Source organism: Cupressus sempervirens, chromosome 9 (genome assembly GCF_028749045.1).
Source record: "Cupressus sempervirens isolate cs-2001-9-10 chromosome 9, ASM2874904v1, whole genome shotgun sequence".
NCBI classification, from domain to species: domain Eukaryota; kingdom Viridiplantae; phylum Streptophyta; class Pinopsida; order Cupressales; family Cupressaceae; genus Cupressus; species Cupressus sempervirens.
Window position 1 is genome coordinate 307,465,898 of NC_143126.1, and position 144,179 is coordinate 307,610,076.

Here is a 144,179-nt window from a genome sequence, read left to right on the forward strand (position 1 = left end):
ATAGGAATTATACAAGGTTGAGACACCTTATTCCTAACACCTTTATGGATCACAACAAATATTAAATGCATGATTTAAGGAATTTTCCACAAGCTTCTAAGATGCCCTACACACTTCGATAAATAGAATGACAACCATTTTTATTTTATTTTTCTATTTATGCCACCTATGCACCTCGAAAATAGAAATTCCTCTTTTCTCCTTTTTCCCTTATTTTATTTTTTATTATTAAATTTTCCCATACAAGATGCTCCTGCATCACATATTTGCACCAAAGTACAGGGCATTGAACATTTTGCAAAATATAATTGAGGATGTTGTGAAGAAATCCACACAAATGTAGAGGTTAATATATGGATTGACAACTGTCAAAGAAGGAGAAACAGATCCCTTGGAGGGAAGAAACAATGATTAAGAAGGTGAGGACAAGGGAGAAGAAATTGAAAAAGAAAAAGAAGACGCCCCTGTGGAGAAGATGCAACAAAAGAAAGATGACATGGCAACAACTGATGAGCAACAAGAATATCAGAGTGTGGAAGATTCACAATTGCCAACAGAACATTAATCCATTAACTACAGAGGATCTGAAAAAGATACTTGACCAATCCACATTACAAGCAAGATTATGTGAAAATATTGTATTGGTCAATGTGGATGAACTTCAAAAAGCAGTAGCTGATATAACAAGGGAAAAGGTGAACACACAAGAACCACCTTCTACCATCCCTATAGCTACTAGTGCTCAACAAAAAATACAACTAGAGGATAAATCTAGAAAGGTTGACACTACTAAAAAAGTTGATGTAGTTGATACAACTCAGACTGCAAAAGTAAGAAGCCTACAAAAGAACAAGCAGGACAGACAGATGTTTATGTACCTAATGCACAAACACAAGGTGCACCTCAATTGATTGTAATTGATCAAAGTAGATCTGATGAAGAAAAGGACACACCCAAGGAGAAGGAGAAAGAAGTCATACAGACATTGGTAAACTTACCAACATCTAACACTCCTACTAAAGTCCTTTAGAGGCCGAGCACTAATGCAATACCGTTGTAGATTTCAGCACTAGGCTCTAGCTCAACAAAGGTTGCTAAGGTATTTCACTATGGTGATGCACTTTTAGATGAAGAAATAGTGATACCAAAATATGATTATGCAACAATGACATTAAAAAATATCAATATAATGATAGAAGCATTGGAGAGAAAGAAGAATCAAGAAATACTTAGAAACGAGTACAAATAGAGACAAGCACTTTAGGAGATCAAAGACATATTTTTAGATGCTTTTAGCTTGCAAACACCTAATGAATCTGAACCTATATTAGAACAACTATAAAAAATTGTTGAACAGGTGACTAATGAAGACTAGGAAACTAATGTTAAACTTATGGAATGGTCTAAAAAGAAATTTCAAGGGAAATTCAATGAGAAAATATTTGGTGAGATAACACTATCACAAGCTAAATTGGCTAACAAAATTGAGAAAGTGAATAAAGTACTTGAGAACATATTCTCATTGTACATAAAATTGTGTGATCCCACACTCTTTACACAAGAAATGAGCCACATAATTCTGAGTCTAGAAAGAAACTTGAAGATTTCAGGTATGCAACTACCCCAAAATCTAGCTCAAAGTGAGAAGCACTTTAATTCAATGCTTCATACACAAAATCAACTAGCTATGTTAACAACACAAGAGGCTAACATAAGAGCCAAGTTTATTAATATAAAAGCCTCACTTATCCCTCATATGGAAATACTCCAAAAGGAATTAGCATATGTAGAAATAGTATTAAAGAAAGATCCCAATCTTTCAAAATTGGACGGACTAGTTCATCTTGCAGCAGAGACAACCATCCAGATAAAATCCATAGATGTTGCATTAGATAACTGGGATGTTGCTTTGAAGACTATAATGGAAGTCCACAAGAAATTTTTGGACAAATACACAATCAGTGTATAAACCCTTTGACATGAGTGTCAAAAAGGGGGGAGATATTAAAAAATAAAGGGGGAGATAATAATGAAGGAGACAACCCAAAAAGGGGGAGAGCAAGCAAAGGGGGAGCAACCAGCAAAAGAACATAAATAAAGTATATCAGATAGAAATAGAGTGTTAGTAATTTTAAAGACAAAGAGTATCAGCATGAAGCAAATAAGAGAAGAAATTTTCGACACTGAATGGGCACATTAACTTAGACGGAGTTACAAAATTTTGAGTAAAAAAAAGTTTGAGGTATATGAGTCTATTATAGAGTTTTGAAAATTTTGAAGTCTTGTATATATATGTCGAACTATGTAATATATTATACTTGAGGAAATTAGATTTGTTATGTACAGTTAAGTGTTTTGACACTCATGTCAAAGGAGGAAATTGTTGATCTTAGATTGGTTTTGACATTTGAGTGTCAACACACTCAAGATATTTACTAAGTTCATGCTAAGCTAGTAACACATGCCGAGTATAGTATGTATAGATGTCGAGTTGCACTGAGTGCTGAGTCATTCATATGCCAAGTAATTCAAGTGTCAAGTGAATAGTTAATGCCGAGCAAGTTCAAGTGCCAAGCAATACAAAATTCTAGTAAGTGCCAAGCATCAGTATTATCAAGTGCTGAGTACCACAGAATGAACCTAGTTATTTGTGATGGCACAAACAACTATGTAAACTATTTTTATGTCGACTTATGGATAGATCTCGAATCTTTGAAGATAAGATCAAATCTATTTCGTTTTCCTATGCGATCAACATGCAACCAATAAAAAAATTGGAAGGAATTAAGCGAGAAGATGAATCAATCTCAGTCATAGATTCATACCTAACCCTAAGCCACCAAAGTCTTTTTAAGGGAGATGAAGTCCCTTAATTCAATATGTATGTGTATGCGAGGAAGTGATGCGAGTGAAGAATTGAAGAAAGAAAAAGGGGTGAATTGATTAGAAAATATTCAAGGTGACTTAGAAGTGTGAAAGAATTGCATAACAGTTTACAGAATAGAGGAGAAGCTATACAACATTGTTATAACAAATCAAGAGGATCAAGATGGTCAAAACTATGATCTAAAATCAACAAGGAAAAGTTTTAAGTTATCAAATCAAACATTCTACTGTTACTTTCTAACAACTATATCAGTAGGGTGAAATCCTTTGGACTAAGGTTGATTTAACAATCATTGTAAAATCCTTTAAAAGGATGACATTCCAAGTGAGTGTTTTAAATCCCTTTAACCAAACACACTTCTAACAGGGTGTTAAAATCCTTTAACAGGGTAGGATCTAACAATCCTTTGCAAGCCTTTAACAAGGCAGGCCTTTTACAGGGCAAATCATGAAAATGGTCAAACTATGTAACCTTAACAGGTGACACTTTATTGCTACAGTAGTGAAGAATGATGATTGTCATCCCCACCCCAGTTTTACCTTAACATTGGAGGGTTTCTAGGTAATTATATCAGGTGTCAAGTGTTTATGTGGATGCATTTACTTTACATGTTATTTAAATATGTTAACGCATGCATTATTTTAAGTTAAAAGTTTTATTGGTTAAAGACTAGTACTTCTGATTCACCTCCCCCCCGCCCCCTCCCCCCTCAGAAGTATATATTTCCCATTTGTATTTCCAACAAAGTCTGAAGAAACTTCCTATGAATCCATCAGGAATTGGACTCTTGTCTTTCCCCAAACTCCATAGTGCTCTTTTCACTTCTTCTTTTGAGACTACAACATTTAACCTTGCATTTTGCTCATCTGTTATGCATTTTTGAATACTTTCCAAAACCTCCTCAACAAAATCCTCCCCCCATTTTCAATTTACCCTCTATCCTTGAAGAACATTACCGCTTCCTTTTTTATCAAGATAGGATCATTTATAACCTCACCATCACCATTCTTTATTGAGAAGATTTTGTTGTGAGTCCATTTAATATTTACTAAATTATGAAAAAACTTTGTATTCCTCTCCCCTTCTTTCAGCCACATTTCCCTTGATTTTTGTCTCCAAAACAATTCTTCTCTTAACAAGGTCTCATCATGCTCTTTTTTTAGCCTCTTTTCCTGCTTAAATTCTTCCTCATTCATTCCTCCCTAAATTATCTTATCATTTAAGATTTTAAATTCAGCTTCCAAGTCCTCTTTCCTTTTAAAAATATTTTGAAAAGATTCCCTGTTCCACACCTTCAATTTTCCTTTAATGAACTGAAGCCTCTTAGATATCTTAAAAGCCATGTTTCCTTCCCTCTTTCAGGCTTCCTGCCACCACCTTTCAACCATTTCCTTAAAACCATATGCCCTTATCCACATTGCTTCAAACTTGAAGGGACATCGATATGGGGTTAGCTCCTCCTGTAATCTCAAACTAATAGGAAAGTGTTCAAATCCATGAATAGGCAATATCTCAGCATCCATAGACCAATCAACTTTAGTCTAGTCCCCTCTTAAAAGGAACTTATCCAAATTTTCAGTAATATTGATGTATCCTTGTCTCCTATTGTTCCATGTGAATTCTCCATATTTAAAAGGCATATTAATCAGTCCATTATCCATAACAAAAGATGAAAAGTCTTTCTGTGAGGTAGACCTCCATCCCTTACCCCTCTTTTTTCCCTCTAGGTATAAAATTGTATTTAAATCTCCTCCTATTATAGTAATTTCCTCTTGTATAATTTCCAACAAATCTGTAAGTGTTTTTCATAGCTCTTTCTTTTCTCTGCTCTGAGTTGGGCCATAAACATTGATGACATTTAAGTCATATCTCAATTGTTTTGAGGACACCTTTAACCACTCCCAATTCTTTTCAGGCTACATCTGAATTCCCTTTATTGTTTCTTTGTTCCAAAGAACACATAAACCCCCAGAAGCTCCCTCTGCAGTTTCCTATATGCTCTCCCATCTGCAAAACTTTCTTTTCATCCCCTCTACATCATCCCTCTTTACCTTTGTTTCTTGCAAGAACATTATATCAAGTTTTGCTTGGTCTAGGCCTCTCCTAACCAAGTGGGTTTTGTCAGGGGCATTGCATCCCTTGACATTCCATGAGAGGATCTCCATCCCTTCCAAGAGGGGTTCTCACCCCTTCCCAATTTCAGTTTACTCTGACCTCTTGCACTTTCTGTTATCTGAATCAAAGCATTTATTGTTCTTCTCCTTCTCTTTTGACTCTCTCCAAATGAAGGTTTGTGCTTTTGCCTTTATGATTTCTCAATGGCTCTCTTTTCCTTCAAGATCAAATTTTCCTCCAACCCAATCCTCTTTTGCCTCCCCACCTTCCTCCATTCCATTTAGACTCTCCTTAGAACTTGATTCCCCTTATTTTCCCTTCAAGTTTCTGATTGGGGAAATTTTAATATCCTTAAACACCTCCTCTATCCCCCCCCCCACCCTTTCATATCCCCCTCTTGCCTAGTTAAATAAACTTCATTTTCCTCCCATTCTCTATTTGCTTCTTTTGGTTGCTCGGACACTAATTCTAACTGCCACTCCCTCTCCTGAAGTTCTAGATTCAAACACCAGTTCTAACTACCACTCCCTCTCCTGAGGTTCTAGATTAACTTCCTCTTTTCTATTAATCCCATTAACATTTCTTTCAACAAATATGCCTGTCATCCTCTCTTCACTCAAATCTCTAATCCCTACATTTGTCCCTTTTACACCAATCACCACATCTTGCCCTCCTTGCTTTATTGTTTTACCCATTTATTTTTCTTGTTCCCCAATTTTGTTCCCAATAATGTTTCCCACATCCTCCTCTAAGACCTGAACTCCTTTTAACATCTCACTTTCCCTCCAAACATTTTCTTGACAATTGTTTGCTCTAGTTTTTGCCATCATAACATTCTCTAAATCTGCAATATCCCTCTTCCATCTGATTTCACTCCCCTCCTTTTGCATCTTCAACTTTTTTTCTCTCTTTAACCCTTCTAAGAAGCTTTTCCTCTTCCTTTTCTTTATTACATCCTTCTTATTTGCATTCTTCAGAGTTATGTTCCTCACAAAGACATAACTCACATACCTTTAGTCCTTCCTCTATAGACACCAGTTGTCTCCATACATCCCCATCAAAAAAGATTTCAATCATTTCCAGGATTAGATGGCAGTCCTTCCACATTATGCATACCCTAGGAAACATTTGTAGAGTTACATTATTCACCATTTCTACTGCTTTTATATATGTTCCCAATTTATTACCTATCACTCTGCAACACTGCTCCTGCCAGCATTCTTGAGGCAAATTTCTTAGCCCTATCCATATAGGGATTTCCTTTATTTCCTCCTTTGTTGGGTCAAATTTTATGGTCCATTTCTTTAAGTAGAATCCATATGCATCCATAAAATAAGAGCCACTATTCATAATCTAATATCTATTTTGAGCTATATCCACTATTATCATGCATAAACTATTCTCCAAAGTTTTGAAATCCTTCACTTCCCCCCATTTCTTATCACACCACTCTTTTACCTTCTCTATTTCAAATGCTGGCCCTCCCCATTTTAGAAATAGAGCATGTTTCTCCAAAAATTCACATCTCTCCTTTACCACACACTTTATATCACTACTTTCTCTATTGTGCAACATGTCCACTGCTAATCCTTAACTATTTGTTGCTCCAGATTTGCCACTGCTTGTGGTTTTCTCATCATGAAATAACTGAAATCACTATATGAACATACATGTAAAATCATCGAAAGAATAATCATGAATACATGAAATAATTGAGTATCAAGTAGCTTGACAAATATATCATTTGAGTATAAAATAACATCCAAATTGGGTAACCAAGTACCACTAATTATAAAACATAACCATAAAGTTGGCCTAAAAGAACTCGACAATATAACATGAAAAGTAAACTAGGGGTAGGCATTACATCCACCCCCCTAGACTTAGGCTTACTCCTGGAAGCCTACAAGAAAGATAAAACTCTAGCACTCACTGTACGGGTCCCATTGGGGCCTTTCCTCCTGTAGGAGGATAATATTCCACTTAAAACATCATTTTAGATCTACCCATATATGCAACAGTGGGTTTTTTAGTTGTAGGTCTCTGATTTGAGAACTGTGGTTTCCATTGAGGACAATGGGATGACTTATGCCCACATTGTCTACATGACAAACATTCTCCATCAAAACTCCTCTGCAATCGAGGTGTACTGGACTATTGAAAACTACCCCCACTAGAAAAAGAATGAGTACTCTATGCTAGATGGTCATAAAGATTGTGCCTATTGCACTGAGAGTACTGAGAATCCCTAGAGTGTGAGCCATTGCCACCACTCTGTGCTGGAGGATAAGATCCTCCCTATTGTTGTTGTTGATTGCTTCTTGAAGAAGTAGGCTTCCTATTGCTACCTATTCCCTAATTACCTTTGGACTCTGATGCTCCAAGTGCTCCCACAAAACTACCATGTCTCAAGGTGATGTTTTGATCTACTAAGATAACTTGATGTATTGCATCCTTGAGAGTTTTAGGTTGGAAAACCTTTACACCTTCAGTGAGATGGTTGTTCAAACCCCGAATAAAGTGTTGAACCATCAGTGGTGAACTGTCACTAGTCCCTACATAAGGCATGAGCTCATAGAATTTTTGCTTATACTCTGTCATGGTCATAGTATGTTGTCTTAAACTATGGAGCTCATATACCCTCTGTTGGTGTCATTCCTCTCGTAGGAAGTGTTTACGAAATTTCTCAAGGAATAACTCCCATGTAACAGTGTTCATGTTCACACTCAATTTCTTCTCCTAAATATTCCACCATGTAGCCCCAAAGAGCTCTAGGAGGGTGATGGAATACCTTATTTTGACATTAGAGTCAAAGTCCTACATAGAAAAACATCTATCTAATGAAACTAACCACTGTGCTGCCATATATCTTGTACCAACCTTATTGAAAGGTTTGATCTTGGACCTCTGTAGGTCCTTCATCTAAGCGACCTTAGCCAACCTTTGTCTATCACCATGGAGGTCTCTCTAAGGACTCTTAGATCTCTACCTCTCCTCATTCCCAACATGATGTGATCCCTCCTATTCAACACCTCTTGGAGGAGGTAGGCACTCTAAGATCATCCTTATCATTTGTCTCAAATTAGCCTCCTTTGAGTCAACATACTCTTTTGTATGGCTCTCTTCCCTATTCTCCTCCTGAACATGACTCTCTCCATGAGTTAGAAGAAGACTATCATGTCTACCTCTCCCACAACCTCTACCTCTACCTACAGTACAAGCCCTAACAGTGGATCTAGTCTTAGACACCATCCTCCTACAACACCCAAGCAAGAACAACAAAAATACTCACAAAGTCAACAAAGACATACCACCATAAAGTACAATCATAAGAAAATATGTTTGAAATCCAACTCAATAACTATTAAAATTTTGCCTATTTCTACGTTTAAAGTAATTAAGTCTGAAATTCAAAGTGTTCAAGTGGTAATAGATACATACAACAGTTCAAGTTTTGTTTCAGTTTGACTAGTTGTCATCTAGTGGTATTCCAATATACCCAAAGCTCCCAATGTAGAAACTTGGGCTCTGATACCAGATGTAATGCCCCGCCAGGGAACCCAAAAGAAATTAAACTAAAGTTTCACTAAGTTTGCCAGACATTTTTTTCATAAGAAAAATTTAATAACAACAAGAGATTATATAGCAGAAGCAATAACTCACATACATAAAAATAAGCCATAAACAAATTACATCTCTTAAGGGTCTCATGACATTGAATCACACACACACGCGCGCATACACACACAAGTTTTATTAATACTAAATTCGATACATAACAAAACCACATCATAGAATAACCACAAGTGTGAATCCATTTAAATAATATACAATTACATAAGATGCCACATGGCATAACCAAAATGCATAATCATCCACTGTACAAGCCATAGGGTATGAAAAGCTCAAAGAATATACATCATGAATAAAATACATCATCTCATAAGATCTCTGATAATGAAATATTATACAACTGAATATAACCATCCAACAGAAATACGAGATCAAAATGAAAGGAACAACTGCACAAGTACATCCAACTGTCATATCTCAATGATATAAGAAACACTACCACCTAACCTCGTGGAACCTAAATGGCCCACTCCCACCATGTTGAGGAGATAATCTCAAGTCCCAAACGTATAACAATCCAAAAGTCATACCCAAAATCTAGGTTAAGGAAGTCCTAATAGAAATCTATCTTAAAGGTACCAAGACACAAGTAACATCTAAACCGAGAGGCAAAAAAGACATGCAGGAAATATACTATGTAAGTGGGCAAGTGTCATTGCATGAGCCAACTCTAAGGTTACCCTAGCAGCGTCTCTAGATTTTGGCCCCCTAGTGTCTCTATGTGACATCAGTATCCTTTCGTACAAACAAGGCATGCTAATGAGGCAAGGTCATAACCAAGCATCCTTTCTACTCCCATCCTAGCCTATACTAGCACTGGAGGCATGAGTGAGCAAAAAGATTGACTCTTATTAATTCATCTTAAACCCATTTAATGAAATGTTAAAAATAAATAAAAAAGACTAAAACCTCAGCCCCCTCGTACAAAATGATAATTTATATTTTTTTTAAAGAATATATTTATGAACAACAAAATAAAGATATATCATAATACAATTACCACATTAAATTCCAATTACTGTGGTAACTAGTATTATATATTAAATATATTTATTAAAAAAAGTTTTCTCGCTCAGAGATCTTATAGGAAAACAAATAGAAACTACCAAATTGTAAAATTTAATTTCTGGTATTCCTTTTTCAAACCTTAACCTGAATCCAAACAATCAATTATGAATCTCCAAGACTATCAAACAAGGATTTCCAATATCAAATTTATTCATAGATTTTCAAGAATGATAATTTTCATCACAAGGGTTTCAACCCAAATTAAGTTCTGAAAACAGACCCATTCAAACACAGAGAAGAAAGAGAGATTTCAAAGAGGAAATTATTGCACAAAACTCACAAGATCCTACCTTGATTTGATGCTAACCGATTAGATACTCAGAGCCCGCAAGAAAAGTCCCTTCCTTTTGAAAAAACCCTCTTTTTGGAAATTGGCTCCTCCAAACCTATGTGTCGAGAAATGAGCTCTAATTTCTTAATAAAGAGCTTTCTCCCTTTGAGGTTTTGGTTTTACAATCATGCAAAACATTTTTCTTTATTATTTTATTTTATTTTAATTTCATGTGCAAACTTTTTACATTTTAATTAAACTAAACTTTATTAAATTTATTCTCTCTCTCTCTCTCTCTCTCTCTCTCTCTCTCTCTCTCTCATTTAATCATGAGACATCTTTAATAATATATTTATTAATTCAACTAATAATAATATTTAGAGTTTATTATCAAAATGAAACTCCTAAATAAGTTTTAATTAAATTAAATAATTATAATTACACCAAAATTATAACTTTAATTAAATCTTTTAAATTTAATTCTTTAATTAATTAAATATAATTAAAACTTGAATTTTCTTTATAAAATATTCGTTAAATTAAATCATTTAACATTCTCTTAATTTGATTTAATTATAACTAAAAATCACAATAGACTCGCAATCTAAATCCAAAAACTCATAATAAATATAGAGTACTAAATCAAACTCAAAGGTCAAAATCAAAAATTCACGTCACTTGACAAATTTGGAAGGGTAAATAACTCAGATACTTGGCCTACTTTCTAGGACAATTGGCTCAGGGTTAGGATTTGGACTCAAGAACTATCTCCCCTCTTTACCATTGAAATATTGTGATAGGGCATGCTCATCTTGGCAATTCATGGAAGTCAATGTCTGGTACTTGCAATCTGTATAAAATTCAAGCACGTATATATACATATATATCTAATCTAAATAGGTAATGTTGGGGAGTCGTGCATTGTGTACATCTCGACTAGAAGGTGACTACGACTCCCTCAACCACATTAGACGCGATAAACATAAAACATAACATACAAGTACACCATAGACATGCAAGTATGGGGCAAGTAACCATAGAAACTACTTATAAATCATCCATCTATCTATCATCATGAGATAACTGAAATCACTATATGAACATACATGTATAATCATCGAAAGGATAATGAACACATGAAATAATTGAGTATCAAGTAGCTCGACAAATATATCAACTGAGCATGAAATAACAACCAAATCAAATCAGGTAACCAAGTACACTAATCATAAAACATAACCATAAAGCTAGCCTAAAAGAATTCGATAATATAGCACGAAAAGTAAACTAGAGGTAGGCATTACACTAGATACCAAGTTCAACCCCCATCCTAAAGAAAATTGACACCATTTATTAAATAAAAGTGATTTCAAGCAATTATACTAAACAAAACTAATAAAAAAATAAAAACCAACACTAAACCCTTGATCAACATAACAAAACAAATTAGTATCCAAATTTTCAAAAAGTTGTATTTGTAATATTATATTTATTATTTGAATTGTTAAATCTATTTATTTAACTAAATTATTTAAAATTATATTTTGTAAAGCAATATAGATATAATTTTTCTAAAAAAGAAATTATACCATTTACAATAATCTTGTGGATAAGACATTACATTTTCAATTATTATAATTTTTTTTTTTAAAAGCTAAAAATGAAATTATTGAAATTTTTTAATTTATAAGTTAAATTTTTTAATGCCATAATATTTAATAATAAAAAAGGATTTAAACCTTCCTAAATACAACACATCTCTCTCTCTCTCTCTCTCTCTCTCTCTCTCTCTCTCTCTCTCTCTCCACACACACACGTATATAATATTTCCAAGACTTTAATTTAAAGACTGATTAAAAACTATATACTTTCAAAATTAAAACCTCTATCTTTATTTTATTTTATTTTGATTAATAAACTACCGAAGCCTTAGCTTATAGGAATGAAATATAAATTTAAATACATGTTTCTCCATTCAAACGGGCATTGGTAGGAAAGAACGAAGAAGAAAACCTCCAATCTTGCCTAAGACTTTCATCCTATATTTTTACAATTTAAAAGGGGCATACCCTAGTCTTTTTATACTTCAATTTTATTATGGGCCCGTTTGGCTATGAGAATTGTTGAATGCAACATTCATCTATGCTGGAATAAGCTCTCTTCTGGTATTCATGCATTCATAAATAAGTTCTAGAATATCATTTGGACCTGTTTGGTTGACCTGGAAGAGGAGTCAAAAGATGCATATTCTATGTTTGGTTGCAACAAAATAGGAATTGGAATAAGTTTTTTTATTTTAAATAATTAATTAATTTTTTAGTCTGGTAATATTTTAAATAAACAAGATTTTTTACTTATATTTATATTTTTTTTAAAAAGCCAAATTATTTTAATTAGCATTTATTTTATTTGTTAAATTGACTTTATAAGTGAAAGATATACTACAACCTTTGAAATTCATCGAAATTCAAAGGACATATTATATTATATATTATAAATTTAACTCTAAATTAAATCAAATTATTTTAATGAGTATAAGATCAAAATGAAAATTATTTTATTTTTAAATATATTAAAGAAAATAAAAATACAAAGAAGTCGAGATCGTTAATATGATATTTAAATGATCTTTCAACATACTTTTAATTATAAGACTAAACACAAGATTTATTTGTAAAGATAATTTTATGAAAGTTTAGAAAATATATCAAATCTGATATTAATCTTTTCTGTCATTTAAAAAAAAAACCATATTAAATGTTAAATAATGTTGACCTAGTTTATATCTTATGATGAATGGAGAAAATAGTCTAAAAATGCATTTGTGTAGAAAAATACAATCAAACAACAAAGTCACAGACCCAACAACCCATCAATTGGGTTTATTAAAAATTGGAATAAGAATAAGCTATTCTTATTCCACCTTTTTTAAGGAATTATGCTATGCTCATTTTGGGGTTAAATTAGGATAGGTGAATTCTAATTCTAATTTTGTATTTTCAAACATCAAATTGACAAATGCGGGTATTTAGATTTTCCTATTGTCACCCAATTCTTACAACCAAGCAGGGCCTACATGTTTGCATATTTTTAGAATATTTACATTCCTCCACCATAACCAGAGGTAAATTAGAAGAGTCTTCTTCTAAAATCATCCATAACGACTGTATTCAATTGTCTTTGTGTCTCTCTTGAATCTTCTTTAGTATCCCTCTATAATGACTATGTCGATATTCTTGAGGTCTTTCAGAAATAAGTTTTTTCCACCTGCTAACATAGTATCGTATCTTATTTGAAGTGTTAGTACCATTTGGAACACATTACAATATTGTGTGTTAATCCTAGTATTTATTAAGCTCTCTATAGTATGAATTAACTCAGAAAAGGAACATGATTTCTTATCACTTCTATTGATTTTGTAGACAACTATTAAAATATTATAAGGTGTAGAACAAATGAAACTAGTTAAGTTCTCATTCGTTTCATTGACAAACCTAATTAGTAATCCTCTAATGAATATGGTCCTGTTATTAAGTATCTAGAATTGATTTGAATTCTTATTTGGATGTTATAACCAGCATCCCTGAAGATTAAGGGTTTACATGTAAATTTTGCCTTTTAATTAATGTTATGTGGGATTATGTTGTTTTGATCGATTTTATTTCTGTTCTTTATTCTCTTATCATTATGCTTTGCTTAGGGATGCAATTTGGATGAATGATTTACTATTTTTGGGTTTTTTTTATGGACATCTATGTGAGTTCCGATCTTATAGTTGTTGCATCTTCATATGCTAGGTTTAGATAAGTCATAATTTTGAATCTATCATTAAATTTGAAAATATTATCTTTGTCTTTATCTTTGATTGTCTGGGACCATGAAAGATTTCCAAAAGTTTTAAGTATGTTGGAGTTTGTTTTTGAATCATAAATTTTGAACTAGGATTACTAATTTCTAAGAAGAGTTCAAGGCCAAGATTAGTTCACATAGGTTAGATTTATTTTAATTAAAGCACATGTTCATTAGAGTGGTAAGTCTAAGGAAGTAAGTGTTTGGTTAAGGTTTTAAGCTAAGTCTAGGGTAAGTAATGTGTTCATAAAGCAATTTAATTCTAAGTCTAAGTCTAAGAACATTGAGTTTATTTTACTAATATATCCTCTCCATCTACTCCCCTATTTGCAACATGATCAACCTCTATGTTGCTTTCTTGATAGATATGTTGAATCCTAATTTCCTTGATTTGGTCTAGTAGATCTAATACTTCTTCAAGTTTCAAGTTCAACACCTAGTTTGGTGTTTTCCTTTTTCGTATGACATTTAATATGATTTGGGAATCACCTTCTATAATCAATTTCTTTACTCTTTAAGTTTAAGCTTAGTTGAAGTCCCTCCTGGAGGGCTTCTAGCTCTACTATGTTATTTGTTATAATACCCATAGCTTTGGCTCTTTTGATTATCCAATTTCCCAAGTCTGTTCTTATAATACAACCAATTCATGTTTTCCCTGGATTTCCCCTTGAAGCTCCATCAAAGTTCAACTTTATCCATCCTTTCAGCGATGGTTCCCATTTACATTCATTTTCTGGCTTTTTGATTTGCTTTGTTATATAGTAATGGTGGATTAATTAGATTGGCCCATTGTCATTTCATTTCTTCATCCCATTCAACAAAATTACCTTCTTCTTTCACTGCTCCTCTTAAATAGTTATTCATAACTTCTATTATACTTGCTTATATTTCATTAAGAAGGGATGTGGTGTTGAATTTTTTTCATAGAATATATGTCTATTCCTTTCTTTCCAAATCTCCCACATGAGTATCGATGGACTTATCTTCTGTAATTTATTGTAAAATTTAGTAGATTTATCCTTTGGCAAGCCCACTAAGAGGCTCTCCAGGTCTCTAGTTAATGTTGATGTCCATTTTAATTTTTGATGAAGCCACTCCCAAGATTCCTTGGCATAGGGGCATTGGTATAGGAGATGTTTAGCTATCTCATTGTCTTGTTTACATAAGCAACATCTCGAGGTTCCCTCGAATCCTATCTTTCTAAAACTGTTTACTGTTAATTTTTTTTTTGAACTTATGCCTAAAGGAATATTTTGGCCTCTGGTAGGCATGCTGGATCCCAACATAAATTGAGAGGTATATTTATTTCTTCCCATCTCTGCAATTGGATAATGATGTTATATCCTCTCTTCACATTGTAATTTCCATCTTTGGATGCTTCCCAGATTAGGTTGTCCTTTCTATCCTTATGTTTGGCCTTTCTTTATTTAAGAATTTCCTCAAAGATCTCCCTCTCTTTGGGTTCTAGGTTAACATTTTCCAAAGATTTCCATTCCCAAATATCCTTCCCATTTTCCTTCTGAGATTGTTGGTAGTTACATACCTTGGTTCCCCATAAGTTGACTAAGGTTGTCTTTACATTGGTTGGAATGTTCAAATTATCTACAGGGGAAAGTTTGTCCCATGAATCTTCCCATAATAGAGCTTCTTCTCCTCTACCTAAGTCCCAAATTACATATTTTCTGATTAAGAGGCAACATTTGGTTATGAAGTTCCATATTTTTGAACCCTTAGGTGGGTTTCTCATTCTTAGAAGGGATGATGGGTTTGTTTCATTCAAGTACTTTTTATATAGGATTTTTGCCCATTTATTTTTTCGTTCTTGATATATTGTTGGTGTGAATAAGTATTCACTATTTACACTTTACTTAAGTTTACTTAGGTCAATGCATTATTTTATTATTTATTAGGTTGACACTTAGGAGTTTGCATACTTTTATGAGTTGTCATGTTCACAACACAGAAGTAAGCAACTCTAATTCAACACATGGTGTCTACAACACCAAAGTTTGCAGAATTAACCGAGTTGCCATGTAGACAACACAATTATTTGCAATCCTAATTAAGCACATGGTGTCTACAATATTATTTTTTGTGCTACACCTTTGTAGGCTTATCCTCTCATCATCACACTTACTCTTGTGCTTAATGGAGGATAACCCACACCTGGTGGACATGTGCTTGGTTGTAACACTTATTAGTATGTTGACTTCTACACATTCTAGAGGCCTTTATAAACACACTTCTATTGTACTTGTACATTGAATTGAATGTTATATTGTTATTCTGATCATATGCTGGTCTATTATGTGATTGTGCCTAAGTTCCTTGATCTTGGGTGAATTTTTCCCTAAGGTAAATTCTTACATAGAACTAGAGCTTGGGGAATTTCCCTTCACATTGTTGTTTGAGACCTTTGTTGCTTCACCTCTTGAAGGACTCGATTCAAATCCAAAGCATCTGCAGAAATTGGGAGTGTCTAGAGCCAAAGTAGACCTTGTTATTGCATTCAGAGCATCAATTTGAAGAAAGATGACTATAAATATGCCTATATTGGGCCATAGTCGATTTTGAGGCAATTTTTTTTTTGCAATTGACACTTGAAGGCCTGATTTGCAAATCTGATATGATCTATTAGATCAGCAATTTTTTTTTTCATATCTACATTTTTCGTTATGATTTTCGTCTATATTTTTAAAAAAAATATTAGGCCAGTTCTGCTTGTAGAGAATTTTTTTTGTAGGAACCGGGTTGTGAAACCCTGACCCCTACAAAGAATATTCTCAAAATATTCTTTGTAAATCTAATAGATATATCAATTGGCATCACTACAAATTTTTCGACTGAGCACAATCTACTCACCGGTGACATCTATCTATTCACCGCAAACATTATTAAACTGACCACTCATTTTGTTTTCTGTGTCGCATTTGTTTGTTTTTAAACAACTCGTAAGCACTATCCACTATATATTAGGGACTAAAGAGCACCGATGGCAATTCTTTTTCCAGCTCTCACTAGCTTTTTCTACTACGGAACATCGATGGTCATTAAACTTGTCTTCCAGTAGACCTCTCTCACTGCTCGACCACCAACACAAACACCTCTAACAAGTCTGCGGTCCTTCTTTCTGGTGACTATGAAACCTTCCACTTTCTACTATGACATTTGAAAATCAACGACGATAAACACTTTATCAACGACTGCACTTTGAAAATTGGCGCCCAATAGAACCTCGCCACATGGCGCTTCTACCTCCAACCCTACCATATCAGCGTCGTATTGCATGGCTCTAGGTCAGCACATGCGGTGACATCAACCCATTCGCAAACAGTGCCACAAGTACTTTTTATAGCTCAACAGCTGACAAATGTCACCCTTAACTAAGCACTAGATGTACGTGCTACGTAAGAGACCGTATAGACCATGTATACCTGTCAGGTCAGCAATCCTAGTCATCAAGCTATATGACACATTAGATGCCACATTGTCCCCATCTATACCTATCTGTATAGTGCTGACATCATCACCACATCACGAAGGGGCCAAATTTTTTGCTGATGTTATCATTTCACGGAGTTAAAATTAACGTTCATTTGACTATCATTTCCAAGCAAATTTGAACTACTGTGATGACTATTTGACCATCAAATTTAACATAGTATTTTTCTCTCTAGACCCCTCTCTAGATTTTATTTTGATTTGACAGTCCAACTTGGAGAGGCCATAACTTAGTCATCTAGACTCCAAATCATGTGCAATTTTTTTGATTTTGGGTAGAATTTCCTAAACTTTTCAGTGGTGTAGTTCTTTTTTGGTTTTGGTGCATAGATTTGTCAGAAATAACATTTTTTGGTGACTATACCTGTCAAATCCTGCACTTTGCAACTTCAAACGCTCTGTACAGGCTCATCTAGACTCGAAATCAGGTTTTGTTTTTTTTGAAAGTGCATTTTTTTTGTCTAATTTCTAGATCTATAGTCAATTTATAGGCTTGTGTGGACAAAAATACCACTTTTAGAAATAGGTCCTATTTTGCATTATATTACTTCAAATTTGTTGTATTTCCTAGCTACATTGTAAAGTTCCAGATTTGTAGTCCATAAGGAGGTTGTAAATAGCAAAATTAGAAGCCCACTTTGTCCATTTTAACAAGTGGCCTATTGTAAATGCACTACATATAAAGTGCCAAAACCTTTCATTTGGGGGGAGGGGATTTTTTTTTTATTGAGTGAAAAGGGGGGGGGGGGGGGGGGGAATATATTGTGTTTTCTATCTCCTTGATATTGTGCTCTTGCATTATGGGTTATTTTTCAAAGCTAACTCCACATAATTATGCTACTTGGAAAGAAAACATAAAGGAACCATTGGTTGAAAAAGGTTTGTTGTGCTATGTAACTGGTGCAACAAAGAAACCTCCCATTGAAGACTGGGAATCCAAACAAAAAATGGATCTAGGAACCTTGCTCAAGAATATCTCAGATCCTATCAAATATCATGATAGGAAACCTACCAATCCAATAGAAGTCTAGGCTAAACTTGAAGCACTATATGGGATAGTAGATGAAGACATGGCCTACACCATCGAGGACAAACTTCTCAAATTGGATCCTAGGAATTTCGACACCGTCAAAGATTATCTTACCCAAGTAGACATGTATAGGGCACAACTTAAGGATTGTGGTGAACCCATCAAGGATGGAAAGATGATCAAACATATAATGGCTCATCTTCCACTTGAATATGCTCCTTTTGTTTCCAGTTATAATACTCGCAAATTAATGATGGGTAGTGTCTACACTAAGCCTTCATTTGAGAAATTTTCAAAAGTGTTGATCTTAGAACATGACAATTTAGTGAGTATGGTAATTCTCAAGTCTTCCAAGACCAAAGCCTTGGTAGCTAATGAAGGGAATTCAAGTGTTAAAAACTCCAACAAGATGTAGAAGCAGTGGAAGGCTAAGCCACAAGATGACACACAACAATCCTCCTCTAAACAACAAATATTCCTCACACCAATCTTCTTCCACTCAACAATATTCTTCACAACATGGTAAGTCTTCTTCCAAAAACAATCAAAAGGGGAACAACTCCAACAAAAGGGAGAAGAAAACTTGTGCCTATTGTAAGAAGAATGGTCATGATGAACATGAGTGTAAAGATAAGAAGATTGATGAATTGGTATACCTGATGAGGAAACACAAAATTGATGTACCAAATGTCTATAAGGATAAGGGATCTTCAATCACTTCAAAGGGTAAGGGACAAGCTTTGGCAGCAAGTATGAACAATGTTGAGGAATGGGTTCTTGATTCAAGAGCTACACATCATATGGGTGCTTCAAGGGAGCATTTTTCCTCTTTGAAACCATCAAATGTACCTTACATCTATGTGGGCAGTGACACTCAAGTGGAATTTGAAGGGAAGGGGAATGTTGAGTTGGACAATGACATCTTCAAGGATGTTCTTCATGTTCCTAACCTTAGCACCAACCTTCTCTCCATCTACCAAATAACTCACTATGGATGTGGCAATAGAGTGGAGTTCCTTTCAGATATAGTTGCAGTGAAAAATCTCAAAGATGATTCTATGGTGGCGATTGGAAAGGCTAATCATGAGACAAGACTTTACTCTTTTTCTCATTTTGTGCCTAAGTCCACTTCCCTTGCCTTGTCGACTCATTCCATTTCACAAAGTAAACTATGGCATGAGAGATTTGGACATCTCAATTATCACTACCTTAAACAATTTAGCAGTAAGTATATGGTCATTGGTCTACCTCAAGTCAAGTATTCAGAGGGTCTATGTCCAGGTTGTGAAGCAGGCAAGCATCCTGAAGAGAAATATGACAAGGGGAAGTCTTGGAAGGCTACAACTATTCTTGAATTGGTTCGTAGTGATGTAGCTGGCCCATTTTTAGTACCATCTTTTGGTAAGGTTCGCTATGCTCTCACCTTTATTGATGACTTTTCACACTACACCCGGATCTTCTTTCTTGCTCATAAGAGTGAAGCATTTGATAAGTTTATCACCTTCAAAGCTCAAGTCGAGAAAAAATTAGGGAAAGCCATCAAGATTCTACGAATAGATAATGGCGGGGAATATGTCAACTCCAGGCTTATAGACTTTTGCACTCAGGAGGGTATTGATCTTCAACATTTAGTTACCTACACAATAGAATAGTGTTGCTAAAAGGAAGAATAGAACCCTTAAGGAGATGACCACTTGTATGCTTCAACATAAGTCTCTAGATCAAGTGTTTTGGGCAGAAGCCATGTGTTGTGCCAATTACATCCAAAACATAAGTTCCCATAAGGCCTTAGATGGAATTACACCTTTTGAGGCTTGGTGTGGTAGAAAACCAAGTGTAAAGAACTTTAAAGTTTTTGGTTGTCCAACAAAGGCAAGGATACCTCCACAAAAGTGAAAGGCATTAGAACCTCAAAGCAAATCTTGTATATTTGTTGGATATCCTGACCATCTTAAGGCATACAAAATCATGGATTCAGAGACACGTGAAATCTTTTTTGAGAGGAGTGTTCACTTTGAAGAAACTTGTCCAAGTTTGGCTTCTACAACTCATCCTTCTTCCTCCTTCGTGGGAAGTGATAATAGTGATGATAGTGACTCAGAAGATGAGATTCCTTCAACTTTGACTTGCAGGACAACACCTTCACAAGGTCCACAAATAGTTGGGGACATTCCTTCTTCTTCCACTAAACCTCATTGGGCACAACAAACCTTTGATTCAGCAGGTTCATTAGCGGGGAATCCTTCAAACACTCAGAGGACAAGGTCACAACACAAATCATTTCTACATGCTTGTATTGTCATTGCTTCAGATCCACAATCATTTAAGGAAGCATCAAGGATTCCAGAATGGGACAAGGCTATGGAGGAAGAATATAAATCTTTGATGAAAAACAACACTTGGGATTTAGTTCCCCTTCCTAAGGGAAGAAAGTTGGTTTGGTATAAGTGGTATAAGTGGATCTATCAAACCAAATTTGCAGCGAATGGAAGTGTGGATAAGCATAAGGCCAAACTAGTTGCCAAAGGTTTCTCACAAGTTCCAAGTATTGACTATATAGAGACTTTTGCACTAGTCACCAAGATGAACTCCATTCGCTTGACATTAGCTATTGTTGTAGCTCATGGTTGGGTTGTACATCAGATGGATGTGAAGAGTGCTTGTTTAAATGGCGATCTACACAAGGAGATTTATGTGGAGCAACCGCAGTGGTTCATACAGGATTCTACTATGGTTTTTAGATTGAAGAAGTCTATATATGGTCTTAAGCAAGCTCCTCAGGCTTGGTATGCCAAGATGGATTCCTTCTTACTCTCAGCATGATTAACTAGGTGTCATTTTGATTCGAATTTCTACATTCTTTAGAAGGATGACTCACATTTGATACTTGTGCTTTATGCAGATGACTTGATCATTATAGGAAGTACTTCATCCATCATTGCCAGTGTCAAGACCTCTTTGCAGGATAGATTTGCTATGACAGACTTGGGTTTACTACATTATTTCCTTGGTATTGAGATTACATAGTCTTCAGTAGGGATCACACTTTCTCAACCCAAGTATGCTATTGACTTGCTTTCTCAATTTCACACGAGTGATTGCCAGCCTACTCCTACTCCCTTTCTTTCAGGTGTCAAGTTAGAGGCCAAGTGTACAACTCCACTTGTTGATGTTACATTATACAAATAATTAGTTGGGAATCTCATCTACTTGACACATACACGCCCTGATATAGCTTTTACAGTTGGCATGGTTTCTCGCTTCATGCGAGAGCCACATGAGATTCATTGGAAGGCCACTAAGTGCATCTTGCACTACATATAGGGTACACATACACATGGGATACACTATGTAGTAGGTACAAGACTTCAACTGGTTGGATACATAGACTCGGACTATGTAGGGGACCTTGATTCTCGCAAGTCTACTTCAGGTTACATGTTTCACCTTGGTTCTAAACCTATTTGTTGGCAGAGTGAGAAGCAAAATAATATTGCTCTCTCTTCAACTGAGCCTGAGTATCAAGGAGTTGTCAATGCAACTACAAAGGCTCTTTGGTTACAACACATCTTAGAGGAGTTTAGATTTGATCTACCTGAGCCTACAGTCATACATTGTGACAATCAGAGTGCCATTGGGATCTCTAAACATCTAATTCAACATCAATGAACCAAACATATTGAGGTTCATATGCACTACATCAGAGAGCTAATACACGAGCAGATCATTGCATTATAATATTGTCCTACAACAAAGCAGGTCGCAGATATCTTCACCAAACCCTTCATTGAGGTCAAGTATATTCATTTGCGAGATCTCTTGGGGGTGTGGGATGTTGCAGAAAGGGGAGTCCCTTGACTTCTCTCTTCTTTCTTCTAAGAAGGATCTTTTCCTCATATGAGGTCTTCTTCTCTCTCATCTTCTTTATTGTACTTATCTCTCTTTTTGGAGGAGGATTTTTCCCATGAGGTTTTCCCTCTTTCTCCTCTTTATGAGAGATTGCATTGCATGTAGAGCATTGCTTTTGTACATGGTTACCTAACATGGCCTCGTAGCTGGGACCCATTATGCATTTGTGAGCTTAAGTGCATTCCCCTAAGTTGCACTTAAGGGGGGTGTTGGTGTAAATAAGTATTCACTATTTACACTTTACTTAAGTTTACTTAGGTCAATGAATTATTTTATTATTTATTAGGTTGACACTTAGGAGTTTGTGTACTTTTATGAGTTGTCATGTTGATAACACAGAAGTAAGCAACTCTAATTCAACACATGGTGCTGCAACACTAGAGTTTGCATAATTAACTGAGTTGTCATGTAGACAACACAATTATTTGCACTCCTAATTAAGCACATGGTGTCCACAACATTATTTTTTGTGCTATACCTTTGTAGGCTTATCCTCTCATCATCGTACGTACTCTTGTGCTTAATGGAGGATAACCCACACCTGGTGGACATGTGCTTGGTTGTAAGACTTATCAGTATATTGACTTCTAGACATTCTAGAAGCATTCCAGAGGCCTTTATAAATAGGCACTCCTAGTGTACTTGTACATTGAATTGAATACTATATTGTTATTTTGATCATACTTTGGTCTATTCTGTGCTTGTGCTTGAGTTCCTTTATCTTGGGTGAATTTTGCCCTAAGGAAAATTCTTACATATATTCACCACACAACCTTTGCTCCCAATGCTTCATTTTTCCAATTAAAATTTTTGATGCGTAGACCCCCTAACTCTACTGGTCTGCAAATCCTTTCCCATTTTAATAGGCCATTTTATTTTGGTCATCTGCTCTGTTCCATAAGAAATTTCTAACTTTTCCTTCCAAGCTTTTTTTTTGACTTTTTTGGGGAGCAAAAGGCATGACATTTGATATGCAGGGATTGCTGATAACATTTTTGTCTTAATTTTTGTTACTTTACTAGCCTTTGTTAGCCATTTTCCTTTCCAACTTTCTGTTTGCTTATCTATTTTTTATAGGATATTACTCCATCCTTTATTTTGCCTTCCCCCTTTCTCTAATTCAATACTGCAATACATGCATGGGAATGAGCCTTTTTGATATCCCATTAGATTACATATATTGTTTTCCAGCTTAGGTCCTGTGTTTAGAAAGAAGATCTCTGACTTTCTTGCATTTAATTTTTGTCCTAATGCTTCCATATATTGATGTATTATTCATTTGAAATTTTGGGCTTTTTCTAATGTACTTTCCCCTAGCAGTATTGTATCATCAACAAATTGCTGATGTGTGATGTTAGAGATGTTTCTGCTACTGAAACACCCTTAATTTTGCCTTCTATCTATGCTTTCTTTTTTGATCTCCCAAATGCTTCTGCCATTATGATGAATAGAAATGGTGATGTTGGATCTCCTTGTCTAATTCCTCTAGAGATATCAAAATAGCCTTCTAGTGTCCCATTTATGAGTAAAGAGATTTTTGGTGTATAGATACATTTAAAGATGATATCTATCCATTGGTGTACAAGCCCAAAAGCTTCTAATAATCTCCAATCCGCCATATCATATGTTTTTTGTATATCAAGTTTCATAAACATGCTTCTCTATTCCTTATTACGGAATGGATAGTTTCTTGGATAGTAATTATTCTATCTAAAATAGATCTTCCTAATACAAAGCTAGTTTGTTCTTTTGATACGAGTTTAGGTAGTATCGCTTTGAGACATCAGGCCAGAGCTTTTGAAAGAGTTTTATATATAGTGTTACATAATGCAATAGGTCCAAAGTCTCCAAGTACCTTCGTAGATGATTTTTTTGGGATAAGGGTTAGGAAGGTATGATTGATTTTTGTCAAAATAGAGTCGTTATTTTTGGATGCTTCGCTTGCCTTCCAAATATCTACTCCATTATATCTCAACATTTTCAATAAAAGAATGCATGAAATCTATCCTGTCCTAGGTATTTGTCAGGATTTAGACTAAATAGGGCTGATTTTACTTCTTCTAAAGAGAAGGGTTTGTTTAGGAGTTTGTTGTCTTCTGTAGAAACCAACTTGGGGATTGCTTCTAGCATCTTTCCTTGTGCGTGCCTATTAGAGTAGTCAAAGATATTTAAAAAGGTTTTGAAAACAATCCACAAATACTTCTGCTATATTTGCTGGGTTTTCTACATAAATTCTTTCTTTGTCTTTAATCTTCGTAATTTTATTTATTGTTCTATTTTGAATAGTACTGTTATGGAAGAACTTTGTATTTCGATCTCCCTTAGCTAACTATTTTTCTCTTGATTTTTGCCTCCAGAATATCTCTTCTTTTGCCAATATGTCCTCCTGTTTTACTATTAGTTCTTTCTCTTTGAGGTATCTTTTAGTATTCATTCCATTTTTTATTATGTCATTATTTAGTGTCATAAGATTTTCTTCATTATCTAATTTTTCTTTGAAGATGTTATTGAAATGAGTTTTATTCCATTTTAAAATGTTTTGTTTAAGCATTTTCATTTTGGATACAAATCAATACATTTTAAAACCTCTATCTTTATTACATGTATATAAAAGATGTTTATAAATATCAAATTCGGTTTATATTTATTTTTTATTAAGAATATAATATACAAAGACTCATATCTATGAAGACTTTTAGATACATGTATTTAAAACATCTATATTATTGTATTTTGTGGTTGAGCAATTAATCTTTTTTCCTTCAAGCAAATAGATTTAAGTATTTTAATTTAAAATTTTGAATTTTGTTTTTTCCTAATATTTCAGTTTCTAAAATAAAATAATTTATTTTACAATTATGCTATAAAGAGTATAAATAAATTATAAATTATTTAATGATACACTAACATACAACTATGCTATAGTTCTATTACTTTAAAAATATTAAAATATGATATAGTTTTAAACAAATATAACGAAAATATTTTGTATGGAAAATATGTATATTTTTAAATATTTATATGAAATATATATTATTAAAATATCTTATTTCTAAAATACTTTAAGAAATTTTGATGATAATTTTTCTAATTAATTATCAATTCAAAAATCTAAAAAATACTAAATTTTAAACTCAATTTAATCAAAAATATATTTATATTCATCCCAAAATGGTGAATTTCAAATTGATATCCTTTGTATTATAAACTCAATTAAAAATTTAAGAACTATATTTTGGAAGTAAGTTAAACTCACTCTAATCAAAATATACAATCCTGAGTAATTAGGATTTAAGAAAAAATAATAACAAAAAGTAAATAAAAATAATAATAATAGTTTATTCCCCCATAAACCTAGAAATGTTTGAAAAAACATTAGGAGTTTTTTTTTCTCTCTTTCCGAATCTAACAGATTCCAAGCAAAACTATATAACTAATCTCCCTCCTCGTTGTTTGAAGGGAAAAAACCACATAAAAATTAGCTTCGCGGCTTTGTTGACCTTGATCTCTATTGGTTACTAAAGCTGAGGTGATTAAATTAATTTTTAATTCCGCTTGATTTTACCCTCCCTATCCCTAACGCCTCAGGGAAATACAGCTTTCAACGTTGAGATATTAAGGGAAGGAAAACAATTTATACATTTCTTCGCTTTCAGCCCTACACACTGGTTTACCACTCCATGATTGAACCATGCTGCATCCCTCTACCACCTGGCGAATCATATATTCCTGTTTAGGTCAAATTTAGTTGCTTCGATTATCAGCTTAACAAAGCCACAATTTGGCTGGCTTGCAGCTTTTGCCAGAGATTAGATTTTGCTATACATAGCACGGAGAGCCAGGTTTTTTCTGCGGAGGCAGTGTTTACTTTTTCATTTTCAGTGTAATGGGAGGAAGCAAATTGAAGGAGGAAAGCGGCACTTCAACGGGCATGTCGGAAAGGAGATCGGGCGAGAGGGAAGACGAACATGAGCGCGAACACGACCACGAACACGAGCACGAGAACGAGCAGTGTCCCTGCCCATCCACCTCTGACGAAGATGATCCTGGTACTTGTTTTCTCATCTTTCAAACTTTTCTGCTAGGGTTTTCTAAATTTTGTGTTGTTTTTTTCCTTGTTTTTGTCACGAATTTATATATGTTTGTGGCCCCGAGGACTTAGGGTTATTTGTGATCTTGGTGCTCCCTTCTTCAATAACACCCTGGAATGATGACATTGGTGTGTGATGTCTTCGTCAGAACTGATTTGTGATGCTATTATTTTGAATTAACATATCGCAGATAATGTGATGATTTATGGGGATTCAGCTGCAAAGTTTCAAGTCAATCTTTATTCACCCTTTTCCCACTTTTGGGTGAAAATTTGACTTCGAACTATGCTGTTGAATTCCCATAAATCGTCTCATATTTTGTTACGTTGCAAAAACACCACATTATGATAATATCGCATCTTAACAATAAAAAAAATTGTTCAACCAATATTTCCATTTTATGAAACAGTACAATTTACCTGCTATATTTAACCGGATTACAATTTTTTCCAGTAAAATTTGATTTTGTATCCTTCCATTTATATTCCAGATGCTAAGGTACTATCAGCCAAATTGTTGCTTTTTTGATGTAAAATTTCATGATCAACGTTGTAAGGGAAGCAGTGTATATCTGCTCTTTGAAAGTGGTGGAGAACTGCAATACAAGAACACAAATGAATCGAAATAAATGTAGGCAGAAAGAAAAGTCAATTGAATAGTATTGAATTGATCTACAAATTCAATATGCATTTGATTGATGGAAGTGGTTATATTACATTCAACAACTGTTTCCAAAATTATACTAGCAGTTGCTTTCTAATAATACTGTCTATTTACAAAATGTTCTTGGCTTGAGCATAGGAACAAATGATTGACATGCTATCTGTGTTTGTGTGATTGCTGTCCTGATAGTTTCCTACATTGGCGTTCTTCCTCCAGAACTTAGTACAGAGCATACATAAAATTTCTGATACAGAATTTTCAGTCTCTTCCGGCTTTGTTAGTTTGTTTAAAATGAAGCAGACTGTATTGTTACCTCAAGTCTATAACATCCTAATTCACCAGTTAGAGTAACGCAATTTTATGTCACTGAACTGATAGAACCGGTAGAATTTGGACAGTTCTTCCTACCGTCCACTGGAACTCCCTAATTTAAACTTTCAAAAGATTTGGGCAATCAAAGTGCCTTTACATACCACGACCATCAGTGCAAAATTTGAATATCTGTTATGGACTTTATTTAGAACCTCCCATGACTATACACAGGAATTTGGGACACTAGTCCACTTGAGCTGCTGGTTATTTGTAGTTCAGGCTGTTGAATGTTTTCTACTGGCAAATTTCTGTTAAATGTTATATACGCTAAAAAGAAGAGACCAAGAAGAAAAACCAGCAATTGCTCACCTTGTTTGTCTTATAAGGAATGGATGATGAGAATCATCTTTGTAGCGATTCCCTCTCTCGTAAATATCTATAGCATATTCTAGTTATTGCATATGTACGGCTGTCCCAGAACCTCGGCCTCACTGACTGCAAGCAATTTGTACTAGCTGAGGAGGATTTTAGTTTACTACAGCCTTACTGCATGTAAACTATGTTAATTGAGGTGCTTTGTGTTCCGAGCTCTGGTACAGTTTGCACATGCATTGCTGGATAGTTAGAACACATCTTCACTCTTGCAAGCCTATTTAACCATGGTATCATTGGTGTAAAACATCATTTTTTCAGTTGATAATTCTGTTTTTATTCTTTTGATGCTAGAACTTATCATTAGTATGATCACTTTACGTGAAAAACTGTGTAGATAAAACAAGTTTTCTTTTCCAGTGTCCCAATCCAATGTTTATTTGATACTTTTGAAGATTAGATGTTTCTGAGCAGTGCAAGAATCAACAGTATTGTGTTAGGAAAGAGGAAGAACATCCTGTATTCACATGTCAGATGGGCATAGAAGGAGTTATTCTTTAACTAAAGATTGAAGAAATTCCATCAGTCACAAGAGATTCAAGATGGGAGCAGTTGTGAGTTGTGACAGTTTTACATAATTTATCATAAAACACTGATTCAATTCAAGACAGGAAAATGATTGGAATGTGACATCGAATATATCAAATTAAAGCGGACTATGGAAATATGTCTTCTCATAGACTCCTGTTAACAGGATAATAGACAGAGAGAATGCCAGGAAGGATTCTGTTTGGTAGAGATTCTCAGAGGGTTTGTTAAAGATAATTAAGAGCTTTGATGGAGCCTCAAGAGTTAATGTGACCCCTGGTGGAGCAGGTATGGTGCTCACAGATGAGCAAGGTTGGTTTGCTCATGCTAGTTCCCTTTTCCTTGTCTATCAAACCAATAATGATGCATTGTTGTCACAGGTTATTGTTCACGTTTTCTCTTGGCTACAAGCAAATTGTGGTGGAAGGAGACTCACTCAATGACATTGATGTCTCCAGAAAGACAATAATCCAAATTTGAAATTTGGGCATTTTCTGGAAGAGGTGCAAGTTCTTAGTTTCTCCTTTGATCTCGTGATGCCCTTGCATTGTTTTGGGGGAATGAATTTGGCAGAATATTTTATAGCTAAGCACAAAGGATGGGACCAAGAGCCATTGATGGCATTATATAGCATTCTCCTTGAATCTAGTTGAGACTTTGGAAATGGTTGGCATTTGGTCCACTGTAGCTTATATTATTGTTTGTTTGATCATCTCTGTTGTGGCTATTTACTTTGTTGAGGTTGGATTGCGTGAGTGAGGTGCTAGGGTGGTGGCAAGACTGTTGTTGATATTTTAATGAATATTACTTGTATGAATTTAGTGTTACAAGATTCAAGAAGAGTTGGCAGATTAACGGATTTCTGGATGATTCATTGATTAATAGAGGAACAAATGTGTTCCTTATAAAGAATTACAAGGACGTTGTTTCTAAAAGAAACAACGTAGACTGAAGACGGAATTAGAAACAAAACTAGAGACAGGATAGGAAACATTCCTATTTGGACTGAAGAAAAAAGAGACGGGATAGGAAACATTCCTATCTAGACTGAAAGACGGACTACAGACAAGTAGTTGACTATTATGGAAAGTATAAGATATTATCTTAATATTTAGCACAGGAGCTGGTGAGTGGGGTTTATATTTGTGGGTAGCTGTGAGCCTCTTTTCATTTTTTGTTTCAGGCTTTGGCGATGGTGTTTGCTAGTGTAGGAATTGCTTAGTTTGGGTGGCTTGCTTCTATCATGGTTTAGTGTTTCAATGTGTAATTCTGGTAGATCTTTGCCGACCTGTGATCCCTCCTTGCATGGGTTTGGGAGGTACCTTTCATGCAAGGACATGCTTGGGTTTGTTAAAATATTGTTGGGAAAGACGGGTGTTGTAAATACTGGTCTTCTGAGGTTCAATGCTTCCATCTGCAAGGATTTTGTGCAGAAATCAGCTTTAGCAGTGCCATGCTGGATCTGTTTCTTGATGCTTCTTCTGATGGATAGATTGCCTAGTTATAGTTGTTAAGGAGGCCGGTCTCTTTTTGGTGGTATCCATGGTGGATGTCAGTCTGGCTTGAAAGGAAACACTTGTAATTTGTAGGGAGTTATGGGAATTATTTTTTAAATGCTTTTTACTTTGATTTGGGAAAACAGTAAAGAACACAATGGTGATTTATTCTCAAATATAGGTTGAAGAGCACACGAGAAATAATGACAGGGTGTGGTGGTGGTGGTGAATCAGTATTTAAAGAAACTTTAATACTTTTAAACTTAAGTTACCGGTTCGGGTTTGGTTCCAAGTTCGAAGTTCAAGAACTGGTTCACAAGTTCATAAAAATATTGGAAATGGGTTTGGGTTTGTTACTACAAAAACATGTAAAAATACACACACACACATACATATTAAATGAAGCATGAGTTCAAATTAGAATGTAGCATAGTAGAATAAACAGAACAAAAACACCATAATCTTGTAATCATAGTGATCATACCATCATATAGTTCAACATCAAAGATTCAAAACATTAAAAATAAATCACAGCATCAAGTTCTAGTATCATTGTTGCACGCTCATTGTTCTACTAATGGAATAAGAATCTATTAATATTCTTAGTTCGTCAATCTTCATCATCTTCTTCATATTCATCATCTTCATCTTCTTCTTCTCTGGCATTAGTTAATTCAGCAATAGAGCTAATGCCAATGGGATCAGCAGCAGAAACAATGGTATTGGCATCATATTCCTCAGAAATGACAATGACAATGACAATGAGAGGCCACAAAAAATGACAATGTGAGGCTACCAAAAGCATTTCATAACAACCTTTAAGGATTGCGGATGCCAAAATCTTATTAAATTTTGCAAGAAAAACACTTTATTGCCTTCCGCAGGGCCTAGAAAGCATGTGTTTCGAACTTGGTTTGATTTTTTTGGCCTGGTTCACCCAGGTTTGAACTTGATTCGAACCAGATCGAATCAGCATGCGAAAATTGGCACCCTGCCCAAACTGGACTGTGAAACCAACCTGAATTTCAAACCAGCTTGAACTTTTGCAGGTCCAGGGGGTCCAGGGACGAACCGTGGTAACTTAGTTTCAAACACATGAAACCACATAAAATGTAATAAGAGCAACCATAAAGACTATACACCAGATTTCTCATGGAAAAACCGGGTAAAAGACCACGACATACAAAAAACTTTTATTGACAGAAATGGGCACCAACCCAGATTACAAATGTGAGCGCCAGCCTGCAGAGAGCACCAACATTGAAAGACTACCATATTTCAGAAAGAAATCACAGATATAATCTCATCGAAAATACAGCTTCAAAATTCTGCCTGAAAAAATACTCTGTTCACACAGAGCACAGACTCCTATACTGATTATCAGCTGTATATGGAGATGACTTTCACCTCAAATCTCTTCACAATCGTGCATTATTCTGTCGCAGCATAAAGACCATGCTGCAAGCTTGGTAATCCACAATCAGACATTTCTATTGTTGACACACTATGCTTCGGAATCGAAAGGATGACATCCTCACATTTATCACCTTCATATGCGACTCCTTACAGATTATTCACCCCAGACACGGCAAAGTCACACTCCCAAGCAGATTGTTTTTTATATGCTCTTACCATCTGTACATGTACAAATCCACACTATTAAACAGAAGACCTCCAAATCAAAGAAAAAACCTTGTAATAGACATTGCATAAATATATTAGTCTGTTTGCTTTCTAAAAAACACGACTCCAAAATACCATACTGGACATGTGTAGCCTTGTTCCAAAACGCATGACTCAAATCAGTCTACCTCAATAACAAAAGGAATTTTATTATAATTTTAAAATGCTCGATTCCATCTTCTGTATACACATCTCTATCCTTTTCAATATAAAAATGGCTCAAGTAAAATATATTCTCCAGATTATAAAAGATGGTTGCATCGCCATTGAGTCATGCCCAGTCTTGAATATTAACACATCTGAGTCATTTGGTATCTGATTTTTAAAATGAAGTGCACAGCACTTAGCAATAATAAAACACCAAAAGTACACCTTATTTTGGGTGTATTCTTAGAATACCATAGCCATCATATTCAGTCTTCTGCAATGCAAAAATTTAAAATAGAAACCATAGCGTATGCTCACAAGACTCCACAAAGAGCTGACTGACAACCTCACGTGCATAGCTTAGAAAAATTGACATCCTTAACAAATGTTTTATAATGCATCCTATGAATAGCTTTCAACGCAGAGGAAACATTAATCCACCAATCTCCCATCTATTGTCAATTCTGAAACCATAAGAAAAATATTAAATTCAGGCCACAATGTAGTTGAAATTTCAAAAAGTGGCAAATTATATAAGCAGGCTGGTGAAGTGGATAAGCAGCCAGCTCAAGCTGACACCCAAGAATCATAGAGACGCAGTCAAACTGCTCAACCAGTCAGGCAGAGAGCTCGAGCAGGTCAAGCACATCAAGTAGCTCAAGCCATTTCTTTGTAATTTAAATGAACTTGATCATTAACCTTTGACATTAATGGTAACATATTTAACACAAGATTCTGAGGCTTTTGCTTATCTGTCTTTCAACTTTAGAAGATTTGCAGAGCCTTGTAGCATTGTAAAGGTTTATAATGGAGATCCTTGTAGCATGTAAAGTTTTATTTGGAGATCTTTTGTTTAGTTTTCATTTCATGTTCTACAAGAGGTTGTCTTTGAAAGCTTTCATATGCAATTATGATTGAGGGTTTTAATAGATCCCACACTATTATAATTAAAAAGAAATACGCCTCTTCATATTCAATGTTGCAGTTGCAATTTATCTGACTGAGTAAAACTTATCTAAAAACAACTACCTTGGCAGGAAGGAAGGTATGTCTCATTTTCTAGCCATTAACCTTTAATGCGTCGTTAGCCTTTTACCATCAAGGTCTCGTGGGCTAACTAATCCTTGCCAGGGGTTCATACAAGTTTTGACACATGCATCTTCACTTTTAGGGAGATCAAAGCCAAGATAGTAGGGGTTCCTAATACTTACTTTTTATAGTAAGTCAACTAGGGTTTGTATTTCTAGGTTTGCAGTATTGGACTTCAATTGTCTTGACGAGAGCTTTTCGGTAAGCTATTATTCATGGCTTTTTGAGCTCGACAAGATATTTATTTTAATGTTCAAAGATTAACTTGTTTTAATTAAGTGACTTTAAAATTGGGAATTAATAAGTCACTTTTTCTTATAAAGTTATATTATTCTCTGAAGTGGGAAAAATACAATTAAAAGAGAAAAAATAAATGAAGAGACATGTAGGGGAATAATGAAGAGTCATCCTATTGAGCTTAAAAGGGGAAGAGGGAGCTCATTTTCAACATGCATGGATTATGCTTGGTGTTTGGAGTTTGTTTCAGTTTTCTCTTGAGAAAAGGGGAAGCTTTGACTTTCAGTTGTCCTACACCTCATGACTGAAACCTTCAGGCTCTTCTCAGTCGAACCCAACCCGGTTCCTTTTGAGGTTTCCAATTTGACTATGTAAGTGTTTTAAGATTGGGCAAATAATAATGAGTTTTTGTTTCATATCAGGCCTTTAATTTTATAGGCTTTGAGATTTAATTGTTGGAGATAGTTTTCACGGAATATATATCTGTTTGTTTGAATTGAACTTAATGTATTGAGAAGTTATTAGTTAAGAGTTGACTTGATAAAGGGGTGAGCCATATCAATATTGGCGTTATCAGTTTGAATTTTAAATTCTTCAAGGGACCTTAGCAATGATATATGGATTTATATTGTCATGAAATACCAAGCTAAGCCTATACTTGAGAAATACTTTTTGAAACAAAATTTTTCATTATCAGGCGTCTGTGTGTGGTTATCAGGCTTGAAAGAATAGAATCACATTGAAGAGTTGACTGAAGGAAGGCTCATGAATTGCCAAAATTTTAAGAACCATCAATAATACATAGACAAAGATATGTACTAGTGGAGAAGGAACGGTTGACTGCCTAACAACTCAAAACCATTGTCGAATTTGTCTTTGGTCAAGACAGAAGTAGAGGTGCATGTCATGAATAGTAATGGGAAGCCCAATCAACACTACTGGAGCAAAGGAATAGAATGCATAAGCGTTGTATGTGATAAGTTGCTTGGGGGCCATTGTTAGCGGATGGGACATTTGTCCAAGTGAGTTGGTTGATGATTTTGGGAAATACAAAATTGTAAAGCATAACCTGATTCTCCAACCACTTGGCATTCTTGTAATCTCAGCATAGCATTGGAGCCATGATTTTTCTTCAAGATTAAAATTTCGGGTTTATATTTGAAAGCATGTGACATGGGGCAAACATTTTCTATAGTCTAGCTACCAATATTCAGTAAAACATTTCACTGAATTTCTTACTCTCCAACAAAATGACAGAACTCGTGGGCAATGTTACACAGAGCATTCAAGGAGTGGTTTAGTGGGAATTAAATCTACTTGGCTTCACTTGAGATCATTGGTTGACATTAGGAATGGTTTGTTGCTGATAAATATTCATAGAGTTCCAACAGCTCATGCCATTATGGAGATTTATTAAAAAGGGGGTGTCATTTTTATTGAGAAAGTCTCAATACGAAAAAAGAGTGGTGTGTTATACGAAGGGCTCTATTGATTGAGACCAGGAAAAAACATCAATCCGGTCCCCGTAATCTCGTGACAGGGATATTTGAAGAATGATTCAGCTTGTTGTTAAAGTGATTCTTGACTTCTCTCAAACGGAGTATGCAAGGTTTTAAACAGAGCCGTCATTTTTTGAGACAGACGTAAGTTTTTGGTTGAGGACTCAGAGTAAACACACAAATTGTTAGCAGGTTGTAATATCAAGCGTGTACTTAAAGTGGAAGTGGTATTTGATTAAGTGTTGCCTGACATAAACATCATTGCTATTAGAGCCTCCTTGCTTGCGTGCAGCTGTTGATAACAGAATGAAGGATGGTGTCAATATATTTGGTGAAGAAAACATGTGAATTGAAACTTGTGCTGGGCACTTGGAATTTAATTAATATATTTGTCAAGGTAGTGGCAGATTCAGGGACAACTAAAAATTAGGTGATCATATTGTTATTGGCCACAAGGTTCTTGGGCACTTGGAATTTGATTAATATATTGTTCAAGGTAGTGGCAGATTCAGGGACAACTAAAAATTAGGTGATCATATTGTTATTGGCCACAAGGTTCTCATAGGACAGCAAATCAAAGGAAATAAACAGTCTTTGACATTCTAGAGGAGTCATCAGCGTAATCGCTACATGAAAATGTTCAGATTGGCATGGGTAAGGAATAATTTGTTGTTTCGGTCATCTGATCAGATACAAAAGCTCATATCAAACTTCCCTTGTGCTCATTTACTTCAATTTCTGAAGGAGTTAAGGCTGGGTGGATGTCTGTGGGCACTCATGAGTAAGTTTAATTACTTTGAAGGACCAATTATGGAAGTCTATATGCTCTGAAGACTTTCAAATAGACTGGAACCATTTCATTTCTTGAGTAGCATTGTGCCTACAGGGTTGTATTCTGTGGGAGCTTATCTGTGGTGATCATTGGTGCATGTCAGAATTATTAGTGCAGGTTGTTGTTGCATTTTCATAGTGTTAAACAAATTGATGAATTACCAGGTACAAGGTATTGATTTGAGGCATTCTCATTTCTTCTCCAATCCTTAAATCACATCTCTGAAAGTAGATGTCATATTACTACTTATACCTATTCATAGAAGTGAGTTCACTTGTATGCCAAGTGTTTGAAATGATACCTCTGCAGTATATGTTTGTTGAAATGTCTCTGTAAAAATAAGGAATAGTTTTGATTATTTGTCAGCAAAGTGTTCGATAAATTATCTCAAGCAGCAGATAGTCCAGTGTAGGGAAGAATGTAAGTGTCAAAACCATCAGGACAGTAGTGGTGATTTCAACGGTGTTGGTTTGCTTTAATTGTGCTTTAGAATTACACAAACATGTTTAGTCAGCTACCAGAGTTTATTGACCAGAACAAGGAACAAATCCTTTAAGAAAAGCTCTTCCATATAGAAACGAAATTTGCATGTTTGCCTCAATTGAAGTATGAATTACTTTGCATTTTGGGAGCAATAGGGAGTTGTTTATTCACAATAGAACAATTTGGTTCTAAAAGTAAGCAAGTGAACATCCTTCTTGCAGTGATTCCCTTGGTTAAGCCAATGTTGTTGAGGCATCCCGATAGAGAGGTAAGACTTGCAGTTACTCAATGTATCGTTCATTTAATGAGGATAACAACACCACATGATCCATACAGCAGGGAACTGGGAAGTGATGAAAGAGGTATTCCATTTGATTGTAGAAAGCTTTCTAGGATTGAGTGATATCCTTTTTACATCATTTGTTAAGGTAGTCCAAATTTTAGAATCAGTTACAAGACTTAGAGCTGGTGTGACTATGTTAGATCTTGGTTGTCGAGACTCTATTCTTAATATGTTTCATCAGTTTTTAATTGCCATGAAAGGGGAGCACATGCGGATTTTTTTGTCTTTCATGTAGTCCTTTATGTCTTTGATCATTGAAGAGAGTGATGACGATTCACAAAACTTCTTGTCTACACATGTCACTTCTTTTGATGCTTGTAGCTTGGTTAAGAATATTATCAAACAATGTGAGCAGAAATTGAAAACATATTTAATAAGGGGCAAGAATGAGGAAGGAAGGAAGGCATATTTGTTTCATAAAGGGGTCTAGAAAGAAAGACAAAACTCAGTCATACAGGCAGCATAGCAAGGATGAAGCTGATGGTATTTGTAGGAACCACAAGGCTGAAAAAGACACAACAACGTATCAGCTTCCTGGGAATTCAAAAGAGTCTCCATGCATTATGACATGTTGTCATTTGATGACTATAGGATCGATGAAACTTCTTTTGGATCAGCTATTTGTATAATAACAACAAAGGGTAAGCATGAGGATATTCACTCTTATGATGTTAATTGGATGAAGCATAGTAATTTACTCTTTGAAATGGATGCTGATTGAATATTTGAGAATTCCTTATTTGAGTTGGATGATGGAACACCTCTTGAAATTGATCAAGAGTCACAGATAGATATTCAAAGCAGCTAGGAGGTGGTAGCCTTGTTACATTTGACCGAGGGACATATTGCTGATTACAAATTAGCTGTCGATAGATACTTGGCTAACAATATGGCCAAGGAACATGTAAGGAGAGCGGATAGTGCAGATGAGTATACATTGATTTGTTCCATAGTTACTAGATTCAGATTTTGGAGGTCCAATCTGGGTCCAGATTCGTGCATGAATCCAAACCTGACTCCTAATCGACAACTTATATTTGTTCCTCTCCTCATTTATCTAGCGCCTATAGAAACTTGACAGCCATAGATGATGAGCATGATGATAACACTTGGTCTGATACACTTCCTGTTATGGAAGAGGTTGAGTTCAACATTGTTGCTAGTTTGCTTCTTCGACACAAATTCCGTTTGGGATACTTGTTAGTGGGGCATCTTTATGGCAGTTGGATATTATAGATAGCACGGAGGGTGGATGGCGATTTTGTTTCTGAGACCCAAGAGGATCAGTCACATGGTCAGTATTGTTTCAGGGAGATGGTTGCCGCTAATGTTGAGCTCTCACCTTTTTCTCACTCTAGTGGTGCTTGCGATCTCAGTTGCAGTGAGGTTCTCAGTTGGATTGAGGATTTTCCCATATATGATAGTAGCAAATTGCAGGTTTATTTGATAGATTATGCACACAGAGTGATTTAGGATCCCAGTATTAGTATGATTGGTGCATTGCGGTTGTGGGGAATAGGAGCAACTTCATAGTTGTAGACATATAGTTTGTATGAGAGTAGCGCATCAGCTTGGTGGGCAGCTTTTGTGAGATTGATATGTGATCCGAACATTTTAGTTGTAGCATGCAGACCCCGAATACTTGAGGGCTAGCAATTTTGGGAAGGGAGAACTGTAATGTTCCCTTTACTAGCCATTAACCTTTGATGTGCTGTTGAGGCTTTTTCCATCAAGGTCTCATGGGCTAATAAGGCCTTGCTAGGGGTTAGTACGAGTTTTGATACACACATTTTCACTTTTAGGCAGATCAAAGCCAAGATAGTAGGGGTTCCTGATACTTACTCTTTATAGTAAGTTAGGCGGGGTCTGTATTTCCAGGTTTGCAGTATTGGACTTAAAGCATCTTGCCAAGAGCTTTCCGACAAGCTATTATGCACGGCTTTCTGAGTTCGACAAGATATTTATTCTAATGTATGAAGATTAACTTGTTATAAAGTGACTTTAAAATAAAAAAGGGGAATTAATAAGTCACTTTGTCTTATAAAGATGTATTATTGTCTTAAGTGAGAAAAAAACAATAAAAAAAATAAAGAATGAAGAGATAGGCAGGGGAATAAATGCTTAAATGGGGAAGAGGGAGCTTTCTGTTGAGAGAGGGGGAACCTTTCACTTTCAGTTTTCTAGCACCCGAGGATGGAAAACTTCAGGCTCTTCTTAGTTGATCAAATACCAACCCGGTTCAGCTTGGAGTGGATTTGAGACGGAATTCAACATTGTGCTTACAGGTTCTTTTTGAGTTTTCCAATCTGACTGTGTAACAGTTTTTAAGACTGGATTTTATGTATGTTGTTGTATTGCTTGTTTATAATGCAATCACAAATATGAAGTTGTGTTAAATTGAGTATTTCAAGGAGCATTAACGGGTTCATTTGCTGGTTTTGTTTGCATGAGCTATATGTCGTGTTTTGAAATCTGTTTATGAGATAAAAATATCCATTCAGGATATTACAAGGTACCAGACAAATTTCCTTTTTGATAAAATGCCAAGGTTAGCAATGTCTATGCTGCTGAGGTTGCCTGAAACTTGCACTTAATCTCATCCCTTTTGTTCACTTAATTTAAATGTGGCAGACTTCAGCTGGAGTTGACGCATATTGAGTGGCATGAAGTACAATGTGTTGATTTCACTCCAATTACCCATTAGAACTTTCTATCAGAGTTATAGGTATATTTACATGTAAGAAAGGGTTCAAGTTGCAATCATTAGAAGCAACATTCCATTTATGATTAATATTTCTATACTACTATTTTACTGCATTGTCTACGTAGCAATATATTTGCAGTTTGGTAAAAAGCATATTGCTAACAAATAGTAGTATGTTAGCAATTATGTTAGCTAATTGTATTAATGTGTTAGTAATTTGCAAACACTTACAATTAAATAACATAATTGCTAACATACTATTGTTTGTTAGCAATATGTTTTTTTACCAAAGTGCAAATATGTTGCTGCGTAGACAGTGCCCTATTTTAGCCCTTAATAGTCTACATCTTCACAATTTTATTTGTTCTCTTTCTAACCTAAATTTTTTTCGTCCCTATTATTACTGTTAAATATAATTTAAATTTAGCTGTGTTTGGTTTGTATTCTTGTCAAAATATTCTCTGAATATCTTAATAATCCCATAGCTAAAAATCATACGCAAGAGTGAAGTCAAAGTCAACACATCCCGAATGTGCATGCCAATTAATTGGTTAGGAAATTTGTGCATGCTAAATCCCAATAACTGAGACATTGCCACCGCTTTCTTCCTTGTCCATTTGCTTGCTAATCGCTTACAACAATGTATGGATAAAATGTTAACATTCAAAAGTTGTGAGTTCTTGAGGGGAAGACTTAAATTCGTTAAATCAAAGGGGAACTACAGATTCCAAAATGTGGCGTATTCAAGTTTAGGATTAAGCTGCATTATAAAAATATTCTTCAATGATTTGGCATGTTTTTTTTGGTCTTGAGCTTAATTTTTATGTTAAACCATTTTTTAGCATAATATTGGGAACAGTATTTACAAGTGTTTGTTCTTTTAGATATGGCCAGAAGCACAAGTCAATGTAGCCTTTTAATGTATTAAGGATATGTATTCATATTTATTTCCTTCATACAGGTCTAAGACCTTCGCAACTATATGGCAAATTCACATGGAAAATTGAGAACTTCTCTCAAATTAGCAAAAGAGAGCTCCGGAGTAATGTTTTTGAAGTTGGCGGTTATAAATGGTAAGTTTATTCTGCTAAGTCTTTATCTTGAATTAACTTTCATCATTATTATCAAATGAGGAAGCAATTTATTCTTTAATTTATTTATTTTCTATAAATGCAGGTACATCTTAGTGTATCCCCAGGGTTGCGATGTCTGTAATCATCTCTCACTTTTTCTCTGTGTTGCTGATTATGATAAACTCTTGCCAGGTCTTGAATTCAATCTTCGTCGTGGCAGACCTCAGCATTTTATGAAATTTGGATTATTTGTTTTTGAATGGTTTTATATCATCTGTGCATTTGCTTTTTTTTGGTTGAGAAATGTTATTTAACCATGGCTGCTTGGCTTGCAGGATGGAGTCATTTTGCACAATTCACAATTGCTGTTGTAAACAAAGATCCAAAGAAATCAAAATACTCAGGTGTGTATCATGTCTTTATGGACATTTCTAGTGTGGAAACTAGATAGGCCCATTTTATTCTGACAAGGCCCATAAATGGATATTCACAGATACATTACATCGCTTTTGTAAGAAGGAACATGATTGGGGGTGGAAAAAATTTATGGAGGTGTCAAAAGTTTTAGATGGTTTTACAATGGCTGATACACTTGTAATCAAGGCCCAAGTTCAGGTTATCAGGTTTGCACATTTTTTGATGTAATCATGTTAAATAACTATTTATAGGTTGTGATAAGCTATATTCTTTCTTTTCTATGAATAATTTAATTACCTACTACTGTTTTCCATCAGTTAAATCGAGAACAGAGAGGGGGTCAACACATTATTGTTCTAAGTAGTGACATATCTTGAATTTATTTTTGCGTCTTTAGACATACCAATCAACCTTCTGGAAATATTTTAACTTTGCCCATAAATTTAAAAATAATGATACAGACAAGGAGTAGATGTAAATAATGAAATTTATTATTTATCTTTTGTTTTGCTTGGGTTCCTGTGCTGTTTAGCCAATCTTATATAATTCAAGTTTTTTTTAATTCTTACATAATGCAGGGAAAATCCACACCGTCCTTTTCGTTGCCTTGATAGTCAATACAGAAGAGAGCTAGTTCGTGTATATATTACTAATGTTGAAGCAATTTGTAGACGGTTTGTGGAGGAAAAGCGGGAAAAGCTTGCTAAATTGAGGGAGGACACAGGGAAATGGTCAAGGTACTATTTATTTATATCTGTTAGTGATGTATCGTTATGGTGCCAAAAAATCTAGCACAACAGAAATTGTTATTTGGGCAGCTGTAAATACTGTTGTCTGGAAGTAAAAAATTAACAGGATAGAGGTATACTTCAATATTTTAGTTTAGATCAGTTTCTACAATGTTTAAGTTTGAAGTTAATATTTTTTCTCGTTTAAAGAGCTGGCAGTTTGTCTTGAGATTTTTGCAGTTTTCGCACTTTTTGGTTAGCAGTTGATGAAGATGAGCAGCGTCGCATGTCAAGAGAGAAAACAGATGTCATCCTTAAACAGGTTGTGAAGCGCTTTTTCAATGAGAAAGAAGTTACATCAACATTGGTTATGGATGCCCTCTACAGTGGCTACAAAGCTCTTGAGTGTCAAAATGCAAACAATAAGGGAAAAAGTAGAAGTATGGACCTGGAGGATATATCATCACCTGTTGTTTGCGTGGAGAAAGATGTGTTTGTGCTGGCTGATGATGTGTTGTCTTTGCTGGAAAGGGCTGCAACTGAACCATTGCCACCATTGAAGGATGACAAGGGCCCTCAAAATCGTACAAAGGTGAGGCAAAGTGTCTTGGGAAGTGTTTTTGTAGGGGTTATATAATGGATAGTCAGAAAGGTGAAGTAATTTGTTCCATTATTTTTCTTATTATCTAGGTCGCTCTTTATAGCACGTAAATTTATCATTGAAAGAATTATTTGCTAGGATTGTTCTTTTTGGGACTGTGGTAGTTCATCGAGTCCAGTATAACTGTAGTCCTGTGGCATGAATGGTTTGATGATTTCTTGGGTTTATCATCAACTTGTGAAAAAGAAGGATAAACATTGTTGTCACAAATCTTTTTCTCATAAACTAATTCAGTGGTTAGTGTTTCATGCAATTTGTGAAAAAGAAGGATTTTCTGCCCCCCTACCACCCCCTTTGCTTTTTTTTTTCTGTTTAACTTTTTTGATGGAGGTCATCCACAAAGACATTTTAGGTACCCGATACGGGCCCACGCGTGCCTGAAACCTCTTCGGCTAAGAGCCAAGGACTAAGGAGCATCCACGCTGCCAAATTCACCCGGGGCACGATCCCGGCCTCATCCCTTTTTAATGTCTTTGGACGTTGCACTCAGCAAGACTTGATCCTTGGTGGGCTCTTTGTGAGCCATTCAACTCAACCAGTAGACCAAGGGTCCGTGGGCTGTTTAACTTTAGAATATGCATTGTTGCCACAAATCTTTTTTCTCATACTGAGGTGGTTCATTCATATGCCTATGACACAGGATGCTGAGGCTTCTTATTTTTTGGAGAGATTCAAATTTTATCAACCTTGATTTTCATTGCCTGGAATGCATACATAAAAGAACTCCATGTATCATTATCTAAATGTTCTTGTATCATATTTGTATTTCTCGATCCTGATAGTTTTTCCCAAAGTTTCTGGATCATAGGACATTTCCGGGTATGAAATGTTCCGGAATCTGATTCTGAAATGAGTCTCTTGTGGGTACGCATCTGGGATTTGTGTTTTTAAACCCCAAAATGTTCAGTGATTCTAGTTTGATCTTTTAGATTTTTTAAGACCTAGACTGGTGATTAGTGAACTTTGAACTTATCTATCATGTGATTCGGGCTTGATCTTTCTGCTACAGAAACCTGAGTTTAAATTAGAATTATATGTTTCAAAATTTAAAATTTGTAATGGTTTTGTTTAGCATATTTATAGGTATATGATATTCTAAACTTAATTTTAAGATAGATAGAGAGACACACACACACATGTGGGCACACACAGACACAGACACGCACACACACATGCACGCATGCACACACACACACATGCACACACACACAATCGCACACACACAGAGACACAGACACACTCACACACACACATCCACACGCACACACACAAACACACACACACAACACACCACACACACCACATTCATGCACGCACACACAACCACACCTTACTGAAATGAGTCTCCTGTGGTTACACATCTGAGATTTGTGTTTTTAAACCCCAAAATGTTTAGTGATTCTAGTTTGATCTTTTAGATATTTTTAAGACCTAGACTGGTGATTTGTGAACTCTGAACTGATCTATCATGAGATTCTGGCTTGATCTTTTTGGTACAGAAACCTGAATTTAAATTAGAATGATATGTTTTAAAATTTGAAATGGTTTTGTTTAGCATATTTATAGGTATATGAAATTCTAAACTTAATTCTAAGATAGATAGAGACACACACACATGTGCACACACATACAGACACATGCACACACACACATACACGCGCAACACACACATGCACAAGCATGCCACACACACCACACTCGCACACACACAACCACACCACACTGCACACACACACACACACCACAGAGTTTTGTTTAGGATTTCATTTCACACGCACACACATGCACAAGCATGCAACACACAGACACAAGTGCACACACACACAATACACCACACACGACACTCTCACACACACAACCACACCACACAATACGCCACACACAGCACACTCGCACACACACAACCACACCACACTGCACACACACACACACACCCCACACTCGTGCACACACACACAATACACCACACACACCACACTCGCACACACACAACCACACCACACTGCACACACACACACACACAGAGACACCACAGAGTTCTGTGGAGGAGTTCATTTCTGCCCATTGTTCTCACCTACTACCTGAAATCTGCTGAAGTTTGTTCTCGTGTAAACTTATCTTAAACTGTATCCTATTCTTTTTCATTTTTGTTTCTAGCTCCGGATCTTTCAATCTTCTTTCCGTATCTGTTCTTGTCTCAGATACTTCATTCTGTCTCTGTTTCTTGTCTCAGATACTTCATTCTGTGTCTGTTTCTTGTCCCAGATACTTCATTCTCTACAGTTTTCCTTGACATGGTCAGTTGTGCTGTTAAAAATCAATTATCTATTTGTTTGTTACACTGTGGTGGAACATCTTTCTCCTGCCAAATATTTACTTAGATGCAATCAATATCATAAATATTAGTATTACAACACTCAGATCTCTTAGTATTTAAATATATTTTTGAGCAGCTTAATCCACCTTTCAAATGAAGAGGAGGTTTTCTATTCTCTGCTGTATGCCTGTCAGCAGGCTGAGACATTTTATTTTGATGATCTGGATTTTCCTGTTGCAATGTTGGCAACTTGGCATAATATTGACAATTAGGTGTGGGTTCTAATGGATAATTACTGCATTATATATTAGCATATATTTTTTGGGATAATATCATAATAGTGACTATTATTAAATCATACAAGAACAAAAAGGTTTTTAGCAAGAACAATTCAGACAAACCAGATAAACTCGGTGGGGCTAGGGGCTAAGCCTAATTCTCTGACCACATTGTTACAATGCTACACGAGATCATAAATGAAGAAAGAGAGATTAATTCTCAAAACATGATTGTCCTCCATTGTCGTTTGATTAAATATATGAATATCTTCTTTATTAGGGACATTTTACAATATTTTTTCTTGAACACTGCAGAAAAGCATGATGATGTTTTTGGGCAAAAATTTGCAAAGGGGGTCTATTTTCATACTAATTTGTTGGGGTATTTCACTTCAGACTAAAGCGGATAATGTTGAAATCCTACCATTTTAAATTTTTTGGAAATCTTCAGGCTAGCACTTTTGACAATTTTGTACAGATGGTTCCAAACATAAGCTGGCAGCCCCATGACAAATGCAATAACTATGTAACAAAAATGATAACACTTTGTTTTGAATGGCATAACAAACAATCTATCATTTAGCAAACTCAAACAAGCATTAGACTTAATGACTATATCAAATCCAATCTCAAGTTTATCTCTACAGCTGAAAATTTTATCTCTTCCAAGATGTTTAGTCATTATGTGAGCAAACACATTGGTAGGACAATAAAGACAAATTTCATTATAGATCACCTAGATGAAATGGTGATAAACTGAAATATGATTTGTTATGGCATGATAGACTGAATACTTTACCTTCTTGAGCACAATTTGATTGTCACAGAAAAGTTAGTTCGGTGTCGTTTGGCCCAGTCAGAGATCAACCAGTATTCTGTGCAATTTTGTGACATCACAACCTATATTGATATTTGTGTAATATTCCTCTAAGCCTCTTTGGTAGAATATGAAGCAATTTTATGTTGTAGCTTGCTTAACGAAGAAAATACTCTGTATCTAAAGGGTGAAAATATATTTGGTTGTTGGTTTTCAAGTTTTCTCTGATCCAGCCCTGTCAGATATGGTATATTTGGATAGTGTAAAATCTGTAGATTATTTGTATAGAATACCAAAGTTGAGGGCCTCTTTAACATACCAAATCACTCATTTTGCATTTTTCCAATGTCTTTGAGAGGCTTGGAAATGAATCGGGAAAGATAACTCATTGCAAGACACGTCTGATCTCATGGTGTTAAGATAAAAAAAACTATATACCAAGTGATGATAGATGAACTCAGTGACTAGTGTGGTAAATCCGTGTAAGTTTAGAGTGTTTAATCTTAGCTTCAATACGTGTAGATATTGAATTACGTTTTGTCAGCCTAAACTTTTCTAAAATTTAGCATATCAATCTTTCTGGAAATAACTATGTAAAATCAAGTAACATTTATTTCTTGAAAGACACTTTGCTTATTATATGGATCTTGGAAAAATCATGGCTCTTGTAGAAGTTGTTTGGAAAACTTTCTTTATGATACAGGATAATCATGATAAAGTTGTAGAAATTTTAGACCTAAGCAGTCATGTTAAGTTGAGATCTGTGATATAAAGAAATACCAAATATTAGTTTTTTCTTTTTGAATTCTAATGCCAAGTTTATTAGCATAGGCAATCAAGATCATAATATCATTATCACTAATCTCAATGAAGAGATTGGGATGAGAATAAGTTCTTTTCAACACTAAATCTCTAAGTCCTTTTTGTTCAAAATAAGCAGGTATATATATAATAATTTTTCTCATCTATCACTTTTGAGAGGAAGAAATATTTCTTCCTTTTATTTTTATCTGTGGTGTGCCTTCACCGAGGGTCACCACTTATAGTAATGCAATATAATATAATAATTATACTATTTTATAATATAATATAATTATTATATAATCAAATCACAATATACTAATCATAGTACAATAATAATATAATATTCTTATTATATTATCAATCAATAATAATTACATTATCAAATAATTAGTTCTATTTTGATGCAATAATATAATTATATTATCATAATTATTTATGTTATCTAGGTCAGCTTGAAGGAATCCAACCATAGCTACAATAACATCAACACTCCCTTTTATCCAGGGAGGATTCCTTCTTGATAACTTATAGTTCTTTTGAACACCAAATCTCTAAGATGCTGACCAATTTTCTAATACTAGGCGTAGGAAGCATGTACAAGTCAAGTGTTTCTTGCTATGCTTCCTTGTTTTTGAGAATGGGATTGAAATGACCCCTTGTGAGATTGTTGTGGGTACCAACCTTTTGGGAGGAGAGTTGGGAACACCTTGCTGTGACAGAAGAGGCTAGGTGACGTGTTAACATCCTTCTCCTGTTATGTGAACACCAAGACATCCCAATTATCTGGAAAAATGTAGTCTGAAATTTGAAAAAGGACTAAACCTCCAATCATATCCCTAAGCCTAAAAGGAGGGCTAAATGGTCCCCCAACAAAAAAGGCATAAATATATGGTGGCCCATGTTTTTTTGAAATCAGCAAAAGAGGAAGACAAAGTTGAAAAAGCTGCATGCACCACGAGGTGTTGATGGCCTCAAGACTTGCAAGGGGCATTTCCTCTTGACCATAGTTTAAAAATTCAGTTTCGGTAATATCTTGGCTGATCCAATTTTTTTGGAAATCTCAGAATCAGCAATAAATCGACACTTTTATCGAACATTTGAAAATATACAATTTCTCAAAATATTCTAAAAAATGCACGTATACACACCAAATTTGTAGAACATATAATGATTTGAGATATCCACCATATATTGATCAAAGTTTTGACTTAAACAGTAATTTATAGCAACTAAAACTTAGTAGATTAACATAATGATAGAATCATTAACCAAAAAACAAGTGGTACAACATTTGAATATAAAGAAGTTAAAAAATATAGAAGTCTAACTCCATGAAACTACAACTTCTGAATACTTAAGTTCAAGTTTCAGTGTCAATGAAAACTAAAACTAGCAATCGTAAATTGCGTCTAAGAGTAAAGCTCTAAAGAGATCGCTGCTGTTGGGTGGGTGGTGTTGAAGTAGTTGCTGTGGCAACATAGCCCACTGATGGATGACCAAGCTCATGTTACACCTGACGTGCTGTGATACCTGCATCCCAGTCATCTGCCTCCATCTCAAACTTAGCTAGCTGCTCATTAAAAATAAGGATTTGGCTAAGGTAGACAATATTTTTATAGAAAGCTTATGAAAAATAAGGCAAGGTTAGTTCTTTGTAGTTTGTTGTTAGACACATAATACATTGCTTAACATAGTGGTCAGAGTTTGGGCAAAACACCCATGTTCTAAAATTGTATGGTTATAACTTGCACTGAATACCATCCTTTTCCTTAAGTAATATAAAGGAATCTAGAGTTAAAAATAAAAATACATGGTATCTTTGGACTAGAGATCTTTCTATGAATATTTTATTATCATAACACATCCACAATTTTAAGTTTATTAGCTCTAGGTTCCAGGTGTGCAACTATAAATGATATTTTTATTTAGTTTATAATGGTCAATTAGGATGTTAGTATATTGTTTTTGCAACTTTCTTTTAGTTGTTTATTTATGTTCTTATCCTTAACTTTTCTGAGTTGTGGATATTATTTGTTATGGAAATATGTGTTACAATCTCTTATATAATGAGTCTTTCGCTCATTTCTGTTATATCGAATATCTTGATAATCATTCTGTCATTACTTTTCACGATGGAAACAACAATATGAGTGAAATCTTTACCAAGCAGCTTAGTGATAACTTCATTTTAAACAACCAACCCACTCTTGGGATTTGGCACTACCAGCCGTAAGATGAGAATCATAGAAATTGTAAAATCACATTTATTGAGGAAAACTTATCTAGGAGGTATCCAAAATATTTAAGGGCAGCATGGACACTATATTTGGTGAACAAGTGTTCTCCACCCAACTATCATTGCATTCTTCATGACAGATTCTCTTTTACACTAGGAGCCTATTCGTAACATATTCCACCTAGGTCCTGTCCGTTGAATATGGGAAAATGAAATCTTCTATTCCAGAGTTCTGTTTAACTAACAAAATGTACAATTAATAAGTATTAATAAAGAATTTAATGGATCTAAAAACTCCTAAGAGAAACACAGGAAATGTCTAAACAGGCCCATAAAATTTGTAAATGTACACACTGGCAACAGTAATTAATGCTGAAGCAAATTGTTTAAAGCATCATAATATTCTTCTTCGTTTCTTCTTTCAGTGTTACTTTGCCATAGAATGCCATTCTTTTTCTAAAGTACTCAAGTCTTGAATTACAATCTCTATTCTAAGTAGAGCACATCTTCCATCAACAGTGAAACTGAAAGGATAATACTGATTCTGTCTGCTTGAATTGATTTCCTGCAAAGTAATGCAAGTTTATATATTGAAGTGTTCTGGGTTGCTGCAATAAGTTCTTGAAATTTCTAATTTCGTTTTCCTGGCCAAATAAACAAAGTTAATAGTCCAAGAAATTCCTCAAGAAAATGTGTGTGGACATTTACAAGACTCTTATAGATTGCAAAAAGCTTTGATATTCTGTGTCCATTTTTCCTGGTTGTATATTTGCGAGCAATTTCTCTACGTTAACCTTATAGGTGGAATGCGTATTGTGTTTCCACTGTTTGGAAAGAATGAATATAGAAGCTAATTATTATACTAGATGATAGGACTCATAAATAAAACCATAATTACACTGCCCTACGAGACGAGAGGATGACGGGACGGGGGGACAAGTTTCCAAGATGGGGGGACAAAGGGGCCTTGATTTGGGGATGGCCGGGGAATGAGGGGGGGACGATGGCGGGGGACCGGGGGGTTTGCGGGGGGAGCAAGGGTGTATATACTATACATATGGTACATAAAATGCTAGTTATGAAACGATTTACTACAATTATACAATATAACTTGATTTAATCATATAAAGATATCAATAAACTTAAGCAATAAAAAATTAAAATTGAACATTGCAGTGAAGTTTTGAACTGGAACATCATGATTTATGATCAAATGACAAACGAACAATGAACATTGACATTGAACATCAACAAATATTATTCTATATATTAGTCTTCAGATTAATAATATGAGTATCTAGATTCTACTATCTAAAACTAATCAATGATCACATGAGTCATGAGTCACAAGTCATGACATAAAGATGATTACAATAAGTATCATGTGCCATGAATCATGATATCAAAATAAGTATATAATATTATAATGCAAACAAAAACTACAAGTCTCCGTGCACCCACAATAAAGGAGACTCTATCACGTCCCCTCGCAATAAAGGAGACTCTGTTGTGCACCCCCGCACTCACACAGGAGACATCTCGCCGTCTTGGAGACGTCTCTCGCATCTCGGAGACGTCTCCTCGTCTCCGGTGGAGGTGGCGCTCTAAGTGGCGCTGCTTGAAACGCTGAGACATTGTCCCCCCATTTCGGGGACGTCCCCGTCTTTGAGATAGCTCAGTTTGTGGGGCGGGGCGTCCCTGTGTTACACTGAATAAAACCAATTATAATGCATTTAACCTGAATGGTCTATCCAAAATAAAACTTGAGAAATACCATATATAAAACAATTTAATGGTGGAATTGCTTAAATAGCTTGTGCATGTGTGCATAAGAATTCTGCACAATTTTATTGTTGTATGAAGAATTCAAGTCTGCAAATCTTGCACTATTGTTCCAACATAGAGAAATTGCAGGAAGATAATTTTGCGCAATCTTGTGGGCTAAGAAATGTGTCTACTCAATGAAAGACTATCCATTCATGTTGAGAGGCTTAGAAGAAACGTTCTTTTTTGCTCAACCAAGCATTTGACTTTATTTAACACATATTGCTGGGTTTTGCACGTGAGGCCTTTAAGTTAAAAGGGATGCTTTGAAATTGAAAATATTCCCCAGAAAATTTCATTTCTAGGATGAGTATTCTTCCTTTAAAAAAATGAAAACCATAGACATTGTGAAATGGTCATTTATTAACTAGCCTACTGCAGCCCTTGAGAAATTCCTATGAATGTTGCCTTGAGTAGTATTTCATATGGTTGCAGACAGATTGAAGTGAATTATCCAAAGGCTGTTATGGTAAGATGTGCTAGAGCTTCAACAAATAAAATTTGAGTTGAGGATCTGAAAAAACCTGAGCCTTGAAGCATGACATGAATTGTGCTCAATTCTTTCACATACATTCTCAAAGCCAATTCTGACAGAATATTTTTAGCCTAGAACATCTGGCCAATTTCATACCTTCAATAATAATTTTGTGTAATGTATAAAAATCTTTAGTAATTCCTATTTGGTCAGAAAAGCTGGAGATGGGATCATTGTTTTTGATGCAGAGACAATATCCTTAGCAATATTCTGTACAAAACATGGAGCAAAGGAATGGACGATGAGTAGGAGATAACTTAATAAGCTTTCCTTTTTTGGTTTTGGAAATGATCTCGATTTTTACTTATGACTAATGAGTTCTTTGAGAAATTGACTAAGTTTCCGATTCGGGTTTGGGGATGGATTTGAGTTCGTGGGTTCGGGCAAAAAAAAAATTCCCATTTGGGTTCGTGAGTGTATATATATATATATACTCACGAACCCACCCACGACATATTGTGAAATGACTTTGTTTTGCAACTATGCATGTTTCTCTTGTGCCTATATATATATATATATATATATATATATATATATATATATATATATATATAGGCACAAGAGAAACATGCATAGTTGCAAAACAAAGTCATTTCACAATATGAATAATTGTTGCTTGATCATTGATCAATGCCAAATGTCAACGATAAACAGTAAATAGTCGCTCATTAATCTATCTTCATGATTGTAAAGAAAATTATACATTGAATTACTAAATTGCAAAACATAGACTAGCTCATCAAATAATAAAGTTTGAAACATGATGATAGATGACAAGTGTTTAGTAGTTTATCAATAATCGTAGTATCAAATGCCCTTCAAGGGTCAAATGGATCATCATAAAATGAGGGATCAATGGCTTCATCCTCAACTGCAACTATATCTAGATCCTCATCATTGGAACCCAAATTGGTTCCACTACTCTCATATGCTGCTATATCATCCTCCTCCTCAACATAAGAGATTAGATGAGTGAAATGTTTTTTGTTAAGTTCCTTTTAGAATTGCATAATAAAAAACAAAAAACAAAAAACAAAAAACACTCTTTAAAGTGGTTTTAGCCCTGGTTCCTCCCGGGTTCAACCGTGGGTTTGCTGTGGGTTCCTCCGTGCTCGCTCTAGCAAGGACCTGTGTGAACCCACTGTACAAACTAAGGACCCTGCCTGGACCCACAGCGAACCTGACGGCGAATCCAGACCTGTGCGGACCCGAATCCAGGAAATAAGGGACGGATCCGGCTTCTTAGGAAATTGATTATCAAAATTTTCTAGCAAACATGAAGCAGTTGTGTAGGCCACACAACTGCAGCCAGTCATATTGGCCGGGGGATTCTATGTCTGCCATTTGAAGGAACCCTAGCGCAAATGTAAATTTAGAACTATAAAGCCTACAAGCAATGGTGACTATGCATGTTGTACATGGCCAACCTGCATTTATTTGAGAGCCCCATGTATTGAAAACCTACTTGTGATGCTTGATGAGCTACTTAGATTTCATAAAGGTTGCTGAGCTCTTCTCTGCAGTTCTGTTGGAACAACTTGTTTCAGGCTATGTTCCACAGAGATTTGTACCCATCCGTTTTGCGCTGTATCCATATGGGGGATGCTTTTGAAATGTCCCCCTGCTGTCCCCCTACAAGATAAAAATGACCCAGAACCCTGGTAATTTTGACTGTTCTTGGGAGTAGCCCACTATTGACCCCTACAAGATAAAAATGACCCAGAACCCTGGAAATACTGACTGTGCTTGGGAGTAGCCCTCTATTGGCGGGATCCTTGGGGATGCCACTCATTTAAAAAATTTTCAGTGCCTTTGCCAAATAGAACTATAATTTGTAATTTTGTAGTGTTGTAAGTTAAATTTTCAAATGTATGGAATTTTTCACCCATGAAAAGCTTATGTTAAACAGTGACAGCTCTCAAATATTTAGAGTGTCATCTAATAGATATTCTCCCAGTCAGTTCTCTGATCATTACCGTTACATTTCACGTGAAACAAGACAATATTGGCACAAATAGTGGTTTGAATTATCTATCGAAATTCCATTCCACAAGGTTGGCTTAATATTTATTGGTACTATTTGACAATCCTTTCAGTCTATGTGCTCTTTTTACCCGTCCGGTTTACCTTGTGCCAATCTTTTAAATGTTTTTTTAAAACGTGATCAGAATTGATGTAAATACTTTATTCAAATAAATATATATTGGCAGCACATTGATAAAATGCTTGAACCATTTTAAAATTTGGCGGCTTATCTTCCAAAGCTTGTGAAAATATTTGTACAAATTTTACTATGCTTCTTGTGCTTTGTGTTCTAGAATCCGAGATCTACCACTATGCAGAAACCTCAAGGCTCTGGCTTGACCTGGTATTTTGAAAATAGACATCTGCACTTTTAAAATATAAAAATTGCATTGCAATAGTGGAAAATTTTACTGACCCAAATCCTGAAAGAACTTAAGAAATTTGATACTGAAGAGCTGGAAAATTCTAAGATTCAAACTGTTACCAACTGAGAAGTCCGACTTTTGAAAAGTTGAAATTTATTAATGTCAGAAATAAAACTGGAAACTCTTGCTGCTGATTCTTTTTGAACTGAACTTTCCCGTGTACTATCATTTCAACTTGAATGCTATCTAATAATGATCTATAATGTATATGATGAATGTCTTATAATTTATTAATGTTATCGTTTGAATATTTGAAATATTCCTATATTAAAAATAAAAATTCCTATTTTTTAAAGAGCTGTACTCTTTGCTGTCCCAAAAACTTGGTGGAACATAGGTTTGAACTTTATCCTCCGGCTTAAGTGCCCAGTAAGTAATTTTCTGGTTTTGTTTGAAACCTAATTTACAGTATGTGCATTAATTTGTTCCTCTGGCTTTTGGATTCCATGTAAATCCGTGGGGGTCAGATGCTCTATTTTGAAGGTCTATACAAAAGGAATTGCTAGGTAAGCTCAGAACACCTCACACCATTCTCCTTGGTTTTACTTTTTGGCAACTTGCGTGATTCTGTGAATATTATCACAGTACTTAATGAATCTTCCAAAAAGAAGCTCTTCTTTCCTCTTGATTTCATGAAAAATCATGCTCTGTTGGTGTCTAGTTTCTGTGTTTTGTAGTTCATGTCGAAGGAGTTAGGTAGTAGCATCTTACTTCATAGTCCTTAGCTGTGGGGTTGTATGCATTTGTGCGTATATTAGCACTTTTGTACTAAATCACTTAGAAGAGACCACTCCTTTGTCTGGTAGGCTTCATGTTAATTTATGTGAGGGTGGGGTTATTTGCTCAATTTTTAGGCTCTATACCAAATCAATCACTCTCTAGTCCTTGATTCTGTTATCATATTTTCTTACCACATTAATTTCCAGTTTCTCTTGATATATAATGGAATTCTCATATTTTATTTTGTGTATTGAGGATCCATTTGACCCCAACAAATGTCAAAGAGAATGGGTTGCTAGCTAAAGGAAAAGGTGCTAGTCATGTTTATTATTATCTTGCAACATTACGTGGCCAGGTAGCTCCTTATCAAGTAGTGTTCTTTTCTCTTTAAGGAGTGGGATTCCACGGGAAAACACAAAGAGATATGCTTGTTGGATGTATCAGTCTCCACAATCATAATCAGTTTTGGTTATCTGAATTGTGAGAATCTGAGAAGAATAGAAACTGGCAGTGCAATGTTGGATGGATCTACTCAATAGGCTATCTAGAGGTGTGTGTATACTACCCATTATCTAGCAATAATTGCTTAGAACAATGTTTGTAATCTGTACTTTTGGGCATGAAGAGAATTCATGCTCATGCAATACTTGATTAATTTTAAGCTCTGGGGGGTTTGGTACCATTTCAAATGTTTATATGACCATACATGTCAAAATTCCATTCTATGTCGAGTTAAATTTCTGAGTCCTTTGTTGCTTTCATGATCACTTCGTATATTATGCTGCCTGAACTTCAGTATCCTTGTTCAGACATGTTTCTTGTAATATTGCTTACCTATCAGTTTGCCTTTGCAACAATCTCGTGAACACCTTTTCAGTCTAGGTCAACACCTTTTAGCTCATCTTCTGTTAAATTCAGAGTTTGGTTGTGCTCATCGCCTCAAAAATGAAAAAAAGAACTGGGTATCTATTATTACCATTCTAAATCATGTATGTATTAAAAAAATTGAAAATATATGCTACTCTTAGCGGCATAGTTGGAGAACTCTGAATCAAATGTTACATGTCTTTGGAGCCAAGTCCTGCTAATTGAACGTCTGGTTTTTAAAGATGTAACTAATGAAATGAAAGTGATCGAAATGACAAGGATATGTCTCACATTGCTGTTCTTATCAGATGTCTGCTATTTTTTTATCCAAATGACCAATTATTGAAAATTTATTTTACTTCACAAACATGGCATAATGCGATTTGGCACTAAATATTTTTTATGCAATATCGAATCGAATATTTCAGTGCATAGTATTTTTCAATTTGTATATGCTTTTTCTTTTAGATTTTAACAATCGAAAATGTCACATGCAATCTTTTGGTGGATTTTAACATTCCATAGTCCATACTTTTTCTCCTTGTCTCATTTCACCTAGAATATTGATAATCCCAATATAAAAGGGATTTGACAGTTCTTTATATTTTTTGTGTTACTACAAATTTTTAAATGGCATAGTGGTTTGTACAAGTAATATGCTCAGTAATTTATGTCTCCATTGACATTTTTTAGTTATATTTATTTTTTGTTCAAAATTTGAGCAGTTTATGATTAAAGCACTACAAATTTACCTCTTTGACTAGTTATTTCAATGTTACATATTTCTTGAGTATTTGCGTTCTTGTGAACAAGCACCTGATTGTATTTGTTAGTGGGTGGGGGCTGGGGACACGAGTAAGGGGATGAATGGAGAATGTAATGCACTTCAGGGCTTCATATCCTCTGGCCTCATTCCCCATCAACAAGCATTTGGGACATGTGATGCCTTTTCAAGTAGCATGTTGTTAATATTCTTATTTTTATTACACGCAGGATGGAGGTTCAGGTGATGATTTCGGTAGGGATTCTGTTGATTGTGATGAAAAATGTCTCACAGAGTTAGGGAGGAGAACTGTTGAAATGTTTGTTCTAGCACACCTCTACAGGTATTCAGCATGAATTTCAAAATTTTAAGATACTGCATCTAAACTTAATAAATTGTATTCGAAACATAAAACAGTGGTGTTCATATAAATTGCTTGGCTTTTGTTGTAGAGCTCTGCAGCACTCGTTAGTGGTTTTTATCTTTGTTTATTTGTAAAATCAGGCATTCCTGTTAATGTGTGCAGCTTTGAGATCCATCATATGAAAGTGTTATCTTTCCATCTGTTACAAATTTTTTGTATAAGTGAATATATGGTTTCAAGAGGATTAACGAGTTTTACTACACTGGATTATGTGCTTTGAAATTGCAGGCTGTAGCTGCTTTATATGTTTCGATCATCAAACCTTACAAATTACAATGCTGAAAGGATGCAATCAGTCTATTTTTGCTCTCTAATTTAAGGATGAGTTAGTGTAGCTGACAAGAACACCTGAAAGATTAGAATGGTGAAAGTTGAGTAGTCTTCTTTAGGGTTGTCAGTTCACTGCATTTCTAATATTCTCTTGGTGTTTTAACTTTAAAAGCAACTCATAAAACAGAAAACAATTGAAGTTTCAATCACATGATAATTAACTATTGAAAACTCAATATTTCCCATCAAGTGTAGATTGAATAGTCCATTGAGAGTTTAATCCATACTATCTTAGTATAGCAAAATAAATAGAGAATCTGATCAAACTTGATTTGGAACTGTCAGCAAAACTCGGAGATGGCACATTCGTACCTAAAAACAGAAATGGATGTCTTTCTATAATTTTTTGAAGACTAGACTGGAAATTTGTATATCCCCTTTGGAGTCTGCCTGTATCTAATTTTCATAATATGGAACAATTTAAAAAGTACATATAGCAGTGCTGCCCTCTTTAAATGCTAATTGTAGGCTTTTAATTTTATTGAACATTCTTCAGAATTGTTAATTTGATGTATTATAGATTTTTGGAATTATGCTAGCCATGGACTTTTTTTAACAAACTGCTTCGAGGACATTGGAAATCCATACCACAAACAATTGACCGAAAACTTGAAATGCCTGTTTAAGGTCAACTCCATTGGTTCAATATTGCTTGCACTTCTGTTTTATCTTCTCCGTGAAGGCCTTGTGAACTTCCATAACTGCAATAACCCATCTTTTGGTCTTGCAGCCTTCCATCATTGTACTTAGTCATCACGTGTTTGTTTAACTAATTGATTGAGATGCAGCTCCTTCCATTAGTGAAAGCCTCCTTTTCATCTTCTTAACATTCTCAACTTTGTAGGTAGTTCTTGTATCCATTGTCAACCTCTCGACTTTGCATGCTTTTTTCAAAGCTGCCAATTTGGTTACAAACTTACAAGTAAAGCTGAAATATATATCTTTACCAATATCTATTGATCTATTTTAATATATTTATATTATTCCAAATGTATTACATCTATTAATAATTAATTAGTTAGTCTAGAACTTTGAAATTAATAAATAGAATTTTATAAATATAAAACAGGATAATATATTATATGAAAAAAACCTAATAAGTGAGTTTGTTTTTGTTGATTGCTCTAATAGCTCAGGTTACTAAAATCAAATGAATCGATAAAATATTCCATAAACGCAGATATCGATTCTCTCCCAGAACATCCGGATTCTGATGTGGATGTGTTGTGGTGCTCTAGTGGTTTTGGATGCTGCCCGGATGCGTCCAGCAAGTTCATTCCGGGCTTGTGGATGCTTGTGGAGGCACTGCCATGAGGAGACAAAAGCAAGAGAACAGCACCAGTTCAAAGAAACTGGAAAACATGATGCAAAGTCCAAGCCATTCATAATTTCATCAGGAAAAAATATTTGGACTAGACTTCCATACATAAAATTCTCTATTTCTACAGAGAACAAAAACCTTGTCACTGAGTTCTTAAGAAATGAGGCATGTCACTGTACTAAACTTGACAGGTTCTGGATCAGGCATGGGAGCCAAGGCAGCAAGGGCATGGCCCTGCTCTTCCAAGTAGTTCTGGGTACATCTGGAAAAAAAGACTTTCTACTGACAAAGGAAAAAGTCTATGTTATCACACTCATTGCCATACGAAATGGAACAGGACTGATAGTGGTTTTGGGACTGCCCTCCAGGCAGTGCTGATATAAAGTCCAGATTTCTGTAACAGTTAATAAAACATAATAATTTGAATCAGTCTGAAAATTCTGAAACAGATTGCTTTGGTTGGTTTATGAGAGAAAGTGCATTATAATATATAATTAATAACAACTAACAGTTGCTTTTGTTGGCTAATAATTGTTAATAATCTGAGTTGCTTGCACGGGTATGAGAACCCAGTACATGAGACCTGAAGTTTGATGTCGGGGTTTGGGTAGGTGTGTGTATATAATATACAAAAAGATATATAAAGAATAATAAAACTAAATTATTTGATAGAATGATACTTCACCATTGATTAATGCCAAAGATAAATTTTAAATTCCAATTAATAGTTCAGAAATGTGCCATATCGTATATGTCTAGGTTCACAATTCAAATGAAAATAATTACAATTACAAAATTGACAATAAAAAATAGTAATTGTCTTCCATCTTCAATGTAGCATCAATCATCAAAAGGATTATCAAAAATAGCATCACATATTGCATTTTCAGATGCTGCAAGTTCAATATCATTTAAACCCAAAGTGTTGCCACTCACACTAGATGCACTGTGTATGTGTATGTCATCATAGTCACCCATAGTGATTCTAGCAAGATCTTCAATGGTTGCATTCAAGTTGGTACAAGGGTTACATTGCAAAGCTTCACCACTCTATCCTTAAATTGGAAATCCTTACATGATAAGAAGACACAAATTGGAATGAATATGAACCAAGTCTTCTACTCTTTTTGCAAGCTGACCAGGTACACTTTGATTGAGTGGATAAAGGATTATTTACTCCAATTCCGCTCACTGGCAGAACTAGCAATCTGCTGAAACTGGAGTGAAAAGTTAAACCAACAAAATTGAAAAGTAAAAAATTCAAATGGTAAAGAAAAAATACTTACTTAAGAGGATCTTGGTTGCAAGAGGTTGGAGGTACATATAATTTTGACTATGGAGGTATCACCATGTAGTACCATCTATTTTGGGTTGGTTATTAATAACACATCAAGTGAATTATTTCTTAGGCTGGGGTCCCTAAATAGCGTAGAAGCCGTTTGCTATTTTTAGGGAATTTTTTTAAAGCTAGAGGCCCCATGACTTGTGTAGTCTAGTTGAAGCTGAAGATTGTAGATCCAAAAATTAAGGAAGTTGGTGGTGTCATGAAAACAATAACTTTATCTTATAAAATTTGTGTATTAAAAATAAGTAAAACAATGAAGTTCCCTCAAACTATTTTTTTTAACAAAAAATCTAAAATTAAAATGTTTGACAAGTGGCAATAGGCATTCCTAAGGTGGTGGGGCAATTTCCAGCCCCACCCCTTTTTCACCCGCTTGCTAAAAATTAGGGGCTTCTATCTTTGAGGAGAAGATTCCAAATAATTCCATTGCCAAATGAAATTTTGCCCATGAGACCACTTGCTTCCTCAAAAATAGAGCTTAAGACCCCCTCATGGACCCTTGCCTTACTAAGAGAAACAAGCTGATTTCTCTCCTAACATTTTCCTCCACTTCTCCATCTTGGAGGAGTCTAGTAAATGTTCTCTTGTACCTAAAGGCAGCTTGCTAATATCCTACTTATCTATTGATGAGCTTAAGGGGCTTTCTGAGGAATGGTTCATAAGGCACAACACTTGTTGAAGGTTTTGCAAATGTGGTTGTATCAAGTGCGTTGCTGGAGTAATACTAAGATGGAAGACCGCACGGGAAGTTTTGGTGCTTCACCTCTGTGAGCATCACTTAGATGCAATGCGTCGTAAGTGGTCCATTGATTCTCATGAGAGATGGGTTCTTGTGAACCACTACTCATGAGATATGGATCAATGAGTTTGATTCAAAAACTACACAGTTGAATCTTGATAACAATATCACAATTTGACTTGCTGTTGAAAAAATCTCCTACTTATCAGTTGATGAGCTTAAGGGGATTTGTAATCAATGGTTCATAAGGCTCAACAGTTGTTGAAGGTTTTGCAAATGGGGTTGCAAGCAAAATGGGCTTAACCTTGGAGGAAACTTTATGGCTAAGCCTGCTTGAGTTGGGTTACCTCCTTGGGATTATCGGTGCCTTACCTATGTAAGCATCACTTAGATGCAATGCGTGTCGAGAGTTCCATTCATTCTTATGAGAGATGGGTTCTTGTGAACCATTGCTCATGAAACATGAGTCAATGAGTTTGAATAAAAAACTACATAGTTGATAGCAATATCACAATTTATCTTGTTGTGAAAATTAACTACTTTATCAATTGATGAGCTTAAGGAACTTTTTAACAAGTCATTCATAAGGCATGACACTTTGTTGAAGGTTTTGCAAATGGATTGCAAGCAAAGTGGGCTTAATCTTGGAGGAAACTCTGTGGTTAAGCACACTTGAGCTAGAGTAGTACTAGGATGGGTGACCTCTTGGGAAAATGTGATGCTTCACCTATATGAGCCTTACCTAGATTCAATGACTGTTGAGTTGTCCATTTTTTTTCATGGGAGATGGGTTCTTGTGAACCAGTAGTCATGAAACACTTCATGAAAAATGGGTTAATGAGTTTGGCTCTAAAACGACACGATTGAATTTTGACAACAATATCACAATTTGACTAGTGGTGGAAAATATCTCCTACTTATCAGTGGAGCTTAAAGGGCTTTCTAATGTATGATTCATAAGGCGCAACACTTGTTGAAGGTTTTGCAAATGGGGTTGCAAGCAAAGTGGGCTTATAAATGCTCTAGGAAGATCCCCTTTGGAAAAGGAACCACTTGCCCTTTGAAATGCCGAAATGGAAACAAAATGAGCCGAGATAAGATAAATATGTTAATGTTCAATGAATATAATCAGTCAAGGGAGTGCCTAAGCTGCCCCTTAGAAATCCAGAAGGAGGACAGACACTGTTGGGAGGTCTTGTAGGAGGTAGGTTGTTGTTGTAACAAGCCCTTGTGGGGCTTATTTGATCTGGAAAAACCTAACGAGGGACCAACCGACCATTTGGTATCCCAACTGAGGGAGCCCTACAAAGGAGGTGATAAGTTGGCAAGAATGGGATTGCACATGAGCTTGGTGTTGAAGTGAGTGGTTTTGAAGTCTAGTGACTTCCTAGATATAAAGAGCAAAACACCTCTACTCTATAAATTTGAAGGTGGAGAGAAAACGAACCTAAAGCCTTCGCCTGATATCATAATAGATAGGACAAAAAAATATGAAGTGCTCTGTAGCCTCAGTTTCTTTGATGTTGTAGAGTTGTCAAACTCTATTCTCTCTATCAAGTTGACAATTTGTGTCAATGCGAAGTCGATGTTAGCCGAATATGATGGATCTGAGAGGGTTCAAAAGGAAATGGTACCAATGGTGGGGTAGGTACGAAGGGCAAATAATGATCCCATCCTAGACCTCAAGAAAGTGTATTGCATAGAACACCATCTTTGGGTGAAGAGTTAAGACCATTATGGGCATTGACACAAGTGGTGTGAATGAATTGTCTGTAGATTTGGTTCCAATATACTTGTTCAACTCCTACGTGGAGAGGAAGGAGATGAGGGAGTGCTCTAAGAGAATACTAGTAAGTGGGAAATGATCAATCTTGATGCCTATAGAACCAAGAAGGGGCGAGGCCTCAAAGAACAAGATACAGGAAAAAGCGACAATAGACTCTGAGGAACAACGGATGAGGTGAGGACACCATCAACACTCCTCACATAAGTCAACAAAAGTCCAAAGACGATGAGGAAACCAAATTGGATTTAAAATGGCATGAATCCCAAAAGGATGGGCTCCGAACTCTACGGGGTTGATATAATGCCTGTTGAGGTTTGAGGATTGCTGCAAATAAAATAATACTACTTGTGATCTCTGTCTATTCAAATGCAACAATCTCTCTTGCATTTATATTTGGCAATGACACAAAGAGAGAGAGACATGTCCCATGTCCCATGAATGGGACATGTCTATTCATTAAGGTGAAATTAATATAATAGTAATAATTACTTATGTAACCATACATACATACATACATACATATAATATTAATTTCTCCTAATATTCTAGACACACGCACATATATAAATCTTCAATATTTTAGTCTCATATATATATATCTTCAATATTTTAGTCTCATAGGATTTATCCGATTGAAGCTACAAAGCATCATCACTCCCTCTTAGCTAGGGAGGATAAACACTGGATATATATTACACCATTAGTAATATTAGGAATAGTAAATTTTAATGATATCTTTGATCAGAACATCTCCACCATTTTGATATCACATTTGATATCATGAGTATTGGCCTCTAGAATATCAACATATGATATTCACCAAATACTCTGAGTATTGGCTTGTAGAATATCAATATATGATATTCACCAAGTACTCAATATGGTAATGGCTTGCAGCATATCAACACATGATATTGACCAAATACCTATCATATATCTATACAAACAACTCATAGACCGTCAAGTGAATGGCATCTAACACTTTTGTTGATTGACAAGATATAATTCATCACAATTTGCTTCAACATTTACATAAAAGGTATATCATGATTTAAGTTATTGTAAGATCGTCACCTTCCAATAACCTCTGCAAATACAAGTGATAATCATTTGGAAGTCGTCACTTCCTCATGATGTGCACAGGGGGTAGGCCCATTATAATCATACAGTCACACATAGGGGCTTTCAAACTCCCTCTAAATATCAATTATTTGAGCTCCTCATCCAAAGTTGCCTTTGAAGAAATGTCAGATTCCCTTTGAGTCTGATGTCAATCTCCCTTTTCCTGGAAGAACAGATTTGGAGGAAAAGGCTAAGGCAAATAGCTCTTACAGTTCGTATAGAAAAATTAAGAGAGAGACTAATATAATACTCAAGGATAATAAATAATTCTACATGATAATATAAGATCATTCCAATATAATATAGAAAAATATCTATTTTCAATGTATATACTTTGAACATATATATTTTCAACCATTGTATCCCATTCGGACTCCCTCATCATTTACGTTGAAGTACTCACAAAGCTTCCACATGCACTTCTATAAAGCTCCTTTTAATTATAGAAAATCTTTATAATTTAAAATATTATCTATATGAAATATCATTCATAATACTTGCATGTTCTAAACAACTATGACATTTATACTATGTCCTATATCATATAAGATCGAAGAAATGCAATCATACGTTTAATTACTATATTTCTTGGTTCACCTGTTGGCCTGACTCTCCATATTCTGTAATGTATTGTTTGACCACTGATTGAGGTCCCGTCACATAAATTTTTGTCCTCGTTGGCAGAACTATATAAGTGCACACGTTATTTGGGGTTCGGATCTTGTGATAGTCACATGGTGTTTGCACAACTGTCTTGGTTGAATCCTACTTGGGACATCCCTATTCTCCATTTGATGCCCACATATGTCTACCCTGTTTTTACTTTAAACCTTGCTCGATACGTAGTGGGACGACCTTTATTAATGCGTGTTTCTCCATGTCAGCAGTTGATATCGACTGCCTTGTACTTTCCTCACATAATTATTTGCTAAATTGCTATGATCGCATGTCTCACAAAAGTTGTAAGAAGTATTAAATAAGTATTATTTTAAACATTGAGTGGCAAGCGTTTAATTTTTTAATGGAGTGAATAGGCAAGACCAAGTTGGCTTCATGTGTATCTGCGTGGGACATGAGAGCTATTGAAATATATTAAAAACCGATATGACAATCCACTGTTGGAATTTGGGGCATGACTTCAGAGGATTTCATAACCCAGTGCGAGCCTGTCATTCTATTTTCTCTTGTAGTGCCTGGGTGTTTCGTCGGTGAATTTAGAGGATGGAGACCAGGAAAGCATCATGCTGTGGCAATGGAAAAATCATCCAACTTGTGTCACATTATACCTCAAGGTTGTCTGATTGCCTCCACATATACTTTATTATTTATTTATTCATAAACATTGCAAAGCTCTCAGCCATGGCTGCCTCTACCTAGTGTATAGTTATATAGGAATATTTTCTCTCCTGAGGAAAATAATTCCTGATGTATTTGTTGCAGGGATATATAGTGATCGCAACTTGCCTTCATTCAAAAAAAGAAAAAAAAGATAGAGATCTTGAGTGATTTGAGCCTGCTCTGATACCATGTTGAGGTTTGAGGATTGCTGCAAATGTAAATAATACTACCTTTGATTTCTGTATATTCCAAAGGCAGCAATCTCTCTTGTATTTATATTTGTAAATGATGCAGAGAGAGACATGTCTCTTCATGGGACATGTCTATTTATTAAGGTGAAATTAATATAATAATAATAATTACCTATGTAACCAAATATATACAATATTAATTTCTAATATTTTAGACATATACATACATACATACATACATACATACATACATACATATATATATATATATATATATCTAATATTTTAGTCTCATTTGATTTATCTGATTGAAGCTACAAAATATCAACAATACCGAATAAACTGCTTGCACCAAATAATACATCGAAGAAGAATTTGAACCAGCTCCGCAAAAGCCCAATTAGACTCTAAAAGGGAAGGCCGCCAAACAAGAGAACCGCAAACCACGAGAGTCATCTTGGACGTAGTGTCCTAAAAGTAGCCCTGAAAACACAATCGCTCAAGAAGGGCGAAAGAACTATAACGATGAGTTACAAAACCTCTAATTAGACTAGGTGAGCTAAGCTAGTACATAAAGGAAATTTAAGCTAAGAATGCAAGTAAAACAAGTGAGTGCAAATGTGCTCAAAAGTGCAAGTACAAAACAACAACATAACAATAGAGTGCAAGCAAAAAAGAATGAAAGAGTGAGCCTCCTTTTAAAGAGAAATGGACGATAGAGATTAAGAGGCAAAATCTATGGTAGAGAATTAATCTCAAGTTGACTTTGTGCACAAGAATCTCCAAGAGGCAAAATCAATGGTAGTGTTTAAGAGGCAAAAGATGTGTGAAGGAGAAAGGAGATTCCACCCACATTGAGAAGTGTGCCCTCACATGTGTCAACAAAATGCTTTTCTTTTTATTTTTAAATAGGAATAATCCTTTGCATGTGCACACATAGAATAGGAGGGACTTTGGGGACTTGTATTTAATTAAAAGGGGACATGATTCTTTTAATAAAAAAGGAGCTTAGGATAAGGTGGTCAAATATAAAGTATTTTGAATCAAATCAAGATTTGATCATAGATGATAGATAAAAGAGATTTAGTCTAGCATTTAGGAATTTAAAAATGCAGAAAGGGGACTCATAGTTTACTAGATCATTTTTTCGGTGATTAGAGAAGGAATTCGATCACAGCTATAATTAATATTGACGCTCCCTCTTAGCTAGGGAAGATTCCTTGATATCTTCTTGTTCATTTCCCTGATGCTATCTATATGAATAAGTCATAACAATATAAAAGTACGTCTTCAATTAATACTTTGTATTACTTGAGACATTATTGTGAGTCAGATATGTAAGCCTTTAAATGAATTTGGGTTATTTCTTTATGAAATATCCTTGGATATCACTTCTTACAATATCCACCATAATAGGTTTTAAGGTATATGCCATTATGTCTTTGGATGGTATCATCGGCACTATTCTCCATGATGGATTTATGATATCTATCATTATAGTATATCCTTGGGTAGCACTGTATGCGCTTTCTCACCTTCATGGTATGTCCATAGATATCACCATATGTGTTATCCACCATGAAGGATTTTAAGACACCTACCGGTATGGTATTTCCTTGGGTGGCACCGTATGCACTTTTCCACCCATAATGGATTTACAATATTAACTATCATTGTGAAATCGTCACCTTGCAATGAAGTCAATAGAGTACAAGTGTCTTATAATTGTGAGATTGACACCTCACAAGCATATTCACGTCACCGGTACAAACGAAATCACCACATATTCTCTCACGAGCTGTTATCATGGTTTCACACACATGACATCCACCATGAACAATATCTGAGGTTGGAATAAGAGCTTTCACTTCAGACTTTTATCCCATGGAGAAGAATGCATTATAAAGAAATTCACCTTGAACTTCTCCCTCACAAAGAACTTATTAAGTAGATACCAATCTTTTAATCTCGTCATCTAAGGTTGCTTCTGATGAACTGTCAAGCTCCCTTTGAATTTGATATCAACCTTCTGAGCTCCTCGTTCAAGGTGGTCTCAAATGAACTATCAGACTCCCTCTGAATCTGAACCTCATGGAAGCAAACCATGTCTTTATTCTTCAGCCTATATAAAGCTCATTTGTAAAGTGCTCCTCAATCCAACAAGTATCCATCTATCTATAAATATCATGACCTAGATATCCGCATACAGCCTTGTAACTTATATACATGGAACTTACATAATATGAATCACAGTCCTCTGACTGGACACTAGAGAAACCATCTCAACATGGACTGTTCCCTCTGAACTATAATATGATCTATATCCTCTGAAGTCAACTGAAGTAGATGCTCTAGCTGCTCCCTCTGTCACGGAAACATACCCTGCTCACATGGTCTCAACTATGGAAGATATCTTGTTCCAAGAATGCAATTAAGTCTGAATTGTCTCCAGTGACTCTAATGACGGGTGAATCAGCCTACTCCATTGCCGCTACTGAGAGTTTAGGATTATTGTCACATCATAATAGCATCGTCTTCCTCAACTTTCAATCCATTATCTTTCTTGAATGACTTTGAAGTTAGCCACCGTTCTTTGATTCTTGGTTGTGATCAGATTATCAACGTGACAGTAATGCTTCGTTGCTTTATGCATCATCTTGATAGCAGTGCCTAATCATCATGTAGTAGGTTTCATTGCCATCTTTTGAACTGTTTTCCCTTGACTGTTAAATGAAGGCCCAATCTCTACACATACCTTCACAATTCATGATAAAAGCTTAACTATACCTCTCTATGACTGTGTTTTTTCTCATCTAAACACAGCACTATCTTTAAATGCAGCAACTGTACTGCTCATGGACCCTTTTGACTTGGAAATTTATAACAATTACTTTGAGTTTCTCTTTTCTCACTAAAATCTGTATATCATCTTCTTGATCGTTTCTCATATGTCTACACATCCTTCATAAATGTCCAACCGATAAACAGATTGAACTTTCTGAGATTGAAAAAAGGGCCTTGCATAGAAGATTTGCGTGCAAATGTGATGCGGAACTGAGTAGGTAAGGTGTATGCAATATGCAGACCAGTTGTTGCAATTGAGACCATAACCTCATTGTTATTTACTTAATGCCAGAATTTTAAAGGTGGCATTGTTGCATATCTTGAAAATGCATATGACACTCTTGAATTACCAGGGACTGAGCCCAACAGAAGTAAATGTCTACAACAACAGCTCTGGGACAAATTGGGCCCTCAGTACCATTGGTATATTTACTCTAAAATAACTTTAGTTTCTTCTAGCTTGATTTGACCTTGGATTAAGATACCTATCTGTGCGGATGAGATGTAGCTATTGACAACATGATGATATCCATGTCGCTGGAGTATATAAGGTCACCTCTGAATCCATATGAACTACTACTTGATTCAGAAACGTCATTTTTTTTTCTGACTGTCCCAAACTGTGACATCATTGTTAAATAGCACGCTTTATGTATGGCTGGAGAGGCTGGACGAAACCCAGATTGCTGACCGCTGCCCTTATGTCTGCTTGACCGATGATGTCTGTTAATTATTGTTGAAGTATTTTATGGATTATAGATGACCCCCATATGCTATCCTAGGTGAGTCCAATCTGGAGTGAATGTCAGAGAATCTCTGTGATAAGTGAATAGTACGCTCAAATGTTCCAAGGCATAACAATAGTATTTCAATCAAATATTTAAGTTCAGTTTGGATTCTGGACTTTAGTTCCCGTCCACTGATATTATTATTTGAAGAGCCAGAACAATTGTAAACACTGAGATTTCTACATTGGGCACATGATATATATATTTTTGTACCCAAGTCCATTCGTTGGGAATTTGCAGTGAATTTCCATCAATATTTCCCAGCAGATACAAATAAGAAAATGATATTTTGTTTAATCCATCTTCCTTTTGTTTGTCATTACTTAGTTGCTGGTTGGATGGAGTCTCTGCACCCATTTAGTGATGGTTTATTGATTGCCTAATTTTCTTGAATCCGATTTCCAACTCCATGATTTGATCCCAATACAGTGGTTGCAGGTTGTATTCGATTGCTAATGGGAAACCCACTGCAACAGCTATAACCACTGAATCACAAGTCCACTGTTACTAGGATTCATCGAAGGCCTAGCTCCCATGGTTGCCACTCCAGCATTGGTAATTGGTTGGATGCTGGAATAATTTTAATCTGCCGAACACGAGAGGCTTATGATATTTATCTGTCAAATGTATGTGTATACCTGTTGTCCATGACAGGTTTCCTTCGTTACCTCATCGTCTACAGTTTTCCTGGGGTCCCATCACATCTTTTACAGGTTTCTTTCTAGTGGATGTTTCCTATGTAAATTATTGGAAAATCTGAAGGCGAAAACTCTGAGTGCCAGCATTCAGATAAATGTTGCAAACTTTATAGTTGGGCGGATGATATAACATTTGAGCACTTTAGTTGACTTAAAATATTTGTCCATTCAAAAAGAAGGCAAGGAGAAGCTGTTGAGCACGAAATTTAGACTCAGTCAATATGATTATATTCTTCATTGCAAATCAAGGAAATTGCGCCGGCTATGCAGATCATAGTTTTTCTTGATATTCTTATTTAACTATTGTAAGGGAATTGCATCAATAATATATGTACTGCCCCACTACCAGCTTGGCATTAAAGCATCAATTTTTATTTTTATTATTTTTAACACAAAACCTTTGAAGTCATTGCATCCTTACTGGTTAAGCTCCCGTCACCAATTATGAAAGTTGAGAATGATGATCCCAAATGTGTATGGGGTTTATTATAATAACTTTCATTAGACACTTAGAGGTATCTTCTCCCTTGCAGATTACTCTTGTATGAGTCCAGCTGAATGTTGATACTTCTTGTTACACGCTAGGGGTTGCTGTTGCACCAAAAGATTGACCTTTCAATGCCCAATATAGCCACTAGACTTATAGAACATAGGAGCAAGTTAAGCCATGCCACAAATCTCGAAGGGGAACTTGGGTAGTTAGTCCAATAATCCCCTCGAGTTACTTGAGGAGATTCGAACTTGTAAGCAAGCCTTGATACCACTTGTTACAAGCTAGGGTTGTCGTTGCACCAAAAAAGTCCAACAATCCCCTTAAGAGTTACTTGAGGAGATTCGAACTTGTAAGCAAGTCCTGATACCACTTGTTATAAGCTAGGGTTGTCGTTGCACCAAAAGATCGACCTTTCAATGCTTGATACAACCACTAGACTTATAGAACATAGGAGGTGGTAAAGCCATGTCACAAATACCAAAGGGGAACATTGGCAGTTAGTCCAACAATCCTCATACTATTGTGCACAAGTACTCTTGCACATAATGGGTGAGTGTCAACCATGGGCCTCCAAGATCAATGACGATAAATCCTTGAGACAAAGATGAGCTATGTAAACTTGGACGTTTGAAGAGATTTTGTCAAAATATATGAATCTTCAACATTTCCAACTATCTCAAAGAGTTGCCAATCTCCAACTTTGGGAACCATTCATTTTGCCGCTTAGATTCTTGTTCGATGAAACGTTCAAGAATAGAATGTCTTCTAGAAAGAATGCGTAGTCTTGTTATTTGTAAGCTCTTTCTCAGACCTCCCAAACAATTCCGCATTTTGCTCTTGCTGTACTAAAGGTTTACAACTGAATTAGACTAACTTCCTCTGATACTCTTGTCTATTAATTTATTAAATAATAATATTATTATATACAATATTATAATATAATTATATTATGATAATATTAATAAAATAACAATTATGTTATAATAGTAAATATAATTATTATATTATCAATAATCATATTCACATAAGCTTTATGTTAACTATGTTGGCCTAAAGGAATCTGATCATAGCTGTAATAACATTAACACTCCTTGTTAGCTAAGGAGGAGTTCTTGATATCTTCTAGTTCATTTCCTCGATGCTATCTACATAAATGGGGTGTGGGTCTGAAAGATGTCATGTATAGGGTAGAAATTAGGGTTGGTTTGCATATGGGGCAATGCTTGTGGAGTTTGATTGGTAGAGGTCTCAGCGAGTTGCAACCTCTTTTGGTTTGGTCTTCTAGCGCTCCAACTGAGGTTCACTTACCATTGGCTCATATGGGGAGGTGCAAGTTGGTGTTTTTTCTTATGTCTCATTCACAGGCTCGTGTCTTGGCATGTGATGGACCTCTAAGGAAGCTTAAAAGGACTCCAGTAAAGTCTTGAATACCAATTGGTGAGAATGGTTGTTTGCTGGTTCGACGACATTCTTGTAAAACAACGAAAGGTGGGATTGGTGGGAGATAGTGGGTTTGGCTCAGGGGATGTTGGAGTGGTTGGGGGCATTTATATATCTCTTCTGGTTGAATGTGAAGTGGAGGGTGGTGGTGCAGTATGGCGGAGTGGTGTTTCTGCATCTGGTTTGACGGAGGATGAGGGAATCCCTAGCTTCTCTCGTGAGGAGTTTGCTGCGTGGTTCAAGTAAGTCTGATGTTGGTCAATTTTGATGTTTTTATACAGGGGGTAGTTTTTGGTCTTGATGATGGTATATTGATGTAAACTCCTTACTGGAGTTAGGAATAGGTGGTAGTAGTAGGTGGTTTGGTGGTATCACCATGGTCACAAATTGACCAGGTTTTGATATTTATTTTTTTATTTCCTATTAATACAAATTTGTGCATTACCAATAAAAAAATATAATTAATATCTTATCAATAATTATATTCACACAACCTTTATGTTAACTATGTCGACCTAAAGGAATCTGACCATAGCTATAATAAAATTAACAAGAATGGACTCAGAAGCTTTGTAGAAACCCATGAAACAATAATAAACATTCGAGGAGCGTGGCGAGCCTCCTCAAAATTAGCCCGAAGGGTCAAAACATGATCCATGGTTCAGTAATCTGGTTTGCAACCAGCTTGCCCCTTGGCACACATGCCCTGCTGGTCTAGCTCCCTGGAGAAGAGGGTGTGAAGAATTGTGGCATACAATTTGGAGAAGGTGCTGGCCTACCATAATAATCCGGTAATTATTGAGATCGGAGGCTGACCCACCTTGTATATTGGATGGATGGTGTTGATGTGACCAGGAGGGGGAAAATCTTGTGGAACCAACGTGATTGAAGAGATCTGATGTGTAAGGGCACATAATGGGGGAGCTAGGCTTGAAAGACTCAACTACAAATGAATATGTGACAATAGGGGGGTGGGGGATGTGGAAAAAGGGGCTTGTTGGGGATATCATATAGCTCGATGCTATGGTATGAGAGACCAAAATATCATGGTTCATCTTGGGGGGACGTGGGAGCAACAAGAGGGAAAGAGTGCACCAAAATGACTTTTGGGGGAGTGAATGAGGAAGACAAGAAGGGTTCTATGATGAGAGACGAAGAGGCATTTCTTGCAGCAGATGAAAAGGTGGTAAGAGGTCTTCAGCTGGAAAGGGTGTTGGAGATTGAAAGTAGAGTGCAAGCTCCAATGAAAGACCCTACAATTGTCTTCATACCATTTGTTCATAGGACAAGTATTCCTCAATTTGGGAGAATTAAATAAAAGAGTGGTGAGGTGAGATAGACAAAAAGGTGACATCTTAGAGAGAGGAAAAAGTTGGTGAAACTTTGATGCAATGCACTCCAAGGAGTAGAAGTGAGGGTGGGGGTGGTGGGGTGGAATTCATCTACGATAGAGGGTGAATAGGTTCAAATCCCCATGGTCAAAGTCAAACAAGTGTGAGGGGGAAGGACAAGAGGGGGAGGCGGGGACTAGATAGAGAGGCTAAGGAGAGGTTGATCAACAAGAGGAGTAGGGGTGATAATGAAGTGGTAGATGGATGGAACATGCAATTAGGCAAAGATGACAGTTAACCATACTTACCCTGCCATTGTGGGGTCTGCAAGTGAAAAGATTGGAGCCTAGAAGTAGTTAAGCCCATTACATATCACTAGGTTAGCGGACTCACACAATTGTAGAAGATGTCGTCCATACTTCGTGAGATGATAATAAGCATTTCTAGAGGACCTATGAAGCTGTAAAGAAGCAAGATCATTGTCTTCGATACACATGGTATTGTTAGCTCAGTGTGGAGTGGAGTTTGGGCAATCTAAGTTTGGGCATTGAAGTCCCCAAGAGTGAGAATATCCCTAGTAGAAGAGAATTGAGATATGCTATAATGTAAGTTGGAAAAGGGGCCCTCATTAGGACCATTGTGAACGACATATAGAGGGTAGGTGGAGGGAAGTAACAGACTATAATAAAGTGGTGTTGAGGTGGAAGACTACACGACAAACCTAGAGCTATAGGAATCTAGCCGAAAAGTTAAGAGTAGATAATTGAATTCCCACTTAAAGGCAGTCATTGACAAGACATGCAATCCTTCCAGAATTGTGGACCCCACCAAAGAATCTAGTCTCACTTTTGAAAGAAGAAATCCAATGAAAGCACAAGAAGTTGGGAACATGATTAGCCAAACTCTCACGAGTCTTCATGAGGAAAAGGAGATCAAAAGAATCAAGAGCGACATGATGTAAGTTGGGAGATGACCAGAAAGTCCCGTTACCATTCCAATTGTTGACTTTTAGCATTGTATTGCTTCTATTCTCAGTGGGCTTGCTGAGTTGTGAACTTCACTTAGATATACTGCTAGAAGAATAGGCTTCCCGCCCATCAGGAAAGGAATCCTGAATAACTGCTTTCAGAATCTAAATAATTGCCTACATCCCTTCACGTCTAGCAGTGACAAGAAGTTCTCTTGAGTGTTCTAGTTTAGCCACTTGGGATTTTGGAGTGTGGAGAGAACAACTTCCTTTTGGCTTTGAGAACCCGAAGCCTATTCACTGCGGAAAGAAAACAGAGGACCAAAGTTGTGTCATAGCCAAACCCAGAGTCTGCAAAGGTGATGTTGCTTATTTCAAACTGTTCACTGCAGACTTAGAGATCTAGTTCATGCATTCTCCCAGTACACCCTTCAATGAGCTTCAGTAGAACAAGTTTTTCTGCATCAGTACGAGGTGGTGCCCTGCTGTTGTTGCAAACTCAAAGCCAACTTTTATTTCTTACCCTTTTTTTGCTTAGTAAAAATCTTCTCTTCCTCAAACTTCCTATTGTATTATCATGTACGGTTGAGTTACATTAACCTACATATGGTCACTCATGGACATTAATATAATTTGCCTTTCTTTGTTTTTAAATTTAAATTTATAATTTTACTCAAGAGTGTGCCTGCTTCATATGGTTGCTCCTCTGATCACACTGTTTGTTATGATTATGCACATCCTTGAAAGATGAGTATTGAGATTTATTGAATATGCAGAGTATGGGGATGTGATTTTTATAACTATTTCAGCCTGCTGCAGTGAGTCTGGCATTGCATAAGGCTTTGGTAGCAATGGTAGAGATGCACCTTTCACAATCTGCAACCAAGACAAGCTCAAAGTTGGCTTGTAGCAGACATATTCAACAAGGACATATATGGTTCAACCTCAGCCCTGTTGAATTTTTGAGTAGCAGCAAGATAGATCTGCTTCCTCTGATGGTCTGCAATTTTTGCCCGAGTCAATTATCTTTCATCTCCAGCCATCATATTTTTGCCTTATTCTTGTTGCCGTCAATGTGTTTCCTTTCACGAGCTGCTGCAGAAGTTTTATCTTCATTATGTTTCTCTTCCGTACATAGTACCTCCTTATCTTCCCTGCCTACTTCTTTCATGCTCTTCTTTGCATTGAGTGCCTTTGGACACCATGTGGATGCTGGGGTGGATTCATTATTTTACTTCATTTTGACTGGCTGTTTATTATTATCTCTCTACATGTGAAGCGTACAGTCTCTTGGTGGTGAGCAGTTACCTTTGATGATGGACAGTGGTTCTCTTTTCTTCCCACCGCATATGTTCTGTTGACCTTCTCTTGGAGTTGTTTTCTCTTTATTCACATGCTGAAGACCATGGGCGTATATTTGTTATTGTTCCTTTCAAAAGAACGGGATGTTTTGTGACTAATATTGCTCTCACACTTTGTGGAGTTGTGGTGACTGATATTGTTGAGGAATAATATACATTATTCAATCTTCTCAGAGATTAATGTGATGCTTGATGTATGAGCAATATACATATAGTTTATGTGCTTTTATATAGCTGTGTATTGTGACTTCCCGAGAAAGCTACTTTGCTGATTTTCTTTTATTGTGATTGTTGTTTTGATCACTGAGTGTTGAAGTCATCAAAAGGTAGCAGAGATTTTGTAATTGATTTTGCAAAACTAGATTAAGGATCTATCTTTCTGTGGGCTGGGTTGTTTCCCTCAAGGAGGGTTTTTCTGGGGATAATGCCTTGGTGTTATCTGTTATTTTGAGTTTTTGTATTTCATATATTGCTATCTTGTATTTCTGGTTTGTAAATTTAACAGGCTCGAGGTGGGGGGGGCGGGGGACCAAGCCCTGCAGCTTTACTTAAATGGCATTTTTGAATATTGAGAAGATCTGCATCACCACAACAATTTCTATGCTTATATCTTATATTTTATGTGTTTTGCAAATATGATGTGGGCTACTAAGAAACAAATCGATGAACTTTTGCTGAGCCGAGTTTGCTTAACTGTTCTTTTCCTTATGCACAAAGATCTAAGCCATAGTAGGACTGTTCGTAGTTATGCAAATTGGATATTCTGGACCTTTCCTCCAATTTATGTTTTCATTATCTCTGGTTTTCTTTTGGAACACTTCAAATAAGCTGCCTGAATTTGAATGATGATGTTTTTCTATTTTCCTTACCTTTGTATCAAAAGTTTGCTGATTGTTCTAAAAAGAAGTTAATTTTTAGGCTTCATAAGTTTGAATAAGATGCTCACTAATGGTTGCTAAAATTTATCTGCTGCCATTATAGATGAATCCAGAAAATCATTTTCAACATTTTGCTGCAATAATGTACTCTATGGTTAATTCTTTTGGTTGTATCTTTTTTATTGTTGGGCCATTAATATTATGCTGTAATTATGATTTTTAATGGGAAACACTTATCTTGAGTGAGTAATATATTGTATAGAGAATTGAGTTGGGTATTGAGAAGTTCTTTTTTAGTAATATTCTCTAGTGGATTAGGATCATTCAGCAGTTGCACTCTTAACATTTAATTGACATCATCTGATGGATTTCTTATCACCTATGCAGTTCAATGTAGAGTTTGTAAAATGAGAATTCTTATAAGTATAGACCAGTTAAGTTATTGTAATGTGTGTGTGCTGTTCTGAAATATGAACTCATCAAATGCTTTTATTGGTGTCAGCAATCATGTTGAGATGGCCTACCAGAGAGATGTTTCCATCAAAATGCAAGAAGAACTCATTCGTGAAGAGGAGGCAGCGAGCCATGCTGAAATTGAGCAGAGGGCAAAACGGGAAGCAGCTGACAAAGAAAAAAGATCTAAGAAAAAGCAGGTTGGTTATTTAGTAAGCAGTTACCATTTGAGTTCTAAGATACACTAATTTAAATAAATGTTTGAATCTGAAAATTCTCTGTATTAAGTTTGTTTATGGTGTTAATTCTCTATTCGAGGAAAATTCAAATTGGGAGTTGCTCTTATTATGGTAAAATAATGAATGTGTTAACAATGATCGAAGAGATCATAATAAATAAATTTACAATTGTACAAAATAGTAAGTTTCTAATAAGAAACATAAGAAGATTGTAGAAACAATCGTATCTACAAAGAATTAGATATATTACATAATAGGCTATTAAAGGAACATTATAATATTCTAATTGTTTCCCGTCATGGTCAATCTGCCCGCAACACCAAGCGGTCCGGTGAATTTAACAAACTTATCTTTAACAAGAGGCTTGGTGAGAATGTCGGTAGTTTGATCTGCTTTAGGAACATAATGCAAGTGAACTATCATGTCTTGAACAAAGTGCCGAATGTAGTGCAATCAACATGCACATGTTTGGTTCTTTCATGGAAGATTGGGTTATTGGCAAGTTTGAGAACTATTTGATACTTAGAGAGCAAGGGAGTCAGCCTACTTGAGACAACTTCACATCTTCAAGCATCCGACAAAGACAAACTCTCTCACAAGCAGCGTTAAGAACTCCTTGATACCCTGCTTTTGTGGATGAGAGTCCACATGACTGCACCAGACCCCAAATTGAACACATATGCAGACGTTGATGTCTTATCATCAATTGATCCTATCCAATTTGAATCTATGAACTCACTATGTCTAGATTCATGACTCCTAGTTGAAAGAAGTCCATAATCAGAGGTGCCTTGGGGGTTGTCATGAAGTGTGATATGTAAGCTTACTGCAAAATTGAGATCAGGTCTAGTGGTAGTAAGTTGTTTCATCAATAGGAGGAGAATCAAACTTGGCTAATAACTACAACCCTTTCTCCATCGCTGTGGAAGCAAGTTTGCAATCCTACATTCGAAACCTATCAAGCATGTTCCTGGCATACTTAGACTGAGAAAGAAAGATGCTACCATTAGTTTGCCAAACCTCAACACCTAAATAATAATGAAGAACCCCCAAATCTATCATATCAAAATCCTTGCACAAATCTTTTTTGTTTTTTGCATCAAATGTTTTGAATTGCGAGTAATGATCAAGTCATCCATATAGAAAACAAGGAAGAGAATAGCATCACTAGAGCGTTTGATAGAAAAATTATTGTCAAAAGGGCAATGCCGAAAACCACGAGCAACCAAGTACTGAGCAATCTTGATGTACCATGCTCGTGTGGCCTGCTTGATACTATATAGTATTTTCTTGAGTCTATATAGTTGGTGCTCTTTGCTGGCAACCTTGAAATCAGAAGGCTACATCATGTAGACTTCTTCTTGCAACCAACTTCTAAGGAAGACACTCTTAACATCCATCTGATGGACTTCCTATCCACATTGTGCTACAATGGAAAGAAGAAGACAAATTGTACGCATCTTGACGGTAGGAGCAAAAGTCTCCTCATAATCATTGCCTTCCTCTTGTGTGAATCCTCGAGCAACTAATTTGACCTTGTATTTTTCTAAGGTACCATCTGCATGATACTTGACCTTATAGACCGATTTGCAACTAATGGGTTTCTTCCTCATAGGAAGATCAAAGAGAACCCATGTGTGATTCTTCTGAAGATTTTGTGTTTCGCATCCATAGCCTATTCCTAATCTGGAAGCCCTGTTGCTCTTTAAATATTTGATGCTCATAATACTATGAAGGTTGACCATGAGAGCAAAGTTAACTGCTTCTAGTTGGTTTCCCCTATTTCTAGAATATCTACCCTCAATGAGCTCATCAGGAACAGGATCATTGATAGTTTTAGCCCATCATTTAGGCTGGAGAGTAGATGTATTGAGCAATCATGATTTACCATGCTTGTGGGGCCTGCTCAATATCATATTGTGTTTTCTTGATGGTGTTCTTTGCCGGGAACCTCAAAATCTAAAGGCTACATCATAAAGACTTCTTCTTGCAACCAATTGCTGAGGAAGACACTCTTAACATCCACACCGAGCTACAATGGCTAGAAGAAGACGCATTGTGCTCATCTTGGCGGTAGGAGCAAAAGTCTCCTCATAATCAGTGCCCTTCTGCTGCATGAATCCTCAAGCAACTAATTTGACCTTGTATTTTTCTAAGGTACCATCTGCATGATACTTAACCTTATAGACCGATTTGTAACTAATGGGTTTCTTCCTCGCAGGAAGATCAAAGAGAACCCATGAGTGATTTTTCTGAAGATTTTGGTGTTTCAAATCCATAGCCTATTCCCAATTTCAAAGCCCTGTTGCCTCTTTAAATATTTGAGGCTCAAATACCATGAAAGTTGACCATGAGAGCAAAGTTAACTGTATCTAGTTGGTTGCCTCTATTTCTAGAATATCTACCCTCAATGAGCTCATCAGGAAGAGGATCATTGATAGTTTAGTGCATCATTCAGGCCAGAAAGTAGATGTGCGAAAATCCGGTGGAGGAATAACAATTGATGCTTGAAGAGGATTTGCAACAGGTGGAATATTAGTATCATCTGGAGGAAAATCAGGTGATTCATCATCAAGTTCACATTCTAAATCACCCTCCCATTATATGGACCTAATAGAAGACAACAACCAAATTAGAGGCCTGCAAAGGCTGATCCTCATAATTCTGCCTATACAAGGAAGAGATAATGGTCCTTGTTCTTCATAAGATGAAACATCATGATTAAAGATAAGATGAACAATTTCTACATTAATTGGCCGGCAGGCTTTATGGTTGTTACTATATCCTGAAAACATGAGTTTCCGACTCTTGGAATCCAGCTTGGAGCACTAAGCATCTGGAATCCACACATAAGCTAAAGAGCCAAAAACTTTCAAATGTCTGATCCTAGGTTTGCGATCAGTCCAGGCTTCCTCAGGAGTCTTGCCCTTAACTACATGTGCAGGAGACCTCTTAAGGAGATAGACTGCACTAAATACTACTTTTGCTTAAAATTTCTTTGGAACATTTCTATGTTCCATTGTAGACTTGGTCATTTTTGTAATAGTGTGGTTGTGATGCTCTACAACGTCATTTTGTTGAGGGGTGTATAGTATGGTTAATTGACGTTTTATGCCATTTGTATCACAGAAAGTGGAGAAGGCAATAGAACACAATTCCACCCCCCATCAGACCTAAGAGATATAATAAAACAACCAGACTCTTTTTCTACCTAGGCCTTAAATTTTTGAAATACAGTAAACACCATAGGTTATTGTTTAAGAAAGTACACCCACATTTTTCTATTGACTTCATCAACTAGTAGTAATATATATCTACACTCAGTAACACAAGGAGTTTTCATTGGACCAAATACATCAGCATGGATCAACTGTAGTAGCTTAGAGGCTTTCCATGAGTCACCATCCTGGAATGTCGTCCTGTGCTGCTTCCCAGCCTAACAAGCTCCACAAATGCTCTTATTTGGAGTTTGAATTTCAAATAGGCGGATTACTAAATCATCCCAAACAAGCTGAGCAAGATAGCAAATGTTCATGGGACCATAACGCTAATGCCAGGGACTGCTGATAGGAAAAGATTTTGCTGCGAAGACATGCTCAAGAGAATTGCCAGTATCCACAAGTCTATATAGACCATGATCCTCAATATCAACAACAATAGCAGTATGTGTTGCGCAATCAATAATCAAGCACTTGTGTGTACTAAATACTACATCAAGCTAAGAAAATTGTCACATGGTTTGACTCACTGACAGTAGGTTAAGTTCCATGCCAGGAACATAATATACATTGAGGAAAATCGGATTCCTCCCACCAAATTGTATCTATACGTTGCCTTTACCAACAACAATATACTCTGCACCTCCTCTAAAGATAGCTGAATTAGTAAAGGGAGAAAATTTGTAAATCAATCACGTCTGCTAGTGAAATGCCGAGAAGCACTAGAATCTATATACCAAGCAAAATATTTCTCATGGTCTGCAGGTCTTTTAGCCATGAAGGCGAAAATGACACCCTTTCTGCTCTGTGTACTCGATAACATTGGCTTGAGGCTGAGATTTGCCTTTATCCTTGCAAAAGTATTTAGCTGAAAAGACTTGCTCCAAGGAGGATGAGATGGGCATGATCTTGCATGTCTTTGAATGCACAAAAAACAAAAACTATAGAAGAGGGGATATCATGGATTCAGAGGCACAAATCCCAATGCAGAAAATAGAGAAATTTAGACTCAAACTTCAGAAAAATGATGAAGTACGGCTGATACAGATTTCAACAATTTTTTTGTGTTGACCTACAAAAATCCAACTAAGGCCTAGACGAGATCTCAAAAAACCCAAAAAGAATCTGAAATCAGAATACATTTTCGGCGACACAAAATTAGAGCACGAAAAATGGGGCACTGTGAAAAATCTAACGACAACCCAGTTGAGTCTCAAAACCCCCACCAAGAATATGTAATTAGTTTCTCAAACTGGCAAGGAAGAAGAGAGTTTTGAATGAAACCATAGTGGGCTGCAAAAAACTGAAAAAAACTACAGATAAGCTTCAAAAACGAAGCTGCAGGTACAAAAATGGCTGCAGTTTTTTCCAAAAACGACCTTAAAGGAGGTCAAAACTAGGTGGCTGAGCAGAGGAAATCATCACACAAAAACCAAAACTGCTTTAACATTTGTAGGGCATTTTAACATCGCTTTTCATCAAAAGTTGCGTTTTTTCTATTTTTATGCATTAAATGGAACAGGCTGTCCAGTTCATAAGCTCTTAAAAGTGGGGGATCTCCTCCAAGTTTCTAAGATGATTGGATTGGGGAACCACCTGGACCTTGTGGGACACATTTCAGGTGGAATACTGGGATAACCACTTTTATGGCGTATATTCTCATGAAGTTGGCTCAATGAAGGCATTGTATTGCTCAGAAATATATGTATCAAGAATACAAAGGGTCAACTTTTCTAAACCCCAAAACACTAAATCTTTAGGAGATATCTTGACTAGCTCTCAAATTTTTGGTGCCCTGTCATATTCCTTCTTACATGTTCTACAGTTTACATGAAACCCAAAATGTTATCATCTATTAAGTTCTGTCACACATGGTGATATGCCTTAAAAGATACTGAATTTCAGTAACAACTCTTTCCTACTACTCAGGGTCATTAAGTGTGTGATCTTGTGGAACATTACCAAACCATGAAGACTATTCCCTCTTACAATTACACTTGGCTCCTAAGAAATGATGTGTCAGAAGGGGTTTCAACTTTCTACCTAGATCATCCATGAGTTTTGATACAATCTTTTTAAGATAGACGAAACACGTGTTTAACTGCTCCATGATACCAGGGCATAAACGAGAGACCTATTTCCTTGTTCAATTCCTGAGCATTCTTACTTTTTACTACTAAGGGCAATGAAGTGGTTTTAAATGTTTTAGAATCTTATGCAAGAGCTGTTTTCTCCTGAATGCAAACCTTGTATTGCTCATTAAATGTTTTAGAAACTTATGATAGAGACGGTTGAGGCAAAATCTTGGGATTGAGTAATGTTGGTGAAGCAGCTTGTGAGAACTGGAGGTGAAAATTTACTCAGTTTTATACCAATTGGAGACTGCTTAAAAGGGAAGACTCTGTACTTCAATCTTGAAAAGCACTTCCCAAGCTTTGAAAAGGAATAACTTCTTGATAAATGCATGGTTCCAAATTCAAATGATGACCAATCTATTGCGTGTTTTGTAATAGTAATGAATTAATATTAAAAGGAAATACAAAAGAAACTGAAGTGTATATGTGGCTGAGATAAAAGAGAGAATCTGATTCATTAACTATGAGCGAGAGTGGACATAAACAAAACATTTGAAGTGACAAAAACAAATGATCAGATTAATATACGCTCGGATGTGGGCAATCACAATCTCATTGACAACTAGAAAATAACACAACAGAGACCAAGCAATAAAAACAAAATTTCTTCCTTGAAAGCAGTGCAATATATAATTTAAATCTCACTTTATTTATGACTATTGATTCCAATTTTTTTAACAAAATTGTAGAAAGGGCACATATAGAGTTTCTTATTAGAACAATTTACTTTTACACCTGGGAGACAGACTAATCATTTTCCCAAAGAAAACCTTTGTTGGAATATTGAATTTTTTTTGGCGATTGGATACAAAGAGATTAAATAAGTTGGAGAAGAAGACAAAGAGAACACAAAAATATGGAAAATCAATTATGGCATTTCTGTAAGATTCTTTGTCAAAGGCAATAACTTAATCTCATTTCTTTGTGTTTCTTTTATTTCACACGTGTTATGCCATCCTGTTAATTTTGTTTCTCTGGTTGGGTTAATCTATATGCTACTAATAGTTCAGTACTCAAATAAGGCTTTTCTGTTAACTTTATGATTATGTTTGGTTCACTGGCACAAACTTATTCGTTAAACATTTGGGACAATTCTTTTCAAGACATAATATGCACATTTCATTCTTGTATCTTCTCTCTCTTTTGTGACCAATGGTTCATAGAGAATATGTTCATACTTTTAGTTGTTTGGGGGATTTTGTTTTAAGGTTAATCCCTGTATATTTATTTCTATATTTTTGTTATTTTTTTTCACCTTTGAATCTTTTGCCATAATTCTTTACTATTGTAACTGATGTAAGTTACAGTCTCTTTGACCTATTCTTAGTCACTTTTGGTCATTGATTTGATTTCTTTTTTCCTTGACGTGATCTTTTCAAGCCCAACTCAATGTTAGAAGGTCAAAACATATTTCATTAAATTAATAAATTATCAATAGTTATAAATTTGAAATTTCTAATTTGTAAGATGCATGTGAAAGACTAAATCTCATGCTTTGTGTCTGAATGTCTCTTCCTCAGATGGTTAGCTTTGATGAGAAGAGCCCACCCCTTCTTTCCTTCTAACTTTCTAATTCTTCAACAGTGAAAAATGTTGGGTTGAAGAAGTACCTTGCAACATTGATGTGTTGGTGGAGTTGATTGTTCCACCTCTTATCAGTAATATTCCATATGGGATCGAGATTGAGTTTGTCCCCCTTATAATAATATCTGACTGAATCTTTGACCTTACACATGGCCTCAAATATATATACCCCATTGGATTTTGATCTGGACATGCTAAACAAGGAACTCTAACAAGGGCTCTGACATCAACATTTTACAAATACAAAATTTTTTTTGTTAAAAAACTATAATGAAATCTTAAATTAAAAAAATTCCACTTGAATTTAAGTTCAAAGTTTTGAAGTTACCTTCATGATCTTTGTACGAAAAGGTTATCAAACGCTATGCTTGCAACCCTCTCTTCTTCAGGCTTCTTTGAATAAATTTTAAAATGAGTCTAGTCATGCTTAACTCACAAGCTTTTGTGTTGAAGCTGCCAATAACTAATAATGCTTCAAAATGTTAGGAAAACCTTTGCAAATCTTGTGACCTGATGTTACCAACTCTTTCCTTGGTTGTGATCAGTCATCAAATTAAGAATGCAAGAGTGATTGTAAATAATTTTGTGATGCTACTTGTATCATTCATAACTGTTTCATCAATTAAGTTTGTCCGTGTCCTCCAATACAAGGTAAAGACAATTTGCTGCACAAGGTTATTATCAATTATGATATGCACCACATTATCTTTGCCAACCTTCATGGCAGCTTCTTCTAACATTACTGACAAGTTTTATGCATTTTTCTTTACTCAGCATCCACCCATTTCAGAAAAGTGAGCTCACCAAGATTAATAATATTGGTGATTTTTTCTAATCATCCACCCATCTGAAAGAATACTGCAAACATATTTTTTCCATGTCTTCTTTAGTTCTTCCACTGTTACAGATGCCCTTTCGGTTGCATTCATGAGCAACCTAATAATGTAAAGTGAAATGTACACTGTTTAAAATTGTAATGTTATTGAAATATAAAAAGTCAGCGCATGCCATATGTGCATGTTCATGCACTTCCTAGTAGCTTCTAATGTTGGTTGCACTCCAGGTATGGTTCATGGCACAATAAATTATGTGATGTTTGTGTTGGCATAGGTGAAGGCAATTGTGCTGGCACTCTACTTAAAGTAACTGAACTGGAGGTGGATTTACCTAGATGTGTGCACTCTATGCACTTGAAAGTAGGGAATTCGTCTCTCGTTTCATCTCTTCAGTGGTTGCGGATCAAAGCTTGGCATCATGCTGAGTAATGCTTGCGAGATGCTATATGGGCAATTTATGCCTCCATGAAAAACATTTGTGCATTTAATGCAAAAAACTGTCGCAGGATCTGATCTGTGATAAGCATTTCCAAACAGGGGTCTCTAGCTCCTGCAAGATGAGTGCATGTAAAAGGTGGTGGCATCAATGGGAAAAGCCTCCAGCTAAACTGGATACAGGAACTTCTTAATTTGTAATCATATGATGTATTCATCCTTCTCATACAAAGTGAAAGTACAGCTTATGAGTCCAAAGTTAGTTTAAATCAGTACGGATTTAATCTAATCTGGAAATTCTAGACAATGATTCAAATAAAGAAATAAGTTGGGATGGTAAAGCGGTGGATATAGTGAAGAATTTCATAAAAAGTCAACAAAAATGGTGATGAATCTTGTTTTTTTGGGAATTAAAGTGCAAAAACACTACATAGTTTTAGCATATGAGGGATTTTTAAAACCAATGCAACATTTTGCAGTGAAAAATCAAAATGTTCAAAATTTTTTTAAAATTTTTTTAATTCAACTATGCTTCAAATATGCCTTAAAAATTGACTAAAAATCCCATCTGATCCAGCTCTCCTCGATGGAAAGATGTTATAATAAATAGTGTGTTTTCTGTTGGGGAAGATTTTCTTTACTTGCAGACTTAGTTACCGATTCAGGGTACAATTCTGATTTGGGCACGTGAATCGGATTCGTGGATTTGTGATTTTTTATTTCTCCCATTAGGATTTGTGAGTACACACACACACACAGATATATATATATATATATATATATATATATTCCAAGTTTGGCCTGTGGGTCCTTGGGGATCCATGAAGGATTTGTGTGGGTTTGTGATGGATTCTAAGGATCCACGTGGATTTGTGATGGATTCATGTAGGTTCCTTGTTTTGGACAATGGATTCGTCCGGATTTGTGGTCCACGGATCCACAGTCGAAAACAAGGATCTTTCTTGAATCTGGATGAATCCAGGCACGAATTCGGATCTGAGTTGGATCTGAGTCCGGATCCGGCCTCCTGGGCACGATTCCGGTAACTATAAGCTTGCAGAGAAAACACAGAGCCATTTGAATGTGTTTTATTGATTTTTTCTAATGCATTGAGCCTTTTTACAGCAGCTGTCGAGCTTGTAATCAGAACTCGCCAAGTATCTGATGAAGGCTCACCAAAACTTTAGCAAGTTTTCACTAGATTCTTAGTGAGTAAAGATGGTGATTAAATAGTTGGAAAACTGGCAAAGCAATTTTCAATGGAGTTTCCTGATGTACAAATTAAGGTGAATTGGACGCTTGAAGGCAAAATCTGTAATATAACATCTCTGCAAGTGCCTAATGAAAAGCACACTAATTTTCTCAAGTTAAAGATTCAAATTAGCATATGTAATTGCATGTGCCATATAGCAAGCAACTTGGCAGCATCCTTGTGAAGGTGGTGGTTCTGTGGGGAACTTTCTCCCAAGTCTTGGAAACATTTCCCTACAGGGGATCCATGTTATTTTTTGGGACATTTTTTCACGCTCTTTGTTAAGAGGCAATATAACTCCATGCCAACTTATGTTTGTGCATGAGTTGATGCTCCTTTCTTAATTTTTTTTTGTGGAAACAAAAACATTTCACACCATGTGGAAAACTTATCTGACTCAAAATTTGTGTTGAGGAGCATACAATAATATGAAGATGGGGGTCTCGAATGACATCTCATTGGGCTGTAAATCCAATATGCCAATAGGGCATGAATAGATTCACTTTTCTACAGAAGCAGGTTGTTTCCTACTATGTTCTATCAGTATCTGATCAATTGGCCAAGACAATTATCCAGTAGTCGGGGCGTGATTGCAATTCACTGTATCCATGCATTTTTTCATGTTTTTTGTGATCCAATTGAATAGTGGTTTGACAAATAGTTTCATCTTTCGTGTGTGCAGGTTTGGCTCTTGGATGTCATACCTGTGTTGAGTTTAAACTTTAAATGTAGTGCCCAAATATGTCACAAAAAGGTTCACTTTTCTAAAGAACCAGAGTTTTTTTCCCTTGTTTACATCCCAAGACAACTACAAACCACCATTGGGAATAATTGCACTTTATAGTCTCTGTTTTTCTATCTTTATTGGCCTAAAAAATTCTTCTTCATCTTTATATCAGAGCTGTAGAGACAGGCTCTTGGAAATTATGGTTGAATTTTTCCTAGATGAGGGGATGAAGTTTTGGGGATGTGTAATAATAGTAACACTGGCCACAATAATTTGCTCAAAATATACATAATTAAACACAGAATTGAGAACATAGCTGAAATTGATAATTCAATGTCAGCAGTCCAGGTTTTTGTACATGAAAATGATTTATAATGCAGTGGCATTGCACATAATTGGGTTTGACTTGACAAACAAAAATTCAATTCCTTGGGTTAAAAAACTTGAAAGGGGAAAAACTATAGAAATAGCACTGATTTCCATATGGTACAACAGCAATAAATCTTATTGTTTGTTCTTCAAAACTAGAGTGGGGTTTCGGGGTTGAAGTATTACGATAATAGATAAATGTCTATTATTGGTTAATAGTAATCTATTTGTAATCTATTTTAAATATTAGAATGTTTCTAATATTTAGTTAGCTGTAGTTATCTGTTAGCTTTTTTAGCTTTTTTTTAGCTAGAATAGAATGTTGATATTCTTTACGATCGTTACCTAAGGAAACATCGTTTTATTCTTTTGTATATATAGACCTCTCAGTCTTTATTAATAACAAGCAAATATTTTCCAATTATTTTGTAATATGGTATCAAAGCCAATATTCTAAATTTTTTCAAAAATAATTATAATTTCTTGGTTGAAATTATTTGCTTTTTACTCTCAAAATTATTTACATGCATATTTGCTTCCAACTCTCTCTATAATTTGACTAGGGTTTTCGTTCTAAGAGATCTTAATCCGCCAACTTCTGATTTGATTATGCAACCAATTTCTGTCCAGATTCGTTTGTTTTTTTTTTTGCACACTTCCACCATTTTTTGAAGCGTTTTTGCAGATCAATTTTTTTTTCTTTTTCAAATTCTTGGTGGGTTTTTATGAAAGTTCAATTGGGTTGTTGTCCATTTTTTTTGGGTGCCTCATTTTTTGAGCCTGTAGTTCTAGAAACCGACAACATATTCTTTCTGGGTTTGTTGAGCTCTCCTTTGGGGCATCCTTCAAATTTTTCGGGTCATCCATTTTTTTGCCTCGAAGAATGTGCCTTCACAAATATTGGAAAACGTGCCATGGCATCTTTGACAAACATTCTACTCGAGAACAACTCAAAATTCAATGGTGGAAATTATGGCACTTGGAAGCAACGAGTCATAGCAATATTTGAATATTGGAATACCAATCAAATTGTTCTGAGTGTTATGAAGGGTTAGACTGCCCCTGGTACCGATCAAGATACATGGGATCTGAATATTCGAGAGGCAATGATGCTTCTCAACTTATCCGTAGCTAATGATCAACTCTCTTAGATTCGTTCCAACAAGATAACTGTCGAGATATGGGCACACCTCAAAGGCCTTCACAAGACTTTTGACAAAAGCAAAGCTTTCTTCTTAAAGAACACTTTGTTTTTTATTATCATGGATGAGCAAACCTTGCTCCAGGCTCACCTGAACAGGATCCAGGAAATCCGTGATCAGTTGCTTGCCATAGGTCGCAAGATGGAGGACATTGTGGTTATAACTCTTCGAAGTTTACCAAAGTCCTATGAGCATATTAATGAGACTTAACATCATGTCTTCTAGTGTTGATCTGAAGTTCATTGATCTTTGCACACTTCTATTTCAATAAGATCGGTGGAAACAACAGTTCGGTAGCAGCTCCAGCTCTAGCTCCAGCTCCACAGAGCAAGCCTTTGTTGCTAAATCTTTTTAGAAGGATAAAGGCAAGTTTCAACAGTCGTCTCAGCAGAAGTTTTCTGCTCCAGCTTCAGACAACTCTTGGAGGAAGATTCAACGCAACTATTGCCACAAGTTTGGTTACGTGAAGGTTGAGTGTTGGAAACGCTTAGCTGCACAATCTAAGCAATCAGGTTCACAACCCAAAGCAAACAATGCAGAGCACACTGAGCAGACGAAATCTGCCTTTTATGCCTTCATGGCTAAAGACTAGCAGATTGTGTAAAGTCGTCTGCTTGGTACATTGATTTAGGTGCCTCTCGTCATTTCACCAACCGCAAAAATTGGTTTACTGACTACCAACCTTATTCAGATTCTGTTTTTTTTGGTGGCGGAGAAGAATACACTATTGTTGGCAAAGGCAACATTCAGATTTAGTTTGTTGAGAGGAATCTCATCTCATTTTTCTCTATGTATACTATGTTTCAGGGATGGAACTAATTCTACTCTTAGTCAGTTACTGTGTCATTCTCCACTCTTGGATGTCACGTTTAGTTCACATTAGTGTACCATCATTGATTGGGCGACTCAGTTTACTATTGCAGTGGGTCTTGAAGATCATGATCTTTTTTGACTCATTGATTCCGGTGATTCTTGGCTATGTCATAGGGTTTGACAAACATCAAACATGAAGTTCGAAATTGGTCGAATATTCAATGTTCAAAAAAAGTTCGATCAAATTCACTATTAAATTTGCATTCAAAAAATGCGTTGATATTTCTAAAAAAATCCACAGGCACTTTTACTTAGATTTAGTCATCAATGAAAATGCAATGTCCGGCTAGGGCTTGTTGAAAAACGTTGCAATATATCACCTGTCACTTGGCTAAGGGATTTAATCACCACCCAAAAACGTGGCCCTGCGTTAATGGATTTCACTCCCTATATTAATTTATTTCATGCGATGATGTGAACTCGTGAAAGTCGTCAAAACTCTGTTCAAACTGGGAAATACAATGGCGCGGAATAAAAGGTGACTTTTGATATTCGATGGAAAACATAGAAATGATCTTGCTTTACATTATTTCTAATTCTATAAAAAAATAAAAATGTGCTTTTAAAATGTGTTTTTAAATAAAGATATTTCCTAAAATGTTAATAAAAAGTTTAAATATTGATTTGTTTTTAAAACAAATTCTATAAAAAAATTAAAATGGATTTTAAAAATGTGTTTTTAAATTAAATATTTACTAAAAGTCTAAATGTTTTGATAAAGATTTAAATATTAATTTTTTTAATTGTAGATTATAATTAATTTAACATCTTTTCTCTTTCGAAAATAATAGATAAACTAATTTGATAAATTATTAGATATATTATTATTTTTAAATATTTACTTAAGGCGAATTTATTGTCTAATTTTTTCCCGAACTTTTTAGCCTTGTCGAACTTTATTTGAATTTTATTGTTGTTGAACTTGAACTCGAATTCGAACCTTGTGACTTAGATTCTTGGGGCTTAGCTATGGCTGCTCGGTGGTCTTCTATTAGCACACTTTGGCATCAACGATATTGGCACTTAAATGTGCATTATCTCTCTTAGCTTGCTCGGGATGAGCTTGTCCTTGGATTGTTAGAAATTCAGACTCAGCAGCTTGGAGTTTGTGATGCATACTAGGCTAAGAAGCAATGTCACACACCTTTCACTAGTGGCGATTCATGGTGAGCTTCTTAGGTACTTCAGCTTGTTTAGGCTGATTTTTGCATCCCTATGGGCACTCTTGTTTTTGGATCGAGGTATTTTCTATTGTTTGTTGATGATTTCAGTAGAAAAATGTGGGTGTATTTTCTTAAAAAGAAATCAGATGCATTTCCTATATTTTAGAAGTTTAAACCTTTAGTTGAAAAAGAGTCTGGGAAATCTATTATTACTCTTAGATCAGACAATGGGGGGGTAGGATTTTGCTCTAATGAATTCTCTTGCTTCTTGGATACTCATGGCATCAAACACTAGTTAACCACACTCCACACACCACAATAGAGCAGTGTAGTTGAACGATGGAACAAAATAATCACCGAGATGACTTGATCTATGCTCGAACACAAACATATTTCGAAGAAGTTCTGGGCAGAAGCAGTCAACATTGCAGTTTATCTTTTGAACCGGTCACCCACTGTGGCGGTCAAAGGTAAAACTCCAGAAGAGGCTTGGTCAAGTTGCAAGCCTAGAATCAATCACTTGAAAGTTTTGGCTCACTTGCTTTTGTTTGGATCCCTGATGCGTCATGCACCAAGTTGGATGCCAAGAGTTAGAAAATCATGCTTGCTGGATACAATAGTCTTCACAAAGCCTACTGGTTGATCTACATTGAGAGTCTTTGATGAGCGAGGACCATTTATGACTGTTTCTCCTATTCCTGATCCAACAGACCAGCCTATGAAGGCTCATGATTTGAGAGTTAGGTTTTCATTAGGTCCACCAGATGGGAGTGCTCTAGTAGCTCTTGCAGCTCCAGTTGTACCTGTGATCCCTGTATAGACAGCTCCAACTTCTCTTGCAGGATGATTTGTTGATGCTTCACTTGAGTTTGATCCAGATTTTTTTGATGGGGAACTTGATCACCAAGCATCTCCTGATACTAATGTTGATCGTTCTCCTCTCCGGCCTAAGCGGTGGGTTAAGACACTTGTCGATCTTTGTGCTGATGAGCTCATTGATGGGAGACTTGCTCGGAAAAAAAGCATACTTACAGAGTTTGTTAACTTTGCTCTCATGGCCAACATTCATAGTGTCTTTGAATCTCAAAGATATTCCGGGGCTAAAGGAATTCCAGAGTGGGAACAGGGCATGACATTTGAACCTCAGAGCCTGCTGAAGAATAACATTTGGGTTGTTTTTGATCTTCCGCTAGGGAAGAAACCTATTGGCTGCAAATGGGTTTACAAATCAAATACAAATTTGATGGTACTTTGGATAAGTACAAAGCTCGTTTAGTTGTGAAGGGCTTTTTTCAGCATCAAGGGATTGATTATGAGGAGACCTATGCTCCTACTACAAAGATGAGCACAATCAGATTAGTCCTAGCCATGGCAGCTCAGTTTGGTTGGAAGGTCCATTCGATGGATGTCAAGAGTGCTTTCTTGAATGGTGATCTCCATGAAGAGGTCTACATGATGCAACCGTTTGGTTTCAAGGTTGCTAGTAAAGACCATTAGGTTCTCAGATTGGTGAAAGCTATCAATGGCTTGAAGCAGGCCCCTCGGGCATGGTACATAAAAAATGATAAGTACTTGTGTGATCAAGGCTTTAAGTGGAGTTCTTTAGACTCCAATTTGTGCATCAAGACTACTGACAATGACATCATCTTTTTGGTTATTTATGTGGATGATTTGATATCATTGGTAGTTCAACATCTTTGATTCAGGGAATCAAATAGAATTTATGCTAGTCTTTTGATATGACTAACTTTCGGCTCATGCATTATTGCCTAGGTGTTGAGGTTTGGCAACGGTCTTCTGGTATATTCATGATGCATGCTGTTTATGAGTATGAAATAACAAATGTCTTGGTTGTGGGGGCTGGAGTGATGGAGGAAGGAGGCTTATAGACTCTCCATTAAAGGTTGAGGTTTTAAATTATTTGTCTTTTTATTGCTTTTAGAAACTTGGTCATCATCCTTTTTTCTTTTGATTCCTTCTTGCTTAGCAAATGTAAAATGTAACAATAATGATTCCTTCTTTCTTCCTTCGCAGAGCTCACAGAATAATGATGATATTTTCATTCCATAAAATATTAAAAAATATGTAATAATTTATTTTTTCAATACAATTGACTATGCCAGGCACTGAAAACTTCCTAGTTGAAGAGAAATTGAATTATCTTTAATGTCAACTTGACCAATGTAGGAAGACTACAAAATATTGCAATTGCTCACGAGTAATGCTTTTGGAACATTTGGAAGTCCAATCTGTATTGAGTCACCAATATTTATCTGTATTCTGGCACAGATACTGATGCACAAAGAACTGGGAAAATTGTGATTAAACACAACTTCATGTTAATTGTGAATAAAACTAGATTTTATCTGAAAATCATGATTTAATCTTGATTTGACATGAAATTAAAGAACACCATTTTTTGTATATTTTTATGAATTTTGATAAAATCACATCTTTTGGTTTGCTGAGCCAGTCTTGGGAAAGATTTTTTGTTGCTACGTACTTAACAGAGGCATGCATCTCTATATTCGGTTTTTATCTTTATTGAAGTTTATAAGAAATTTTTTGTGCTAATGATTTAATATTCATTTTCATTTTGGCGAAATCCAAACATGAATCTGAACCAAGAGAGATAGCTTCCCATAATGCTTGGTAAACATTCATCATTAACAGGAACATGTTGATGAGGAGGCCAAATAAAAAATTGATGATAGAATGCTACCCTATTTAGTGTCTCTTTCTTCTTCATCATATTGTGCATACACAAACAGAAGGAAGAGAATGGAAGATATTAATATAAGTTGCAACAACATCCATTTTTACCTTTTAGTTTTATTGGGTGCTGATTTCTAGCTTTGCTTTGTGAGTATTTGGATGCGATCTCTTGGTCATCTGATACAATTGTAAGATTTCACAGATTCAGTTGAGGTATGTATCCTGCAGCTTATGCTTAATTAAAATCTCTCTCTCTCTCTCTCACACACACACACACACACACACACACTAACATATCACTGGATATTGCCTTCTGGTTGCTTATTTTTTGTCAGTGGAGATAGAAAACCTCACCTTTTTGCATTCTCTGCTTAAATGCTTCCATTTCCACTCAGTTTTCTCCATGCTTCTCTCCTTTAAGTTGTGCAACAGAGCAAAAATATTAAACTTTTGGAAAGTCTTACTGTGCCCTATAATGTTTTGGACACTGTTAACTGATATTGTCAATGACATGAGATATATTCCTTTCAGAAGATATCAGTTCTGGGCAATTTAAAAACTTTACCATTACCCTTTTGGGTTTAGGTATTAAGGTAGACTAGAATATTATTGAAAGTCTTTTTAACTTCTACTTTGTTTTCGGATTTGTGTGTCAAATCTTTGATTGTAGCAACATTTGTAATCTGGTAGGCCTACTGTGATCTTGAATGTTGGGCTGGTGAAATTGCTGTGTGATTTGATTTCTCGTGGGAAGGAAGTGATTTTTCTTTATTTTTTCAATTGCGAATTAAGAAAAACGGAGCACTGTTTATTTATTTGCTTCAAGAATTGATATAGAGAGGTCTTATTTTCCATGCAAGCATTTCACTAATATATTTGAATTTACTTCAAAGAGGTCCTTGTTCACTTCAACAACTGTTTGCCATATCAAGTTAAGACAAATTAAATATTATTTGTTATTTATTCTTAATATTTAGGAGTTCCCTAGAGGTCTTGTTTTCTATGAAAGTATCCAGCTTTTGATGTGCAAGTACTTTAAAGTGGGGAATGCATAAATAAGTCACTCTTTTGGTAAATTCCTATTTATAAGCTTCAGTCAATTGTCATTGAAATTTTAAGAAAAATGAAGTATATATTGTTTGTTTTGTCCTTTTTGTTAATATGATAAAGAGATATCTTGTTTTCTATGCAAATGTTGAACTCTAAGATGCGTTAGTGCTCCAAAAAGGCGAATACTTTGAACAATATGTGAATTATTTACTCTTTAGGATTCTCATCCATTTGAATTAATTTGTTAGCAGGCAAAACAAAGGCGAAGGACCCCCAAAGAAAAAGACAGAGTGAGAAATGATAATGGTGATATTAATGCCCAACACCAACAAGAAATCCTTTCTGTTATTAGAAATGTAGATGCAAGCTCCTCAAAGGAGTCTTCATTGCCTGTCCTGGAAATATTGGGCACTCCAGATGAAGGTGATTTGAGTGGAATGGATAAAACAGATAATGTTGTGGGTATAATTGGACCAGAAACAGAGGACGGGGATGTAAGCCGTGTAGATTGGGACAGGGATAGTTCAGAAATGCAGCAGGATATGGAAGCCAGCTTCAGTGGATCTGTCTCAGTTTCAGTGCATAGTGCTCGAATGGCCAGAAAACAGAGGCACGCACTGGATGACAGCTCATCAACATGCTCAACAGATTCTCTTGCATCTGTGGCAATGAATGGCTCCTACAAGGGCAATTCTTCAAACAAGTGTGAATCATTGTCAACCAGGTAGGGATGTTATATATTCATATCTAATTTAATGATTTATTTTGGACTGCAACACATTTTTATCTCTATTTTATTGGCAATCATAATGTTGTTGGAACAGGGGAAAAAATAAAAGCAACAGCGAACGGTATGGCACAAATAGTGGCACTAGAGCAGGTGCGGGTGTGGTTGCAATTTCTGCACTTGATGCTAATAATAATATTAGTAAATCCAGATCTAATGAAGAGGTACTTACACTGAGACAACAGGTGCAGTGGCTTGAGCAGAGAATAGTGGAGAAGGTATAGTTCACGATTAATTTTTTTTTCAATTCTGAAATGCTTACTTTCTAATTCTGTAGGTATTTACTCAGACACAAGGATTGCCTGTCAGCTTGTTATTTTCAAGAAATTCTTATTGTGTTGTATTCTTGGGATAACTTCTTATTAGTGAAACTGTACTATTTATCAGGATGATGAAATTTCACTATTGAAAAACAAACTTAATTCTTACCAACAGCAGATAGATTGTGACAAGCCCTTTAAGCAACAAGATATGACCGCAAGTCATCATCATACAAGAAGTGCAGGGTTATCAAGCTCCAGAAGTGTGGATGATGATGATGATGAACATAAATCATCCTGTGTGCAGGCAGATGGCTCAACTTTGAAATATGGCAGCTCATGTAGTCCAGGAGAGCTACATACTGAAAGTGGTAAGATGGAAGGCACTAAGGTAACTCTTAAGAAGACTAGTACACTGTCACATTCTGTCTCGTTGAAACAGAATATGAAGAAGACAGTGCCACCTACTAGTCGTAGTAGAGAAATTGATCAGTCTGCAAAGAGCGCAACCACTGCTCCAATTGAATCTGATGAAATGTTGCGGCCATCCAGTGCTCCATTAATTCCGGCTGTTCCAAGGTCAAATATTCCTGCTGTATTAACTCCGTCGGTGCCATTGTTGGCACGCTCAATTAGTGCAGCTGGAAGATTGGACAGTGGTGTTGATCCAATAACATCGAGCAACTTGTCATTATCTCGCAGTCCTTCTGTGAGCCCATCTTACAGGAATGCTGCTGCTGGGAAAATGAAAGGAACTTCAAGTGGGCATTTTCCTCCTGTGGCATCAAGTGTGGCACATACTGGTGTTTGTGTCACTCAAAGTCCTCCATTGTCGTTGTGCACGGTGCCTTCCTCAAATCCTTACAAATCTCATATATCTTGCCCAGAGTCATTGGGTCGAATAAGAGAGGATGCGTCCTCATCGTCATCTGTGTGTATCCCATCACATAGCTCCATACCTCAGTCAACTATGTTGAATGGATTTGCAAAAGATCACACTCCAGTAGGTGAGCAAAGTGCATCTCATATGGGATTCACCTTCGGCACAATTATGCCTGAGTTGCTGCATAGAAATCGACCTCAGGAACTACAGGATGTTGATGTGACAATGTCAGGTGTCAAAGATCATCGCCAAAAACAAAGATTCTTGGAGCACTGTGTGCGTCAACAACAAAGGAAGTTACAGAATCTGCATGTTGATCAATATCAATTTGAACAAGATAATCGTGGCCTAAGGTTTCCACAATCATGTCCTGATGATCTAGCAAACCAAGGATTGTTCAAGAGTATGAATTCTCGAAATGTAATTAGACATACTGGTGCTGTGATGGGAGAAGACTTCCCACATTTGGACATGATTGACTATTTGCTTGATGAAGAACAAAGCCGGGGTAAGGTGGCACTCAGTACTAAACTCCAAAATCCTGGAGAGCAGATATTGAATGGGCAGTTTTATTTGCCAGGATTTCATGGTCCCAAGATTGACCTACAAAATGGCAGTGGATTTGAGAGATACATGCCTGAGGAAGAAAGTACCTTGCAGATGGCTTGCCCCTCAGATTGGTGCAGTAGTGAACTAAGTGAGAGCATGCAAGTGCTTCCTCCTTATCCTCATTCTTCACCTAGTCAGTATTATGATCAGTACAATGGCCAACTTGAAGAAGTTTCGCCTCACAACTGGTCCATGTATAGTGCCGATATGCCTCAAAAAAGTTTCATGAACAATGGACATGGTCCTATTGCTTCTCCAATGGGGAGTTCTATCCAAGGGCATCATTACTCAGCTGGACATTGTTCAAACTTTACTTTGGGGCCAAATGGTTACGCCTTTTATTAGATCCAATAATCATCTTTGACAGATTGGATAAATTTTCAACTTATTTAATTTGATTGGTGACTACATATTCTGTTCCTATTGTTGTGTTGATTAATATTCTGTTTCTCAAATAATTTTTTAAAAATCCATAAGGAACATCAAGGAGCCCATATTTGAAAACTTTCTGTCGCATCATATGCAGTGTTTATTTTTTAAAAATATCTCAGAGAGAGTTACATTGCAGAACTGGCTTTATTTGCTAATTGACTGAAACATTGAGAAACATCTATATGATCTGTATGGATCAACTAGTGTCATCAGCTTTAGGAATTATTTTGTAACATCCACATAAATGTTTTTTTCTTTTCTTTTCAAAAGGTAAAATTTCAATAGAGATAAAATGTGAATAATTGTCTGTTCTGACAAGTTCATGCTTTGCTCTTCTTGCAGGTTTTAACTCTGATCAACATTTGGAAGCTTATTTTTCTTTTTTACTTATATATAATATTTATGCTAACTGTATCAAGTGTGTCAATATTATAAATAAAAAACTGAAGCTAGAAATAAGTTGGCATTTTATGTAGACAAATATTTTTCACAGCATAATAGGAAGCATCGTTTATATAATCAATAAATCATCTTGAGAGTTTTGAAATTTTGTGTCTCCTGTTTAGCTGGTTTGTTGGGGTTTAGCATGTGTGTTACCTACTGTCAATTACCTTCATGTTCATTCTTCGATAGTTTTTTTTTTTTTTTTTGGCTTCAAACCCTTGTCATTACTGGCTGTAATGCTTATGGGTTAGTTTCATTTTGGTTTTTTAAACAATATTTGAATTGAAGAAAGAAGTTCACAAATAAATCCTGTAAACGTGGTAAATCAACATCAATGTCCACACAAAATATTTCAAATACTATCCTTTAGTTAGTGCCTGCCACTGTTTCAGTTGTTCATAATAGGAACACCCTAACTGGGATAGTTACAAAAAACAAAATCAGAATGATTGACATTATAATAGCAGATTTAGATAGCTGTGTAACAATCTTTCAATTTTCTGAAATTTAGCTTCGCTGACGATATCGGTTAGTGCAAATTCTTGTACACAGTGCCATGTTGCAAAAGTTGGAGTCCAATCAAATTTCAGTTGCTGTTAACCTGACTCCTGAATAACACATTTTCTGATAAAAAGATGAAAGTCATTGAAGAGTTAATTCTTACACACCTAGAGAACATGTACAAGTGAAAAATGGAACTGTCAGGACCAGTTAGTCACCACAGGGATTGAATATCCCCTCCTGGACTTGGAAACAGTGATAAAATGCAGTCTTTCTGAGCAAGTCGATTTCATGCATTACTAATTTCAAGAATCAAAGCTTTTGTCCTACTGATTCGTGGAATCAGAATATCTGTAATTGGAAGGAACTCTCCCAAATTATTGGAAGAAAAAAGCAATGGAGAAAAATTCTCACCTCGCACGCTGTCAAAGAGCACTTATTGATGCTGAGGAGAATATTCAGAATAATGGCCCTGATAAGGAATTGGAGGTGAAGCTAGCCTATGTTAAAAATGAATTAAGAAGACACCAAAACTATGAGTTTCAAGGTCAAAAAACAAGGGATAGAATGAATTGGTTAAATTAGGGTGATAGAGGCTTTGAATATATTTTCAACATTATCAAACCCAAACACAAAAGAGAGCTAATCGATGAGATTTTGACTGAAAGGGATTGCAAAAGATAACATTGATATTGTTGGTGTAAATAAGTATTTACTATTTACACTTTACTTAAGTTTATTTAGGATGATGTATATTCATATTCGTTGTCATGTAGACACTTAGGAGTTTGCATATTCATATGAGTTGTCATGTTGACAACATAGCAGTTTGCATTCCAATTGAGCACATGTCTACTACATCTCTTTATGAGATACACCTTTGCATTTCTCTCATTGTTGCACGTACATTCATGCACAATGGAGGATAATCCACCCTTAGTGGACATGTGCTAAGTTGGTATGCTTATCTCTTTGTCGACTCTTAGTCATATTAATTGCCTTCATATAGAAGACACTTTTATAATGTATTCATCCAATTATTTGATATCCAATCATTTGATATCTATTCTCATTTGATCATCATTTGTCTCTCTTGTGTTGTCTACTAAACCAAGATCAATGTCAAAGTTCCAACCATGGCCTCAGAAACATAAACATGACAACATGATCTAACCATCTCAACTAAAGAGATAACATGCTCTATCTGAACACACCATAACATGTCACAACTCTAAACGCGTATCAAGAGTATACCATGACATAATAATGAAACCATCCTCATACCAAGGATAACATGTCAAATAAAAGCATAAACCACACTTTTGCCAAGAACCCTGTGAGTCCTCAAGATGCAACCATCTCCATACACCATGAAGAAAACCATCTCCACATACCAGGAAGAACCATCTCCACATACCATGAAGAGAACCAAGAACTCCATGAGTCCTCAAGATCTAACCATCTTCACACACCATGAAGATAACAATTGCACCATGCAAATGTCAAAGACACTTCCGTAGCAACAAGATCTAAGACAAACCTCTAACATCTGCAAACACTCAATAAATATATCAATGCCAACAACTCCCACTCAATCGTGGTAACAAGTCACCTATGGCATCATAAAATCCATCTCCTATATGAAGATCCAAAACCAAACCAGGAACTAATTCTACACTGTTACCCCATCACTGTCACAAGCTCCCACTAAACCGTGTATGCAAGCTATCCATGACATCATGATGAAAAATCATCCTTTAACCAAGTGGCAATTATATACGCACTTTAGCATAAAGTGCCAAAAATCTATTTAGGGGGGCTTGCATTGATTAGTACATCATGGATGAGAAAGGTTTAATTATCTTGACAACCCAAAACTATAAGCAATGGAGTGAATTAGTTCACACTTAGTGAGAATAATGCATTGCCATATGTGAAAGGACTTGCATACAATGGTGACTGTTTTGTCGTGCACTCTTTCTAAATATGGATATGGAAGTTATAGATTCACTTGATGACATGAAGTCAACTGATTTTTATGATATTTGGATCTATCTTTGGGAGATGTATGGAGATCCACATGTTCCTCCATTCCTAAAAGATCTTTTACCTCCAATTGTAGCTACTAATTCTCCTATTGATATTGCATCTAGTGTTTCTCTTGATGATGCCTATCTTCACACAGTCGTGGATTCACACGATTCAATGCAGCAATATATTCATTGTCTTCCAGACTCAGTTCCTTGGGATGAGTTATTGACAAACATTGCAGGTTTTTTTGTGGAGTCCTACATTGAGGATATGAGAGACACTATTGATGATATACATCTTCTCTTTATTGAGGATGATCCTTCTTTAGTTGTTGTGAGGGAACACTCTAACCCTCATGATTCTTTACTTGATCTTTCTTTCGATTTTGACATGATTGTGAATACTTTCTTACAACATTTGTAATACATAAACTGATAACTTGCAAGAAAAAATTCTCATAACAAGTCTCCAATAGTCTCCCAAATTCACCACAACCAATAGAGGAAAGAGATAAAGGAATAACCATGACATCTCTCACATGACATGCATGAGCACAAACTAGTGATCACAATCTTCAACCAATCTCAAATCCAATGTAGTCAAAACTGAACATCCAGGAAGATAACCAAGATTAGAGAAACCGTGCAAATCATAACCTGTATCATGTCCTTCTACACACACCTCTAGATGTAAACTGTGCAAGTATGATCTCCTCCATAAAACCCCAACAAGAAGCCTCAACAACACCCAAACCATACCATATAACTCATCATGGATGTAAGCCTCTCACAAGAAGATCAAACTCATAAACCCATTCCTAAACCAAGAAATAACCATTCCTAATCCAAGGAATATGCCCAATATAAAACCATCTCCCAAACTCAACCAGCATAACAACATATGCACGTGGAGATAACCAATGCTTAACCATCTCTCAAATGAACCCTCCAGAACTAACTCATGTACCATAGCTCAAGATCCATATCCATGAAAGACAAGCATAAATATAATGCAACTGAGAGAAACAATGGGCTATACCTCTCAAGTAGCAAACTGCCGAGTAGACCAAGAGTGGGGAATGTGAATGCTCATCAAGATACCCAAGTCTCCAACCAAGACTCATCTAAGAACAATCTCCTCTCAAGTCCATATAAGGTGACTGCCCCTCGGACTTCCTGCTGAAACCATCAACCATCCCAACAAATACTTCTCTAATCTAAGAGAAATCAGCATCACCACCGTCTCTAAGTATCCATGAGCACCTGTAACCAATCAATCCATGCCAACTCCAAATGCAACATAGCAATATCATGAAGTATCCAGCTTATGATCAGTGTACTCAATACCAAGAAACTAAACCAAGATCAATGTCAAAGTTCCAACCATGGCCTCAGGAACATAAACATGACAACATGATCTAACCATCTCAACTAAAGAGATAACATGCTCTATCTGAACACACCATAACATGTCACAACTCTAAACGCGTATCAAGAGTATACCATGACATAATAATGAAACCATCCTCATACCAAGGATAACATGCCAAATAAAAGCATAAACCACACCTTTGCCAAGAACCCTGTGAGTCCTCAAGATGCAACCATCTCCATACACCATGAAGAAAACCATCTCCACATACCAGGAAGAACCATCTCCACATACCATGAAGATAACCAAGAACTCCATGAGTCCTCAAGATCTAACCATCTTCACACACCATGAAGATAACAATTGCACCATGCAAATGTCAAAGACACTTCCGTAGCAACAAGATCTAAGACAAACCTCTAACATCTGCAAACACTAAATAAATATATCAATGCCAACAACTCCCACTAAATCGTGGTAACAAGTCACCTATGGCATCATAAAATCCATCTCCTATATGAAGATCCAAAACCAAACCAGAAACTAATCCTACACTGTCACCCCATCACTGTCACAAGCTCCCACTAAACCGTGTATGCAAGCTATCCATGACATCATGATGAAAAATCATCCTCTAACCAAGTGGCAATTATATACGCACTTTAGCATAAAGTGCCAAAAATCTATTTAGGGGGGCTTGCATTGATTAGTACATCATGGATGAGAAAGGTTTAATTATCTTGACAACCCAAAACTATAAGCAATGGAGTGAATTAGTTCACACTTAGTGAGAATAATGCATTGCCATATGTGAAAGGACTTGCATACAATGGTGACTGTTTTGTCGTGCACTCTTTCTAAATATGGATATGGAAGTTATAGATTCACTTGATGACATGAAGTCAACTGATTTTTATGATATTTGGATCTATCTTTGGGAGATGTATGGAGATCCACATGTTCCTCCATTCCTAAAAGATCTTTTACCTCCAATTGTAGCTACTAATTCTCCTATTGATATTGCATCTAGTGTTTCTCTTGATGATGCCTATCTTCACACAATCGTGGATTCACACGATTCAATGCAGCAATATATTCATTGTCTTCCAGACTCAGTTCCTTGGGATGAGTTATTGACAAACATTGCAGGTTTTTTTGTGGAGTCCTACATTGAGGATATGAGAGACACTATTGATGATATACATCTTCTCTTTATTGAGGATGATCCTTCTTTAGTTGTTGTGAGGGAACACTCTAACCCTCATGATTCTTTACTTGATCTTTCTTTCGATTTTGACATGATTGTGAATACTTTCTTACAACATTTGTAATACATAAACTGATAACTTGCAAGAAAAAATTCTCATAACAAGTCTCCAATAGTCTCCCAAATTCACCACAACCAATAGAGGAAAGAGATAAAGGAATAACCATGACATCTCTCACATGACATGCATGAGCACAAACTAGTGATCACAATCTTCAACCAATCTCAAATCCAATGTAGTCAAAACTGAACATCCAGGAAGATAACCAAGACTAGAGAAACCGTGCAAATCATAACCTGTATCATGTCCTTCTACACACACCTCTAGATGTAAACTGTGCAAGTATGATCTCCTCCATAAAACCCCAACAAGAAGCCTCAACAACACCCAAACCATACCATATAACTCATCATGGATGTAAGCCTCTCACAAGAAGATCAAACTCATAAACCCATTCCTAAACCAAGAAATAACCATTCCTAATCCAAGGAATATGCCCAATATAAAACCATCTCCCAAACTCAACCAGCATAACAACATATGCACATGGAGATAACCAATGCTTAACCATCTCTCAAATGAACCCTCCAGAACTAACTCATGTACCATAGCTCAAGATCCATATCCATGAAAGACAAGCATAAATATAATGCAACTGAGAGAAACAATGGGCTATACCTCTCAAGTAGCAAACCGCCGAGTAGACCAAGAGTGGGGAATGTGAATTCTCATCAAGATACCCAAGTCTCCAACCAAGACTCATCTAAGAACAATCTCCTCTCAAGTCCATATAAGGTGACTGCCCCTCGGACTTCCTGCTGAAACCATCAACCATCCCAACAAATACTTCTCTAATCTAAGAGAAATCAGCATCACCACCGTCTCTAAGTATCCATGAGCACCTGTAACCAATCAATCCATGCCAACTCCAAATGCAACATAGCAATATCATGAAGTATCCAGCTTATGATCAGTGTACTCAATACCAAGAAACTAAACCAAGATCAATGTCAAAGTTCCAACCATGGCCTCAGGAACATAAACATGACAACATGATCTAACCATCTCAACTAAAGAGATAACATGCTCTATCTGAACACACCATAACATGTCACAACTCTAAACGCGTATCAAGAGTATACCATGACATAATAATGAAACCATCCTCATACCAAGGATAACATGCCAAATAAAAGCATAAACCACACCTTTGCCAAGAACCCTGTGAGTCCTCAAGATGCAACCATCTCCATACACCATGAAGAAAACCATCTCCACATATCAGGAAGAACCATCTCCACATACCATGAAGAGAACCAAGAATTCTATGAGTCCTCAAGATCTAACCATCTTCACACACCATGAAGATAACAATTGCACCATGCAAATGTCAAAGACACTTCCGTAGCAACAAGATCTAAGACAAACCTTTAACATCTGCAAACACTCAATAAATATATCAATGGCAACAACTCCCACTCAATCGTGGTAACAAGTCACCTATGGCATCATAAAATCCATCTCCTATATGAAGATCCAAAACCAAACCAGGAACTAATCCTACACTGTCACCACATCACTGTCACAAGCTCCCACTAAACCATGTATGCAAGCTATCCATGACATCATGATGAAAAATCATCCTCTAACCATGAGAATCAACCAAGGCATCAAACCATCAAAGAACTCAAAGTGCACATCATGAGCTCCTCAAAAGAAACCAAATAACCATGATCCTCAACATAGAAGATATACCGCCATAACCAAATCAGAAAATTCAAGCTAATGAACATCAAGGATGTACTTGTATAACCAATCATGTCATGCCAAAATCCATGACACCATGATCACATCCATGAACTGAGCATCTGGCTCTCAATATGTCCAACTTGTCAGCATAGTCAACCACAATCCTCTGCCATGACTGTACCTGGTAACAACATCTCATCCCTTCTACATGAAGAAAATAGTAAATCATGTCACTTAGGGCATAGACAACCCAAATCCAAGCCACCAATCTGAATATGCATCAATAATGAAAGATCAATGGGCAAAGACAACCCATAACCAAGCTATAAATGCAACCTGTAAGTATAGACCGCTTACAACACTGCAAAACTTGTAGACCCAACAAGTCATCACACATATCCAAATCCAAACACTGATAACCATATCATCATGAGACCAAACTTGAGTATACAATGACATCAAAACTTAAATCTCCAATGCCATAAACTCACAATGTTACTATAGTCAAAATATATCTATAAACTATTCAGATCAATATATCAACAAATAAATCATGCCAAACCTGCACCAAATCTGAACCAATGTGTAGAGCTCTCTAAGAGCTTTCCGTTGACTACTTGAAGTCCAAAATCCGACTCCGTATGCCCAAGTTATGCCCCAATCCATGCTCAAAATAAATAACATCTGACTTTAGGGCTCTTAAAACCTAAATTTTTTTTCAAAATCACAGAACCAAACCTACACCATCTTGTAGTGCTCTGAATTAGCTTTCCAACGCTTGTAAGAACTCTGAAATCCGATATTCTGAGAGAAAGTTATGGCCGTTTTACTAAGACAGTCTTTTTACCATTTTCAGTACGATTTTTTATTTTTTATTTTTTCAGTGATGAAAATTCCGACGGGATTAAATTTGACGGCCATCATGGGCTGAAACCAAAAAATTCTTTCATTTCCTCTGAACATGGCCAAACTAGGGCATATTATATATCAAAATTTATGGAAATGTCGACCCGGATCCAATGGTGAGGTCCGTTTTTACCCAGGAGGTCATTTCTGCAAGCTACCCCCCAAAAACACTCATTTTAAATAAAACATCCGAAAAAATATTTTTGTCCAACAATTTCACAAGCCCAAATCTTTTAACATCCCATCATAACAGCAAACCCAAAACCCTCAGATCTGCAATAAATCATTCATATATCTTGCCCTTTCTTTTATCCTCTCATGCATTCCCATGGATTCAATCTAGGGTTACAATAATAAAACCATAGCTCTGATACCACTTGTTATACCTTTTGGAGGTATGGATAGTTGGATGGGTTTGGCACTTGCTGTGGGTGCTATTTCAGTTATGGATATTTTGACAACTACGGATACATGTGATTACCTTTGGATCAAGTTTTTTTTTGTGCTCAGAATTTCAGTTGGTACAGGATTTTATGATCTTCTAATGCAACAGGTTGGGTGGTTTTCTCTTTGGATGGATTCTATGTATGTCCAGTGAGAGTGGCATAATAGGAGGTGAGATTGAGATGCTGGATACTTTGATTTTGTTGCGAGTACCAGGATGGAGCACTTGGTGTATTTTGATCCATGATGGTGGATGTGCTGGGAGGGATTGTTCCCTTGTTCATTTATGTGGCTACGGATTGACCCTATGCAATGCATACAACAAGTGGAAGATTGTTGAGATAATGGGTGTTGCACACATTGCATAATATTGTTATTTTATTATTTTATTTTATTATATAATGTTGTGCCTAGATGGACGTGCAACATGTAAAGATTCCCATGAAATATTCTTGATAATTTGTATTGTAACATTGTGATAATATTTTATGTAATTATTTAATATTGGAGAAAAGAATTAAATGCCCAATATTAAATGTGGGGTTAGTGGGTTAGGTAGCACATGGTTTTAGCACATGGTTTATGTAATACCACTTGGTGGTTTTGTGGAACTTGCTACTATATAAGCAGCCACAAGGGTAGTTGTTGTAGAGAGAGAATAGAGAGTGACAAGGAGAAGACAAAAGGCAAGAGTCAAGTGGGACAAGGCTTGACAAGTTAGCCAAGGGAGCATTTGTGAAGGTTGAAAGCATGGCATGGGATGTGTGGATTCATGTTTGTTCACATAGTTTGCTCGGTTGTAGCTATGGCCATGAAGGCTTCCATGGTTGTATGGCAATGGTATTTTTTGCTGAATAATACATGGTGATGGATGCTTTTGGAGGCTGGTTTTTTCCCTCAATGAGGGTTTCCCAGAGTATATCTTGTGTCACAATTTTGTGGGTATGTTGTCTTTTCTCTTGCATGTGGATTTTAATTCCGTGTTTAATTTTAGATTTATTATGGATTATGTGGAAACGGTTATATTCTTTATTGCCAAGTTTCCTTACAAGTGGTATCAGAGCCTGGTTTTGGCTTGGTCATGGGTTTAAATCTCCCCGGTGCCTTCCGGACCCGCATAAGCACCTGGTATGCGTGTCGAGGGAGAGATTGTTGGGTGATGCGACGCGCTCCCCTGCCTACAGGTGGTTAATTATGTGGTGTTCCATGTTCACTAACAGTCATGGTTTTTGGTGCAACGGCAAATGGGCCCTACAATTGGTCTGGTTTTGGCCTGGTCATGGGTTCAAATCTCCCCGGTGCCATCTCGACCCGCATAAGCACCTGGTATGCGCGTCGAGGGGGAGATTGTTGGGTGATGCGACACGCTCCCCTGCCCACAGGTGGTTAATTATGTGGTGTTCCATGTTCACTAACAGTCATGGCTTTTGGTGCAACGACAAATGGGTGAAAGGGAAGACAATTGAGTCTTTGGACATTGCTTTACATGCATCTCAAACTTCACTTGAAATGTCAGATTGCATGGTTGATCATACTCATGTGTTGCAGATTCCTTTGCAGTTTCCTGAGACAAATTACATTATGAGAGTTCTTCCTATTGATTGGGGAGGATTCTTTTGTACACCTATGACACCATTTCTTCCTCAAGGGAGAAATATCATTCAGTTTTCATGGTACAACTTCTACATTGATCCAGGAGCATATTTCATGGGTGCAAATTCTACATTAAGTGGGGGCTTCTTTGTTTCTCTTCCTACTTTTGTTGAGGAGGCATCTTGGTCTTTGGAGTTTGATCCACATTCCTATATGGAGCAGTTGCCATTGGTCCTTGTTTGTCACTTTCTTCTATTGGACTTGATCTTTATTGATTGTGACATCTTCATTACTCAAGGACATGGTGACACATCTTCAAACTTAAGAGAAAACATACTTCATATAAATTCCCCTTCCATCTTCCTATCCACAATGCGAACCCTTCTTGCATTTGTATTTGGTGTATCTTTTTCCTAAAGGGAGAAATGTTATTTGTAGGCATTGGATTCTCTTTTGTCTTCAAGCAGTCACCATTCTTGTAGGACATCATTCACTATGGGGGAAATTCATTTCTCCTTGTTTTCTTCTTATGGAGGGATTTTTCTCTCTTGTATATGCATGATGATTACTCCATCCATGCATGCATCATACTTTATTTTTCTTCTCTCTTTTTAGGGGAGGGCTTTTCCCATGTGGTTTTCTCTCTTTCTCCACTTTATGAGAGATTGCATTGCATATCATTTGCACTTGCATATTGTACATCTGCACCTAACATGGCCTAGTAGCCGAGACCCATCTTGCATTGTTATCTAGTTTTTGTGAGTTTAAGTACATTTCCCTAAGTTGCACTTAAGGGGGGGTGTTGGTGTAAATATGTATTTACTATTTATACTATACTTAAGTTTACTTAGGATAATGCATATTCATATTCATTGTCATGTAGACACCTAGGAGTTTGCATATTCATATGAGTTGTTATGTTGACAACATAGTAGTTTGTACTTTAATTGAGCACATGTTGTCTACCACATCTCTTTATGAGATACACCTTTGCATTCTTATCCTCTCATTTTTGCACGCACATTCATGCACAATGGAGGATAATCTACTCTTGGTGGACATGTGCTTAGTTGTTATGCTTATCTCTTTGTTGACTCCTAGTCATATCAATTGCCTTTATATAGAAGACACTTCTATAATGTATTCATCCAATTATCTGATATCCAATCATCTAATATCCATTCTCATTTGATCATCATTTGTCTCTCTTGTGCTATTTACTGAGCTTCTCGATCTTGGTGTTGAATTATTGCCTTAGGTAAATTCTTACATGCTATTAGAGCTATACCAAATTCTTATATGGTATTATAGCTATACCAAACTCTTACATGATATCAGAGAAATACCAAATTCTTACAATCTTAAGGCATTTTTCATTTTTTACAAGGGAGTTGTTCACCTGAGAACACATGGATAATAATCAAAAGGCCTTAACATCTTGTCTTAAACTTATAATGAAACAAATCTCCTTTGAAGAATCAAAGAAGCTTAGTGCTAATTTTCATATTAGTGAGATTGAAGATGCCATCAATGTTGTGGAAGATGGTAAGCCTCTTGGATCTGATGGTTTACTTGTAGAATTTTACATGTAAAATATTAATTGGATCTATGAGGAATTAATTTCTACATATGAGTGTGCTTTTGACAGTGGCTCCTTAGGGGTAATGCATATTTAAAGGTGTTATTAAATTATTTACAAAGAGTAGTCATAGGACCTTAGTTAAAAATTAGTAATGAATCAGTCTTCTAAATTTGTCCTACAAGGTTATAAATAAGGTCCTTGCTAGATCAGTCTCTAATTATATTCTAAGTAGAATTATATTTGTCGTCCAAACTATATTTATAAAAGGAAGGTACATCTTAGAGAATCTAATCACTAGTTGGGAAGCTTTACATTGGACTAAACACTCTGATCAGAACGCCTAAATGATCCTCTTGAGCTTTGAGAAAGCCTATGACATAATATAATCGCCATTTGTTTTGGGAATGCTTGAAGCTTTTGGTTTTCCTCTTATCCTATGTAGATGGGTATCTAATCTATTTAAAGACTCTTCTACTGTGATAGATGCCACTGGTGAACTTTCAAACTTGATGTAGGAGCATCTTGGGTACTTTGGCAATCTTGCATCAACTAAAAAGATCTCCTTTCAGTTGTTCCTGTCTATTGTTTTATGAAGGACCCTTGTTGTTCATGTTTTCTCTTTTCACATATCCTATATCTAAGCTCACAGAAACTAATTCCATCATTTGTTGGAGTTATCTTTCTCTTTGTTTGAGGTGTGCTTGTTTCCTGGTAGCTCGAGTAATGTGTAGGTTTGGCCTCAATGAGGTTTTGTTTGGCATCAAGGCTTTCTGCAGCCTTGGTATTTGCTTCTTGGATCATGTGTGGACCTATCCCTATTCCCGCACAAGTTAATTTCCTAATTTGTAAGGTTGTTGAATTCTCCTTTTGGGTAGGACCTATATTTTATAACAATTTGCTTGACATGCCTACTTGTGGTCTTGTTGGCTATATATTTTGAGATCTAGGATTAGGAAAGAAAGGAATGAAGTTAGATAGAAGAAAGACATTAAGATTTGGCTCTGTAAGCCTGAGTTTCTAAGCTCAAAGATTGTATTTTGGATGTTTATGGTTGTAACCAGGTAGGCCTTATGCTTGACATGTTGATGAAAGATGTCTCACATATCTGCATTGGATCATACATAATATCTTGTGGTTTCTCTTGTCTATTGGCTTCCGTGTGTAACTATTAGCGAGGGTAGCTTAAGATTCCTTTCTTTGTGTTGTCTAGCCTTGTGTCTAGTGGTATTAGAGTGTGGTTTCTTTCCTTGCAAAGTTTGGGGTTGTGAAGAGTCTTGTTGTGGATTGGTTGTAGGGTGGTAGATTGAGTTTCTGATCTATAACTTGCAAAAGGTTACGATCCTTGGTGGAAACTATTGGCAATTTGGCTAGGGTAAGTTGATAAGGTTGTCATTTAGGACAACATTTTACCTATTTTGAGAGGGCTGATTTTAGGGATAAATTTGGAGTTAGTATACTTAGAAAATTATCTAAGTATAATGTTGATAAACAAGGTACATACAAACAATTATGTTTGACAAGCTTCATTGAAAGCATATCGGGTTATGCAGACTTAGAGGAAGGTAGTATGGACACCAGAGAGTATATGTCTATGACCAGAACATGTTACGTTGAGTTTTGAGTAAGTTATGGATAGATTATCAAAGATAGGTTTGATAAAGCATAATACGATAAATAACAGAGTATTGTCTTTTGGTTAAGAAATTATTTTGGCTTGCCATAATAATTACTTGACTTGGTTGGGATGATATCCTAGATGTTAACCCACACGTGGCAGAAGTTAGTTTTAATTTTTTGGTAACCTACACACATTGCAAGGCCGAGAGGTTAAAGATTTATCTTTTTGTTTAATGAAGCATCACATGGTATTGTAATGATATAATGTTTATATACACACTTTGTATGCCTATTATAGATGCAAACTTGATGTACAAAGTAGTGCAGAGCAGTAGTATTGTTTTGTGAAGAACAATGAGGACTGATCAGATATTGAAGATATCAACAACAATCAAGTTTGGTATTACTCTATAATTTGTAAAGTTGCATACGCTTTGTATGAGTGACAAACTCCTATTTTGTATTCTAATCATAACTCTTAACATAGTTAAGGCTTCTAACAAGGCCTAGTCCTCTAACATGAATAAATACACTATACAGATGTAACAAACTCCTAACTAGGTCAATACCTTTCACAAGATACTTTTGATTAGTGGATCATTTTGTGAGTACCATCTCCACTGAGGTTTCCTTTGGCTAGGGTTTCCTTAGTTAATAAACAATGTTGTTATGAGTTTCATTGGGTTATGCTTATGTTTACTTTTTTGTTTGATCATCTATGCAAGTTTAAAGATTGTTAATGATATCTATAGTTGGGAAAAAGTTTTAATTGGTGGAATACTGATTCACCCTCCCCCCCTCTTAGTATTCCCTATTTCTAACAATTTGTCAAACTGGTTTGAGGTAGAGGAAATGTAGATATGCTAATATGGACATGTTGAAACAAATTGCAACTAGACGTGAAGCTGTTGAAACAACCCAAAGCAGTTGCACTTAATCCTGGACCTAAAGTTGAACAAGATGAAGAAAGACTCTTGAGATCCTTGAGTAAAGCAAATTCCAGACCTTCATTTGAACTATCTTGTTGTAGTGAAAAGCTGGATACTGATTTCTTGTTGGATAAGATCTTTGAGATTGAAAAGTTATCTGATTATGAAAGTGTTCCTAAAGATAGAAAGGTGAAGATAGCATATACAAAGTTGAGAGGCCATGCTTCTCTTTGGTGGGAACACTTGTAGACTAATAGATACAAAAGAGGAAAAAAAGATCGAGGCTTGGGTAAAAATGTTTGGTAAGTTGAAAAAGAAATTTCTTCCTACTGAGTATAAAGTTAATTTGTTGAGAAGAATGCAAAATTTGAGACACAAAGATATGACCATGAAAGATTATGTTGAAGAATTCTATAAGTAGGGTATTAGAGTTGGACATGTTGATAATGAGGTTGAGAAAGTTGCTAGATATTTGAGCGGTTTGAGGAGTTCTATACAAGATAAGATTAACTTTGTAAAAATGGAAAGTGTTAAAGAAGCATATTTGTATGTCCTGAGAACTAAAGAGATTTTGACAAAGAAACATGAACATAGACAGAGAGCAAGAGGTGGAAGATTTTAGAGGAGCAGGGATAGATCTGATGGTGAAGGTAACATATCTAACAATACACATCATGATAGAGGAAAATATGAATGGAAAGATGATAATGCTAATAGAGGAAGAGGTAACTACACTAGAGGCAATTCTTCAACTTACCCTAGGAATACCAGTAATGGAATTAAGGAAGATAGATCTTGGTTTAAGGGATTTTATTTTAAATGTGGAGAAGGACATAGAGCTTTTGAATGCACATTTTCTAGAAAGTAGACGTGAAGTAGTAGCAAAAATGCTTTAATTCAAGAGGAAGCTATTGCTCCTCTGAATAAACCTGAGAAAGGAGAGAACACGATCATGAGAAGGACCTTGTGGAATGAAAAGTTGGATAATGAACCCATCTTGAGGAAAAGTCTCTTTAAAATCAAATGTAAGATTGAAGGTAAATGTTGCAAAGTGATCATTGCCAGTGGTAGTTCTGATAATTTCATATATGAGGAGTTGGTATTTAAGTTGAAGTTGTAGAGATTGAAGCACCAGTATCTAAGTTGAAGTCATAGATATTGAAGCACCTTAACTCTTATCACATTACTTGGACCAAGCATAAACATAAATTATTGCTAAGTGAACAATGCCTTGTAAAATTCAAGATTGAGAACTACTTTGATGAAGTTTTGTGTGATATTATGTCTATGGATTGTTGTCACGTTCTTTTGGGAAGACCTTGGCAGTATGATAGGAAATCATTGCATGAAACTAGATTGAATCAATACACTATTCGAGCTAATGGGAAGAAACACGTGTTGTTTCCTTTGGTTGAGAAACCTGAAGAGAATCATTATAGTATAGTTAGATTTTGCTTGGTTGAAGGAAATCAATTTGTTAAAGAGATGAAACATAATGTTTTCTTTTCTTTGATTCCTAGAAAGACTGAGAAACAAAATGAACTTGAGCACACACTTGAGGTCCGATCTTTATTGACAAAATTTTAAGATATTATTGTTGATAATGTACTTGACGGTTTACTCCTAGTGAGAAGTACAAGTCATTGTATGGATTTGATATCTGGAGCTAGTTTGCCTAATAAAGCACTACATATGCTAACACTTATAAAAACTGATGAATTGAACATAGAAGTGCATGAATTACTTGAAAAAGGTTTGATCAGAGAAAATTTGAGTCCTTGTGCAATACTTGTTGTATTGGAACCTAAGAAGAATGGAGAATGGAGAATGTGCACCGATTCTAGAGCTATAAGCATGATAATGGGTAAGTATAGATTTCCCTTGCCTATGATGCATAACATTATGGATAATTTAAGTGGATAACAAATATTGATATAAAGAGTAGATATCATTAGATAAGAATTAGAGAAGGAGATGAATGAAAGACAACTTTTAAGACTAATGAAGGTTTGTATGAGTGGTTGGTTATACCTTTTGGTTTAACTAATAAACCTAGTACTTTTACAAGATTGATGAATGAGGTTCTAAATAAGTTTTTGGGTAAGTTTTTGATTGTATATCTTGATAACATACTAATCTATAGTAAGGCAAAGGAAGACTATCTTATGCATATTAGACAAGCGTTGTAGAGGTTGAAAGAGGAAAAGTTGCTAAAAAATTTGAAGAAATATTCCTTTATGAAAGAGGAGACTGTGTATCTAGGCTTTGTAATTTTTGGTGATGGTTTGAAGATGGATCCTGAGAAAATGAAAGCTATCCTTGAGTGGCCTACACTTGAGAGTGTTGGAGAAGTTAGACCATTTCATGAATTGGCAAGTTTCTATAGGAAGTTTATAAAAAAAATTAGTTCAATTTGTAATGGTATGACAAAGGCCATGAGAAGTGATAAAAAATAATTCAGATGGACACATAGAGTGAATACAAGTTTTGAAACATTGAAGGAAAAGGTAGCAAAATTACTTGTGCTTGCTTTCCTTGATTTCACTAAAGTTTTTGAAGTTGACTGTGATGCTAGTGGTAGTGCAATTGGAGCTATTTCAAGTCAAGAAGGTAAGCCTATAGCCTTTTACAATGATAAGTTGAATGATTCTAAGAGGAAATATTCAGTTTATGACCAAGAATTCTATGCTATTATTCAAACCTTGAATAATTCGAGACATTTCTTGATGCCTAGAGAATTTTTATTGTACATGGATCATAAAGCCTTATAGTTTGGGAAGTTAGAAAAAGTTGAATTAGAGACATGAAATGGGTTGAGTACACACAAATATTTTCTTTTGTATTGAAACATAGAATTGGACGATCAAATAGAGTTGTTGATGACTTTAGTAGGAGAAGAAGCTTGTTGATAGAGATGAGAGTTGAAGTGATAGGTTTTGATGATATGAAAGACTTGTATAAAACTGATCTTGATTTCACAGAACCTTGTAAAGCTTGTAAGAACCTTGTAATGGATGAACAAGATAAGTGGGTTGATTATTTATTCAAGAAGAAATGTTTTTTAAAGGAGTTTAGTTGTGTATACCTAGGATCAATGAGGGAGAATATCTTTAAAGAGAAACATAGTGGTGGACTTGTAGGATACTTTGGGATCAATAATATGGTAAAGTTGATTTCAAAAAAAATACTTTTGGCCACAAATATATAAAGATGTTCCGAAGATGGTGAGAGGCTGCAAAATTTGTCAAGTTGCTAAAGAAACTAGTCAAATTGTTGGATTGTATACACCTTTGCCTATTCCTTGTAAGCCTTGGGAATATATTAGTATGAAATTTATTTTGAGGTTACCTAAAACTCAGAGAGGTAATGATTCTATCTTTGTAGTGGTTGACAAGTTTTTAAAGATGAAACACTTCATACCTTGTAAGAAGACATAAGATGTAGTACACATAGTAGATTTATTTTTCAGAGAGATTGTGAGACTACATGGATTGCCTAAGACTATTATTTTAGACAGAGATACTAAGTTTATTGGTTACTTTTGGAGAAAAGTTTGGAAGGAGTTGAATATTGAGCTTAAGTTTAATTCTAGATTTCATCCACCTATAGATGGACAAAGTGAGGTTGTGAACAAAAGCTCGGGTAACTTGCTAAGAAGTTTGATTGGAGATACACCTACTGACTAGGACTTGTCTTAGGACAAGATGAATTTGCATTTAATAGTTCAACGAGTAGAAGTACTAAGAAGATAAATTTTTATATTGTTATTGGAAAACATCCTAGAGGAACTATAGAGTTAAGTAACCTAAATAATGAGATGAGACATACTGCTGAAGTTGAGAAGTTTGTGGACTTCATGAAGGATTTGCACAAGGAAGTAAGGAGTAATCTAAATAACAGTAATCATGAGTATAAGGAGAGAGAAGATAAGAAGAGGAGACATAAGACTTTTGATGTTGGAGATGAAGTGATGGTACATTTGAAGAAGAACATATTCCTTGTTGGTACTTATAGCAAGCTCAAGATGAAGAAGTTTGTTCCTTATAAAATTTTGAAGAAATATGATAGTGGAAATGCTTTTGAAGTCAAATAGGCTGATGCCATGGATGTTTCACTAGTTTTTGATATTTTATACATTTATGAGTACTATGAATTTGATGAAGACACACTTGATGAACCCGATTATCCTAAAAAGAAGATAGAGGGAATTGCTAGCATTTTGGATACCAGAGTTAGTAAAAGTGTTAAAGGAAATGACTACAAAGAGTACTTAGTAAAATGGAAGAATAAACGACTGGAAGATAGTTCTTGGATATCAAAAGCTGAGTTGGATCTTTATGATATTCCTTAGAATATCAGGGCTTTTTGATGAGGACATCAATATTTATTTACCCCGAGTGTATGGTGTAGGAGCATACTGGGTACTTTGGCAACCTTGCATCAACCAAAAATATTTCCTTTCAGTTGTCCCCATTTGCCATTTGAGGAATGGCCTTTGTTGTTTGAGTTTTCTCTTCTACCCGATTAGCTCCTTATTGGGGGCCAATTTAGTATTCTATATCTAAGCCCGCATAACTAATTCATTGATTTGTTGGAGTTATCCTTTCCATTTTCTTGTGATGCGTTCTTTCCTGGTAGCTCAAGTTACATGTGGTCTTGGCTTTGACAAGGTTCCATGTATCGAGGCTTTTTGCGACCTTCAAGTTTTATTCTTGGATCACATCTAGAACTATCTTTATCCCTACACAAGTATGCTAAATGTAAATTATCTTAAATTTCTCCAATGTATCCTTTCTAGTAAATTATATAATTAATCATTTGATGGACATATATACAATAATTTATTTCTAAGGTGCTAATTCCTGTATAGATTAGAATGAAATTAAAATGTAAATAGCCAAACTAGAGCATTTATCTGTTGACCCTCTAATGCAAACTAAATGAAGATATGATATAATTATCAATGCTTTCCACCTTTTATCTATAAAATAAAATAAAATAAAAATAAGTAAATAGTTAAATAGCAGTTGGTCAAATAATTTTGTAATTAATATTTAACTAATATATAGATTGACTCATTAGGAGCATTGATAGGAAATAATCAGCTAAAAAAAACTTCTGATCTAGCCCCAACAAAAAGTGAATAAAAGTTTAATTCTCTTACAAACATATCATATATGTGCTATAAAGTATAGATGAGGGAGTCAACTTCCTCATTTACATTCTTATGTTGAAAGCATTTTGGTTAAACAATACATTCTATTGAGTTTGCACTCACTTTTTACATAAGAATAAAAATTAAAGAAAACATAAATACTCAATTGTTTCATTTGATACAAACCTTTCCTAATAAAGAAAACATGCAATATAATTATTAAAAAAAATTGCATATAAAACCTAAACCAAACATATCCTACTCATAACCCCCTAATCAATAGTTCAATATAGACATCTTCTCCAATTAAAGAAAACCCAATGAATATCTAATCAATAAATATTAACTTACTTCTCACAGTCTTCAATCTATAGACAAAATGCTAACTTTACCTACTTGATTATATGAAGAAGGAAAATTGATTAAATAGAAAATTCAAGCCTACTACTCTAGAGCGTGCCTAAGTTTCATGATCAATAATTAAAAATAGAGACTTAGTTCATCTAAAAATAATACATTGCCATAATGTTTACCTTAATATTGTTCATCACAGAATTCCTATAAACTATTCAATCAAATAAATAACTTTCACAACATGTCCACCATTCAACAATCTAAGTCACATTGTATGAAAAAACTTACCTCACCCAAGATTCTTGCAAGTACTTGCACAATACAATATTTTGTGTGCAAAGGATTAGAAGCCAAACATACATACTATTTCATCTGATACAAACCTTTCCTAATAAAGAAAACATACATTATAATTATTAAAAATCTGCATATAAAACCTAAATCAAACATATCCTACTCATAACCTCCTAATCAATAGTTCAATATAGACACTTCTCCAATTGAAGAAGACCCAATGATGATGAGAAAACCAATAAGGACTAGATTTAAATAAATAATAATTTCATTACATGAAGAAATTCACTCTGGATTGATCAAATTGTAATGAACTGTGGATATTTTCCCTTTGAAAAATATTACATATATAAAAAAGGCAATTTTAGCCAATACACATCTTTTGTATACCCATAATATCATTGATATGGTATGAACCTCAAAGGGAATTTAATAAAAATAAGCTCATAATTCAAAAATATTCAACTAAACTTATGTTAAAATCAAACTAAATATCGCCTAACAAGTATTTAAGATGTAATGATAATTTATAATTGGCTCATTAGAGAATTACATCAAGTGCTAAATAACTTAATTATCATTACTATTTGAGCCTTAACATTATGAAATCTAACTAAGAATATCATAATCATAATAACTAAACCAACATACATGATATAATACAACCCCTTAAAAGGGAGGAGGAAGGCTAGGAAAACAAAAGGAGTAGATATATATTTGTGTGTAGATAAGAGGATAGAAACAAAGGAAAAAGAAGATAAACATATAAAAAAGTACATATTTAAAGCATAACTAGAAGATATACACAAAAACTATTAGATGATCCAAAGCACAACCAAATATAAGGTTAGTAGAGATATGTCAACCATAAAGTAACTATATCAATAGTGAAGGGTCTAAAGCCAAAACTACCATATACTATCAATACACCTCTAATACATATAAGCACAAACCATCATATTTTATTTATAGTTAAAATAATAGTCATTTTGTAGTAACATTTTATTTGTGAAATACTTCTACCTTTTCTTATTATTGGATTTGAAGATACCTTGTAGGATTGTTCAATATTGTAGACACAACATATTTTAATATTTTAAATTTTCAATTACTTGTACTTAAATTTATATTTGATATATTTGGTATTTTTCATAAATCACATATAATAATTATTAACAAAAAAATGAAGTTACATTAATAAATAAGTAATTATATGTTAAAAACTATAGATATAAATTATTTTCGAACCAAAATTTGAGACACACATATAATTGGGTTTGCAAGATTAAAATAATATATGTATTTATCAACATTAAATATGTAATCACATTATTAGATAAGTAATTATGTGTACAATAGCTAAAGATGGGTGTATTGATCTATGTGATTTGTAAAGAAAATAGACTACTTTCAAAGAAAAATTTTAGAAGCATTTATATATGTGTGTCTCCAAGGTTAGGATAATATATGTATTATATATTATTTCTTTTTTTGCCTAAAATTTTAAAATATTGAAGACTTTAAAGATTCGATTATTCCTCGCACTTGTAAAGTATGAGACTAGGAAATGCTTCTCAATTCATTCCTTGATTGCATACCTACACATTGAAAAGAGACGCTAGTGTGTTATTTTAAGGAGCACATGAGTGGTCTAGCGCAAAAGATACAAAATGTACATATTTGAATTATTTTGAATGGGGGAAAATAATTGCTTGAAAAATCAAGTTTGGTTTACAAACTGATTTTTTTTTACAATAATTTATACCTTTTCACACTATAATGAGAGATGTTGTAGTTGAGTCTATTCCTCTTTGGTGATAATTGTAATATCCCAAAATTGGCTCATTGCCATGATAAGCAATTTTGGTCTATTTGATCAACCTTAAAAGTCCTATGTCACTAGGCAATTCTCATTCTGGTTCTCGCTACTTGACTTAATTGTCAGATGCAGAAAACCCTAATCTGCATTAATCATGCTATTTATTTAATTCCTAAAGTATAGACTTGAATTAGCTACATTAAACCTACTGATTAGATTTAATTTAATTTAAAATGTTTATACTTTGGTTAAATCAAATTATCTCCTACAGCTAATGTACTAAGGAATTAAATTTATTTAATTTAATAATGCTCTCATTTTAATTATTGAACGTAATTATTCAATTAATTGAAATATGCATTTATGAGGTCATATCTCATTTTTATTAAATTAAATAACCTTCCAATTTCTTCTCCTCAGTTCAGGAATGGGAATTTCAAGTGATCTATCTCTCAAATTGGAATTGACTTAATCCACTTATTCTCACACTCAAGTGAATTTCAGTTAACTCTCCATCACACTCAGGATTTGAGTTAGTTAACCTCACCTACGCTGGGAATTTTCCATCCTGAGTATTGATCTGAGTTGATCTCAACCTTTGATTGATTTCAAGAATTCTATATAAGAGGCTTATAATTCCTCATTACAGAGGTTGGAATTTGAATTGCATCGAATTATTGTTGAATTACATACTCACTTGTTTTTTGTTATCATAGATTTTCTTGCTTAGCATCAATATCATTTAGTTTAATACAATACATACATATAGATTAAATGTTTTTTCTTATTAATAGATCAAACTCCATCTCTCATCTAGATTAATGGCACTTTCATTTAGTTGCATAAAATCCTTCGTACTAAAAGGTTTAGTTGCTCGCTTGTCGGTCCAAGAGTAAGGCAAAATCCTTCTAGTTAGAAGGCAATAGGTCACTCTGTTGGACTTCTCAGATGAACAATTCAATGTTCATTCTGGGATGATCTGTCAGGTAAAGACCATGTTGGAGTGTGTGTGAGAACCAAAGGCCCACAATTCACACGTACATTTTTGGCGCCCGTCGTGGGGCCAAGAAAATCAATTTTTTTGGCCTCATCTGCTTTATTTTATATTATTTTAATGATTATGTCATGTCCTACCATATATATTTCTAGATTTTCATGCGAGAAATCTCATTTTTGCACGAAGATTTGAAGATTTTGCCCCCCTCTTCACACTTCCTCACGCAAGAAAGTGCCTAATTGCATAATTTCTTGTGTGGCATCTCATTTTCTTGCATGGGCCTGTGCAAGATTTTAGGTGAAATTTTGCAACAACACATGCAAAAAAGAAAATTTTCCAATATTCTGTTTATCATTTTATTTGGCTAACGTGTTTTCTCAAAAGCACTTTCTTTCAGATTTCTAGTTTTTCTATAGCATAACAGTGGTTTGAAGGATGTTTTGATGAAGACACCTTTTATTGAAACACTTCAAACATGAACTGACTATGTGATTGGAGGATGCTGTCAAAGATACAAATGTCGAAGACCAATTTTAAACCCACATTAAACATCATGTCTTTTTCTTGCTTTCCACACATAGTATAATTAGGGCTTGTGAACTTCATAGGGTGCAAGATAGGGGAATAGGGGAGTATGCTCTTTACCACTTGGACGTCATGACCAAGGGTAAATCAGAAACCTAGATGCCTTTCAAAGATGACATCCGAGGGAGGCAAGCAAGTTAGTGGTTCTCTAGTGTGAGTCCTCTTCTATGAAAGGATGATGATTTCCTTTTAGGGAATCAAAATCTTGAGAAAAGGATAAATCTAGATTGATTAAGCTAACTCGGTGATTAATATGTTTTACGTGTTTGGGTGAGGTGATAAGATAGAGGAGTATGGTATTTCCCCTTGAGGGAAATCAGAAACTTGGACCCTTAGATCTGAACCACTAGTTTGAGTCAACCCTTAGAGGGCCTACCAGAGCGATCCAACCTCTGCAAATGACCTAAGTGAGCATGCTCCTTTCGCTAGAGTTTCCAACTCACTATAATAAAGAAGCTTTGTAGAGTGAAAGAATCCAAAGCCATATTAATTTCTTCCTCTTCATTCTTGATATCGCATATAAAGAGGAGGCTCTGTCTATTGCATTGGCTCGTGCTAACTCCAGTCTTGCTAGTCAAGTGTGCACTTTTAGATGTAGGTGTGGGCTGTTGGTCTCAACTCTGCTTACAAAGCCACCATGGATTAATATGAATAGAAACCAAGTAAAAACCTTTTAGTTAGCTACTACCCAATTCACCTCCGAAAGGGGGCATAATCTTTGTGCAAGGAGGGGGAGGAATCTCTCCTGTAGAACTCACCATAGGCATGCAACTGGGCATTGGAAGGTGGTATATTTTCTTGACCCCTACCACAAGGGTGTTCATTTAGTGTATATGTTATTGAGCCCTTTGAACTCACCAAAAATACAGGCGCCCTCTAGGGGGTGACACGGTTGTGTGAGGTGCGTGCATGCACATAAGTTGTGGGACAAAGGTTTTGCTTCCTCTACCATTTTTGGTTTTAGGGATAAAGTGTCTTTGTTATCGAGTCTTAAACTTGTCCAAACCTATCTAAACAAATTGAAAGTCAAGACTCCTCCGTCCCTCTAAGTTGCTTTGTCCTCGGTTGGATTTTATTTGACTACTACTTGATTCCTGTGTCTTTTTGAAAGCAACTTGTCTTGTTTAAAACCAAATGCTATCTAATAATTTGAAACTAACCTTTTTGTCTATCCAAAATTTGTCCAAGCAACCAACAATCTATCTAGAATAGTCTGAAACCTTTAAAAAAAAATCTCTTCAAAATTTAGTTTCTGTTGTTAGTTTGTTCCCAATTTTTGCACTCAATTTTCCAAGATTTCATGCAAATACCTTTTTTCTTGGCACTTCTTCACGTGGGCTTATCCAGGTTTTTGCATGACCCTACGCAAATCTCCATGCAAGATCTTGCAATCTTGTCCTTTTTTTCAGAATCTTATTTTCTTGCCAGTTCATCACATCCTCGCATGACTTTAAACAAGTCCTCGTGTGAGAAACTTGGTCAAAATTTGATGTTTCAAGTCTTCTCCTAGTTCTTTGTGCTTTCTCATGTGGCTCCTTAGGAATCTTCGTGTAGGATCTTGGCTTGGATTTGTCAAAATTGTCTGTCAGAGGTGTCTGCACTCTAAGTCTGTTCTGTACCTACAACCTGTTACCTCTTTTCTATTTGCAAACAGTCTCAAACAATGACATCTTGCTTAGCTAATGACTTATGACCTATACTTCAACTAGTCTTGTCTCTTAGTTATCTTGTTCTTTTCCTTTAGTGCTTGTCATACTTCATGTCATAATAGTCATAATCTTTGGCTATTTTATCCATTACTCAAACTATTCATACCTTAGTATGAAACACTCTTATCTTGTTTCCTTAAGACTACATTCTAGTGTGGTCCTTGTATAGGTTTTTGCTTCTTGTCCTTGTCTATGATTGTAGCAACAAGAAGTGGAAACATGTTTTATCCCCTTAGAATTAGATGAGGTAGAGCTAGGGGTCATAATCGTGGTAGAGGTCACTTTCCAGTTCATACATGATCTATGTCCGATTCATCTAGTGAGGAGTCTTCACAATCTCCTTCACCTGTCAGACCGCCTCATGTCCAGAGAATGTTCTCTATCAACTTACAACAAACTGGGAACCCCTTGTATCAAGAGGATCTTGAAACTAGAAAAGGTCCTATATCTCCAAAAAACACAATTGAATCCTTATTCAGAGGACCTTTCCAATCAAAACATACCGAAACCGTTCACATTCCTACAATGGCTGATCACAAACCCAAACATAGTGAACATAGTAGAGACCAAGAACAACCTAGGAATGAAAAACATGAAGATCCCTTCACTTATGAAAATGAGGAAGAGGTGGAGATACTCCCTAAACACATTGAAAAATGTTGTAAGGGCAAAAACTTCCAAAAGGTCATGGAAATCTTGCTTAATGAAGAGAAAGAGAAATACTCTCTCAAACTTGTCAAAAAGGGAGCTAAGCTACCTCATCACTTTAATATTGAAACTATTGTCACACCTAAAGAGGAAACTGAAACTTCCAAACTCCAAAAACAACTGAAAATCATACAAGACCAACTAGCTCAAATGATGCGTGATAAAGAAAATCCTACGAAAACATACACCTTAGATGCTCTTTGTCCATTCCCATTTGACAAGATTATAGACATGCCTCATTTTCTAAGAGGAGTTGAGTTACCTAAGTACCATAAATACTTTGGAAGTACTGATCCCCAAGATCATTTGTGGGAATTTAGTGCCTTTTCTATGGAATTTATGCATAATCAGACATATCTCATGCGTCTATATCCAAAAAGTCTAGGTGGTCATGCTACGGAGTGGTTTTCACACTTGCCTCCTAGTTTCAAAATGTTTGATGATATTGCTAACCTATTTGTTCAACAATACTCTCACAACATACAACACTCGGTTAACATTTGAGACTTGTGTAATCTTAAAAAGAGAGTTGTGGAACCTTTCCTCATATTCCTTTAGAGATGGAGACAATTTTACACCTAATATTAATGAAAGATTCCTGAAATGGAAAATCTTGATATTTTCACTGATAACCTCCTACCTAATTTTGGGTACAGACTTCAACTTCAAGGTCTACGCACCTTTGAAGACATGGTCACACAAGCTATCTGTGTAGAGGAATTCATGGTCAAAAAGGGTGAACTTACTCTTCAAAAGGACACAAAACAAGGATCCACCTCTAACAAGGACAAACTCAAGTACATGAAAAAAAATTGAGAGGTTGTACATGATGGGGTTATTGACAACATCACTCTTAAAACTGCTAAGGAAACCTTTAATCTCATAGATAATCTCAAAGCATCCAAAGATGTTGAGAAACCTCCTAACAATAAGGCATCTAAAAGCATTCAAGGAGCCATTCCTGTCTTATGAAAAAGGAGAGAGCTCAAAACCAAAACCTAACAACAAGGTCAACTATATGTACTCTAATGATGACAATGTGATCAACATGGTTGAATCTGTGGATTTTGAGTATTGTGACGTTATTACCATCAAGGACAAGCAAGATAACAATAAACCTAATACATCATTTGTCTTAAGGGGCCCTCCTTTCAACACATGTGACAATGAATCATCACAATCCTGTACCAATGCTATTACATGTTCTCATGCCAAGTTGGTACTCAAAGGCCCTGTGCCTTTTGATCTTGATCTCGAATAAAACAAAGACAAACCCCTTGCTGGTCCATCTGGAAAAGGTGAAAAACTTGCAACAACTTTCGCAGATACTAGCTATAGTATCTTCAATTAGTTACAATGAACTAATGCTCAAATCAAAATATTTGCCCTGCTCAAAATCTCGCCTTCTCATAGGAAGATTCTTGATAAAGCCCTCGCCGAGGCAAACGTACCTCAAGATCTTGATCTTGAGAGATTTTAATCTATGGTAGGTCATCTGACCTCACCTTACTATATGTACTTCTTTGAGGAGGATGACAATTCATTGAGTCACCTACATAATCAACCTCTACACATTGAGGTTATGATACACTAGAAATTGGTCTGTTGTGTGCTTATCGATAATGGAGCTAGTTTAAACATTGTCTCTATTGCTTTGCTCAGACAACTGGACTATTTTGAAGAGTCCATTGATCCCCGTTGCAAGATCACTATCAAAGTGTATAGTGAAGTTGAATGAAAATCTTTAGGTTTTTTGGTGTTGTCCCTTTGCATTGGTCCTATAGAAAGGGATGTCACTTGTCAGATCCTTGACATTTTCTTGGCATACAATATTCTACTCAAAAGACCATGGATACATGGGATGTGTGCTGTGCCATCCACATATCATCAATGCGTAAAATTCCCATTTCATGGATCTGAAGTCACCATACCTGTAAGCACTAGCTATACCTGTAACATGCTGAAATCCATTAAAAAATTTGTGCTTGCTAATAGGGAATATATGGACTATCATGATAACAAGTTGAAGAAAATTGAGCAGTCACTCAACCTGAAGGAAATTGGAATGGGTGAATATCATATGGAACCAAGTTTTGTCTCTGACAGCTATTCCCGAGTCTCCTTGTCATTATGGGAGACCGTCTAAAACAAAGAAACCTTGTGTGTTGACACCTCAAACTAAGTTTGCTAGTACTTTTGTCAAAGCTATTGTTCCTCTTGAGGAAGAAGCTAAAAATAGAGCTATCGCCACATGGATCTACAAAGAGGAAACTCCAGTTGATCTCATTGAACAAGCTCGTGAGATCACCCCTAAGAAGTATGGTCCAAGGCTTAGACTCATGAAATTATTTGGCTATAAGGGAATTGGTCCTATTGGATGTAATAAAAATGGTCTAATTGATCCGATCAAAGTGATATCTAGGAGGAACCAAGATACATCTGGTCTAGGCTTCAAGAAGATTCCCTTCCATCTAGGGATCCAAAAATTTGTACCAGAACCTGAAAGTTCATATGAAAATGAGTCACAACTTGATTTTGATGATCATGAAGACAATGTTGACAATGAGGATCCTTATCCTTATCCAATTCTTGATGATTTGGCTAAATTCTTTGCAGAACTAGATGACTTTGTACCACATGTTAGCACCATGGATGGCAACAGTGATTCTTCTGAGGATACTACTAGTTCACATCATACTCAACCAAAACAAGGAGAGTCTAGTCATGTTTTTTGCATTGAGTACCTTTGCAAAAATCCAAATGATGAAGGAGAGCTTATTCCCATCACTATTGGGGAATTCTATAGTTTGTCTCCATGTAGTACAGATTCTTGAGAGTATGAATTTGATTCTCTCTTAGAAGCAGCTACAGACAAAGACATAGATCAAGTTCATGTCTATGAAAACTTCCTTGAAGTAGGTGAATTAGCTAGGGTTAGGTCAGGTGAGTCTATCCAACTAGTATCCTCGAGTCTTTGATTGATGACGATAGTACTCAAAGGCATTTGAAGACACTTGTGGATGAAGCTTCTCTAGGTCTTGAATTGCTTGTCCATGCATTTAATTATTATACCATGAATGCAATCAAACCTGCCACTTCTCTTTCACTCACTTATCCTAATCTTATCGACTAGAATTCTAAAGCATCTAGTGAAGTCCTCACATTCCATAACAACTATGCTCTTGCCTGCTACTTAAATGCTGTTGAACTAGTAATGTCTCCCACCAACAAAAAAAAGTGTCGACATGATTGAAATTGACATCAAATATCTCAGTCATACAATCAAAAAGGAAAGAAACAAAAGGTTTGATGGTGAAAACCACATTGTGGTAGTGTCATAACCTAAAAAAGTAAAACTAAAAGATGTGTCCAAGGGTGAAAAACTCTTTGAGGCACTTGCAGATGAGATATTTGATGCACTTCCTAGTCATTTTCAAGAAAGATCATCAGTGTTGATAGAGCCAACACAATCAATCAACCTGGGAACAGAGGAACAACCTCGCATGATACATCTTGCATAGTCACTATCTCTAGAGGAAAAAGAGGAAGTCATTGCTTTCTTCCAAGAGAAAAAGATAAAATTTTCCTGGATGTACTCAGACATGCTAGGATTAGATCTTGATCTCATTATGCATCATTTGTCTATTGCTCCAGGAGTTAAACCAGTCAAAAAAAAGCTTAGGAAAATGCATCCTCATGTTGCATTACTTGTCAAAGTTGAATTGGAAAAACTTCTGAAGGCTGGTTTCATCCACACTATTGACTATGTTGAATGGATATCAAACATCGTCCTAGTCTCTAAGCATGAAAAATCTATCAGAGTCTGTATAGATTTCAAAGATTTGAACTTAGCATGTTGGAAGGATGATTTTCCACTCCCTAACATTGATATGATAGTGGACATGACGACAGGATATGCAATGTACTCACTCATGGATGGTTTTTCTAGTTATAATCATATCAAAATTGCACCAGAAGATTGGGAAAAGACTACTTTCACTTGTGCATGGGGAACTTTCTATTGGAACGTGATGCCATTTGGTCTAAAAAATGCTAGTGCTACATATTAGAGGGCAATCACTACAATTTTTCATGACATGATGCATAAAAAAATGGAGGACTATGTTGATGATACTTTGGTTAAGAGCACAAAATGCCACACTCATCTTCAATATTTGGGACCTATCCTGGATCACATGGAGAAATTCAATCTTAAACTCAATCCCAAGAAATGTGCATTTGGCGTAACATCAGGGAAACTATTGGGCTACATTATGTCTGCAAAAGAAATTGAGGTTGATCCAGAGAAAGTTCAAGCAATCATGGATATGCCTCCACCCCATAATATCAGTTAGATGAGGGGCTTACAAGGAAGGCTCCAATCCATTCACAGATTCATCTCACAGCTGGCAGACAGGTCACAACCTTTTACTAAGACTCTACATAAAGGTGTCAAATATAACTAGAGCCAAGATTATGATTAGAGTCTAACACAGATAAAGGAATATCTTATTAATCCACCGATCTTGATGCCTCCTATTCATGGGAAACCTCTTATTTTTTCATCTTAGCAACATAGACATCTCTGGGTATCTTGCTAGCTCAAGAAGACAACGATAACAGGGAAAGAGCTATTTACTATCTGAGTTGCACATTGATCTCCTATGAAAAGAATTATAGTATCATCGAGAAGGCTTTCTTGGTAGTAATCTTTGCTTCCCAAAAGTTGAGACACTACATGCTTGCCCATACTACATTACTGGTTGCTAAAATTGATCCACTGAAGTACTTACTCAAAAAAGTAGCTCTAACAGGGAGATTGGCTAAGTGGGTCATGATACAAAGTGAGTTTGACATCCAGTATGTTGAATGAAAGGCTATCAAAGGACAAGCAATTGTTGATCAGCTAGCAGATGCATTGATGTAGAGTCTTCTCCCACTGAACATTGATTTTCCTCATGAATCAATTCTGACACTCACGCACCAAACTTGGGTGATGTTCTTTGACAGTTCCTTCACACAACAGGGATCCAGTGTTGGGTTACTCTTCATAACACCACAGAGGTATTCACTACCTAAGATGTACAAGGTTCTATTCCCTTGTACTAACAACATTGCAGAATATGAGTCTTTGATTAATGACATGAAGATTGCAGCTAAATGGAGAGTAGATCAATTGAACATCTTTGGGTATTCTTAGCTCATAATCAACTAGGTCAATGATGTCTATCAAACAAAGGATGATAAATTGATCCTTTAAAAATGTATGGTTAATAACATGAAGAAATACTTTGCTCATATCACCTTCCAGAAAATTCTTTGAGGAGACAACAAAGTGGCTGTTGCCATGGCTACTTTAGCCTCCTTGCTATAGATGCCAGAAAATGATCTCCAACATGAGTTCCTGGTGGAAATGTTACTCTACCTTACCTATGATACCCCTAAATCTTGGATGATCTATTCTATTGTAGGACATGAGTCATCCTGCTACCACCACATCTACTCCTATTTGTCTGACCAAACTATTCTGGATGGTCTAACCTGGAATGAAAAACATCACCTTATCCACACTATTTCATGGTTTGTCATTATTGCTGATGACTTGTTTAGGAGAAGTCTTTACGGAACACTCCTTAGGTGTCTAGAACTTGATGAGTCCAAACAAGCTTTAATCGACGTCCATGAGGCATTTGCAGATCTCACTCAAACGACTTGACACTAGCTCATAAACTTATTAGAGCTAGTTACTATTGGCTGAATATGGAGCAAGAGGCAATCAAATATGCCAAGTCCTACAAAAAATGCCAACTCCATGGGAATTTGGTTCACGCTCCATCAAGGGAGCTAGTTCCATCTATTATATTGTGGCCATTTCGAAAATGGGCCTTTAATCTTGTGGGTCAAATTCAGCCATCTTCTTCTAATGGACACAAGTTCATTATTACAACTACAGATCACTTCACTAAGTGGGTAGAGGCAGTCCCTCTCTCAATAGAAAATAACAAAACTATAGCTCTATTTATCACAAATTACATCATATGTAGGTATGGTGCACCTTTCTCCATTATTACTGACAATGGGGGACAATTTAAAAACAAGTTATCTTAAGGAGTTATGCAAAAATTTCAGAATCATGCAACATTGGGTCTTCTATCTATTACCCCCAGGGCATTGGTCAAGTAAAGGAATCCAACAAGGCAATCCTTAAGATCTTGTATCGCACAGTTAGCAAATTTGGAAGGGACTGGTACCTTTAGATTAATTTGTCTTTATGGGCATACAAAACAAGTATCAGAAATCCAATGGGTACAACATCCTTTGCTTTGGTCTATAGAGCAGATGCTATGCTTCCAATTGAGGTTGAGATTCCTACTTTGAGAATCTCCATGAAGGGCCTCATTGCTGACAATGACTACATAATATCTCAGCTTCAAGAGCTAGTATTGTTAGATGAATGTCGTCAAGTGGCATGTGATAATCTTCGAGCTTATTAGTAGCGTATGTCCAGAAGTTACAATAAGAAAGTTAAGCCACGTGACTTCCAATTGGGTGATCTTGTTCTGAGAGAAAATACTAAGAATCAACAACAACGGGTATAAAAAGGGAAGTTTGAACCCAACTAGCTTGGTCCTTACATAGTCACTGTAGTGTTTGGATTTGGTGCTTACTAGCTTTCTACAACTGAGGGACAGGCACTCAATGAGCCCATCAAAACTCTCCACCTAAAGTGGTTCTACAACTGATATGATTTCAGAAGCTCTTTGTATATCTAAATGTCTTGAAAAAATCTAAAAATTGTAATAAGTCCTAAAAAAATTCTATTATCTTGGTGAAAACCTAGCAATAGGTGCCTTGGTAATACCAAAAAAATTCAGAAAATAAAAAATACAACAAAAAAATCAAAAAAGAGAAAAATAAAATAAAAATTTGAAAAAAAAGTGCCATTGATGAAAACCTGGCAAACAAGCATCATGATAGCAAAAAAAAGAATTTCTGCCAAGAAGGTGAAAACCTAGCAAATAGGTGCCTCTTTTTCTCAATGTCATATCTTGCAGTGCATCTTCTAGCTTCTAGTACAGTTGCTTTCCTACTTTCATTTCTTTCTTTTTCTTACTACTTCCACTCATGTATCCATGGATTGAATCTTGTTGTAACTTAGAAGCAACACCCTATAGTGTCATAGGATCTTCTCTCACAATAATCACCAGTTGTTCTAACTGCATCTGCCTACTGTCATTTGTGTCACTTTTCAAGATTCCCCTCATGGAATCTTTCTCATGAAAGTCACCAATTTTTCTAACTATGTCTGCCTACTGTCGTTTGTGTCACTTTTTGAGATTTCCCTCATGGAAGATCTCTCTTGCATTAGTCACTAGTTGTCCGAACTATGTTTGTCTATTGTCGCTCAATTCCTACTAAGGTTCTTCTTACTGAAGATTCCTCTTTGACCTCAGTCACCAATTGTTCTAACTATGTCTGTCTACTGTTTTCACCCTACTGAAGAGATTTCTTTCATGTTCTGGACATTGACACTTGACACCAATCCTATAACATAGAAAATGAACTCAAACCAATAGACTTGTTTAAGATATGTTGAGCTTTTCTTTTCTCATTTTTCTTTCACTTCATCATGTCTCTTCAAGAAACTCGATGATGTCATTTTTGACTAGAGAAGCAAGGACTGGGGGCATGATCTATTCTTTGTTTTCTATTTTTGGTTTAGTTCCAATGATTTGGAATGTTCATATAAGAGGGTTGTCCACTATAAAAGCCTCCATCTCATATTAGATGACCTTGTGTACCTCAACTCCTTTTATATGGACTCTTCTTTGAGGTTGGTTCTTTTCCTTGCTTGTTGGAGTGAATTATCTATGTTGTGGTAAATATTGCTACTTGTCCTTGTAGACACCTAAATTTGATTACACTATTTTAGTAATCCTATTTAGTTATCTAAAAGGCATTATTAATTAAATTTCTATTTAATTAATCCTTTGTCATCCCCTAGTTGATTAATTTAATTAATCATCTATAGTCCTAATTGATAAATCAAATAATCTATTATTTATCAATTAAATCCTTTTCTCCTATCTAATTCCAAAAATCCCCATTTATTAAATAAATCTATTTGATAAATGAAATCCTCAAATTCAAAAACCCCTAACCTATCTCTAATCCTCCATTTAGCCTAATCCACCCCATCCACCCATACTAACCAAGCTTAGCCACTAACTCACCCACCCTCATTAATGCCATCCACTTGCACATCTCTAACATCCCTAAGCTAATCCTAAACCCAAGCCTAATCCACCCCCTAATGTTGTCACATTCCTTAAACAAGTTTAAGACTTTCCTAATCCAAACCAAAGTCTCCCCTCAAAAAACCCAACCACTAAGTCATGAGTGCTCTTACAAAACATAAAGACTCTTACAAGCCCACTCATGACTCTTACACCCATCTTCCACACTCTTCCCTCTTCCACACTCATTCCTCTTACATCCCTCTTACATACTCAACCCCACTCATCATGATTTTAACCAACCCTTTACCCTACCCTCTCACACTCATCCTCCTTGTGACAAGTGTCACCTTCCCATTGGTGCTAAACAAGCACAATCCATGTCCTCCCCTTTGAGTGCATCTTAGCCCTCCTTAAGCCTTCATCCATCCTTGCATCTAAGCCCTCCATCCCTCTACCCCTTAGCCTATAAATTGAATCCCATCCCAAGCCATTTCATCAACAATCTTTGAGCTAAAGTTACCATGCTATTTTGAGAACCAAAGCAATCAATATTACCCTTATAATGCCAAATTGAGAGCTCACAAAGCTACCAATTTGCCATTACCCATCTCCATTGAAGCAAATTTTGAGCATCTTGAGCATACATCCACAGCAAAAGGACACATCTACAGAATCAAGAAAGCATGGATTGTTTTCTCTTGTGAGGTTTGCACTTCTTGTTTGCTTTCTTTGTCTAAGCATATATGTGAATTTAGTTTTTGGTTTGTGAATGTTTACTTTATTTGTTAATGTTCTTTGCACACTGATTTTGGTTCTACAGTCCTACTAAGTGAATGAAAGGGTCACTGCAAGTATATCTAACACATTTATGTCTTAGGTTGCGAATGCAAGGGTCATTGCAGATAGAATACTTACTGATTACTTAGCATAAGAAGGATCTCTCATGTGTCTAGTGTGTCTACACACAAGAAAAATTTGGGTCATTTTAGTGTTTATGCTTTGATGCTTATGTTAACTTTCTATGTTAAAAGGGATAAATGTTTTGGTCATTTTGGCTTCTTGTGCCTCGAATTCTTATATTTAATCCTGACAAAATTAGAACAGATGTCCTATTCATATTCCTATGATTGCAATGTCAGTGTGGATTGTATGACATCTAGGGTTTTTCTATATGCTTAGTGATGATAATTGTTGAAGCTTGGTAACCAAACCTAGGGTTGCATCTAGCCTAGGGATTGCATCTAGTATAGGCTTGTAGTGCATGGTTTGATGATTAATTCACTTACATCCTTTGTAATGAAAGATTGTTGGCTTCTTCCAAGTATCATGTTTCTTCACAACTGTACAAGTGTTTGATTCTCTGGTTCATCCTCTTCCTCCTCCAGGGATACCTGTCACTATCAACAAAAACATGGAACACTACATGAGATGTCACTCCATTCACAATTTACATTTCATACATACTCTCACCGTTTCATCTCATTTATACACCATTCATACATCAAATCAAATCTACATTCATACATCACATCATATTTGCATTTCATAAACACAACATAAACATCTCATGTACATCAAATTAAAAAGACAAACAATGTCAAATGCAAATGGTACTCGACTCAAAATCTTATATATATATATATCAATATCAAAAGGAGTACATTAGTACAAAAAATGGATGCTACTCGAGCATCGCCGATAAAAAATGGTACAAAATGGTGCTGGAACACCAATCGTTATAGAGCCAGATCAAAATTTGAAAAGTAACTCTCTCCTTCCCCCTCACCTCTCGATGGAGGAGGAGGAGGAGGAGGCATCTTAGGTCTTGCGACCAACTGTACACCTCCTAACTCTCGTGCATATTGTAAAAATTGAGGCACCTCCCCCGCCTCATCTGGAATGAGTACCACATAAGCTGCAAAGTAATATGCAGCTCTAGCTGACAGCAACCAGATCTCATGTTGCTACTGCTTAGATCTCTGCTCTTCTCTTTGACCCTCCAGCTCTAGTTGTCCCCACAAATCACAGATCTCTGGATCCCACTTTTCTATCTGTGTGTCCCTAACAACAACCTGTATGTGTAGATCTCCTAGCTACTAATCTGCAGTCTGTACCTTCTCTCTCACTCACCTTAGAGAATCTAGTGTCTGTGTCATGAAATTAGCTCTCACAGTAGGTTGGTCTAGCATATCCTCATCTCCCTACTCAACTGGCTGCTCCACTAGCTGCTGCTCCTTTTTTTGAGGTCTCTGTTAGCTCTCCCTTGTCCCACTCCCACCAACATTAGGGTCTACCCCAAACTGCTAAGGAGGAACCTGCACATGGCAGGTCTTAAGTCTCACCCTCTCCTACTGTGGCTGCTATGGTGGAGACTAGGGTGCCGACATTGGCTATCTAGGAGCCACCATCCCCATAGGATCTGTAAATTATGGGAAGGGATGAGTCATGAAATATGCTTGGTAAGTTGGCATCATCCCTCCATCCACTACTCCTGATAAGTAGCCCCACTATACCACAACCAAGTTGCACACATTGATCATAGACCTCCCAGGATCTAACCTCTATGACCACCGATGCTCCACATCTCTCGCCAATTGTGCATAGGAGCAATAATCTTGTGAGATATCCCATGTTTTTCCATACTAGTGCCACACACGAGTCAATGAGAATTGCTCAACTATCTATACTGATCAACCTATCAATGGTCGCAAAGAAAACATATGACTCAGCTCCCGAGGAGCATTGTCCCAGTCCTTGGTCTCTCTCTAGGGCCGCCATACAATGGACACTAGGTCATTGAGATGTGCCCTCTACTTCTTAGTCTTTCCTAGAGATGTCTAGGTAAGCTGGCCTTTGTATCTACAAATATAGGGGTCCATCAGCTACCTCTCATCCTCAAAATGGGCTTCGTAACTAGCAGATGCTCCCACGCCTAGATTTGGAGAACATAGACCCCAGTAGCCATGCTCTTTCAATTATGATACACTATCTCATGTATCTCATGATACATATGCACAAGCATATACTATCCCCACCCATATCTCTCTGTGGTCTCTAAAATCATCTGGAGCATCTTGCCCCATCCACACTCTAATTCATGCTGGCCTTTGTCAAGCATCAAGAAACAATTGATAAAGATCCCCAAAAATGATGCTAATCTATGAGTAGGATCATATGTATGCACGAGCTCATCCCATGTGATCACTCTGCCTATAATCAAGTCCTGTTGAAAAATGGCCTAAAGTGCCTCTATGCCTACTCTCGAAACTATATCATAGACCACTCTTGGCCCATGGAAAGGTATGTGAAGGATCCTATAAATGTCCTCTAGAGTGACTGTCATCTCCCCCTAGGGCAAGTGGAAAGCATTTCTTTTTGAATGGAAATGCTCCACTAGTGCAATAAGTAGGCCATGATTTATCAACACTAGTGGAATCCGGTATAGATATGACAACTCCAATCTGTCTATATGTAGCATACCAGCATCATCAAGGCTTTGTAATAGAGCTCCATATGGTGGGTAATGTGATTGAAATCCAATATCATCAAAGGTATCTTGCACACACGAATAAATACAACATGCAAACGATCAATCTCTATTCAAAAAATGACTACAATGAATGAAAAATGCAAAATTACAATGAAAACATCAAAATTACAACTTTTAATTTTGCAATTATCACCAAATTTTCATGCAAAATTTCACTTCCTCGCATGAGATTGCACATCTTCATGTGAGGATGCAATTCCTCACACGAGGAGTGATTGAACTACAAGAAAAAAGTGTCTAAAAATTAGGGTTTCTCATGCAACATGTGGGCATCTCCCATGCAAGAAAACCCAATGCACTAGGTCAAGAAACAAAAGGCTAGTGTATCTTCACACGAGAAGAGACTGGCTTCGTGCAAGGAGAAACATCCCCATGCAAGAATCAAAAAGACAATTCAAAAAATACCTAAAAATATGCCAAAATTACATTTTAAAGCATGCAAAATTAAATGTGAGGAAAGGTTATTGGCTACTCACTAGATGCCCATAGTCCATCGGCCGACTGTGTCATTGGGAGTGCTCGAAACGAAGTGTAGACAATGTGATCACCATCTTCACCTCAGAGCTCTCTTCTTCACTAAAGACAAAAGTGAAAATGACCTCATGGGCTCTGAATATAGGTTTTGACCTAATTTTTCAAATTGCTTTGATTGGCGTGAAAATCACCCCCATGGCTAATTTGATCGCTTTGAATCCATTGTTGGGATCAAATTTAAAATCTGACACACTTAAATAGCTCAAAAAAACATTTTAAAATTTTGGGACTGACGCGATCAAATGCATGTGCAATCCATTTTCTGATACTTTGTCAAATCAAGTCAACTTTGGTCAACCTTTGGTCAAAATTGGTCTTTTGGACCTTGAAATCACTTCGAATTGACTCCAATTTTCTTCTGATCATTCTGATCTCTTCTCTATTCTTTGGAATCTCATATTTCTTTTGTCTCTCTTCATATACTACTCTACATTATATTTCTAGTGTGTCTTCTTTCAATTTCACTCCCCAAGGGGTAGGATGATTACATCATTGAATCTGAATTCATCTCAATTTGAATCTTATGTTCTTATTACTCAGGGAATCTCATTCCCCTTTATGTGCCATCTTTGTTATCTATCTTATCTTATCATAGCTGATCACATCTTATAATAGTCTTTATCAGAGTTTGATGGACATGTATCAAGATAGTCTAAACCTTGACTCTTGAGGATCAAGCCTTGTTCTAGGGATGATTCTACAACTCATGATTGGATCTTGCTATCTTTTATGGATAGGTATCTATGTGTTCTATATGGATCCCTTAAGGTTAAGCTCCATTCTGGAGATAATCTTTAAAAGCTTGTCACTTTAGGTATCTAGGTGTTCTATCTAGATCCCTTAAGGTTAAGCTCCATTTTGGACATAATCTTTAAAAGCTTGTCACTTTAGGTATCTAGGTGTTCTATCTAGATCCCTTAAGGTTAAGCTCCATTTTGGAGATAATCTTTAAAAGCTTGTCACTTTAGGTATCTAGGTGTTCTATCTAGATCCCTTAAGGTTAAACTCCATTCTGGAGATAATCTTTAAAAGCTTGTCACTTTAGGTATCTAAGTGTTCTATCTAGATCCCTTAAGATTAAACTCCATTCTAGAGATAATCTTTAAAAGCTTATCAATCTCAGTATCTAGGTTCTCTATCTAGATTCCTTAAGGTTAAGCTCTATTTTGGAGATATTCTTTAAAAGCTTATCAATTGGTCTCTATGTCATCAATTGCAGAACCAATCTCATTTCTTGATCTATGCATCATGCTTTTTGATTTTCTTTGAATCGAACATGCAACTCGCACATTCATTCAAAGAGGGGAAAATGTAATATGGCAAAATTGGCTTATTGCCATGACAACCAATTCTAGTCTATTTGATAAACCCTAAAAGTCCTATGTCACTAGGCAATTGTTAGGCAATTGTTATTCTGGTTCTCGCTACTTGACGTAATTGTCAGATGCAAAAAACCCTAATCCACATTAATCACACTATTTATTTAATTCCTAAAGTATAGACTTGAATCAACTACATCAAACCTATTGATTAGATTTAATTTAATATAAAGTGTTTATAATTTGGTTAAATTTATTTATCTCCTTAAGCTAATGTACTAAGGAATTAAATTTATTTAATTTAATAATGCTCTCATTTTAATTATTAAATTGAATTTATGAGGTCATATCTCATTTTTATTAAATTAAATGATGGGATGCACCATCGTTCAACCAAGAGGAAGAGATCATCTTGGGGAAAATTCAAGAACTAGGTAGGGTAGTGGTGGCCCTTATTAATAGTAGAACCTTCTAATTTCTTCTCTTCAGTTCAGGAATGTGAATTTTAAGTGATCTATTTCTCGAATGGGAATTAACTTAATCCACTTATTCTCACACTCAAGTGAATTTTAGTTAACTCTCCATCACACTCAAGATTTGAGTTAGTTAACCTCACCTACACTAGAAATTTTCCATCCTAACTAGATCTCATCTTCAATCCTAATCGTTGATTTGAGTTGATCTCAACCGTTGATTGATTTCAAAAAATCTATATAAGAGGCTTCTAATTCCTCATTACAGAGGTTGGAATTTGAATTGCATTGAATTACTATCAAATTACATACTCACTTGTTTTATGTTATCATAGCTTTTCTTGCTTAGCATCAATATCATTTAGTTTAATACAATGCATACATATAGATTAAATGATTTTTCTTATTCCTAGATTAAACTACATTTCTCATCTAGATTAATGGCACTTTCATTTAGTTGCATAAAATCCTTCATACTAAAAGGTCTGGTTGCTTGCTTCTTGATCTGAGAGCAAGGCAAAATCCTTCTAGTTAGAAGGCAATAGGTCACTCTATTGGACTTCTTAGATGAATAATTCAATGTTCATTTTGGGATAATTTCTTAGGTAAAGACCATGTTGGAGTGTGCGTGAGAATGAAAGGCCCACAATTCACATGTACAATAATTATGTATGGATTATTGCATTCTTTCATAATGATCAAAGAAAAATGATGGTTCTATACGAAGGTCATTTAATGATTTGACACTTGATATAGTTGTAAAAGACAAGCCTTGTCTTTTTATTTTACCTAAATAATACATTGCTTTGGGATGCGTTATTCCTTTGGATTTGTGGATGGTGATTTCCCATGCCATGGATAGTGGCATTTCTCTATGATTACCAAGTGATATAGGTGTTATAGGTAAGCTTTTTGGGTCATCTTGGTTCCAAGGTGGGCCATTGTAAGTGTCAAAACAAAAAACCACATACAAAGTGCAATAAGAAGATTTAGTAATTTAAGCACTTTCTATTGTGTACTCTCATGAGATCATTTGTACAGTAAAGGTACATTGACTAGAATATTTTTTTTTGAAAAGTGCATATTATTTTGTTTGTGTGTTGTATTAGTAATTCCCAATATTTTTCTCATTTTCTTTTGTATTGTGCATGTTCTTTAATATTTGACAGAAGTAAATTTGAGTTTGAGTATCACTACTTTGTTGGCAAAATATGGTTGTCAATGTGATAATTGTTCTAAATGATTTCCATATGAATTGTGCATTAAAATGCAATATGTACATTGGCTTTTCTATAATAGGTGGTAGTTTTCCAAGTCACCAAAAATAATTATACATATTCCCCTAAAGAATATTTAGTTTTGTTGATGGCAGAAAACTTAATTTAGTCTCATATCTATTTTCAAAAGTAACTTGGGTCTTGTGAAGCTCATCTAATAGGAGAACACCTAAAAAAGAACACCTAATGCATATCGGATAAGTATTGCAGAGATTGAAAGAGGAAAAGTCGTTGATAAACCTAAAGAAATGTTCTTTTATGAAAGAAGAGATTGTGTACCTTGGTTTTGTGATTTCTGCTAATGGTTTCAAGATGGATCCCAATAAGGTAAAATCTATTCCTGATTGGCCTCAACGTAAGAGTGTTGTAGAAGTTAGATCATTTCATGGGTTGACAAGTTTTTATAGGATGTTTATAAATTTTTTTAGTTCAGTTTGTAATGCTACCACAAAGACTATGAGTGATAAAAATGAATTCAGATGGATAAAAATGAGTTCAGATGGACACATGGAGCAACTAAAAGTTTTGAAACATTGAAAGAAAAGGTCACATAATTACTTGTGCTTGCTTTGGCTGATTTTACTAAAGGTTTTCAAGATGATCATGATTCTAGTGGGTGCACAATTGGAGCTGTTCTAATTCAAGAAGGTAAGCATATAAATTTTTATAGTGAGATGTGGAATGTTGCTAAGAGAAAATATTCAATCTACAACCAAAATTTCTATGCTATTAGTTAAGATTTGAAGAAACAGAGACATTACTTGATGCCTAGAGAATTTTTTTTGTACACTAATCATAAAGCTTTATAGTATTTGGGGAGTCAGAATAGGTTGAATTAGAGACATATGAAATGTTTTGATTATACACAAACAATTTTTTTTTGTTGAAACATAGAAGTGGACAGTCTAATAGAGTTGCTAATGCTTTGAGTAGAACAAGAAGCTTGTTGATATAGATGCAAATTGAAGTGCTTTGTTTTGATGATCTAAGGAAATTGTATTAATCTGATCTTGATTTTGCAGAACCTTAGAGGGCTTGTAAGAACCTTATGACTGATGAAAAATATAAGTGGGTTGATTATTTTATTCAGGAAGACATGTTGTTCAAGGTAAATCAGTTGTCTATACCTAGAGGATCTATGAGAGAAAATATCATTAAAGCGAAACATAGTGGTGGACTTGCATGACATTTTGGGATTGATAAGATAGTAAAGTTGACTTCAAAGAGATACTTTTGGCCATATATATACAAGGATATTCAACAGATGGTGAAGAGTTGCATAATTTATCAAGTTGCCAAGGGAGCTAGTTAGAATGTTGGATTGTATACACCTTTTCTCGTTCCTTGTATGCCCTGGGAAGATATCAGTATGGACTTTGTTCTGGTACTATCTAGAAATTAGAGAGATAATGATACTATTTTTGTAGTGGTTGATAGATTTTATAAGATGACACATTTCATACCTTGTAAGAAGACATCAGATGCAATACAAATAAAAAACATATTTTTCAGAGAGATTGTGAGACTACATGGATTGCCTAAGACTATTGTTTCAAATAGAGATATTAATTTTACTAGCTACTTTAGGAGAACACATTGGAAGACTTTGAATATTGAAATTAAGTTTAGTTCTACATTTTATCCACAAATAGATGGACAAAATGAAGTTTTTAATGAAAGTTTGGGAAACTTTTTAAGATATTTGATTGGAGACAAACTTGCTAATTGGGACTTGGTCTTGGAACAATTTGAATTTTCATATAATAATTTAGTGAACAAAACTACTAAGAAGACACCTTTTGTAACTATAAAAGGAGTGCATCCTAAAGGAATTATAGAGTTGAGGAGCTTGAATAATACATTGAAACATAGTGTTGAAGGTGAGGAATTTTTGGACTTTATAAATAATTTTCATAAAGAAGTGAGGAATAATCTAAATAACAATAATCAAGAGTATAAGGAGAGAACATATAAGAAAAGGAGACAAAACATTTGAGGTTGGAGATGAAGTGATGATACATTTGAAGAAGAAAATATTTATCGTTGGTATATATAGAAAGATGAAGATGAAGAAGTTTAGTCCTCATAAAATATTGAGGAAATATGAAAGTGGAAATGCCATTGAAGTTGAATTGCTTGATGACATGGACATTTGACTTATTTGCAACATTTTAGATATTTATGAGTACTATGAATTTGATGAAGAAACATCTGATAAACCTGATGATCCTAAGATGAAGAGAAAGTGAATTGACAACATTTTGGATACCAGAGTCAATAAAATCACTAGAGGAAAAGGTTACAAAGAATACTTAGTAAAATAGAAGAATGACTAATGGAAGACAATTCTTGGATTTCTCAATCTGAGTTGGATCTTTATGATACTTATTAGAAAATCAAAGCTTCTTGATGTTGACATCAGTCCTTATTTAACCTAGGTATTTGATGTAGGATTATCTTGGGTATTTTGGCAATATTGCATCAACCAAAATAATTTTTATTCTATTGTCCTTGTTTGATGTTTGAGGAATGGCCCTTATTGTTCATTTTTCCCTTTTTGTGCAATTAGCTCATTAATATAAACCTATCATAGATCTTGTCTTTAAGCTCACATAATCTAATTCATCATTTTTTCATGTTATCCTTTTTTTTAGGCATGCTTGTTTCCTGGAATCTTGAGAAACATGTAGGTTTGACTTCAAGAAGGTTTTGTTTGGCATTAAGGCCTTTGTGACCTTGGGATTTTCTTTTTGGATCACGTGTGGACCTATCTTTTTCCATATGCAAGTTAATTTTCTAAATTATAAGGTTATTGAATTCTCCTTTAGGGTAGGACCTATATTTTATAATAATTCACCTGATAGGATGACTTGTGGTCTTGTTGGCTATATATTTTGAGATCTAGAATTAGGAAAGGAAGGAATGATGTTAGATAGAAGAAATACATTAAGATTTGTCTCTGTAAACCCAAGCTTCTAAACTTGCAGATTGTATTTTGAATGTTTCTGGCTACAATCAGGTAGACCTTATGCCTGACATGTTAATGGAAAATTGTCTCAAATATTTTCATTGATACATACATAATATCTTGTGGGTTCTCTTGTATATTGGATTTTGTGTGTAACTCTTAGCGATGATAGCTTGGGAATCCCTTCTTTGGGTACTCTAGTCTTATGTTTAAAACCCATTCCTCTTCAAAGTTCTATAAGGAAAGGATGACCTATTGCTCCTTACCTATATTTTTTATCAAAAAAATGTTATGTTTTATATTCTAAGAACATCTAATTTAGGCCCTCTCATCAAAGGCATTACTTTTCTCAACAACAAGGATCTAATTAATACTTAATTTGTTGATGATATTGCATTATTTATCAAACTAAATAATATTTTTTAAAATAATGTATTAAAGAGGTTACAATGTGTTTTTTTCTTCTTCTACTTCTAAACTTGGTCCACACAAATGTATTGTTCTCGGGTAGAAAAATCAACTCCCTAATTGGATTGCTCAAAATGGGTGGATCTGGAATGGTCCAAGAAATATTGTTAGATACTTAGATATCCACTTTACCATTGAAACCTTTGGTAAGGATATTTGGAAAGGGGTTTACTCTAAGATTGAGAAGAAACATCTTCAGTAGAAAATCCACATCCTCTCTCTAGCAGAAAGAGTTCAAGCTATTCTAAAAGTTATCAATTCTCATGCCATTTATTACTCTTCTTCTTGGCTATTTTCCAAATATCAATTTAGTAAGGTTGAAAGACTTCTTAGATATTTTTTATGGTAAGATGGTTTGTACAATAGTAAGTGACATTGTGTGAGTTGGGAATGGTGTTGCACCCTTATAAATGTGGGAGGCATGGGCATTAGAGACCTAAAGGCCCAAGGATTAGCCCTTGCTACTAAATGGATCCTCAAATACATTAATGAAAATGCACCACATAAAGTTTTATTTAGAAATATATCCTCAATTTTAATATTAAAAAAAAGGCGAGTATTGTAAGAACATTTCTTTTTATAATCTTACATTTTGGTGATTTGAGCTAAAGGTGCTTGCATCTAATATTATTATTTATCATTGGAAGGTATGGTCCCTAGTAAGGACCCTATTCCATTTTAAGGATGCTATTGGTGGGTCCCCCAATTTTTCTAATGCTGATAGATCTATTTTGTGGGGAATTTATCTTAATAACAAACCCCTAGCATTAACTTAATGTTTCTCTACTAAATCTTAGAATGAAAAAGGTATAAAATGCATTTGGGAACTAATGGTTGACAACCAATTAGGGGATTGGGAGATTCTTAAGAAAAAATATAACATCTTTGTCACTCTAAAGTAAAATTCCACTTTGATTTGTAAAGCCATTTATCCATTCTTCCATGGCAAAGTTCTTAATTCAAATCAATTCATATAACAATTAAAATAGATAGGTGGCAACTTTTTACTTGATGCATCTTCTAAAAGAATCTATAATATGATGAAAGAGAATGTCTCTATTCTTGATTGGGTTATTCATAGTTGAAATTTTGGTTGGTCTTAGTCTATATGCATGTGACCCAAAGAAAGTTATTTTAAAATGGATCTTATTGCTTAAAAAACTAATTGTCGGGAGAAGAATGAGCTCATTGGGACTGGAGTCTCACCTTTGATCTTTCTATAGTTAGTCTGAATCTTTTGAACACCTTTTTTTTAATCAAAATTTTCTTGTGAAGTGCAATCTATTTTTCTTTGCATAGCCCCTATTTAGAATTGTAAAAATGGCATTACATGGCATGAAATTCTTATTGGATTTTCTGAACCCTTTAGTATGAGTTTGAATAAGCTATGGTTTGTTCTTACTATGGAAATCTTATTGTTTCTTTGGAAGAGGAGAAACAAAGATATTTTCCAACACAAAAAGAGGGTGCTTATTGGGTTTAACTTTAAAATCACCCATTTTCATATCATGTCCCGAGTCTCTATAGTCTTGGAGTCTCCAAAGATAGATTCATGAATTTGATATGAGAGAGAGCCATGGTGTTATTCAAGGAAGATATACACACAATATTTTACTTTGAAACTTACTATGATTTTCTCAATGAGAAAGAACAGGAAAAAGCAAACATATATTGACAAGAAAATATACTTTATGGGAACATTAGAATTCAAGGTGATTAGGAGGCCCAACCCTTAGTTCATTATGCTAATAAGGAGCCATATAATTTAGAAGGAGCTAAATATGTTACACTTAGCATGGTGGTTAACCAATTGGAAAAAATCAATTTACAATAGTAAACATCTTTGGAAGTAGTTATCTTTTTTGTTGATGATCTTATACTTTTTCTTGTATTTGTGATGTATAAGAAAAAAATATCACATGCAACAATCTATTATTCAATTGATAAAATAGCTAGGAATGATAGGTGAAATACCAATCATTTTTATGCAAGCTCCGCATTAGCAAGTTTTTAAACTATTTTAATATTGAAAAAAGTTCTTTTGGTTAACAAGGCTTTATTGGTCCTTTTGTATATAGAATTTACCTAGTGCTTATTTTCCCTATGGGGGCCTTTTGTGAGTGAATGAAAATATATAGTCTTGGATTGGATTTGTCCCTACAAAAGACAATTTTCCCCTTTATGGACATTGAGATAAATAAGAGTCCTTGAGGCATTCAAACTTTTTCTTTTCAATGGGGAATTAAGGAAGTGATAAAAAATTTGGGGGATTTTAAGTGTTCATGTGCAATTCAATTTTCCCGTAAACTTTGACAAAAACAAGAAGCTCTAGTCCATATGGAGACCAAGGTTCCCCATTAGAGGGCCATGGAAATGGATTAAGTGGAGTCAATTTGTCTCCATACCAATCAATCTTCCCTTAGAGGCTATGGTTGAGGAAATGAGATGAAATTTGGTGAAAAGCAAGGGAAATGAACTGAAATTAAATATGTATGACTCACATTAGCTATGTGGTGGAATCCAAACCAAAAAAATTATTATGAGACCACCTACAATAACAAATAAAATATAATAAAGGAGTTGACTAAACTTGGAGTCAGAGGAAGAGGTAAAAGAAAGATGGTAAGAGGTTGCTAAGAAGTGTAGAATTTAAAGTAAACATAGCTACAACCATAATTGAAATTAGCTAACACAATGATGGAGTTTCAAAATGTTAAGAATAGTTAATTGAATCACTGTTAGCAAGAGGAGAAGTTCAAATTTTACTATGGTGAGCAAAGGTGACTATGAAAGGAGACTATGTATCTAAAAGTCTATAACCCATGAGAGCTGCAATTTCACAAGGTAAATTAGAGACTATGCAAAATAAATGATCAAGGTGTTTGCAAATCAAGTTTGTATTCTATAAAAATCAAAGACCAAAGCCATGACTAAAATGATTTGTAAGTAATGATTTTCAAACTTATGTTCTAATACTTCTAGGAGAAGTTCATTTTTGTTTTGAAAATAATTTTTAAATTCAAAGTCAATAGTTAGGTAGGAAATATTTGACCAAGGATTGAATTAGAGCAACCAAAGAGTTGGGACATACTGGTAAAGTTTGAAACTTCTCAAATAGGGACAACTTTCCCTATAAAATTAATAAACAATAGTTAGACCCTCATTCATAGCAATTTTGTAAGGATAATTTTTGAAATGTTTTGAGGAAAATAATAAGGAAAATGTATGTTGTGGACCATGTCCTTAGAAAATCCAATTTATGACTAATGGGAAAAGGTTGTGTTCACATTTAAACCTTCAAATAGCTTCAAATTTTTGTCAAAGACACATGGTTAGTTGATAGAACTATATTTTTCATGAAACATGTGTAAATTTCAAGGTCTT

The 144,179-nt window shown here is 35.6% G+C and overlaps 1 protein-coding gene across 2 annotated transcripts; it reads left to right on the top strand.

Moving 5' to 3' along the window:
- The first annotated feature begins 25,722 nt into the window (after positions 1-25,722).
- LOC149538622 (uncharacterized) lies at positions 25,723-95,899 on the top strand. 2 transcript variants are annotated; one of them, XM_089799935.1, is made up of 12 exons: positions 25,723-26,312; positions 39,764-39,875; positions 39,979-40,067; positions 40,211-40,279; positions 40,369-40,498; positions 40,871-41,029; positions 41,261-41,612; positions 55,523-55,635; positions 75,191-75,341; positions 93,188-93,663; positions 93,764-93,944; positions 94,114-95,899. In XM_089799935.1, the coding sequence occupies exons 1-12, from the start codon at positions 26,150-26,152 to the stop codon at positions 95,821-95,823; spliced, it is 3,705 nt and encodes a 1,234-aa protein (XP_089656061.1). In that variant the 5' UTR covers positions 25,723-26,149; the 3' UTR covers positions 95,824-95,899. The 2 variants fall into 2 exon arrangements, with proteins under 2 accessions (XP_089656061.1, XP_089656062.1); XM_089799936.1 differs by having other exon boundaries at positions 93,191-93,663.
- The last annotated feature ends 48,280 nt before the right edge of the window (positions 95,900-144,179 follow it).

Excerpts from the sequence above, each read along its gene's own strand:
- LOC149538622 (XM_089799935.1), top strand. The coding sequence starts at position 26,150 with ATGGGAGGAAGCAAATTGAAGGAGGAAAGCGGCACTTCAACGGGCATG. Across the intron at positions 26,313-39,763 it reads CTCTGACGAAGATGATCCTG|GTCTAAGACCTTCGCAACTA; the intron begins GTACTTGTTTTC and ends TCCTTCATACAG. Across the intron at positions 40,280-40,368 it reads AAAGAAATCAAAATACTCAG|ATACATTACATCGCTTTTGT; the intron begins GTGTGTATCATG and ends GGATATTCACAG.